Source organism: Lampris incognitus, chromosome 18, assembly GCF_029633865.1.
Source record: "Lampris incognitus isolate fLamInc1 chromosome 18, fLamInc1.hap2, whole genome shotgun sequence".
NCBI lineage: Eukaryota > Metazoa > Chordata > Actinopteri > Lampriformes > Lampridae > Lampris > Lampris incognitus.
The window spans coordinates 31,587,153-31,703,852 of NC_079228.1; the positions used below are offsets into that span (position 1 = coordinate 31,587,153).

General features: G+C 47.8%; 2 protein-coding genes across 2 annotated transcripts; one reads left to right on the forward strand and one right to left on the reverse strand.

Annotated features, from left to right (window-relative positions):
• The first annotated feature begins 45,652 nt into the window (after positions 1-45,652).
• On the forward strand, positions 45,653-65,092 carry dtnbp1b (dystrobrevin binding protein 1b). Its single transcript, XM_056297910.1, has 4 exons — positions 45,653-45,705; positions 55,471-55,638; positions 60,791-60,934; positions 63,843-65,092. Coding segments are annotated over exons 1-4 (633 nt in total). The 5' UTR covers positions 45,653-45,704; the 3' UTR covers positions 64,163-65,092.
• Positions 65,093-68,056: 2,964 nt separating this feature from the next.
• Positions 68,057-110,227, reverse strand: jarid2b (jumonji, AT rich interactive domain 2b). The gene is given in 15 exon segments (XM_056297909.1): positions 68,057-70,574; positions 71,709-71,816; positions 72,606-72,792; positions 73,399-73,529; positions 74,396-74,578; positions 76,315-76,420; positions 77,163-77,277; positions 78,234-78,304; positions 78,836-78,954; positions 80,552-80,644; positions 84,069-84,622; positions 89,358-90,495; positions 90,497-90,910; positions 101,752-101,999; positions 110,014-110,227. Coding segments are annotated over 15 exon segments (3,894 nt in total). The 5' UTR covers positions 110,213-110,227; the 3' UTR covers positions 68,057-70,346.
• Positions 110,228-116,700: the final 6,473 nt, after the last annotated feature.

Sequence of the window (116,700 nt, forward strand, 5' to 3'; positions counted from 1 at the left end):
TATATGTTGTGTGTATATATATATATATATATATATATATATATATATACTAGAAGAACCCCGTTACAATGTAGCGGTTTGGTTATCCACCCGTCTAAATCTCCCTCCTCTTCATCCTGCCAGCTAACCGCCTACCCCCTGCCCCTAAACCCCCCCCACTCCAACTCCCTCCCCCCAAATGCTCAGAATCATCTGAAATGCCGAGAAAAGTGGTTTTTAGCCATTTTTAGAAAATGCATATTTTTCATAATTCTTATAATTAATTTAATTTTCTGCTATTTTTCTGGTCCTCTCTGGAACAATACCTACCACCTCCAAAAATAATTAGGATCATAAGTGCATTTTTGCAAAAATGCATATATTTTGCATAATGCCAAAACATTTCTAAGTCCCAGAAATTTTTTTTTATATAGACGAAAAAATCAAAGATGCTCAGAATCATCTGAAATTCCCAGAAAAGTGGTTTTTAGCCATTTTTAGAAAAATGCATGTTTTGCATATTTATGCATAATTTTAATTTTCTGGGATTTTTCCCTTACTCTCTGAGACAATACCTGCCACCGCCAAAAATAATTAGGATCATAAATGCTTTAGTTTTCGGTCCCGCTATCTACACTAACTAACACACACACACACACATTACGAAAATATATGAGTAGATATGTTTTTGGAGTTTTTGTAGTTTTTTGTAGTTTGGATATATGTGTTCTTGTAGGTTTTGAATATGTGTTTTTGTCTTTGTGTTGCACTGCTGTATGCTGGGGGAAACGATATTTCGTGAAATGACAAATAAATGTTCCTGATCCCTGATTCTTAAGAGAGTGTCGACTGCCACCCAGTTGGCCTTGTGACGTTTAGACCGACGATGACAACGTCAACATTGGTCTGCTGTGATTCATCCGTTTAATACGTTGATGCTGTGTAAAGCATCTGTATTGTCGGTCTCATAATGAGCGCCGATGCCTGGTGTCGGCAGTGTGGATTGCTTTACTGAATTCCGCGGTGAGCCATAAGCTGAAATGATGTTACCTAGAAATTACATTTCATATAAATGAGGGAGGGAATTGACGCAAACGAGTGAGCGGCCACCTCCCGATGGTTGAATCTGCACCAACACGATCCCACAACAGCGCTAAGGTCGGTATTCATTTGATTTATCCAAATACCGATTGTTCATATTCATCCCAAAATGTCCGGAGGGATGGACTCCCCACATGCTGGGATTTCTGCGGCCTTCGCTCCCTCGCTTGCTCAAATACCAATTTCAGGAGGTGAAATAAATCCGCTCCCAAGGCAATCTGCCAGTACTTCAATAAACCGACGAGGGAAGAACAATATGGCTTCTCCCTCTTAACCTCTGCAACAGCGGGTTGGGACGAGACGTTAAGATGTCTTCTCGGCCTCTGCGCTTGTGTGAAATCCTTGTGCGGCCTGAACAGCTGAGATGTGATTGACAAGGTCCTGCTCCTCATGCGGGCATGCACAGCAGATTACACACGAGTCCCTTTCAAATGATTGCCGAACATCAGTTTCCAAGGCAACTGTATCCTTGTGTACTTACTCATTTTTATTTGCACTGCAACTGTCAGCTCCCTCAAAGCACTTATCAAATTTTGTCAAATGAGGCCTCCGTCTCGTTTAAAGAGCCACTAATGATGGCTAAGTGTCGAATGCAGCGCTTGTTAAATAAAGGATTCGGTGCAGTTGACTGAACAACCGGGAAGCCAAGTGTGGAAAAATGAAAACGCTCTCAAATGATAAAGCTGTGTGTGTGTATGTGTGTGTGTGTGTGGGGGGGGGGCATAATTCATATGCTGGTGCTGATATAAACAGGAAGAGAAGTTGGTATATTGCTGCAAGCCTCATTGGCCTCAACACCGCTGAAAGATGTCTCATAACACGGCTTACTGAAACTGTACGGCCGTCTCGATCGAAGAGGGTTTTACTCCAAAGTCAACATTTGAAAACTGCAATCGGGAAGAACTAGAAAGAAGAAAAAAGAGGAGCTTTGAGTCCTGGGAAACGAATTTTGCACAGCACCCGTGCGAGTCCAGCGGTAATCCCAAAAAACGGAGGCCCTCGAAGCTCCACGTCTCCTCCCACTGAGGGGATCATAGTTTTCGGTTTGAGTCCCACGATCCACCATTAATACAAAGTTTCTGTTTCACAGCTTAATTTCTAATAGTGGAAGACAGCTTGATTTTACAATTGAGGCATTCAGCGCTCACTTCATCCGTTTTTGTTTGTTTTGTTTTTTAATCTTCATCACCCCATCAGTGGATGTGTCAGGAGTGTCAGGGCCGTGGTGCCGTGACAGTTTTGCTTTAAACCACTTATGATCTCATGGAGAGAAATGCGGGGATCGACAGCAGGGGTTGTGATTCGTGGTGGAGACGAATGCGTGCGAGACTTTTGGTGGGTGGATGCAGATAAAACACTAAACCCAGCCACATATAGTACATCATAATATATAATAAAATACATATAATATAGAATTCATAGTTCCTCCAATGTTTGCAAATCTTTGTCTTGGTGCACCTGCAACTTTTTACTGAGCACCTGATTGCGCAACCCGTTTTCCTTGTCAGACGCTACAAAGTGGGCGTCCAAGTAGCGTATAGCAGTCTTTTCCATTGCTTACCAACACGGGAATCGCTGGTTTGAATCTCCGTGTTACCTCCGGCTTGGTCGGGTGTCCCTGCAGACACAATTAGCCGTGTCTGCGGGTGGGAAGCCGGATATGGGTATGTGTCCTGGTTGCTGCACTAGCGCCTCCTCTGGTTGGTCGGGGCACCCGTTTGGGGGGAAGGGAGAACTGGGGGGAATAGCGTGATCCTCCCACGCGCTACGTCCCCCTGGCGAAACTCCTCACTGTCAGGTGAAAAGAAGCGGCTGGCGACTCCACATGTATCAGAGGAGACATATGGTAGTCTGCAGCCCTCCCCGGGATCGGCAGAGGGGGTGGGGCAGCGACCGGGACGGCTCGGAAGAGTGGGGTAATTGGCCGGATACAATTGGGGCGAAAAAAGGGGAGGGGGGGAAAAAAAGCTACAAAGTGGCTGAAGACGATGAAAATAACCTGGGGGCTCATGTATCAATCGTTACTATGGGCATAGAATGTTTTAGCCCTTAAGATTGTCTGACAGCAGCAGCAAAGCATGATGGTTATTTGTAATTCCTTCCTCCTAACATCTGTCGTCTACCTCTTGCAACGAGCAGTCACCCAGGCCTGCAAAGACATCAGTGTTAGCCAATCGGTGTCTAAATTCAGGGGTTACCCTGGTTCTACACTGGTCTCTGAGACAAATTTCAGGGCTAAAAAAATCCCATGGGTGTGTACGCACAAATTTGCCCATAGTAACGACTGATACATGAGGCCCCAGGAAACGGTAAACAGTGGGCTTGTATGTTTGTAGTAACGAGGTGATTATTTTCATCTTTTTAATCACTCTTGACTGCCTACAGCAGTGTAACGTGGTATTGCAATTAGCAAAGCATCAGCACAGGTGGTTATGTTCACATAACGTGGTAGCGGACGGTGCTATCCATGTCGTACCGCTAAATGAGCGTGTATGAAAGGTTAGCCTCTAGGGGAATCAGCCCCCCCCCCTGTAATTGTCAGACACGGTGAAAAATGATTCATATCAGCGTAAGTGCAGAATACCTCGGCCGTCTGGTGTGAAAATGGCCCTCTGTCTCCCTTGGCTAATTCCTCTCAGAGGGGAGGCAGTTATTGCAGTCAGAATTCTCACCTGGCTCGGTGTTTTGATTTGAGAAAACACGAGTGTCTGATGAATCTAAATGCCTGCTCGGTAGACCGGCTGAAGCCCTCTGAGGTACAGTCCCGTCCCAGAGCTGATGAATCATACATTAGCCATCCGCGTGCAGTCTGGCTGGAGAATCACGGGCGCCCGCTGGTTAGTGCTAGCATGCATGTTAGCCCGAGGCACCATCAGTAGTCAATGGGCAACAGTGGTGAGAAAGACAAGGGGATAAAGGGCTTTGGAAGTAAAACAGCTTTTTCTCAAAGCTCACATGAAGTCACATGAGGCCGTTGTTAAAAGAAACATGATGACTTGCACAGAATCTTTTGGTTCACCCACTTCACTAGACAATGTGATGGACACACATCGATCGTGATGGTGAGGGGCTGTTGGCTTTGTGCGAGCTGCTAAAAGCTTTGAGACGTCCCTTTACTGCATTTCCCATGCGTCCATATCTCAAGAGACTACTATTGACCTTACATTTACAACGCTCTGCAGCACTCCCATATGTAGGTAAAATCTTCAGCATTCATATTAAAATGAAATTAACCGACAGTATTATTACCAGACAACCCAAGCCACTGGGAGATTACTGAGGCAATTTGGCAACCCTTAAAGTAACCGGGAGAAAGTATGAATAAGACTACCCCCTACACGACACATTTTCAGAAAATTGCAGGTGATGTAATTGAACACTAATGGGGGCATTTCGATAGGGTCAACTTCCCGCACAATAAGATGGTGGCTGGGATTTTTTTGGGATTTTTTTTTTTTAACTATGATGTCACATTTCCTGAGCTGAGCCGCTGGTAATGTCCCGCCAATGCACTTTCCACCCCTACCATTGCTCATTCTGTCACATAGCCATAATCACCCATAGCTAATTAAGGAGCTTATGATGTTTCCACAGGGCACCCTGTGGTGCCTGTTGTCTGCAGCTCTATCCAAATGCTATTGATTGTGGCTGTGGTTGCTTAAATCAGTTCTTTTTGTTTTGTTTGTCCATAGTTTTCCCATTCTTTTTGGATCCCCCCCCCCCCGTTTTCTCCCCAATTGTACTGGGCCAATTACCCCACTCTTACGAGCCGTCCCGATCTCTGCTCCACACCCCTCTGCCGATCCGGGGAGGGCTGCAGACTACCACATGCCTCCTCCGATACACGTGGAGTCGCCAGCCGCTTCTTTTCACCCGACAGTGAGGAGTTTCTCCAGGGGCACATAGCGCATGGGAGGATCACGCTACCCCCCCCCCCCCAAACAGGCGCCCCGACCGACCAGAGGAGGCGCTAGTGCAGTGACCAGGACACATACCCACCTCCGGCTTCCCACCCACAGACAATGGCCAATTGTGTCTGTAGGGACGCCCGACAAAGCCGGAGGTAACGCAGGGATTCAAAGAGGCGATCCCCGTGTTGGTAGGCAACGGAATAGACCGGCGCGCCACCCGGATTCCTATAGTTGTCCCATTCTGCTATAGTATATAGTATATAGGGAGAATGGTTTGGTTGACATTTTACGGAAATTGTGTGTGTGTGTGTGTGTGTGTGTGTATGACGGGTGAAGGACTTCAGTTTCTTCCAGCATGACTCACTCCCGTTCCCTAACTTGGAGGTCACATGCGGCCCTGTTGTAGGACTGCGTTCTCTGGGTCGTTGTCAGAGCATGTGGCTGTTTCCTAGGGTTTACTCTTTATCTACTGCTTATTGGCTATGTCATCACGCTTGCAAAGGCTGTGATATTCGTCGCACTAATGAGCATGCGTGATCAGATTTAACTTATTCATACGGTGCTTCTTAACTGTGTTATTGAAGACATCTCGCAAACGCAGTGAAACACAAGCCGCGAAAAAGGAAAACATGAAGGGAAAATCGCTTTAGATTCGAGGAAAAGAGTATTTCACTCCCAGTCAGATAGGTACGGGAAAATAAATCCATCCTGCACGTGAAACAAGATTTTTTTGTGGTTTCTTTCTTTTCCCCATTAATGGCTTTCATAATGTACCGTGAAAAGAAAGGGTTTGTCAGAGGGGAAGGGAAGAGGGGGGAGGATGAAGGACGTGAGAGAAGGAGACAGGGCTAGGTGGAACTGTGATGCTCTTCACAGCACCATGCTAATGAGGATTATTATGTTCAGCCCTCCGGCGCTGGAGGCAGAGAGATTGGGCGTGGGCATCTTTTATGACTGTAATTCGTGTGTTTAATCCTTGGTGCGTCTCTTTGTGTGTGTGTGTGTGTGTGCATATTCAGCTCTTGCGAGGTCAAAAAACCAGGTGCAAGTGTTTATGGGTTATTATTAAAACTCTTCCAAACAAAGAAAATATGTACACATACACGCACACACTCACACGTGCACAAACATACACACACATACACACACTGTACAGCCCTATATTGTCCCCGATGTCACATAATGTCTCCAGGAGGAAAACCGAATTACAAACTTTGATGTGATTACAACATGACAAGAGGCATCGAGGTGCTCTCGCCGCTTCCTTTCTCCCTGTGTATCTCTTCCTCTCCATCTCCTTTCGGTCCCTCGTCTTTCTCCCTATTTTTACACGCGTGCACAAAAACACACACGTTGACACAGCCTCTTCAACCCCCTTCCCCACACACACACACATGTGTACACACACACACACACACACACCCAGCCTCCTCCCCCACTTCATCCTCGCCTCTCCCATCACGGCCGCCCAGTGCAACCTCCCACCTCCCACCATTCAGCGTTAGCGCCTCATCTTTGCCTCCTCCTCCTCCTCCTCCTCTCTCCACTGTCAGATCTAGGCAGCCTCCGCAGCAGAGTTAAATGCTGGTCCAGCGTCAGTCCATGCGTGCACTCCTCCGTGCATGACTCCGGGATAACGATCCACTGCGGCTGTGTGTGAAGTGAGCGGATCTGGGAATGCTGGGAGGGAGCGCGTCTGGAGCGGCTTGCGTGTGAGCATGTGTGCGGAGTCTGAGGAGGCGTGAAGATGCGTGGCGGGGAGGCGCTACTGTGATCGGTGGAGTGATTTGGAGATCCACCGCACTTTTGTTTATTTTACCCCCCCCCCCGCTCCTTTCTTTTTTTTTTTTTTTTGGTATCTGACTTGTGAGGGGCAACACCATCAGCCGTCTGGGATGTCCACCTCCCCTGACCCAACAAACGGAAGCCAGAGGAACTCATGTAAGTGAGGGTGACTGTATTGTTTATACAGAGATGGAGTGAGAGAGCTAGAGTTTTGTTTTTTTTTGGTGGTGTTGTGCCAAATTTTTCACCCCTGTAAAATATGTACATCCCAGAGACATGATGGCCTTAGTTTTGATTTGAAAAGGTGTTTCTGTAGCATGAAGTTAGCCTCGTTTTACCTGTGTTTCGCATGACATCTTCAGCCCGTGTAATGGTCGTCGCTCACTATCTCTTCATTCAGTATAATGAAATGATTTATTTTGCCTCACACGTAGACGTAACTTTACTCTGTGTTAACTCAAGACGATGTGGAGAAGCCGCAAGCAACAACTCGCCTGCGTTCGGTATGCTGCTGTAGTGGTTGTGAAACGGCGCTGGTCATCCAAAACCAGTAAAACAAGCTTATGGTCCACATGTTGCTATTTCTCATTTCAACCTGGCATGGAAATGCAATAACCTATAGGTAATAATAATAATAATAATAACAATCATTATATTTATATAGTGCTTTTCTAGACACCCAAAGTGCTTCACATTTTCTTATTAAGACATCGTTTTGGGTTTCCGGAATCTAATGGTGTCTTTATTACCTATAATACTTACCATTATAATCCAGCAGGTGATTCTTGGTTCATGGAAAATAATCATACATTGTATAAAAATAACTTTAGCTGAATGCAAGAGTCTCATATATTCTACAGGGATACATTATGTGGCAACACACCGGCACTTTTTGGGTAATCTGTTTGTATGTGAGTTAATTCTATAATTTTTTTTTATTCATGTCTATTTAGACGAAGGATTTTTTTTTTGCCAATGTACATGACTTTAGCCATCAAACAGCAGAACAGCAATAACACAAACTACTCAAAAAGGAGAATTTAGGGAAAAAAAGGCGTTATGATAGGATGCTGAATAATCTCAGTGCCCACACTGGAGGGAGACGTTTTAGGTGCGTTTGTGTGTGCATATACGCATGTGTTTGGCTACGTATGAGAAAGAAAACAGTGAAGAAGAAGAACTGACAGGAGATTAAAGGCCTACATTTAAAAAAAAAACCCAAAACTTTCAAAGTATTTGTGAAAGGCTGTTTGTGCCTTGCTGGGTGTATGTATACGAAGAGAGAGGCAAGATGTGGGGTGTTTATGGTGTGTTTGTGTATGCATGCATGCATGTGTGCAAGATAGACAGACGGGGAGAGAGAGCGAGAGAGTGTGTGTTTGATGTAGGTGTGTATGGGTGCATGCACGGTGTATTTGCACGTTTGCTAGCCTGGCTGCTCCAGCATGAAAGGTACATCCCCTGAATACAGAGTCCACAATGGTCTGGGAACCAGAGAGCTGGCTTGCAGATCGAGAAACTGCAGCTATAGAGGAGATGGTGGTTATGTTGCAGGAAGATAAACTGGCGCTATAGAGGAGATGGTGGTTATGTTGCAGGAAGATAAACTGCAGCTATAGAGGAGATGGTGGTTATGTTGCAGAAAGATAAACTGGAGCTATAGAGGAGATGGTTGTTATGTTGCAGGAAGACAGCTCCTGTCCATTTGAAACTGCCAATTAGATTTGCTACCGCAGTGTTTTGGTGCACCTTTTCCCAAAGCATTTATTTATTCAAGTTGTTAAGTCCGGGGCTCCTGTTAAACAGAGACTATGAGCGAGGGCGAGCAAGAAATGTTGTGTGTGTGTGTGTGTGTGTGTGTGTGTGTGTGTGTGTGTGATTGTGTGTGTGCATAAGTGCTGTATCTGTAGCAGTAAACTCGCAGAATAGAAGTATTCATTAGCTCGGATGTGGTTGGAATATGTTAGTGTGCAACTGCACATTCTTGTTCAGCGCATGGATTTGTGTGGGAGTAGGTGGTTTCATTATTTATTTATTTAACTCCCGGGCAACACAAGCAAACAACCATGCACACTCACAAATGAATAAATGCACGCACATAATACACACCTTAGGTAGGCAAAGTTATGGCTTGGCTGTATGTGGGTGAGCAGTAAAATGACATGACTCACTCACACTGACACACACACACACACACACACACACACACACACACACACACACACACACACACACGCAACCACGCACACACACTGCTTGGGCTGAGGTATACATCAGATCAAGGATATCTGAGAAAACGGCCCATCGTTTATTGCTTTCATTATCGTTGCACCATCCCCTCTCCTCCTCCTCCTCCTCCTCCTCCTCCTCCTTCTTCTTCACAATTCTCCTTGTGTCCTCTTTTCTCCTCCCCCACACGCCACCTCCCCCCCCCCGTCCATCTTCTCTCCCTTCCACCCCCCCTCCTCCTTTCTTCTCCTATCCCCTCCTCTCATTCCCACCCTTCCCCTCTCCTCCTTTAATCTCCACCACCCTTTTCCGTCTTACTGTCTGTGCAGGATATTGCTTAGTTCGAGCTAACCAGCCTGGACACCACCATCTGTCTGTGGGTGGTCTGCAAATGAACACCCGATCAAACAGACACCACCTACACACACACACACACTCACACACACACACGTGGACACACTTACAAAGTGTTCAGACAGGCACACACTGCTCGCCGGCCTGATTCCCTCTCATGCTCACATTCGTCTCAACCCCACTTCCCCCGTCTACACTCAACTACACACCAGCTCACGCACCTGCACACGCTCGGACAGTAGCTATCCAGTGTGTGTGTGTGTGTGTGTGTGTGTGTGTGTGTGTGTGTGTGTTGTTAAGTGGGTAGACTCATCAGAGTGACGCGTCGTAAAGGAATATTGCGGTAAAAAGGTCCGCTTCACTCCTGCATGCACGACTTCTTCTGCTGCATCGTTTTGTATTTCTGACCAGTCGGCTGTCAGGGCGCATCCATCACGTTACGTCCTCGCAGAACGGTGCCGTCACACGGAAATATCAGCTGGCCGCCGGCTGTGATTACTGATTTCTTACATAACCACGTGCCACGGCTCGGGAAGGAAGCCCATATCTGTTAAACACATCTGTTAAACAACAGCTGGAGACGAAGGGAAGGATGGGTCACGTTTATTGAACGAGTGAACGAATGAATTGGATGAGTGAATGGAGTGAATGAATTTTATATATATATATATATATATACATCTTGTTTAGGACTTTTCCTCCTTTTTCTCCGAATTGTACTCGGCCAAGTACCCCACTCTTCCGAGCCGTCCCGGTCGCTGCTCCACCCCCTCCACCGATCCGGGGAGGGCTGCAGACTACCACATCCCTCCTGCGATACATGTGGAGTCGCCAGCCGCTTCTTTTCACCTGACAGTGAGCAGTTTCACCAGGGGGATGTAGCACGTGGGAGGATCGCACTACTGCCCCAAGTTCCCCCTCCCCCCTGAACAGACACCCCGACTGACCAGAAGAGGCGCTAGTGCAGCGACAAGGACACGCGCCCACATCCGGCTTCCCACCCGCAGACACGGCCAATTGTGTCTGTAAGGACGTCCAACCAAGCCGGAGGTAACATGGGGATTCGAACCGACGATCCCCGTGTTGGTAGGCAATGGAATAGACCGCTACGCTACCCGGACGCCCCTTGAATTATATTTTCTACAACATGTTATTCTTATTGGGGTTTAATGGACATGCCCACCTGTGTGTTGTTATACAGTATGCAAGCCTATAAATCTGTGAGATTATTTAAACGGAATAAACTATTAGACATACGTAGTTCTATGGTTCAAACAACAAAACCATAGATATTTAGTGTTTAGACGTACAGTAACGTGCCTTTGCAGAAGTTTCTGGCAAACCCAACGCCTCACCTCTCATCCCCTCCCTGTCTCCTCTCTCCACCCCCTGCCCCCGTCTCCTCTCTCCACCTCCCTCTTGTTTTGGGGTCTGGCTTCTGCACACGCCGTCTCTGATCTTCACTCTTCTTTTATCTCCTCGTTTTATCTGTTCTCTCTCTCTCTCTCTCTCTCTCTCTCTCTCTCTCTCTCTCTCTCTCTCTCTCTCTCTCTCTCTCTCTCTCTCTCTCTCTCTCTGTTTTCCCCTCCTATTACACGTCTCTACTCATCCTGCCCCAGCCCCTGTCCTCCAACACCAAAGCGCCTGTAGGGACGGGTATCGTTACGATTTTAACGGTACCACCGCTCTTACTGATGCTGCTTATTGATCCGGTACTTTAACGATACTCTTATCGGTTCTTTTTGTTATTTCTTCAAGATAAGAAACAAAACAGATTAGGAACAGAATTTAACATTGCTTCATTTTCTCCTGTGTGGACAGAGCGTGACTTAATCATTAACCATGTGTGTGTAATGTAGTTAGTAGCTGCGTGCGGGCTCTGGGCTGCTGGCATACTTAACATACCTGAGGTGGATGGGGGGGCAGTGAGAGATGAACTGCGAGCTAGGCAGTCGAAAACTGCATTTCTCTGCCTGATTTGATGCACTTTCGCTAGCTGTTGGGAAATATCGCTTGTGAGTTTATCAATATTTACAGTCTTTAATAATTTAGCACGGGTGCCCGTTGAATACCAGGTTTCGGTACGCATCCCTATCTGCTTGTCAGTCTGTTTTCCAGCATCCTCCCTTTCCTCCCTCTCGCCTCCTATTCCCCTCATTCATTTTCTCCCTCTGTCTCCCTATCCTGTCAGTTTGGAAGCCCTCCCCTCCTCCCGTCCTGTCACCTCCGTCTCCTCTTTCTCTCCTCCAATCCCGTCATCACTCCTCTCCTCTGCTTCTCAGGTTTATCATGAAACTTTAATTGCATGTAAATCAAAGTGCTGCAGATGTGATTAGTCTTTTTGTGCTGCTTTAATGAGGGGAGGGGGGTCTGTACAGTGGCACGCTCCTTTACTGTTAATCTCTTATGGTTGGAGCCACGGCTTTACTCCACTGTTAATGCTGTCAGATGAAAGTCGTGTATATCAGAAAAAAGGAAAGCTTTTCATGGTTACTGTCCAGAGTCAGCCCGTATATTTGGGATTTTGCAGAACGCGCTTTGAGAGTTTATCATCGGTCCCTACGCTTTCACCCGTCATTCAGAGAACTGTGTTTACGTTCGGGTCAGTTCAGAAAATGAATTTAAAGGGATAGTTTGGATTTTTTCGAATTGTATTCCTATTTTGTACTCACTGCCAGTGGTGGAAGAAGTATTCAGATCTTAAGTAAAAGTAGCAATACTACAGTGTAAAAAATACTTTGTTACAAGTAAAAGTCTTGCGTTCAAAATCTTACTTAAGTAAAAGTACAAAAGTATTTGCATCAAAATATACTTAAATTAGGGCGTCCGGGTGGTGTAGCGGTCTATTCCGTTGCCTACCAACGTGGGGTCCGCGGTTCGAATCCACATGTTACCTCCGGCTTGGTCAGGCATACCTACAGATACCATTGGCCGTGTCTGCGGGTGGGAAGCCGGATGTGGGTATGTGTCCTTGTCGCTGCACTAGCGCCTCCTCTGGTTGGTCGGGGCGCCTGTTCAGGGGGGGAGGGGAACTGGGAGGAATAGCGTGATCCTCCCACACGCTACGTCCCCCTGGCGAAACTCCTCACTGTCAGGTAAAAAGAAGCGGCTGGCGACTCCACATGTATCAGAGGAGGCAAGTGGTAGTCTGCAACCCTCCCAGATCGGCAGAGGGGGTGGAGCAGAGACCAGGATGGCTTGGAAGAGTGGGGTAATTGGCCGAGTACAATTGGGGAGAAAAAGGGGCAAAAAAAAAAAATCCAAAAATAAAATGATTTATATATATATTCTTAAATTAGCCAAAGTAAAAGTACTCAATGTGCAGAATGGCCCATTTCAGTATCATATATATTATTGGACTTTAGTTATCGATGCATTAATGTTTTCATCACTTTAAGGCTGCAGCTGGTAAAGGTGGAGCTAATGTTAATTACTTTATATAAAAGTATATCATAATTTATCAGTTGATTTATAATTTGTATTAATAATATTAATCTACAAAGTAACTGGTAACTGAAGTAGTCAAATGTACCAGATTAAAAAGTATAATATTTCCTCTGAAATGTAGTGGAGAAGTATAAAGTAGCATAAAATGGAAACACAAGTAAAATGTACAAGTACCTCAAAATTGCACTTAAGTACAATACTTGAGTAAATGCACTTAGTTACATCCCACCACTGCTCACCACTCCTATTATACATAGGTAGGTTTCATTTTCACTGTCGACTATTCTTTTCTTCTTACTGGACACGGAGCTCCATCGTGCCAGCTACATTCAGTCTAGCATCATATTAGCACTGGTTAGACCTTCAAGTGTTTTATTTTAGCACTTAAATGAGCTCTAGATCGCATGCTGGCGCTGCGTGTCCAGTATGAGGAAAAGAGACCTACCTACCTAAATAATAGATGACCAGAGTATAGTAAAATAAGGATAGACTTCAAAAAAATCCAAACTATTACTTTAAAACTGAAATACGGCAACGTCTTATAATGGCAGCCCTGTATGTAAAGTCTGCTGGGAAGCTAGTGAACACTAATGATATGTAAGGTAAATAATGATGGTTTGTTGACGTTTTTGACATAACATACACTCATCATAATGAGGATTTGGCAGGCATTGTAGTTTCAGAAAATGACAACATTTTACCCAGAATCCCCCTGTGATTGAGTGGTGGCTTGTTTGTCTGTGTTTGTGTGTCTGTTTGTGCGTGGTTGCGTCACCGCATCCGTTGCTGTGTGTCTCAAGAAGCCACAGCATCATTAGACTGCTCATTAGCTTATGCAAAGACAGCATGTAAACTGGGTATTAGCAGACAAGCGACGGAACAGAAAGACACACGTCTCAATTTGTCTTCTCATATCCAAGGAAGTCGCATTCCCTTTGAAGCCACCGAATAATGCCGGGGCCGGGAATGATGGTAGCGTTTGCTTACAACGATGGCTTTTGTTCGGGAGATGAAGGGGAATATGTTGTCAGGGGCTAAGGTCAGAGCTCGGGCATGGCAACTAACAATCTGATTTTAACCTTGGTTGAATCTCATTTTTAAACATGAAAAAGCCATTAGGTGCGGACGGGGGGTGGGGTGGGGTGGGGTGGGCAAGCTGGGGTTCGGTGTCAGAGAAGACATTTCTGCAGAAATTCAGCAGGAAAAGGTTTTGCTCCCGGTGATGTATTATTTAAGTATGTATGAGCTTGCACACAGGTGTCAGCTCGGTTCTCGTGCACACAGCCGCAAATACACACATGCATGTGAAGGCAGGTTTTTCAGCAAAGTGGATACCGCTATCAAGGTGCAGCAAGGCTTTGAATAAGACATCAAAAACGGTATACCTGAACAAGTCTGACGGTCTTAAAATTACACAAATATCTTGTTTCAGGAAGCATTTTATCATCAACAACTGAAGATGTAAGATCATGAGAAGAGTGTCAGGGGTAATTTGCAACAGAAGGGTACCAGCAAGAGTTAAAGGGAAGGTTTACAAGATGGTTGCGAGACCAGCTATGTTATATGGTTTGGAGACAGTGGCACTGACGAAAACACAGGAGGTGGAGCTGGAGGTGGCAGAGCTGAAGATGCTAAGATTTTCCTTGGGAGTGATGAAGAAGGACAGGATCAGGAACGAGTATATTAGAGGGACCGCTCAGGTTGGATGGTTTGGAGACAAAGCAAGAGAGGCAGGACTGAGATGGCTTGGACATGTGTGGAGGAGAGATGCTGGGTATATTGGGATGAGGATGCTGAATATGGAGCTGCCAGGGAAGAGGAAAAGAGGAAGGCCAAAGAGGAGGTTTATGGATGTGGTGAGGGAGGACATGCAGGTGGCTGGCATGACAGAGGAAGATGCAGAGGACAAAAAGAGATGGAAACGGATGATCCACTGTGGTGACTCCTAACAGGATCAGCCGAAAGTAGTAGTAGTAGTAGTAGTAGTAGTAGTAGTAGTAGAAGTAGTAGTAGTAAAAATATTTATCTTCTTTCAAGAAATGCCACCCAGTTGAACTATTTCATTGCACTGGCAGATTATTTTGCTTGTTTGGGCGACCCTCTTACTTGAATATGCAAAATTTAGTCTGTTTTGACATGGCATTTTTGCAGTGTTTTGCACCCCCCCCCCCCCCATCTCTCAGACATCCTCCCTTTCTCTCTTCTTCCGTTGTTCCCTGTGTTGCTCGCCCCATCCACCTGGCAGAACAGGTGTTGCATGCCAAACAGGAGCATGTGTTTGGTTTCCCCATCAGCCCGTCCTCCTGTCTCCAGCCGTGCTCTGGCTGGGCGCTTGTTCTGCAGAATTGTCCCATTCGCCTTCTGTATAACAGTACTGAGCTGGTCTCAAAGTGATATCTGTTTGTTTATTTGTTTGTTTGTTCTGAGTGTGTGTGTGTGTGTGTGTGTGTGTGTGTGTTTTTGGGGGGTATTCACTGCTTGCTCAATATTCATATTCACATACAGAGAGGGGGGGGGAGATAAGAGAGAAAGGGAGATGGGAAGAAAGAAAGAGAGAGAGATTGATGGCCAGAGGGAATATGGTGCCTCTCAGCTCAGCAAGGAGAATTATGGGTAAGGTGGAGGAATGGAAAAAGACCAAGCCAGACCGAAGGCACATTACTGATAATGAAAAGCAATAACAAAGGGTTATAAGGAAGTGAGACAGGCTTGCAGTCCCTTATCTGTGAGTCCACTAATTAGTCATGGTGGTGGTTCAGAGGTGGCACGGAGAATGCGGCGCCTCAGGAATGGAGAATCGGGACGGGATGATTCATTCTTTTTTTTTTCTATAATCAACAACCATGAAAACAGAGTAGAAAACATTCAAAGTAAAGTGGCTTCTTGTCTTGGGGCTCAGCACTGACAGTGAGCGCCATTCGTTTTCTAGAAGTAGTTTGAGGTTTGGCTCTATACCGTCAGTGAGGTCGGCATGTAAAGTGACAAAGTGGTTAAATTCAACCAATAATTATCGATATCGACTCAAATGAAAGACCTTATCATGATACATTTTTCAGCTATATCGCCCAGCCCTATTCATAATGTACTTTTTTTTTTTACTTGGAGAAAGTCCACTTATGACTGGCTTACCATTTGAATGGAAACACTGATCACAGAATAAAGTGTCACCGGGTGAGATTGATCTCAGTTACTGCAAGGAAGAGTAAATACATGGTAAAAATACAATTAGGAAGATTACAATATCTGTGATGGCCTGGCGGCCTGTCCAGGGTGTCTCCCTGTCTGCTGCCCAGTGACTGCTTGGATAGGCTCCAGCATCCCCACAACCCTGAGAGCAGGATAAGTGGTTTGGATAATGGATGGATGGACAATACCAGTATTACAAGCTACCAACCCATGCATGTATTTATATTACATTTTCTAATGACCAGTCATCCATCAAATGTTAACAGATTTTGGCCTCACAGTAATTGGTACCATATCCCTCGCTATCTCTGGTTTGTATTAAATGTGCTACACATAAGCGTACTCTCTGAGATGTATAACATGGGGAATATGTGGGTGAACTGATCAACAGGGGTTATTAATCATTTTAAAAAGCCTAACAGGCAAAAGCGACTGCTATGTAGTTTTCCGTCGCGCAGTGACAGTGGTTGTTTTGTGTTGAGGGTATGCCCTGGGTATTACAGGGGGGGCGGTAGTGTGAGAGGCATGGCTCTGAATTTAAGCTGTCACATGATTTTCGCACGCCTACTCAAATGTGCCGGCGGAGGAGGAGGTAAAACAGACAGGATGGAGATGACAGGGCTGTCTTAAGTGGTTTGGTACACACAGACAGATGTGTGTGAAATAATACAAACACACAAAGACTTATGCCTATGTACATATATACATGGCTGTCTATCAATCTATCTATCTATCTTACAATTTCATTTAGCAGATGCTTTTATCCAAAGCGACGTACATCTGAGAGTTAATACAACACAAGCAAAGATCTAGTCAGAGGGTGACAACGCAAGTAAGTGCCAAAAAACTAGGTTCAAGTCTGATAGGACATAGGTGTCAACAGGCAGTGCACAAAGGCAATTCATAGGGACCATTGAAGCATTTTTATTTATTTATTTTATTAATACCATCAAATGTGGAGTTGTTTGTGAAAGAGCTGGATCTTTAGCTTCTTCTTAAAGATGGAGAGAGACTCAGTGGATCGAATGGAGCTTGGTAACTTGTTCCAACACCGGGGAACTACAGAAGAGAAGAGTCTGGCTAGTGACTTGGGCCCCCTGTTGTGACAGAAGTGCCAGGAGCCTTTCATTGGCAGAGCATATTGAGCGGGACTGAGTGTAGCCCTGAATGAGGGAGTTCAGGTAGGCGGGAGCCGTTTTAGTTGCTGTTTTGTAAGGGAGCATCAAGGTTTTGAATTTGATGCGGGCAGCAACTGGGAGCCAGTGGAGGGATATGAGCAGCAGAGTGACATGTGCTGTTTTGGGTTGGTTGAAAACTAGACACGCCGCCACATTCTGAATCATTTGCAGAGGTTTGAAAGTGCATTCAGGGAGACCTGCAAGTAAGGAGTTGCAGTAGTCAATGCGTGATATTACAAGAGCCTGTATCAGGAGTTGTGCTGCATGCTGAGACAGGTAGGGTCTATTTTTCCTGATGTTGTACAGGGCAAATTGGCATGACTGAGCAATCGAGGCCATGTGAACCTTAAAGGTTAGTTGGTCATCAATCATGACACCCAGGTTTTGGGCGGACTTTGGGTTGATCCGAGCTGGATATTGATTTGTTGTTATAAGGATGGACTGGCTGGGATGACAAGGAGCTTAGTCTTAGATAGGTTAAGGTGGCAAGCTGAAGGTGGCATCCATGCAGGGATATCAGCAAGGCACGGCGATATCCGTGCTAAGACTGAGGTCATCTGACAGGAATGATAGGAAGAGCTGGGTATTGTCCGCATAGCAATGGTATGAGAAACCATGGGAGTGGATGATTGAACCAAGTAAGGTGGTATATATTGTGAAGAGAAGGGGACTGAGCACTGACCCTTGTGGCACACCTGTGGATAAGCTGTGTGGTTTGGACACTTCTCCCCTCCAAGATACTCTAAAAGATCTCCCTGAGAGGTAGGACATGAACCAGTGGAGTGCAGATCTGATATCTATCTATCTATCTATCTATCTATCTATCTATCTATCTATCTATCTATCTATCTATCTATCTATCTATCTATCTATCTATCTATCTATCTATCTATCTATCTATTTAGCTATTTAGCTATCTTTATCTTCACAGGCCAGATTTCAAATGCCTCTCTTCTCACCTCTCTTCTTCTCTCCTCCTTTCTCCTTTCCATTCCTCTCTCTTTCTCTCCTCTACCAGCATGTCCTCCTCTTTCCTCCCTTCCTTACTCTCCTTTTATCTCTTCTGTCGTCACCTCTAGGGAAAGGAAGACAGGAAAGGGATATTTTGAAAAGTAACAGTATAGTCAGACAGCCAGGGAGTTGCTCTAATTAGGTCCATGGTTGAGCGGACAGTATTTAGTGTTTGTGTGTGTGTGTGTGTGTGTGTGTGTGAGAGAGAGAGAGAGAGAGAGAGAGAGAGAGAGAGAGAGAGAGAGAGAGAGAGAGAGAGAGAGAGAGAGAGAGAGAGAGAGAGAGAGAGAGAGAGAGAGAGTCAGAAAGACAGATTTGCCCTACACAAATAGAGAAGTGATAAGTATGTTTATATGTGTGCATTTGCAAGTGTGTGTGTGTGTGTGTGTGTGTGGGGACTTTTTGTATGCAAGAGTCTCCCTTTAATGATGTGTGTGCCTATTTTTTTTCCAGAGAGTCACCTTTGGAAGACTCTTTCAGCCCAAATCAGTCCACTCCCCCTCTCTCTTCTTTCCAGCCCTCTCAGTAATGCCTGAAGGTGTATTATCAGGTCCAGCTCAGTGCAGCGCTGGCAGAGAGGCAGACCCCTCAAAGACCCCTCATTTAGACTGGGCTAAAGCTCTCCTCCTCTCCATCTTCTCCCTTTTGTGTGTGTGTGTGTGTGTGTGTGTGTGTGTGTGTGTGTGTGTGTGTGTGTGTGTGTGTGTGTGTGTGTGTGTGTGCACGTGCAACACCTTTTCTCTCTCTGAAATCACATGAGTATGTGCATTTGTGTGGAAGTCTGTGTAGCTGTCTCTACTTATTTGTGTAGATGTGTGTTTTGTATGAATGTGTGTCTTTGCCTTTGTGACAGTTGATGAGGGGAATGAACGCACACGATCTTCAGCAGATGAGTCAATGTCGGTTTTCTCAGGTGTGTGTGTTTGTAATGTTTTCTTTTGTGTGTAAATATTTTCAGAATTGTGTGTTTGTGTGTGGATGTGTGTATGTGTGTGTGTGATACTGTGGGAATCCGTTGAGGATTGAGAGAACAGTTTGTGATGGAGGAGTGAAAACAACCCCGCTGTGAGCCAGGCGACTGTGCCGGGCCCTGGGATGGGTCATTTAAAACCAAGCACAACACATCAGTCAGCGCTGAGGAATGCTTTGACCGGGGCCACCGATTTAAGGGTTTAGATATAAAATCCCAGCGCTGAGGCTAAAAAAATCATCTCTCACTTGAGGGAAATGGGAAACATGGTTTCCAGTGTTCAGAGGGTCAAATAAATCTGGAGAATCCCATCTTAAAAGTGATGTTTTTATATGCAAAGACTGATGATTAATTCAGAAATATTCCATGGAGAAAGCTTTGCTCTTTTTTTAGGGCTTCTAAAAATCTATTGTTTCTAAGACTGACTGCCGAGCGGGGCTTGGTGGACATCTCCAGAGGCCTTCTCCATGATATATTTTACTATGAGACTATTTGATGGATCAGCAGGGTTAAGGTTGAGCACAAGGCTGCTGTGAAGCAGAAAAAGCAGCCCTTGCCGTTGATTCAGAGGCAAGAAAGCTCATGAAAAATATATACAGTAATATATACAGTAACACACTGAGGAGGAGGAGGAGGAGGAGATCATAACATGGTCACACATACTTATATATAGCAATACTGGGGCACGTGATTCAGTATATATATATATATATATATACATATATATATATATATATATATATATATATATATGGAGGGGGGGGAGAAGCATTAGAGAGAGAGAGAGAGAGAGAGAGAGAGAGAGAGAGAGAGAGAGAGAGAGAGAGAGAGAGAGAGAGAGAGAGAGAGAGAGAGAGAGAGAGAGGCAAAGAATAAACGAGAGAGCGCTACAATGGTGAGAAACAGAGGACGAGAAATGGAAGCAAAAAATTGGGCAAGGAATAAACGAGAGAGAGAGAGAGAGAGAGAGAGAGAGAGAGAGAGAGAGAGAGAGAGAGAGAGAGAGAGAGAGAGAGAGAGAGAGAGAGAGAGCAATGATGGTGAGAAACAGAGGAAAAGAAATGGAAGCAAAAAATTAGCCAGAGCGAGTGAGAGAGAGAGAGAGAGAGAGAGAGAGAGAGAGCGAAAGAAAGAATAAGAGAGAGAGAGAGAGAGAGAGAGACAGAGCAACAATGGTGAGAAACAGAGGAAGAGAAATAGAAGCAAGAAATTAGCCAGAGAGAGAGAGAGAGAGAGAGAGAGAGAGAGAGAGAGAGAGAGAGAGAGAGAGAGAGAGAGAGAGAGATAATGACCAAAAGGGAGGTTGCTCATCTCTTTTTGTACTTCATATACTATGTGGCACTTGCTAGGCAGCAGGGAGACGGGTGGTGATGGTGGGTGGATGTGCAGAATATTATCAAAGAGAAATGATGAAGGGATGGACAAGATAATAATGATAAAGGGAGGATGGAGAAACACATGGCCCGGGGGTTAGTTCATGTCTGTATGCGTGCGTGCGTGCATGTGTGTGCGTGTGTGTGTGTGTGTGTGTGCGTGTGTGTGTGTGTGTGTGCGTGCGTGCATGTTTAAGTGCTCACAAATGCACTCAGTGTTGCCTTGGCCCTGAGTGAAGAGTGAATTTGCTTTGCAACATTTTGTCCCCTGGCCAAGATTAAACCCTTAACAATCCATCTATGGCTAACACGCAACTATTGTCAGTACATCAGCGAGACAGAGACTGAAAGAGAGAGAGAGAGAGAGAGCGAGAGCGAGAGAGAGAGAGAGAGAGAGAGAGAGAGAGAGAGAGAGAGCGGCAAAGAGTGATAAGAAAATGATGGGGAAAATATGCAGCGGCAAAGAAAAGGGCTCACCCAAATAGAGATACCGCTGATAGCTTGTGATATTTCTGTCAGCATGGAGGAAAAACACCCTTGAAATATTTAGTGGGAGATGGAGAGTTCATTGTGCAGGGAGGAGACGAAACCTCTTTCCACCCCACGGTTTAGCCAACGTGCCAAGATGACAAAAGAGACAACTGCAGGGAGGCAGTCGGTAAGAGGCGGTCGGTTAAGTGTTGCGCTCTCAGAAAATGACTTAGCTTAACATTGTTAGAATGACACCCGGAAGTCGAGAGGCAAAATAACGTGATTATTTGCACAATAACACGCTGTCGAGTGACAAAGGAATTATAGTGACTGCTGTGCGTGGGATGATATCCCTCATTTATACCTATCAGCCTGTTTGCAGGAGACATTAAAATGCCAGTTGAACCCGAAACTGCAATTTGGGAATATGGAGACCGGTGCTTTGAGTCCTCCATGGTTTTCTCCAAATACAGTGGAGCACTTTACAAAGTCAACCTTGGCTGGAGAAACGGCTCCTCCGAGTATCCGCATATTGCCCTAATCATATTTCCCCCTCTCGTGTTGGACTAGTCACAATCTAATTCTGTAAGAACTGCTGCAGGAGATGCGTACTGTAGCACAAAGTACAATTATATGTACTCCTCACACATACATGCACTACCTTACAGTATTAGTACATGTACTGTACATGCATCTATGCAAGCAGATTCACAGATGTGCACACCCACATGTACATATGCTCTCCATCACTTATCCATGAGATGATGGTAGGCAACAGCTCCTGTGAACTTAGAGGTATCTGGTGTGTAGATTCATATTTCCTTCATCTGGCAGGCAGCGCCCTTCAATCCATCCCATATAGCTGGAAGCTGCTCCGTTGTGGTTGGGCTGAGTGAGGAGGTGAAGATGTTTCTAAATAAAGCTGTTGGCTGGGGGGAGGTGTTTGTCCACAGACTTGCACGAGATGAGTCGAAGTTCCTCATTGCAGGAGTAGAAATAGACTTGCAGCATTTGATATTTAAAGGGTATATAGCTGCCATTTGATTTTTAAAAAAAAAAGAAAAGCGGTGCTCCAAAGGAAAATTAGCACCGTATCGGACAGCATGAGTTGATGAAACCTTTACAAACTTGATCTTGAATAATTTTTTTTGGGGGGGGGGTGGATTTTCCCCCTTTTTCTCCTCAACTGTATCCGGCTAATCACCCTACTCTTCCAAGCTGTCCCGGTCGCTGCTCCACCCCCTCTGCCGATCCAGGGAGGGCTGCAGACTACCACATGCCTCCTCCCATACATGTGGAGTCGCCAGCCACTTCTTTTCACCTGACAGTGAGGAGTTTCACCAGGGGGAGACGTAGCACTGGGAGGATCACGCTATTCCCTCCAGTTCCCCCTCCCCCCTGGACAGATGCCCCGACTGACCAGAGGAGGCGCTAGTGCAGCGACCAGGACACACACCCAAATCCGGCTTCCCACCCGCAGACACGGCCAATTGTGTAACATGGGGATTTGAACCGCTGCCCCTTACATAACAGTCTTTAGGGTACGGTCACACACGTGCGAAATTAACATCGGCGAATATTCACCTCCTGTTTGCTTCCGTTCTATACGAGCGAAGGGGAGGATATAGAAATTTGTGTCTTCGTTTCGCGTGGAGGTTCAACTTTAGTGAACTTTGACCGGCGAATCCGCAGCCTCAACCAATAGCAAAGAAGTGTGTGTGGTTGACCCCACGTGGCTGTGGGTTTTCTTGTTAAGCCAGGAAGGAGGAGACTTTCATTGTTTGTTTTTTTTTCAAACAACTTTTATTTACAATAAACAGGTATACAGTTGTCATACAGAGGGGAAAAATGTACAGACAAGTTCAAAGTCCACTTGTCTTAAGTCCTCTCAGAGTTCACATAAAATGTACTTTCTTTAAAATAAGTCTAACCAGCCGGTACTGTACGACATTGCCTGTGAAAACTACAAACTGCCCCACAAGAGAGATGCTGCCTGGCTGGCAGCGAGTTGGGGGGCAGGTGTTGAACAGAAATGAATGGAGAATTTATTAATAACATCAGTTCATATATCGCGGTATTTGCTAGCTAGGTTAACTTCACTCACCAAATGTAACTTGTACACCAATGTTCTTCCTCAGTGTTTGTCGATGACACTATGATAACATGTAGAAGTGAGACAAGTGAAAACATTTATCTTTCTCTGGACTTCATTGTACATTTCCCCGTTGCAAAACCAACAACCGCTCAAATGGACTTCTTACTGGTTTACCCAAAAAAAAAAGTATCGATAGGCTGCAACTAGTACAGAAAGTGGCAGCAAGGGTGGTAACAAAAACCAGGATGAGGGATCACATTACTCCAGTTTTAGCATCTTTACATTGGCTTCCTGTAGCATTGAGGATTGATTTTAAAATTATTTTACTTGTGTTTAAAGCTCTACATGGTTTAGCACCCTCATACCTGTCTGACTGCTTATCTGATGATGTTGCGAGCCGCTCTCTCGGCTTCTCTGGTGCCGCCTGCTCAATGTCCCTAGAATGAACTAGGAAAAGTGTGGCGAAGCAGCATTTTGTTTTTATGCACCGACGGCTTGGAACAGACTCCCCCAACAAATAAGAGAAGCAACGTCCATAGATAGTTTAAGAATCGGCTCAAGACCCATTTTTATGCTCTTGCTTTTAATTAATCCCACTTTATATTTATTTTTATTCTTATTTTTTATCTTGTACCGTGGTTTTATTTCTTGCCTTGTTTTTATGTTTTTTGCCTAGGTCTGTGTTTTATTATTTTTAACTTATTTTATCTGTATTGTTGTTGAGTTTGATTGTTTCCCCTGTTTTTAATGTAAAGCGCTTTGAGCTGTATTTTGTGTATGAAAGGTGCTATACAAATAAAGTTTATTATTATTATTTTTACAAACCAGCAAACTTATTTCCGTGTGCGTCACATCCTGCACTGCCCACATTCTGCATGACAAGATACCTCAGCACCCCCCGCATTCATGCATGTGTGACCGCAGCCTTAAGCTAGCATTTTGGAATATTGCGTTGCAAAGTGTTTTTAGATATGAAATTGTAATGCTGTCTATGTCCTGATCTATAGCCAAACTTCCCCTCAGCCCGACAAAGATCTCAAATACTAAGATAATTCTTTACGATCTCTTACTTCCTTCTGTATTATGGTGGCTATTTTAACTGCATGTCAGTGACTATAAGTAGTTCTTACCTCAATTTGAAATGGGGCAAAGGCATCTTATATTATTTCAAATCTTAGTTTAAACTAGAAAAGTCATTTGAATGTTTATATGTTCAGCAAGAGATATTGTAGTGAAGAAATGTTTTAAAATGGCTAGAGGTGATTTATTTTCATGTGTTGTGGTGGTTCTCACCAATGGATTAGACCCTAACCTAACCTCAGATGATTGTTGGGTTAAACTGCATTTGTTTCTTTATATAGTTTTCCCCACTCCTCTTTTAACCGAGTGTTTATTTTTGCTTTTGTATTAAGTACCAAACACTGCTTTCCCATGGCTCATTCAGATTCACAACTGACCCATTTTGCAGTCAACAAACTTCCCAGTGTGTCTTTTTATGTTTCCGTTGAAAACTTTTTAAATAGTTTTGTAACCAATTTACCTAAAATGGGCACAAATAAAGTTTTGTTTACAAGTTACTGAAAAATACCATGGTTTGTAATCCAATGTCCTAACATCATTGTTCACAATGATGGGACTCACAGAAAGGTGAATCAGTTCATCTGGACACGACGTTTATCAAGAGAAACGTTTCATCACTCACCTAAGTGTGCTTGTGGGTAGGAGGCTGGTAGGAGCAATGTTTCCCACCATTGCAATTACTTCCCCCCCAGAGAAATCTGTAGCTGGCATGGGGATAAGTAGTGGCTGACTTGTGTACCAAAGGACCCAACCTTTGTAGAGTTTGTGCAAAGCTGGACACTGGGGAGAACAGGGAATAGGATATGCCTAATTGGGATGAAGTGGAGAAGTGGATTAAAAAAAATAAAATAAAAATTGTCACGGTTTGAAATGGTCACGATCTCCTGGTAACTCCATCCACAAAGGACTCCTCCCACCCCAACACAGCCCCATTCCCAATCCAACACAACACCAAAACAGGATATTAAGAGAAATGTACTTTTATGAATGGAAAGAAATCAGCATGTCGTCCCCATGGTATAACTCTGCGGTTTGCTAATCAGATTTTATATATATCCTCTATTGATCCCTGTAGGGAAATTATGTTCAGCATTTAACCCATCCTAGCTTTGTAGCTAGGAGCAGTGGGCGGCCACTGTGCAGCACCCGGGGACCAACTCCAGTTCGTCTTGCCATGCCTCGGTCAGGGGCACAGACAGGAGTATTAACCCTAACGTGCATGTTTGTTTTTTTTTTATGGTGGGGGAAACTGGAGCACCCGGAGAAACCCCACTGCAAACACGGGGAGCACATGCAAACTCCACATAGAGGACGACTTGAGATGACCCCCAAGGTTGGACAACCCTGGGGTTCGAACCCAGGACCTTCTTGCTGTGAGGTGACAGCGCTAACCACTGCGCCATCGTACCGCCCAAGAGATGTCTCTCTTCAACCGACAATGCACACAAAGTGCTGCTCGATCTGCCTTCGCTCATACACATTGTGTTTTATAGCTCTTGTCTAGTGGGCTTGTGGCTCCCACAGGGCATCTTCACTAGGAAAAAAAGCAAATACAACAGCAATAACAAGAAAACAATGAACAGCCTGGAAACACAGCAAAGATGACACACTCACTCACATACAAACAAACACAAGCACACAAGCAAGCACAGAGTCATAGTTTCTAGAGTTTAAGACGGCCAACCCCCATGAAGTTACCTCCCTCTTTAATAACTACATGCAGATCTGTTCAATATTCGCCATCAGTTTCCCATGGCGCTCCAGATATAATATACGCGTTGGTGTCCTTGTTATTCTACAAACCAGAACTTTTGTCACTTGTGACATAAAGAATACATGTGAAACTCCCATTAAGCGGTCATACACTTATCAACTCAAATTAGCAAAAAAATGTGATTTAAAAAAGAAAGCAGGTCAATTTCTCAGACGCAAATTGTTTTTTGAACGGCGCCAACCGGGTTGAATGATGCTTGAACAATAAGAGGACCAAGTTTCACAGATGCTACGCAGATGTCGGGACACCTGCCTTACATTTTCTCCCCCACTTCAGTGAGACGCCTGGAAGATAAACCAATCTATCATTTATCAGACTACCCAAATGAATAGCTTGTTTTACCATTCTGTCTCTTGCTCCAACATGGGGTTGGCATGAAAGATTGATCAAAGCCAACATGTGTGTGGACTCGTTGTGTGGCGGAGGCCGGGTTGTAAAGCCCTGCGCCGTGTGTGCGTACTGTACTTTGTAGAAAAGCACATGTTCTTACTGTATTTGATTGAATATTCATGGGTGGGGAAACTCGGCACAGCGGCGGAGCTCTTCTTCTTTGGTGTTGTGAGGTTGATATACACACAGAGTCTAAAGGAAAAGGGTGCCAATCGGTTTTCGGCGTGTTTGGTGCAACTAAAATGCGCTGCGATGAGCCGCATCCTTTATGAATGGTCTCACACAGTAAACTGTGGGAAAGTCATGAGAGACTGAGAGTCAGCCTGGTTTCAGAAATATGAATGGGTAATGACTGGACACGTGTCTGGGGATGGCACTTGCACTGCAAAATCACTAGGCTTAATTCGCAACCAATTGTTAGTCTTGTCTCAACGATTTGTCTCGCCTCTCTCTGATATAGTAATATTCTCTGCAGTGATTGGTAGTTTTTTTTCTCCAAGTGTGGTGCAGCAGTTTTGAAGAAATACATTCTTGTGATGTTTGATTTTCCCTTTGCCCAGCTGTAGAGCAAGTCAAGTTTATTTGTATAGCCCAAATTCACAAGGTAGTCCCGAAGGGCTTTACAATCAGGAATCAGGAATACTTTCTTTATCATTTCACTGCATGCACTCGCGTACATGAAATGAAACAAAATGCCGTTTCTCCCAGACCACAGCAGTACAACACAAAGACCAAAACACATCCAAAATCTACAAGAACACACATATCCAAACTAACGCAAGTATCAAAACTAAACAAAAACAAACAAACAAAAAATCACGGTCCAAGGGAACGAATGCCAGCCAGGATGAATGTCGGAACCGCCGGTCTGCATAGGCTAGCAGTTAGCTTAGCTCGCCCCACCTCTGTGTCCTGTCAGACCGCCCTCGGCGTTTCTTCCTCGGGCGCAGCTCCAGGCAGGGGCCGTGGTCCCTGGGCCCACCGGACGAAGCAGACCAAGCTCTCCCAGCCGATCCAGCGCCAGCTCTCCCGGCCAGACACCCTCGACGCACCTCCCCGCACTCCTCACGCCGACATCAAAAACACCAGTCAACACCAGGTGAGGCCATCAACAGACCGCCCTCAGTGTTATCGGAACTTCCAGTCTGCATGGGCTAGCGGTTAGCTTAGCCTGCCTTGCTCTCCCAGCTGATCCGGCGCCAGCTCTCCCAGCCATCAAACGAAGACAAAACTTAGACATAGATGTCGACAAAGACACTGCATGGACGGTACTGGGTGAGGCCGCTGCAAATGTGAATTCGCGCAGTCATATTCACACTGGAAGTCTGAAAATCAGTACAATATTCAACAATAAACCACAGTATACGACATATATATGACAATGGTGAGGTCTGCGGTTGGAATGACAGATGGGTTCAAGGTGGAGGTGGGATTAAATCAAGGATCGGCTCTGAGCCCTTTCTTGTTTGCAATGGTGATGGACAGGTTGACGGATGACATCAGGCAGGAGTCGCCATGGACGATGATGTTTGCGGATGACATTGTGATCTGTAGCGAGAATAGGGTGCAGGTTGAGGAGAGCCTGGAGAGGTGGGGGTATGCACTGGAGAGAAGAGAAATGAAAGTCAGTAGGCACGACGGAATACATATGCGTGAATGAGAGGGAGGACAGCGGAATGGTGAGGATGCAAGGAGGGGAGGTGATGAAGCCATATGAGTTTAAATACTTGGGGTCAACTGTCCAAAGTAACGGGGAGTGCAGGAGAGAATGCAGGCAGGGTGGAGTGGGTGGAGAAGAGTTTCAGGAGTGATTTGCGACAGAAGGGTACCAGCAAGAGTTAAAGGGAAGGTTTACAGGATGGTTGTGAGACCAGCTATGTTATATGGTTTGGAGACAGTGGCACTGATGAAAAGACAGGAGGTGGAGCTGGAGGTGGCAGAGCTGAAGATGCTAAGATTTTCACTGGGAGTGACGAATAAGGACAGGATTAGGAACGATTATATTAGAGGGACAGCTCAAGTTGGACGGTTTGGAGACAAATCAAGAGAGGCAAGATTGAGATGGCTTGGACATGTGTGGAGGAGAGATGCTGGGTATATTGGGAGAAGGATGCTGAATATGGAGCTGCCAGGGAAGAGGAAAAGAGGAAGGCCAAAGAGGAGGTTTATGGATGTGGTGAGGGAGGACATGCAGGTGGCTGGCATGACAGAGGAAGATGCAGAGGACAGGAAGAGATGGAAACGGATGATCCGCCGTGGCGACCCCTAACGGGAGCAGCCGAAATTAGTAGTAGTAGTAGATGTGACATATATATGACACCCTGTATCTTTGGTCCCTAGACCTGAATGACGAAAATCTCCAGAAGAGAAACCTTATCAGGAAAAAAAATATTGGAGAAACCTCAGGAAGAGCAACAGAGGAGGGATCCCTCTTCCAGGACAGACTGACATGCAATAGGTATCAAATTCACAAAATACACAAAAAATAACAGAATTATAATGTAACATCATAGATTACACAGAGCAAGGTAATGTAGAATACACACAGTTAATGCATAAGACTTTGCAAATTCAAATGTGTTGGGCAATAAACTTGTAAAGAGAGTGCAAGGCAAATTTAGTGAGTCTGTGACCATCCAACATGACAGGAACCCCACAGATGTAGTCGAGAGCTGGCAGGACCCCTCAACTCAAAGCCAGCTCTGCTCAGTGGGGCTCTACAGAGAGAATAGACTTCACATACACACAAGAGGCGAGGCAGACTCCAACACGGCGTTCACACAGAGAGAGAAAGAAGATGAGAGAAGTGATGAGAGTGACGCAGAAGGTTGCCAAAGCTAAACCAAATGGTATAAAAGCAATTTCAAGCAAGAACAGTGCAAACGATAGCCTTTGTAGTCATTTGACTGCGTTCCTTTTATATCATGAAAACTGATGTTTAAACGCATACGGGCCCCTTCGCCCAGTAGGTGAAAAAAGGGTGGTTTGTCGTCAAGTCTTAGCACCGAAGAAGGGGAGATCTGCACTCTACTGAGTGCACTCTAATAGTTGTTTCTGTTTTTGCGCCATGTGATGTGCAATCTGGTTGCTGAGTGACAAAAGAAGGTGTGATTGTGATGCTGCAATAGTGCAGAATGGTGTGCGTTGTGATTGTTGAAGATCCTGTAGTGCAGGTGCGTGATAGTGTACTTTTTATGTGGCTGCATCGGCACCAATATGAGAAATTTGTGTGTGTGTGTGGGGGGGGGGGGCAATGCAGTTCGTTACTGAGGGCCCTAACTGGAACCCCACGGTGCGCTACTGGAATCCATAGCAAGTAAAAGCTCATTAACCACTTGTGTATGTTTGGTTTCGGTGGAGTGACACGCTCTACACGCAGATTGAAATGTTTCAGAGGTTGTTGTTGGAAAGACAGACCGAAAGTTGACCAGCTACAACTCTTTCCAACATGTTGGAAGTGAAAGCTAGGTTGGAGATTGGTCTATAGATATTGAGAACGCCCAGATCAAAAGCCTTCACAGAACATGCTTTGTTTTCTGGTATGCTTGTACAGTAGCACCAACGCCATCTTTGCTATCTAATACTACTTTCGGCTGCTCCCGTTAGGGGTCGCCACAGCAGATCATCCGTTTCCATCTCTTCCTGTCCTCTGCGTCTTCCTCTGTCCCACCAGCCACCTGCATCTCCTCCCTCACCACATCCATAAACCTCCTCTTTGGCCTTCCTCTTTTCCTCTTCCCTGGCAGCACCATATTCAGCATCCTTCTCTCAATATACCCAGCATCTCTCCTCCACACATGTCCAAGCCATCTCAATCTCTCCTCTCTTGCTTTGTCTCCAAACCGTCCAACCTGAGCTGTCCCTCTAATATACTCATTCCTAATCCAGTCCTTCTTCATCATCTTTGCTATACTTGTACAAAAACTCTCTGAGTTGAAAGTTGATTTCCTCTTCCTTTTAAGTATCCAAGTTGTTTTTGCCAAAAGCCCAGACCTTACACGACAATTATTTGATCGGGTTCGGTGAGATGGGTAAAAAAAAAGATACCTTTATGTCAGTTCGTATCATGGGACCAAGTTGTTATTCAGCATCTAATACTTTTGGACTTAATGTTCTTGCAGCTATTTAGCTACAAGAACTGTGGAGAACAAAACAGGGGGTTCTGCGTATACCCAGTCTTGGTGTATATGCAGTGCACAAAGTTTGGCTCACAAATGTTTGTTGTTTCATCTTTCTCACTTTCCCCAATTTATTCTCTCTTCCTCAACTGCACGTTGCCTCCAAAGATCAAAATCCATAAAATATGATAGAAAGGGCGAGACGGGGGTCATTCTGAAAAGGCTCCCTTACTGAGGACCTGCATCCAATTTAGGTGATCTCATGTAACAGTGAATTTTGGGAGAAAAGAGGAAATGCCTGCATAATGCATCAAAGCTTATGTGAATCGTCTGAAATTTCTAAAATATTCAGGATTTAATCTAGCAAAATAAATGGAACATGAACCTCTGCATGACCCTCTTAAATAAAGACCTTCATCCAAATGTGTGTGTGTGTTTGTACACTGTGTGTGTATGTATAGGAAGTGAGTGTGCATGCATGGATGCATTTGGGTCTTGTCAACATTGTGGATGTGTCCGGTTGCATGCACATCTGCTTCCCTTGCATGCATGTCAGTACTTCAGTCTCTCTTTCAACAGTTGCGTCCTCTACAGACCTTGATAATCTCATTTTTAAAACAGACGTGTTAACCCAAGCGGCATAATTCAATACCAAAACAATAATAATACTCATTTTTTGGGGGGGTGCACTGTAGGATTTTTATTCCCTACACGTCTTAGATTGTACCACTTAAGAACGTGGCTCATGCTTGATTAAACTTGTGATGGCTGTTGGAATGAATTTGTGTTATTTTGGGGGGACTTGCCACAGACTTAAACTACTATCCTGATCTCGGGTTCTTCCATGAGGTCTCCATTTAGAAACCTTAACAAGGTTCATTACCAAGGTTATTGTCATTAAAAATAAACAAATAAATAAAAAAAATTATATATATATATATATATATATATATATATATATATATATATATATATATATATATATATATACACACTACCGTTCAAAAGTTTGGGATCACCCAAACAATTTTGTGTTTTCCATGAAAAGTCACACTTATTCACCACCATATGTTGTGAAATGAATAGAAAATAGAGTCAAGACATTGACAAGGTTAGAAATAATGATTTGTATTTGAAATAAGATTTTTTTTACATCAAACTTTGCTTTCATCAAAGAATCCTCCATTTGCAGCAATTACAGCATTGCAGACCTTTGGCATTCTAGCTGTTAATTTGTTGAGGTAATCTGGAGAAATTGCACCCCACGCTTCCAGAAGCAGCTCCCACAAGTTGGATTGGTTGGATGGGCACTTCTTTGAGCAGATTGAGTTTCTGGAGCATCACATTTGTGGGGTCAATTAAACGCTCAAAATGGCCAGAAAAAGAGAACTTTCATCTGAAACTCGACAGTCTATTCTTGTTCTTAGAAATGAAGGCTATTCCATGCGAGAAATTGCTAAGAAATTGAAGATTTCCTACACCGGTGTGTACTACTCCCTTCAGAGGACAGCACAAACAGGCTCTAACCAGAGTAGAAAAAGAAGTGGGAGGCCGCGTTGCACAACTGAGCAAGAAGATAAGTACATTAGAGTCTCTAGTTTGAGAAACAGACGCCTCACAGGTCCCCAACTGGCATCTTCATTAAATAGTACCTGTTAGAGCCTGTTTGTGCTGTCCTCTGAAGGGAGTAGTACACACCGGTGTAGGAAATCTTCAATTTCTTAGCAATTTCTCGCATGGAATAGCCTTCATTTCTAAGAACAAGAATAGACTGTCGAGTTTCAGATGAAAGTTCTCTTTTTCTGGCCATTTTGAGCGTTTAATTGACCCCACAAATGTGATGCTCCAGAAACTCAATCTGCTCAAAGAAGTGCCCATCCAACCAATCCAACTTGTGGGAGCTGCTTCTGGAAGCGTGGGGTGCAATTTCTCCAGATTACCTCAACAAATTAACAGCTAGAATGCCAAAGGTCTGCAATGCTGTAATTGCTGCAAATGGAGGATTCTTTGATGAAAGCAAAGTTTGATGTAAAAAAAATCTTATTTCAAATACAAATCATTATTTCTAACCTTGTCAATGTCTTGACTCTATTTTCTATTCATTTCACAACATATGGTGGTGAATAAGTGTGACTTTTCATGGAAAACACGAAATTGTTTGGGTGATCCCAAACTTTTGAACGGTAGTGTATATATATATATAAATAACCCTTCAAGGCTCGCATTGAACCTGCTAGACTTCCGCCCCCCGCCGCCTTTCCTCTATTCTCTGCTTCATTCAATCTCCATTAACAGTGTGCAAAGGTTTTGGTGCTGTAAGTATTTTTAATAGTCTCCTGGGGCGGGGTAATTTTTTATCTGTTTCCAGCAGTGTGCAGCATGGCAGGGTTATACGTGCATATGGGCGAAGTCTTTGTGAGGGTAATGAATTGTAGCCCGCCCCGCAGTAGTTCACTTCCTTGTTTTCAGGCCCTGAGAGCCTATTGGCTGAGAGCGGATTTATTTGGCAGCTCCTGGCACCTTTTTTTCTGGCGTATTTATCTCCCGGCACAGGGAAGAGTCGGGGAAATTTAATTTTTCATTAAGGTTTCTATAATCCCTGTTTGAATTGGTGGGTTTAGCGGCTTTAGCAAACGAAGCAGGATTGGAGCTGCAAAATGTTGATTAGCCAAAGAAATTAATTTCCAGGTATTAGGCAACATCAGCGATCAGCCGTGCGGCCGTTACTGTTTTCACTTGACGCCACACGCGGTGAGATTGTCAATATGATTAGAAACTTCAAATAATAGGATCGGTGGTTCGAGTACCCGTGTTCCCTCTGACTTGGTCGGGTGTCCCTACAGACACGGTTGGCCGTGTCTGCGGATGGGAAGCCGGATGTGGGTATGTGTCCTAGTCGCTGCACTAGTGCCTCCTCTGGTCGGTTGGGGCGCCTGTTCGGGGGGGAGGGGGAACTAGGGGGAATAGCGTGATCTTCCCATGTGCTACGCCCCCCCCCCTGGTGAAATTCCTCACTGTCAGGTGAAAAGAAGCGGCAGGCGACTCCACATGCATCGGAGGAGGCATGTGGTAGTCTGCAGCCCCCCCGGCGTGGCAGAGGGGGTGGAGCAGTGACCAGGGCTGCTCAGAAGAGTGGGGTAGTTGGCTTGATGCAATTTTGGGAAAAAAGGGGGGGGATCCAAAAAAAAAAAGGTCCGGAGTTCGAACCCCGGGGTTGTCCAACCTTGGGGGTCGTCCCAGGGCGTCCTCTGTGTGGAGTTTGCATGTTCTCCCCATTTCTGTGTGGGTTTTCCTTCGGGTGCTCCGGTTTCCTCTTGCGGTCCAAAGACATGCAGGTCAGGTGAACCAGCCACACTAAATTGTCCCTAGGTGTGTGTGTGCGTGTGTGTGCGTGTGTGTGTGTGTGTGTGTGCGTGTTGGCCCTGTGTGATGGCACCCTGGCAGTCTGTCCAGGGTGTCTCTCCGCCTGCCGCCCAATGACTGCTGGGATAGGCTCCAGAATCCCGCGACCCCAGTTGGGATAAGCGGCTTGGATAATGGATGGATGGATGTCATTTTATGGTGAATGAATTCAAATATTTGCCAACGTGATTTGTAAACTTCATAAATTGGTTGAAAGAATGAATATAATTTACATATTTTTCTCTTTGAGTTGACGTGTAAGCGGTGGCGTTGTGTAAACATCGGTGCAGTCGGTGTGCTTTGTAAATGTAAATGCCTTTCAGGTGCAGTTAGTTGAACATGAATCATCTTCCTCTTGCAGACAACACGCTGGCAGGCAAGACCTTTCCCCAGCAGCGCCTGTCTGGCACGGACCCGCTGACAAGTCTCTGATTAGATGGGGGTCATCTGAGAAATGGCATCTCTCTCTCCCTCTCTCTCTCTTTTGATGGATGGACCTTGTGTTCTCTCTTTGACAGCCTGCTGTCATGTCCTGTTTGGTGACACAACCTCTCTTCTCTCCTCCTCCAAGGTGTCAGGATGACAGCTTAAGGCCGAAGCGTTGCACCCAAACACCGGTTTGCTTTTCAGGCGGCCTTATGTTAAAAGGTTACTCATCACGTTTGACACTGGAGTGCAGAACTGCACAAAACATCTTAAAGTGTCATGTCTTCACCAAATCCTCCATACAGAACATGATGGAATAAGATTGTAGTACTTCGACTTTGTGTTAAGTTGTTTAACTTGAAATTGTAGTTGTATGTTGTTTTACGTGTATATTGTGGTGAATTCAGGGGGCAGTCGGGAACCGCCTCAGCCGGGACGCGAACCCGGGTCTCCTGCACCATGGGTGACTGTGCTAACCAGTCAACTAAAGGATCCGACCCATTAGCCAAGGGCTACCAAGTCTATTCATCTGTGATCGTTACACTATGTATATTTTGGGGGGGGGGGTTCCCCCTTTTCTCCCCAATTGTACTTGGCCAATTACCCTATTTTCCAAGCCATCCCGGTCGCTGCTCCACCCCCTCTGCCAATCCGGGGAGGGCTGCAGACTACCACATGCCTCCTCCGATACGTGTGAAGTCACCAGCCGCTTCTTTTCACCTGACAGTGAGGAGTTTCACCAGTGCAGCGACCAGGACACATACCCACATCCTGCTTCCCATCCGCAGACACAGCCCATTGTGTCTGTAGGGACGCCCGACCAAGCTGGAGGTAACGCAGGGATTTGAACCAGCGACCCCTCCTCCTCTGATACATGTGGAGTCGCCAGCCGCTTCTTTTCACCTGACAGTGAGGAGTTTCACCAGGGGGACGTAGTGCATGGGAGGATCACGCTATTCCCCCCAGTTCCCCCGCCCCCTGAACAGGCACCTCGACCGACCAGAGGAGGCGCTAGAGCAGCGACCAGGACACATCCAGCCTCCCACCTGCAGCCACGGCCAATTGTGTCTGTAGGGAGGCCCGACCAAGCCGGAGATAACACAGGGATTCGGACTGGCGATCCCGTGTTGGTAGGCAACAGAATAGACCGCCACGCTACCCAGATGCCCCATGTTCTCATTAACTTTATGATGGGGAAATAATCAGAACTGAAACAGATTCAGAATTTACAAGGTCCTAGGTCAACCTCTCAAACAGTTGCAAGATGAGGTTTAACAAAGCTCCCGGGCATTCTGGGAAACCCGGTGACATACCCCCAAAGCATAACATACAACCTGTTCCCCGAGAGCATGGATTTGAGGCTCTGCTTGACATTACTTGTGTCCAAATTGTTGTGGACATGTATTTAATTTGTGTGTGTCTGCATGCATTTTTCTAATGACCTTTCTGGCTGTCTGGCCTCTTCTTCTGTGTGTGTGTGTGTGTGTGTGTGTGTAGGGGGGTCGTGTGTGCGTTCGTACATTGTGTGCATTCAAGCTAATGCAGCCATGAAGGGAGGATGTATACTGATTTTAAAAAGGCCAGATGCCTCACAGCCACGGGAAAGGTTCTTTAAGCAAACCTAACCTGACAGGAAATAGCGAAAAAGCTAAAACACGTTCCCCTCGCCCTCAGAGAGCACATTTGCTCCCCCCCCCCCCCCCCGCGCCTCCAAGTCTCCTTCGCCTCAGGGGTATTCAATTCACAATGTTTAGATTTTCCACCCCCTTGCAACTTCATTCAGTTTGGGACAAAGCAAACGCAGCAGACATGCGACTGTGGCGCAGCATCCCTGAGCCCAAAAGCAGGCATGCAGCCGCTCGCTGTGCACCTGTGCAGCGGCGAGGAACGTTTCGTGCAATGAAAAGGAGGCAGACTGAATTGAATAGGGTGTTGGAGTATATTACTGTAATGGGGTTTGAGTAAGATTTGGGTGACTATCTCATCAGATCAGACGGAACTTCTGGGGAAGAAAAATTCTCATGCTTGGCTGCAGTGTAAAATCAGACTACAGACTTCAGATCCGCCCGGATATGGTTATTAGATCTGGAGTCATATTATGCAACTCTGCACAAGTGTACCGGCATGTCTGTCTCCGTGTGTTTCTTTATATTTTGGCAAACTGAGGTCTAACACAATTGGCATGTATTCCAAATCGGATGTTACAGTCGGCAGCACTGTAAAAATGCATATCACAGTGAGAGATTTTTCAGGCCGCCCGCCTTTTCTGAATATATATTGTTATTATAGTATAATTATATTATTAGCATAATTATATTATACTAATAATACAATCATAATAATAATTCATATTATAATTGCATTATTATTATATTACCAAATTGTCCCTAGGTGTGACTGTGTAGGCCCTGTGATGGACTGGCAGCCTGTCCGGGGTGTCTCCCCTCCTGCCGCCCAATGACTGCTGGGCTAGGCTCCAGCATCCCGCAACCCAAATTCGGATAAGCGGCTTGGATAGTGGACGGCTGGATAATTATATTAGTTTCACATGTTCTGTGTATTCTGTTTTCTGTATTAGACTACCACTGCCGTTGCTTTTTAAGGTTCAGATCAGCCTTAAAAACTCATGACTACACGATTCCTCTACGTCTAGCTTGCGGATATCCTCATTTCCATCTCAAGAGGCTCCTGCTGTTCTGCTCATTACGGTTTGTAGTGTTGTTTCGTTAATTATTCCAGCCCTGAAAAGCTCCATTAGTCACCTGGGCCTTATCCAATCTGGCTTTTCCGGTCATACAGACTGGGGGGTCTCAAATACCCCATGGCTCATTCGCTGTGGGATTGCTCGAGTCCTCCGCTGTAGAGAACGGCAAAGTTTTGTCCCTGGGTTGAACAGGGGGATTTGATGTTGGAGCATGCCAAGCAGGACCAAGATCGGGAAATGTCAAGAAGACTCTGTGTTTTGATAGTTGTGAGTTTGACGCATCGTTCCGTCACCTTGTTTAATTTGTCGGTCTCTGACACTAGACTCAAAATAACGTTTATCATTTCTCTGGGATTTTGAAGAAATGATTTAAAGGCCATCCACAATAGAGGCGCACAAAGCAACGTGACAAGAAACCATCAGAAAGAATTACCCCAAAAAGACCCAGCTCTTCAAAACAGCCGATGGAAGGAACCAATATGGTCCATCCAGAAGGTTCTTTAAGATCATCTTGTTAATATTTCACACAGTGTGAAGTGTGGATTGGATGATAAGAATGAATCCTCTGTGTCTGATAGAGTTGAGTTTATCTTACCAGAATCTCACCGCTGTGATTTGACTCAGATGTTGGTTTCCTGCGGCCTGACGACATGCAGAGTTGGTAAAGACAATTTGTGTGCTGGCTCCCTGTGTCGCTCGTCCCGGTCCAACTCAAATTGAAGGACAGTTACTAATGGACCGAGACACTGAGATGCACATAGACACCGAGAGAGACCTCGCTACTTGTAAGCAGCCACGTCCTCCACATTTTCCTATCGTCTGCATACTGTAAATCTGCGACGCCCTCCACACCCGGTGAGGCACTCTTGGAAAAATACACTCACCACATCTTGCAAGAAAATATAGACACTTGAGTATCGTAATACTATCTTTCACGATACTGTATCGATTGTTAAAAGAATTACACCGATTCTTAAGATTACACACAGCCGCGCCGCTTCATTGTGTTGTTTATGTCTCTGACCACTAGGTGGCAGGTGCTGGTTGTAACAGGGCTGGTAAGAACCATAACCGCAGTACTAGCTACGTCTGATTACATCACTCATAACGACAGCGTCATAGCAAACGTAGTTTGTAGTGTATATGAACATATAAATATTAGAATCCAACTGACGCTGTACATACACAGTCCTGTATCACTGAAGAAGACATAGAGGCCTTTCTGCCTGTTAAGGATGAACTGCAGCGTATTGGCCACTAGCAGCGCTACTTACCAAAGTGGGTCCCGATACTGTAAGAAAAACACACGCCGCAGCCATCTTACTCGGGCGCCATGTTGGAAACGCTGCGGGGCGTTAGATTCTTGACCAAGACTAGATAGAGCCCTATCTTTTACAGTGTGGAGTCGTCTGAGGCACCCGCTATCGTTCATATTTGATATTCAGGAACACTGGCAAGTTGTACACAGTCGTGTTGAAGTCTGTTCCAAAGGAAGCTGATTTCATAGAAAATGGTCTTTTTTCCAATTTACCGAAGCTTGTACTCGTTTGCTATCCACCGGATTTGTGTGCAGTCTGTTGTAAATACCAGTGCTGTAGCTGCGCTTCAGTTGGCTGATTTTGCTGATAGCATGACTTTGCACATTGACTTTTACATTGTCAGAGCCGCCATCATCTTCTAGAGTTCCCTGTCTCCGTTATAATTCAAACTGTCTCCTTTCCAAATCCATCCATCCATCCATCCGTTATCCGAACCGCTTATCCTGCTCTCAGGGTCACGGGGATGCTGGAGCCTATCCCAGCAGTCATTGGGCGGCAGGTGGGGAGGCACCCTGGACAGGCTGCCAGGCCATCACAGGGCCAGCACAGACACACACATTCACACCTAGGGACAATTTAGTACGGCCAATTCACCTGACTTACATGTCTTTGGACTGTGGGAGGAGACCGGAGCCCTGGGAGGAAACCCACGCAGACACGGGGAGAACATGCAAACTCCACAGAGGACGACCCGGGATGACCCACCAAGGTTGGACTACCCCGGGGCTCGAACCCAGGACCTTCTTGCTGTGAGGCGACTGCACTAACCACTGCGCCACCGTTCCGCCCCTTTCCAAGTCCTTTCCAAGTCTCCAAATCCAGATCTAAACACCGGAGCCCTGTAATGTAAACACGGCAGCCTACTAAATATTAGCAAAATAAGACTTTACGAAACTCTTTGAAGGTAATAACTTCCGTCAACATGGCCGGCGGGGTTTAACAACATTCTCTGTCTATACAAGTGAACGTGTGGATGCAAACAGACTCGTATTTATTTGCATGAAAGTCTCTGCAGTTCAGCTTTAAGGCTTGTAATGATTTGTCCTCTTGTCTTGCACCACACCTAATCTGTCTCGCTTTACTTGCTGTTTGAATAACTTGATAGCCCTGCATTACTTCACAAATGCAAGCAACCCCTCCAGTATTGATTCCTGTATCTTAATATCCAAACATCAGGACACAGCCATTAGTATTCATTTGGTATTGCTCGCTGTAGGATTAATAGCCGACAGAGTTTATTGCTTCAGTGCTATAGGTCAATTACTCACTCGCAGCTCTGGCGGCATTGTGTGTGTGTGTGTGTGTGTGTGTGTGTGTGTGTGTGTGTGTGTGTGTGTGTGTGTGTGTGTGTGTGTGTGTGTGTGTGTGTGTGATCTCTGTGTAACAGAGAGACAGATGATAATTTGTGTGAGGATGAGTGTAGAGGTTTTGTCTGTGGGAAGGAGGAAGGGAGTGGGTGAGATGATGAGAGATAATTGATGAGAGATAATTGTATGTACCATATAAACAGACGCGACAGAACAGGACACAGGGTGATAATGTGTGCGTGTTTGTGTGTGTATGTGTGTGCGTATCTAAGCGTGTGTGTGCTTAACGTCTCCGTAATTGTTTGATTTATGATTATTACAACTCATGCGACGGAGTCCATTAAAGAAAGCGAGCGAAAATGGATGTGTGCGACCTCTTGCCAGCCGGAGATGGTTGCTTAATAATTAACTTAATTGAGTCTGCCCCTCCGAATGCTCTCCATTCCTTCTCTCGCCCTAGGAGGAAGCAACAAGGAGGCCAGGGTGGGTGGGTGAGTGGGGGGGGGCAGCAAAGAAGTGTTGGGTGGTCACGGTGTGGGTTAACGGCAGAGTAATGTGTATTTTAGAAGTAAAATTAAACTTTGACCACAGTTGGTGAATGGAAGTTATCTTTTTCTACTGTGTTAGTGTTATTCCTTGCTCCCCGTGTCCGTTTCCCTTCCCTTCTGACGGAGTTGACGACACTATAGTGTCATAACAAGGACCATGATGGTAATGATGATAACAATATTCATCACTTTAATACGAAGCTCCTGCTAATTCCCTCCCCTCTGCTTGAAGTCTGATGAAGCTTCTCAATAAAATCACGAACCTGGGTAGAATTAGTGTGTGTGTGTGTGTGTGTGTGTGTGTGTGTGTGTGTGTGTGTGTGTGTGTGTGTGTGTGTGTGTGTGTGTGTGTGTGTGTGTGTGTGTGTGTGTAAAAGAGAGAAAATAGAGATCAGATGTGGAAAATAATGGCATATTTTTCTGGCATATAAGTGACATGTCACTTATATGTGTGTCATTCATTCATTTATGTTGAAACGTGTGTATGTGCGTATGCAGCGTGTGTAATTATCCACCTAAGTGATGTGTGTGTGCTGTCTCAGCAGTAGGTGAAAGTGTATTGGAGGCAGGCAGTGAGTGGGCCAGGACATTGACTGAGACTGTGGTGTGTATTGAACTGACTCACTCTCGTCTCCACTGAGCTCTGCAGAATACACAATTAAGTGAGTCTCGCCCACAAAAGCCAGCCGAAGAAATCGCTCTCGTGTTTGGTACACCGTTGTATGCATGTTTGATGCTGTGCGTGTGTACATGCATGTGTATAGTACTTGGTCACACAGTGTATAGTACTTGGTCATACAGTGTATAGTACTTGGTCACACAGTGTATAGTACTTGGTCACACAGTGTATAGTACTTGGTCACACAGTGTTATAGTACTTGGTCATACAGTGTATAGTACTTGGTCATACAGTGTATAGTACTTGGTCACACAGTGTATAGTACTTGGTCACACAGTGTTATAGTACTTGGTCACACAGTGTTATAGTACTTGGTCATACAGTGTATAGTACTTGGTCATACAGTATTTCCATATTAGTGTTTCCTCATTGCAGTTTGCATCCTCGTGCCTCCTGCACTGCAGAACTAGACGAGCTTATGAGATCTGGTTTTAAGTCTCATAATGCTTATTTGTAAACATTTCTCACCTCACTGTCAGATATTGTTTTTTACTTGCTAGAAGGAAGTGTACTTGACTTGCGGTAGTTGGACTTTAAGACGTGTACTCTAAAAAGGGAGGGACTGTCTTCAGTTAAGTTTCTCGCTTTAAGGTTGTTTTTATATTTCGAGCATGCTAAAATAGCAAAATACAATACACAGGCAGGAATACAAGAACAAATGGAGATAATAGGGAACATACTGTAACGTGCATGGATAAGTAGACACGTTGGTCCTTGACTAACGGGTCGGACCCTTTAGTCGACTGGTTAACGTTGTCGCTTGCGGAGCGGGAGACACAGGTTCGCGTCCCGGCCATGGCGACGGTCTCCCAGACTGCCCCCCGAATTCGCTACATTACTTTGCAAACTCTGTAACAACACAAGTAGTAACTAGAGCATGTTCGAAAAGGGCGTAGGATGAAGTAAAGAACGTTTCTTTCGTCCCCTGTTCAGTGAAGAAGAGTCCCTCAACGCGTCTTACAGGAGCCGAGCAGCGTTACGCGTCGGTGGGCTGAGGAAGCGGCCTCGGAGCAGCGTGAGGCGCCCTGTCTTTTTGGCAGTGTGCATGAATAGGACGGGAGCGTGACTCCGCACATATGTGCACTTGAGAGAAAGGGCGAGCGTGCACGTGTGTGCGTGTGTGTTGGTTGCAGCACGAGGGCTTCCTTTTGCTGGAAACCTTGAGCGCTCGAGAGATCGCGCGGCTGGGCGAGCGAGCCGGGCTTCAGAAGAGGCCACTTCCGTCTCCGCTGTCAGATCTGCCTCCCCGTCCTCGGGCGGCGCTCCGCCGTCTCCGGATAAAACATTAGCCCTTTATAACCCAGAGGACAACAAGTCCGTCCAGGCCCGGGCCACGCCATTACTTTCCCGTGGCGGGTAGAACAAGCGTGGCGTTTCATGGTAATGGCGGCTATTGAGCGCGTGGTCTGTTCTCCAGCGCGGCGCGACCTGGGAAGCAGCTCAGACTCCGCTGACGGGGAGAAGGACGCTGGCCGGGTTCGCTCTCAGGGGACATCTGCCGTTTGAATATTGTAGCATTAAGCTCCAAAACTGTCGTGTGTACGGAAGTAAAATCTTGCGGCTGGGAACATGTGTGGAGGAAACGAGGGTCTCTGCTTTTACATCGCGGGGAGGGAAATGTTTCATGTAGCCTGCTGAGGACTCTTCTTGTCGTGGTGTAGATGGGGTATTTTTCATGACAAATGAGTCTGGGTAAAGACACCATGGGGACACTCCAACAGCTGTGGTCTCTTTGTCTTTTCTACAAGGTTAGGCCTCATGACGGTGTCCTTGTCCTCTGCTTTCCCTCTGTTTTGAGTGACACAGAAGAAACATCTCCCCATGCAATTCTCTCTCTCTCTCTCTCTCTCTCTCTCTCTCTCTCTCTCTCTCTCTCTCTCTCTCTCTCTCTCTCTCTCTCTCTCTCTCTCTTTCTGTCACTGTCTCTCTCTCTCTCTGTCTCGCTCGCTCTTTCTGTCTGTCACTGTCTCTCTCTCTCTCTGTCTCGCTCGCTCTCTGTCTCTCTGTCTCTCTCTTTCTGTCTGTCACTGTCTCTGTCTCGCTCGCTCTCTGTCTCCCTGTCTCACTTTTTCTCTGTCGCTCTCTCTTTCTGTCTCTCTCGCTCTCTGTCTGTCTGTCTGTCTGTCTCTCTCTCTCTCTCTCTCTCTCTCTCTCTCTCTCTCTCTCTCTCTCTCTCTCTCTCTCTCTCTCTCTCTCTCTCTCTCTCACACACACACACACACACACACACACACACACACACACACACACACGTGGTTTCTCTCACTTTTTCTCTTGCATATTCTGCCTCAGAGGACCAGCAAATGTGTCCAACACTGGCTACACACATGTGTACACACACACACACACACACACACACACACACACACACACACACACACACACACACACACATATGCACACACACACTCAAACCCTGGCTCCATGCCCAGGCCTTTGGCATGAGTTGAGGGCAACCTGGACAACAAGCCCGGTATTAATTCCTTCTTCCCTCCCTTCCTACCTTCCTTTCTTTCCTTCTTCTTATGCAGCAACCTTGTATGAAATGAGAATGACTCAGAAACAGTTATGGAGAGATATGACTTGACTCTTGATGACAGCTTGAAGACTATTGCAGTTTAACAGGAGTAGAGGGGCATTATGAGCTCTGAATGTTACTCATGTAATGGTGCTATATCTGTACCCAAAGGAAGTTCAATGAAAAAGAGTCTGTAAGACCACTAATTATGAGGAAATCACCTAAACTGTAAGAAAAGTAGCCTGTTTCATCAGCATCAGCATCAGCATCATCATCATCATCATCAGGTCGAGTATCCTCGGATGAAAGCCTGTTTAGTTTCGGTTAAATAAATAAAAAAATAATATTGAACCGTAAAGACTTGACCAGAATTCTCCCTAGATGGCGTGTTTTCTTGCTGCTTATGAGGCGAAAATATTTCCCAAATGACCTCCGGCACCGAACTGACATTTTGAGCCACTCTTCAGCCATGGCCAGAAATTGCACGAGAGAGTTTCCCCTGCTGCCAAGCCTGTGAAGCAGAACTCCACAGAGAATACAACCTTTAATAAGTCGGTGGCGGCAGGATTTCCCGGTGTCGGCGGTACGTTTCCTTGCACGATCCTGAACTGATGAGTTGAAAAGGGCATTTGAATGTAAAAGGCCAAGTGGACATCCTATGAGTCCCTGAAGTCAACTGTCCCTTTTCTTGTCAACATGGAGTCCAGGTTGTCATGACATCACACATGAGGACTTTAATGCTCTTATTTCTTTTTGGGGATTCCCCCCCCCCTTTTCTCCCCAATTGCATCCGGCCAATTACCCCACTCTTCCGAGCTGTCCCAGTCCTCTACCGATCCGGGGAGGGCTACAGACTACCACATGCCTCCTCCGGTACATGTGGAGTCACCAGCTGCTTCTTTTCACCTGACAGCGAGGAGTTTCGCCAGGGGGACGTAGCACGTGGGAGGATCACGCTATTCCCCCAATTCCCCCTCCCCCCCGAACAGGTGCCCCGACTGACCAGAGGAGGCGCTAGTGCAGCGACCAGGACACACACCCACATCCGGCTTTCCCACCCGCAGACACGGCCAATTGTGTCTGTAGGGACGACCGACCAAGCCGGAGGTAACATGGGAATTCGAACCAGCGATCCCCGTGTTGGTAGGCAACGGAGCAGGCCGCTACGCTACCCGGACGCCACTACGTCTCTTCTTTCTAATTCTGAGAGTTTCCTGGTGTCCAGTTTGAGTGTCCCCCCAAGCTTTAAGAATGATGCAGAAGAAATTAATATGAGCAAAATTTCAATTTTGAGGCTGTAGGTAGTCAGTGAGTATTTATTCGTATCTGAGACGCTTCACTTTATAAGTAGATTATGTTTGAGCTGGAAGGGGGCCATCCTAAATACTCTCCCCTTGCTTTCACGAAGTGTGGCGGTGCTGCAAGCCAGCGTTCAGCCGTGAACCGTGGTCCTCATTGCCTGTAATCATCAGCCATTAGCAGTTATTATGCTGCGATGGGTTCAGTGCTTTCTTGCACACACACACACACACACACACACACACACCAAGTAAATACACACTTATATAAATTGTGAATCGTCTAAATGAGACACACTCAAAACAGCACAACACACAAAGTAGCAGGGGAGTGGATTTGCGTGGGTGTGTGCGCGACAGTGTTAACGGCCCTGTTATGCGGTGGATTGAGTATGTCGGAGTGAAAGATGGAGGGGCTGTTCTATGCGCTGCCCTCTGCTTGTTTTATTTATTTTGCACCATATTCAAGGGCGTCTGCTAACCCACACACAAACACACATAGATGCTTAAAGAGCCACACAAACTCGCAACCAAGCTCAAACAAAAATAGATGCATGCTCTCTAACGGAAAAATATGCAGACGCATTCATATATGCACATGCACAAACACACACACACGTGCAAGTACACGTACATATATTAAGTACACTTTGCACACAACCACATAAACGTACCAGCCTTTTCCTGTGGGCTTTGCTTCCTGCAGTAAGCTACAAGGTAGCGGATGTTGATTGAGTGGATTACATACAACAATGATTTCATTATGATGAAATGATCACATTACTTCCAGGCAAGCAGACATCTGGACAGGTAAAATCAGTTAACTCAGTATTATCTATGATATCCCCCCCCCCCCATTTTCTATGGGTTTAGAAAGAGTACGGTTGAAGTTGGGGGGAAACGCGGTTTAGAGACGGCTCGGGCGACCTGCTGCGTGCGTAGGTGTCACGAGCTGAACTCAAAACCACACGGCGGGCTCGTGCTCTGTGCACTCCGCCGCCCGCCCAGCGGCACAGCGCCAGTGGACGGGAGACGTGGCCCTTTTCACACAAGTAAGTTGGGGGTTTTGTCGATGACCGACCGGCCCGACACGTCACAGCCGGTCGGTCTGCGTCTGACAGCGTCGCCGTGTGGCGGAGGATAGGCGGAGTAGGTGCACCAGGTTGGAAAGCAGATTTTATCTTGATTTGAGAGCAGAGAAACGTCACGGCGGTGAATGAAACCTCTAAAATGTTAATTTTGTAAAAACGGCTCGAAGTCGCTGCTGACTCCGGCGATATTCAATACCCGGCCGCGCTTTCATACCGGCTTTTGTTTAGCAACAGGTGTTTTTGAAATGGATGAAATCACATTTTGAGGAGAAACCCTGCATTCGCCGCAGAGCCGACCGTCAGCTCGAGGCAGCGACGGTAGTGTTCTATGTGCGCGTGCTGTAAATATATAAATATAGGTTGGTCTTGGTAATGGGCCAGCATGATGATGGGCTATTCAATCTGACAGCATCCTCTGTGACTAACATCATTTGTGATGAGCCAATGCATCATGTGATCCAACACTGTACATATGAATCATGTCATATATAAATATGTGCTGTGCTAATAGGCAAGGGGGAGTGTGTGTGTGTGTGTGTGTGTGTGTGTGTGTGTGTGTGTGTGTGTGTGTGTGTGTGTGTGTGTGTGTGTGTGTGTGTGTGTGTGTGTGTGTGTGTGCGTGCACGCACACTCCGGCCTGTAAGGGTGGAACTTGGGAGCTTTAATGACTCATGCTCTTAAAGTCATCATGGCCATAGACTTAATCCTGCGGGCTAGCACTAAAAATAGCCGCCATGGCTAACATGCGTAGAAAGCTATGGTCGTCAGGATGATGACGAAGAAAAGAGGGGGAGGGATGGGGAGGGAGAGGAGATTAGCAAGAAGAGGGGAGAGAATTTCAGAAGATAGGCAGGCGGTTTTGTACTCTAATGAGGGTCGACAAGACCAAAAAGCCCCCCCCCCATTAAATGATGATAATTGTGCTGTCGGGCGGGTGTGCTGACGATGGAAACCTCAGTACCCAGACCCAGTTTCTGGCCGAGGTCAACAAGCGTCGTCTTTGGACGACTGTGACAATATACGGCATGTGAATTACATCTTATTTGTTTCCACTGCGTGGAAAATAATGTAATATTATCAAAATGGTCATCATTATATCACATATCATATATTAGGGCTGGATGATATGGACAAAATCAAATACCATAATATGTTTGACTGAATACCGTGATATTGTAGAGGTGACTATTGGTGCTCTCACAAAATATTTACACAATGACGTCTTTGATAAGCAGTCATTAGTAATGAGGATATGATGTCCAAACAGGTAGCGACAAATAATACAACAGCTAGAACAGTCCAAAAAGTTCAGAAAATAGCTCCTCTTTGCTGTGATACAGCCTTTTGAACCAGGTAAAGACAAGACTTATGTCATATCATGATGCTACCATGTCCACAATCCCAGCTCATATCTAGCCTTGTGTTGTGATATTCATATGATATCCATGTATTGCTATGCAGTTTTAATATTTTATTTATTGAAATTACTCAGGGAGCCTTTTTATGTGAACTATGCAGAAATTCTCAAAACCTGACTGTTTAATGTAGATTGAATCATACACACACACACACACACACACACACACGCATGTGAGGTACATGAGGTGAGTGGAGGAGATGGAAATAACGAACTTAAGAGTCAAAACGATGAAAAGGCAGGATCCCGCTGCCTTGTGAGTCGTCTGTCTTCAACCCGTAGTTCAAGTCAGTTTTATTTGTACAGCCCAATATCACAAATTACAAATGTGCCTCAGGGGGCTTTACAGCAACACAACATCCTGTCCTGAGACCCTCGCATCAGATAAGGAACAACCCCCCCTAAAAAACACCTTTAACAGGGAGGAAAAATAGGAAGAAAAACGGGAATAAGAAAAATAGTTAAGTCTCTCTCTCTCTCTCCCTCTCTCTCTCTGGGTTTGCTCTCTCTCTCTCTCTCCCTCTCTCTCTCTGGGTTTGCTCTCTCTCTCTCTCTCTGGGTTTGCTCTCTCTCTCTCTCTCCCTCCCTCTCTCTGGGTTTGCTCTCCCTCTCTCTGGGTTTGCTCTCTCTCTTGCTCTCTCTCTCCCTCTCTCTTGGTTTGCTCTCTCTCTTGTTCTCTCGCTCTCTGTCTCTGGACTCTCTTGCTCTCTCTGGGTTTGCTCTCTCCCCCTCCCCCTCTCCCTCCCCTCTCAATGACCCCACACTATACTCCCTGTACTATCTGACAACCAGAGAAGAGGCTCCCAGCGGGGCCTAATTGAATAGGTTAGCCTCTGGCAGCCGACCACGCATCTGTACTATCACACACCTCCGCATGGGCGCAAACATGTGCATGTGCACGCGCTCATGCACACCAGCAGAGAGGGAGGGCTGGTGAGAGAGGGAGGGCTGGTGAGAGAGGGAGGGCTGCTGTGAGGAGGGTGGGTAGCTAGTTATATGATAGAGGGAGAGAGAGAGATGGTGTGGAAGTCCTGATGAGATAACTCCAGGGGGACACCATTGTTCCCTTCTTTGTTTGTTTGTGTGTGTCTGTGTGTGTGTGTCCATCTGCTGAGAGACCATTTAGATTCCGGTCTGTTTCCTCAGGGGGACGGGTCTTTGTGATGGTGCCCACTCTGTGCGGCTTGTTTCCAGTAGCACATTCCAACACTCCCCCAGAGGACTGAGTTGATTTAGAGGAGGCTGGCGGGCAGATAAGAGGGAGACGGGGAGCGAAGCGGCGCTGTGTCAGGCAGCAAAGCATCAGCCCAAGATTCAAACTCACGTTATCACAAGAATGCTGTGTTGCCAAAGATACCCTATCATGCTTTCCCACCATCGAGCTTTGTGTGTGTGTGAGTGTGGGCAGGTTGATCTCTTCCTCTCTCCATGTCTGCTTTTTTTTTTGTATGACACAAGTTTTGTGGGATTTGTTTTATTTTTATTTTATTTTTACTGTTTGCTTGCCACATCTGTTGTATTTTAAACGTTGCTCTGTCTCACCAAGTGTGTGGATGTAATTGTGAGTTTTGCGACTCTATCATAAGATGAAAACTTCACATACAAGAACACAAATTCTGATTTTTAGAAATAGTAGTTGTACTAGCTGTGGTTGTATTTAGTAGTCTTAGGAGTGGTTGTAGTAGAATAAAATCGGGCAAAAGACACGGCTGGGGGGGGGGAAGAAAGGAAAGGGGGGAAGGGGGAAAGAAAAGGAGGAAAAAGAAGGAAGAAACATACAATATATCCATTTCTTCTCTACTCGTTTATCTTTTCATCATTTTCCCCGGCCGGAACAAATTTACTGCGACACATTTCGCGGGCATGACGTTGTTTATATCACGTCACTTGTTCGGAGTGCTGTTCGGACCTTGTTAGGATCTGAATGTTAGGACGTTAGGACCTCGGAGGCAGTCAAGACACAAAATGGGGCAAAACCTATTCTATGGCAAGATCCTAATGTACCGCCTTGCACTCTCCTATAGCCTCCTGTAGGTGGCAGCATGCACCAAAGTAATGCATTAACTGTGTAATGAAATCATGAACGATGAAATGAAATGCATTTGATTAGTTTATTAAACATGAAGGTAAAAAAGTTATAAAGAGCAACTTAACTGATGGAAATTTTAAAAGTTCCAATATTAGACTCCTGTAAAGATTTTTAGAGATTTAGTCGCAAAAAATTATACCTCTACATACGTGAAAATAATAATATTGTAAACTACTAATAAGACACGTTAGCCCCTAGCTAACGGGTCCGACCCTTTAGCCGAGCGGTTAGCGATGTCGCCTTGTGGTGCAGTACAACCCGTATCGAATCCCGCACCGGGCAAGACAATAACCGGTTACAATATGTACATTATCTAGCTGCTAGCAAGCTAATGTCTGACTATAGCTATCGCGATCGGTAGAGACTAGCTAACTGTTAAGTTTACAGACACCAAAGTATTAAAAAGCAACGTTAATTTCAATCGCTTGTCAATAATATAAATAACAGTAGAACTGATGAGGATTACGTCCACAAAAGCAATGCAGTGTCTTTGAAAACAGCAAATATAGCCAGAGGTGGGAGATATGCGTCTGTCCAACTCGCGCTCTTGTAGTCTGAGGTGAAATGACGTCTCGTGACAAGCAAAAAACCTCACGTTAATGCACGAGCGCTCACCAGCCACCTTTCATAGTAACCGCCCTAGCAAAGCTGCCACTAAAAATTCTACCCCTTAACGAACGCTACCGAACAGCTGATTAGAACGCCATTGTCGCGTCATCCGGAACTTTTTCCCCGGCCGGAACAAATTTACTGCGACAAATTTCGCGGGCATGACGTTGTTTATATCACGTCACTTGTTCGGACCTTGTTAGGAACTGGATGTTAGGATGTTAGGACCTCGGAGGCAGTTCAGAAACCGCTGGGTACCGGCGAATCAAATCCAGCAGAATGGAGTGTGATTTTTTTTTTTCACCATAAATTTTATCACCAACACTTTAATTGTTGTGAATAAGTTGTGTGTAAGCTTAAACAGACAAAAATATCCCAGTCTGGCAAATGGGATGCCATCACATCGATTTGTAAGAAGGTGTGTGGGTTGCCATGTCTCCCCGGAGGCACAGTTGGTAAATTACCTCCTTTGGGAATTTTAAGGTTGCTGGTTCAAGTCCAAGGTGTCCAATTCAAACTTCTAACTTTGTGGCAATTCATGCAAGTGGCATGTTTTCATTCTTCTGAAGCTTGTATTAAGTCAAAGACTGCATTGTGATAGATTTTAGATTTTCCGCCATTTTGAATTTTGTCCAAATCTGTTTTGTTTTCCCCAATACTACAAATTTTGAGCAGTTGGCATGAAATTTGACACAGAGCATCTCTGGACCAAGCTGGAAAAAGATACCTTTTTGGATTTTTGATATTCCATATGGTTTCATTATACAAGCCTATCAATGTTTGTTTTTTGGGGGGGGTTCCCCTTTTTCTCCCCAATTGTATCCGGCCAATTACCCCACTCTTCCGAGCCGGCTCGGTCACCCCCTCTGCCGATCCGGGGAGGGCTTCAGGCTACCACATGCCTCCTCTGATACATGTGGAGTCGCCGGCCTCTTCTTTTCTCCTGACAGTGAGGAGTTTCACCAGGGGGGCGTAGCGCATGGGAGGATCACGCTATTCTCCCCAGTTCCCACTCCCCCCGAACAGGCTCCCTGACTGACCAGAGGAGGCGCTAGTGCAGTGACCAGGACACATACCCACATCCGGCTTCCCACCCGCAGACACGTCTGTAGGGACACCCGACTAAGCCGTAGGTAACACAGGGATTCGAACCGGCGATCCCCATATTGGTAGGCAACAGAATAGACCACTACACTACCCGGATGCCATACAAGTCCATCAATTTTTATCAAAACGGCTAATTCTCCAAACTCTGCAATGAGTCATGAACACGTTAAGATATCAACCTGAAATTTGAGACACGTGTTCAGGAGTTTTCACTAAGCTTACATATTACAGTGTACTGTGCTAAGTGCGTGGACCCTGCCAGTTGCAGCCTGCGGCTATATTTGAAGTTATAGTTTAAGATCATAATTATAACTGACAATGAAAGCACTGCAAAGCATGTATTATCTCTGCTGTGGTCCTCTATGATGGTCTTTCAAGGAAGAGGACTACATTTTGAAGTTTTAGTTGTCTTCATTTCTATCCCAATCCATTTGTTATTCTGAGGCACAAAGAAAAAGGCATTTGCACTCACTAAAAAAAGGCTTGTTTGCTCTATCAGTCATTATACAACTTGTGGCTGGTCATACCTGTTTGCCATCATCTGCCAAGATGCTATCAGTGAAAATAAGGGAGATTTTACATTTTGCATCAATTTTCCACAGGAAAACCGGAAGCACTGGGATCCAGGTAAAAGGGAGGCTGTGCAGCTTGCAGCTTTACGTTGGTTTCAGTGGGAGCTGTTAACCACGCCATTTCTAGGTTCCTGGATCGTGTCGAGTGCAGAAAATTGACCTACTCAGACAGAAACTGCCACGGTACCCCTCTAGTACACCATCCTTAAAATCTGACCGAAAGTCAGTTGTGAAAGCGAGCAGGCATGTGTCAGTTGATTTTGTTTTGTAGGTTTATTTTAAAGTGTAAAACGGCAGTCTGGCTTCTGTAGGGATGTGCTGTGATTGTCTGGGAGTGGTCTTACGTAACGGTCTGATCAGTCGCAGCGAGACGGCACCACTGAGCGGCCCGTCTGAGACTCCGAGCTGTAGCGATGCCCAGACACATGGGAGGATAAGAGTGCATACACCCACACACGTGCAGCCCCCCCCCCACCTACCCACACACACACACACACACACACAGTCACACTACATGTCAAGGAGGGTGCAGGAACTGAGGACCCAAATGCAGATGCGGTAACAGGGGATACAAAAGGTTTAATGGCAGGAGACACGAGGGTGTCAGGATCACACAAGGACACATGACAACACGCTCTGACAACCGACGGACCGAACAGACGAACTTAAACACACAGACACGTAACGGAAAAATCAACAGAAGCTCTGAGGGAAATGGGTAATCGAGGAAAACCGGACAGGACTCAGGACTGGGGTGGGCCTGGACCGGGAGCGGCCATCACAGTAAATATACACAGAACACAAACTGGCATACACTGAAACACAAACACGATACATACATACTCACACATAATATACAGTACATATTCACATACACACATGCCTACATGTACACCTAACACAGGAATACAAACACACACACACACACACACACTCACCAGATATAGGAAAACACACACCATTTTTTTTAACATTTTTATTTTGATATACTTTATTGATCCCCATAGGGAAATTCCTCTCTGCATTTAACCCATGCTAGCTGTGTAGCTAGGAGCAGTGGGCAGCCGCCGTGCAGCACCCGGGGACCAACTCCCGTTCCTCTTGCAACGCCTCGGCCAGGGGCACAGACAGTATCAACCCTAACACGCGTGTCTTTATGATGGTGGGGGAAACCGGAGCACCCGGAGAAAACCCACCGCCGACATGGGGAGAACATGCAAACTCCACACGGAGGACGGCCGGGGATGACCCGCGAGGTCGGACAACCCCGGGGTTCGAACGCAGGACCTTCTCGCTGTGAGGCGACAGCGCTAACCACTGGGCCACCGTGCCGCCCATTTTCTATACTTATGAGGGCCCTCACTGAGTATATTCATCCCCTAGCCCCTAACTCTAGCCTTAACCAGCAGAACTATGTGCCTAATCTGAAACTTTCCCCAAGCCTTAACCTAATCCCAATTCTGACCTTAAACCGAAACCAAATCCTAAAATACCTTTGGCAAAGTGGCAAACATGTCCTCGCTTTGTAGAAACATCCTCACTGTTATGATAAAAAAACTCAAACAGGTCCTGACAGATACAGCAGAACAAGAACACACACACACACACATGCACACACACACACAGTGTGACTCAGTTAAACCCACAATCAGACATCAGAAAACACACATACACACCCACACACACACACACACACACACACACACACACAGAGTCCTTGCTTGGTTCACGGGGCATGTATGTTGGTGTCCCTGTGTCTCGGTAATGTGCTGCTTCCTGCACAGCGCCGTCCACGCCCACGGCCTGGACATCCTAATTGGCCAGGACAGATCCAAGGGCTCTGTCTGGACCAATCACAGTCTGCGCCGGAGCCCTGCCTCGACCAGTCAAAATCTAGAAAATCCCTTGTCTCGGCCAATCACCTCAACAGAACCGTGGAACAGCATGTTTAATCGTCCCCCTCTCGTTGCAAAAGCCGGCGGTTTAAACAACTATGAAGCTGCGTCGTGAGGCCATGAAGGAGAGACGAGGCGTTTACTGCTGTGATGTAAAGCCACGCAGAATTCTCTGTAAGCAACATGAGACCAGAATCGCTCGACTACAAAGCGTATTAATAATCAAGGATTAAAGACCGTTGTTTTTCTGAGTGACACCTATATTTTATTGAAAATTCATTTTTTTTAAATTAATTGACAACCAAGTAAACCTTCACTACAAGATAAAGAAGCGCCCAGGTTGGAGTCCCCGGCCTGTTGTCCCCCCTCACTACAGCAGTGATGGCATACTCTTCTCATTACATTTCAAAAGGAAGATCCACACAGATGCTGCTTTTTGGGGGGAGGGGGGGTGTACACTGTGATCAATGGCGTCGAACCTCCACAAGCCCCGAACCTTCCCGTTGGCTCCAGTCGGTACTTGAAGGGTGGGGCGGCGTGATGTAAGGAAGTGAGGAGAGGTCTCGGTTAACTGGAGCGTACACAGCAGAGGAGGCCAGTAGGCGCCAGGCTGTAGCGACCGTGTTCTGCAGCCCCGGAGACGAGGCTTCTGAGTTAATGAGGGCCGGGGGGATCGCTGGACGGACCAGGGCTGTGAAACGTGGGGTTATACAAGTATGGCTGGCTTTGTATCAGTTGTAGCCAGCACCTATTAGCGTTTAGATCATTGCACATCTGGGAAATTTGGGCCGAACAAATACAAGGCAGCATTGGAAGATGGGGAGTTTGCAATAAGATAGACCTTTTTTTTTAGGGGGGGGGGATTTCCCCACCCTTTTTCTCCCCAACTGTACCCGGCCAATTACCCCACTCTTCCGAGCCATACCGGTCACTGCTCCACCCCCTCTGCTGATCCGGGGAGGGCTGCAGACTACCACATGACTCCTCCGGTACATGTGGAGTCGCCAGCCGCTTCTTTTCACCTGACAGTGAGGAGTTTCGCCAGGGGGACATAGCGCGTGGGAGGATCACGCTATTCCCCCCAGTTCCCCCTCCCCCCCCCCTGAACAGGCACCCCAACCAACCAGAGGAGGCGCTAGTGCAGCAACCACGACACACACCCACATCCGGCTTCCCACCTGCAAACATGGCCAAAGAGTGATCCTCCCACGTGCTACGTCCCCCTGGGGAAACTCCTCACTGTCAGGTGAAAAGAAGCAGCTGGCGACTCCACATGTATGGGAGGAGTCATGTGGTAGTCTGCATCCCTCCCCGGATCGGCAGAGGAGGTGGAGCGGCGACCGGTATGGCTCGGGAGAGTGGGGTAATTGGCTGGATACAATTGGGGAGAAACAAATGGGGGAACCCCCCCCCCAAAAAAAGAAAGTGTGGTGCAATGGGAGAAAAAGAGGAAGTGAGACGACGTACTCACCGGTACCGCCGCCATCAGCTCAGGAAAAAAATATGCAGAGCTCAGAAATGAGCGGGAATGAAGTTTAACTTGCCCTTATCAGAGAACGCACGAGGGGCTTTTTGGTTCGAGTAACGTCTTCAGACTGTCTAGGGTCTGAACAATGTTTTGACATATCCAATTCAAAATGTCATTATGACAATCTTAGAAAGAAGCAACTTTTGACGTCTTTTGGCTCCTAATGATCTTGTTTGGTGTGCAGCAGTTTTTGCAACAGAAAGCAAGGCTGAGCTATGTGGTTAGTTTCATGCACCGAAACGAGAAAATAACTCCTTCGCTGTGCCAGTACCCCCATATTTCTTATGATTCCTGTTTTCCATGTGATGGTAGCAGAAGCAGCTTTTCTGATGCTGCGGTCAGCCGACAGAGCAGGTAAGCAGGACATGCGCGCGACCGTCGGCGAGGACTTCTTCGGTGGTTTTTGATGATATCGCCTCCCTCTCATTTTTCCTCAAGTTTGCTCTCTTCTTTCTTTTATGCTCTTTGGTGCTATTATCTCTTTCCCCCCCCCCCCTCTCCATCCCCAGTGGAGCTGGACTCGGAGCATGTGCAGAGGGTGCCGGGGGCGGAGCCAGCAGCGGTCCCGCCCCCCCAGGTCAAACTGAAGGACAGGCAGAAGTTCTTTGAGGAGGCCTTCCAGCAAGACATGGAGCAGTACCTGTCCACCGGCTACCTGCAGATCGCTGAGCGGAGAGGTGAGCCAGGGCGGGTTGTGGGGTGGGTGATGATACTTTAATGTGAGGGGTCCTCGGGGCTTTTTTTCTTCTCTCCGTCGCTGTTTTGATTACAAGAAATAAAGCGCCTGGTGGCCTTTGGCCTGGGAGAGCAAAGAATAAAAATGTCACCGTCGCCTTCGAGAGTTGAAGTGAACCCACATGGCATTCCAATGAAATAATTCCCCAGTCCTGATCCTATCAGCTAACCCCACCCCACCCCACCCCCCTCCACCCAGCCACCACCACCTCCACTCTTCAGCTGCATATCTCAAGATTGAGCCGTAATAGCTTTCTACAGCGCGACTCCGCACACCGACTGGCTGACACTAAACACACAAGTAGAGCCATTACTTTGAAAAATGCCACGGCAGCATACAAATGTAGTCTTCCAGTGGGATTGTAATGGGATCTCGCAGCAGTTTACCTCATACATTACTGCCAAAAAAAAAAAACAACCCCCGCGCTAAAATCCCCAAAGGACTCGATGAAACGAGGGACTGGATGAGATATACGTGGCTGCTGCAGAAAGACGTATGGGAGTGTGCTGGCCCGGTGCTTTGTATTGTCCTTTTTCTCCCTCCTTAACCCATATATCCCCGTGTCTTACCCCTCTGCAAGCGGCTTATTAGCGATGATGTCGGAGTAAGGACAGATGGGGGAAGGGGAGGATGGAGACAGAAGTTTTGATCGACTCTTTCCTTTAAGCCACATTAAAAGAAAAGGTATTTCAGGAGGAAGTTGTGGCCTGACAGGAATTTGTCTGTGGAAGTTTATTACTGGTTCAAAGCTAAGCTCGTCGGTCTCTGTGAATGCAGACTAGTTCAAAATATTCAAAAAAGACATAAAAAAAGCGGGGCCTCCGGGTAGCGTAGCGGTCTATTCCGTTGCGTACCAACACGAGGATCGCCAGTTCGAATCCCCATGTTACCCCTGGCTAGGTCGGGCATCCCTACAGACACAATTGGCCGTGTCTGCAGGTGAGGAAGTCAGATTTGGGTATGTGTCCTGGTCGCTGCCCTAGCACCTCCTCTGCTCAGTCGGGGTGCCTGTTCAGGAGAGGAGAGGAGAGGAGAGGAGAGGAGAGGAGAGGAGAGGAGAGGAGAGGAGAGGAGAGGAGAGGAGAGAAGAGGAGAGGAGAGGAGAGGAGGAGAGGAACTGGGGGGGAATAGCGTGATTCTCCCATGCGCTACGTCCCCCCGGCGAAACTCCCCACTGTCAGGGGAAAAGAAGCGGCTGGCGACTCCACATGTATTGGAGGAGATATGTGGTAGTCCACAGCCCTCCCCGGATCGGCAGAGGGGGAGGAGCAGCAACCAGGACAGCTCAGAAGAGTGGGGTAATTGGGGAGGAAAAGGGGGAAAAAAATCCCAAACAGAAAAAAAACCCCTCTTTACTTGACACGTGCATGATGGGTTTCGTGCTGCTTCTTGGACGGGTCTGTGTTGAGACAGAAACGTGTAATCTTACCGGCGCTAACCTCATTAAATGTAGGTTAAATTAACGTTTAACAGGCAGTCTTTTTAAAAACCATGTTTTTGAAGCCCGCCGGCGTAATAAAGGCCGCATGAGGTAGTTTAAAGATGAGATAAGCAGCATGTTTCAACACTCGTGACCTGTAAAAGTCGCTATGCGGTGAGTCTGAAGGCGTTGTGTTGATGTGTGACTTCACCGCCTGAAGTCACACATCAACACAACTGATGTGTGACTTCCCCGCCTGAAATGATGTGGGCTGACTGTGCAGCCCACCTACAGAAAGTAGGTGGGCCGTTCAAAACATTTCAGACTATGAATATGCCTCTTCATCCGTAGGAGTCATTATTATTTATTTATGGGAAAATCCAGTTGAGGCGAGTGTGCGATAGCTGAAAAAGACCGCACACATTTAGACTGTGGTGGTCCTTAATGTAGCCACATACCCCCTAAAGTAAACTGGTGCCACTCAAAACAGTGCTGGTGGCTATGGGGTAGAGTGAATAGAGTGACCAAAAAAAACCAATAGAGAGAGGAAGGGGGGGGGGAGAGAAGGGTCACAGCTTTATTGAAAAACTGAGCCAGCAGGAACCTGTCTCCAGGGTCCCACACACACACATACACACCCTCAAAATGCAGAACGACTGCAGGTGAGATAGGCCTTCCCAGCAGGGGCAGATTTTAGGCAAGGTTGTGGCGGGGTTAAAGGAAGAATAGCCCCGGAGTAACAAGCCCAAATGATTCATTAAACCAGGGCTTTCTCCGCATAAACTCTCTCTGTGTGTGTGTGTGTGTGTGTGTGTGTGTGTGTGTGTGTGTGTGTGTGTGTGTGTGTGTGTGTGTGTGTGTGTGTGTGTGTGTGTGCTTCTGTGTATCACCCATGTGTCTGTGTTTGCATGCATGTTTGTGTTTCAGTCCACATATGTAGCTGTGTTTTAATTTACTATGAGTGCAAGAAGAAAACAAACCCTCAGTGTTGTGGTGAATATCTTCTTCTGTTTTATGCGACTGATACTTGCAGGAAATTGTGCCGCGGGCAGTCTAGACATGGAGAATTGTTTGAGAGGAGGCTACACACTGAGAAGTCATTAGCGAGCTTTGAACCCGGGTCCTTCTAGTCTGAGATGTGTCTCGGTGTGAGGGAAAGAGGCTGTCTCGCACAGAAAGACAGAATAGATGGATGGAAGCACTTTATATCACCAGGCTGTGTGTGTAAAATGTGACCGTGCAGGGACTATAGTATGTGTATGTGTACAGTTTCACATCCAGAGTGTGTGTCCTGTATACATGAGCAGTTTGTGTGTGTACATACATGTCATCCATTCAGACATGTGTGTGTGTGTGTGTTTAGTTTATCCATGTGTGAAGAGATCTGTGTGTATAAGGTGCATGGTATTGTGGAGTTTTGTGTGAATCTCTGCATACGCTCCTGCCTGTGTGTGCGTGCGAGTGCGTGCGTGCGTGTCGGTATTGATGAATCATCCTGGGGACTCCCGGGGTGAGTCTCCGATAGAAATAACACTCCCCTCTTTCTCTCTCTTCACTCTGTTCTGCTCTCCTTCCCTGTGCCGCCCTCCTCTGCTCTCCTCATTTCCTTGAGGTATGGTAGCCAATGGCATTCCCTTTCACTGCTGTGTGCCGACCAATCATTTCGCTCTATCCTCATGTGCTGGCACCCTCCCCACCCCCCCACAAACACACACACACACACACACACACACACACACACACACACACACACACACTTCTCCCCTCTGGCTGTTTGTGACGCATGCACCACATCATTATGATGTAGGGGGGGGGCTATGGGGGCGGGGGGCGCCCCCTGCAAGGTGGTGAATCCAGGACCGGAGCCCAACAGCTGGTACACGCATCAACTGTGCAGGGTACACACTAGTGAGGCGACGCAAGCTTACGTTTTCAAGATTTGGTGTCGTCGATTCAACTTCATCCACGTGAAGCATCAAGAGAGAAAATGTGCGGTGAGAGAACCGACCGCCCTCTTCCCATAATGCTGTAGTGCTGCCTCCATGTTAAACGATGTGAAAACAGCAGCAACTTAACTCAGCTGCCCCAGAACGGCTTCCGCTGACTGTATGTGGAATGAGCCCTCAGCGTTTTGTAGTGAATACTGCCGGTAACCCTAATGGACAAGTGCTGGTTTTCACCAAAAAATGTCATGAGAGTGACTTTGTTCAAATATATAGCGCGGTCACCTCACAGCAAGAAGGTCCTGGGTTCGAACCCCGGGGTTGTCCAACCTTGGGTGTCATCCCAGGTCGTCCTCTGCATGGGTTTCCTCCAGGTGCTCCAGTTTCCTCCCACAGTCCAAAGACATGTAGGTCAGGTGAATCAGCCGTACTAAATTGTCCCTAGGTGTGAATGTGTGCATTTGTGTGTGTGTGTGTGTGTGTGTGTGTGTGTGTGTGTGTGTGTGTGTGTGTGTGTGTGTGTGTGTGTGTGTGTGTGTGTGTGTGTGTGTCAGCCCTGTGTGAGGGCCTGGCGGCCTGTCCAGGGTGTCTCTCCACCTGCCGCCCAGTGACTGCTGGGATAGGCTCCAGCATCCCGCGACCCTGAGTGCAGGATAAGCGGCTTGCATAATGGATGGAAGGATATATTTGTCGAGAGAAGATGAACTGGTTAAGATGCTTAAAGTGAAATTCCTATTTTCTACAACCTGGGTCTTATTTTCATAGTTTTTCGTTTCCGTCCTGCATGTCGGTTGTAATATCGTTTTACCTACAGGCTTCATTGTGGAGATTTTGGATGCCAGACCAAAGCTGTACTCTGACACTGCAACTGAACACAAGCATCAGACGTGTTTCAGGAAGTCCAATTCAAACCAGCTATCTGAACCACATAGTGGAAAGTGCAAGTTATTACCCAAAATGTCCCATATTGTTGAGCTATACTTCAGTGTTCAACTTGTAGGAATCATCAGCCTGTACTTACTGTAGTCAGTAGTAAACACCAACTAGCTACTCAGAAAGCTGGGAGGTCATAGATGATGGGAAATCCTGTCGGCGGTCTGACTGGGGCACTAGTTGTTGTTTCCTGTCAGTATAGTTGAAAGGACAGATTTAAGGCTTGTGTTCAGTTTCCCCATAAGATGCCCTTCGTAAACTTGTGTACAGCAGTGCTCCTGTCTACAGAATGAAGCCGGTGAGCTGAACCATATCATAAACACTCACGATGGCAAAATCTAGGAAAATAAGACCCGGGTTGTAAAATAAAACAAACAAAAACCACAGAATTTTCCTTTAAGGAAGACCCAGCCCTGGCACATGAGCACGGCTGTCCTTAACTAAGCATCTGCCAGCGCTCCATTTTGGAAATCGGTGTTTCCGGATGTTGCTAGAAACACATAGTCCTTAACTAAACATTCATTTTGATAATCAGTCTGTGTGTTATTTACATATACAACACATCGCTGTGCTTTCCAAGTAAAACAACCATCCCCTTAACACACACATGAACCCTGCTTGCCCATTCAAAATGCCATTCAGCTTCCATGTCCCCATTTGCTTCTTGCTTGGCGAGTTCCGGGGGTACTAACACACGAACGCCACGCTTCCTGGACTCAGCCCCTTGCTGTCGCATTCTGGGTTTGGTAGGATTGCGATAGGCTAACACTTCTATCTTCTTGTGGTGCCGTTTCCAGAGCCGATAGGCAGCATGTCGTCCATGGAGGTGAACGTGGACATGCTGGAGCAGATGGATCTGATGGACATGTCCGACCACGAGGCCCTGGACGTCTTTCTACACTCTGGGGGAGAGGATAACAGCGCTGCTTCGCCTGTCATGGGTATGGTGGGCCATACATACACAGATGTATTGTATGTGCATGAGTGGACACACACACACACACACACACACACACAGAACACCAAAGTCATCTAACTACCCATGCATACTAACCTGTATTGTACTATTGTGAAACTGCAATGATGAACTTCTAACAAAGCACGAGGGGGTTTCCTTCAAATGACCCAGTGTAAATCTGTCTATCTGCCTGCCTCCCTTCCCCCGCTTTCTCTCTCTCTGCTGTTGCATGCTGGGAGTTGGGTGTGTGAGAGTGAGTGTTGCTGAGTTTTTGATACTTTTTCCCCCCTTTTATTCCCCAATTGTATCCGGCCAATTACCCCACTCTTCCGAGCCGTTCCAGTCGCTGCTCCACCCTCTCTGCCGATCCGGGGGGGGGGGGGGGCTGCAGACTACAATATGCCTCCTCCGATATATGTGGAGACGCCCGCCGCTTCTTTTCACTTGACAGTGAGGAGTTTCACCAGGGGGACATAGCGTGTGGGAGATCACGCTATCCCCCCCAGTTCCCCTCGCCCTTGAACAGGCGCGCTGACCAACCAGAGGAGGCACTAGTGCGGCGACCAGGACACATACCCACATCCAGCTTCCCACCCGCAGACACGGCCGATTGTGTCGGGGATTCGAACCAGCGATCCCCATGTTGGTAGGCAATGGAATAGACCACCATGCCACCTGGAAACCCCTGGGCAAACTTTTTTTAATGAGAGATGTTTTCTATTTGTGCAATATCTACAATGTCAGTGTGGGAATTTTACATTGGATCAAGAGAGGATTTGACCGGGTTGATCATGTTTTTTTTATTTTCTACACTTGGGGCTTTTGGTTTTGGTGAGGGGTTTATGTCATTGGTAGGGCTTCTGTATCACACTGCTTCATGTTTGGTTAAAGTGGGTGGTTGGTTAAGTCGACCACTTCCAGTTAGGAGTGGGGTTAAGCAGGGTTGTCCTATTTCAGGGCAGCTATATTCACTAGTCATTGAGCCAATTCTTTGCAAAATAAGAACTCAGTTAACTATAATGTCTTTACCTGGTATTAAACAGAACCTACCAAGTGGTGTCAGCCTATGTGGATGATGATGTCCCATCTTCATCACAACACAGCATGATGTAAGGTTTTTAATGGACAGCCTGCTGTTCTACAAGAAGGCCTCCTCAGCCAAAGTCAATTGGGACAAGAATGAGGCCTTACAGGGGGGGAAATGGAGTGAGGGAGCAGCCCCCAGCCTGCTGGGTGGGCTTCGATGGGGAAAAGAAGGGATGAAAGTGTTAGGGTTTTTTTTTTTAAGCAATGAAGAATACAAAAAAGAATTGGGAGGGGACAGTGGAAAAGGTACCTGCCTGACTGTCTTCATGGAAATGGTTGCTACACCACTTGTCATATAGGGGAATAGTTCTGTTTGCTAACAACTTAGTTGACTCGACCCTTTGGCACGAAATAAACGCCTTACCTCCATCAAGAGGCCTAGTAGAACAAGTATAAAAGACTGTTGTTGATTGTTTGTGGTCGGGAAAACCCTGGCCTAAGGTGCCTGCTCTCTATCTGCCGGTGCAGGAAAAAGGACAGGGGCTCATTTATATTGCAGCCAGAGTAACAGCTTTCAGGTTTCAGGCTGCACAGAAACTGCTGTACTCCCACAGAACATCTGGCCAAACACCGCCAAGCTACTGTTAAGGAATGTCAGCCAGCTTGGCTATGATAAACATCTCTTCCTTTTATAGCCTCAAACTGACACGACCGCAGCAATACCTTTTTACCAGCCGCTGCTGCAGTCCTGGGGGATATTCAGAACCCAACGGGAACCCGAACCAACTCCAGGGGTGTGGCTCTTTGAGGAGCCCCTGCTCTTCAACCCCTGGATAAAGAATCCGAGCCTGTCATCACTCAGCCTGAGGTCCAGCTTGAGTGAGGCTGGTATTATCAAGCTGGGCTATCGACTACAGACACCAGTAGCCAGATTGGGAGAGCTGACAGGACCCTCAGAGCATTTGTTGAAAAGTGTACTCTGTCTGACCAGTGGGATGATTTAACGTGAGGACATGTTCCCTTCTCTGACGGTCTCTCCAGCTGCTGGGGGGAGCTCGTAGTATCCCTCGCAACTCCAATGTTGGCGGGGAGATGGAGTCCGCGGACAAAAAAGATGCATATTACACCTGCATTAAAGTGTCACACTTGTGCTGTCTGGCAGGGACAAAGACATCGAGGTGTGCTGAGTTTTTTTGGCCCAGACTCGTCACCGAAAGGCTGTTAGCAGTCCCTGTACAAAGCATCCATCAATAAATGGACGGGTGATCGATCTCAAGGGCAGGATTGTACATGGGGTGATGGCTATGAACAGATAGGTGGCACACCTGGATCCAAGCACTGGGGAGGGATGTCCTTTTCGTTTAGAGCACATTTTTGTTTAGTGTCGTAGTTTGGTGGGTATATTTTCCCAGTTAGAGGGGTGATTTTATAGTAAAGAGGAAGGGTGTAATTTTGAGATTTTTATTGTTGGTCCCAGGTACGAGGCCAGGAGGAAGAAGGCGCTTGCCCTACTCAGTTTCTTGTCAGGAACAACAAAGCCACCAATATGAAAAGCAAGAACAATCAAGATCCAAGGTCAAGGGTCCGTGGACCCCCTCCCCCCCATGTGATGGCAGGCCTGCTCGCAGCTTATTTTAGGAATGAATTTGAGGACGGAGGATCTGGACACTTTTTTGTTTACCTGGGGGATCGGCCATGTTTTGTGTTCTATCCAGGAGGACTCCTTAGAGCTTCACTTCTGATCATTTTCAGTTTTTATTTTTATTTTTTTAAATTGAATCCATATAAAACATGTAAACACTACAATAAATGTCTCTTTTAAATTCAAAATTCTCTCTCTCTCTCTCTCGCTCCCTTTCTCTCAGGTCCTGACGTGGAGTCCTTCACCACAGAGATCAGCCTTCAGGTGCCCACCCAGGCCGAGCTCCGCCACAAGCTCTCCTCCCTCTCCTCCACCTGCACCGACTCTGCCAGCCAAGACACGGAGGCCTGGGAGGAGGAGGACAACGAGGAAGAGGAGGATGAGGCGGCCGAGGGGGGAGGTGGGGTCAGAGGAGGAAGGAGAAGGAGAACCCCGGTGGTGGGAACCCTGGACAAAGAGGAGGTGCACCTGGACACGGCACTCGTGGATGGAGTGGATCGAGAGGAGCAGACCAGGAAGGACTCTGAGCAGGCCCGGTCATAAGGTTGGAGGAGAGACAAGTTTGGACGCAAACAGCGTATGCACCCGCGCATACACACACATTCAAACACACAGCTTCCTGTTATAACACCTACGGCATATTGGACTCCCATATTCCGCTTATGTTTCATAAGAACATGTCAGAGGTAGTGATGTGAAGATGGCCCATATGTAAAAACACTGACTTGGGTTTTAGCTCCAACCGGTCTTACAGGATGTTAGTGGTCATGCATTTACATGGATGTTAATATCCCAATTTGTGCGTGAACACACCATACCCTGTTTAGCCAAGCCAGAATAAACTGATATCATCCAGATGTTTATTTGGAGCCCAAACACATTGGGTTACATCGATATTACAAGCTACAGATGCGTCCATGTACTGGTAACCAGGAGTATTGTATCACTGAAGATGTATAAAATTGTACTAAAATGGAGAGTGTACTAACATCCAAAGTATTCTGGGCGTGTAAACTCTTTAAGAAACTCCGAAGCTGGTGTAAAGTTGATCTTTGTGGTAGAACGCTTTTTGGAAAGCTGGTTTCAGTCCCATTTGGCTGTCATCTGTACTAACCACATAAGACTTGTAATCGTCACGAACTGGATTTTAAAATCGAACTGGTGTCAAGCTAACGGCAACAATCTCACATATACACATAACAAACACTTCCCAGATTTTACCCTTCTCCACCCTCTCAACCAAAGTGATCGGGTAGCCCTCTCCTTTACTGAGGACCAAAACCTCTGCTCTGACTGTGTGCTTTGCACCGAGTGCCCAGAAAGACTTGCATCATTAGCCTTTACAGTACCCACATGTTTTGTTTTGTTTTCAAACAGAAATGTTCAATTTTGTGCAATGTAACGCCATTACCCCCTCCCTCACTTCTCCCTGACCCCAGCTTATGGATTGTCTCCTGTTGGTAATAAATGTTTCTCCCCCAACACGTCGTTCAATTTCCGTCCAAGCTGCTGGAGGTGTTTCAGAATGAAATGTTAGCGGGATGGAAGGACTGGGCGCGCTCAGCAGTCCCCCAGCGCTCGTTCTCCCGCGATTTACAGTCCTGCCTGAGCTCTTTAAACAAATGGGGAACTGACAGGGTGAGGTAATGGATATATGAGCTCGATGTATTCTGGAAGAATGGAGAATTTCCTTTATAATCCAAGTCTTGGGAGAGACTCGGCAGCGTTTTACTGTGTGTATTCAGTGTTGCAGTTAAATGTTCTTGGCAGTGGGAAACGGACATGCAGCAGTGTTGAACTGAAGCTAATGGTGCTCCGGTCCAAAGGAAACGAGGCCGAGAATGATCATGGTGAAATTTTAAAGCCATGAATGATGGCTGACAGTCATTTCGGGAGACGTTTTATTGACTTGGTTTATGAGTGTCCGTCAAGCGGTGTGAGTACGTTCTACATACTTACATAGTATATATACTGCGTACTACTAGGGCATACTATTCAGTATTGCAGCGAATTAAGGGGGCAGCCCGGGTACCGCCACAGCCGGGACGCGAACCCGTATCTCCCACTCCGCAAGCGACAACGTTAACCAGTCGACTAAAGGGTCCGACCCGTTAGCCAAGGACCAACGTGTCTACGTATCCATGCACGTTGCAGTATGTAGAATGCAGAGCGCCCCGTGTACGAAGTGTTTTCCACTTCGCGGACTCGCATCCAAGCAGAAGTGACCCTTCCCAACACTACAGCTGTGCCGCTCTCGAGTCGCCCGTTTTGATTTAGCCTTCCTCTTAATTTATGCTAAAACATTTTATCATGGGGGGGGGGCGTCCGGGTAGCGTAGCGATCTATTCCGCAGTCATCGCTGGTTCAAATCCCCGTGTTACCTCCGGCTTGGTCGGGCGTCCCTACAGACACAATTGGCCGTGTCTGCCAGTGGGAAACCGGACGTGGGTAATGTGTCCTGTTCGCTGCACTAGCGCCTCCTCTGGTCGGTCAGAGCGCCTGTTCAGGGGGAAGGGGGACGTAGCGCGTGATCCTCCCATGCGCTACGTCCCCCCTGGCGAAACTCCTCACTGTCAGGTGAAAAGAAGCGGCTGGCTCCTCCACATGTATTCTGCAGCCCTCCCCGGATCGGCAGAGGGGGTGGAGCAGAGACCGGGACAGCTCAGAAGAGTGGGGTAGTTGGCCATGTACAGTTGGGGAGAAAAAGGGGGGGGGGCATTTCATCACGATATTGTTAAAAAATGCGTTTGAGCGCCCCGGTCTCGTCAGATCCGACTATGGCCGGACTCCATGAAGCAGCACTAATTGGCAACGCTGTCATCGGGAGGGGGGCGGAGTCGGCTTGTGTTCGTCACATGACTGCGTCTCTGGGTGTGTGGGGAGAAGCGGTGGTTCGGCCTGGAGTCGCCTTGTCACGGAAGTGGCGAGGCGGCTCCTTCGAAACTGCCGGTCGGAGAGACGCAGTTGGCGAACGCATGCAGTACCAGGGTGGGTGTTTGAGCTAGAATAGGAAGCGATTGGCCACTAAATTGGGAGAAAAGGGAAAAAATCAGAAAGAAATAAAACATGCATTTGAAATTGCCGATGCCAACTGCTGCTCCTCCCACTTTGTTGTTTGTCCCTGCCTCGTTGTTGGTACGAAAGCGACGAAGAATTATCGCAGCGTGTTGATCATTTAGTGACCATAATCCCCGTCCTTATGCTACGTTCAGACCAAAGGCGGCGCGAATTGTTTGGGCGGCGCGAATGCGTGCAAAGTCAATGGGAGGAGGCGAATGGGCGGCGCGAATTGGGCGAATCGAGCGACGAACGCGCCTTCGCGGGAGTTCAAAAATGTCCAACTTGGGCGAAGATTTCGCCAGGCGACAGCCAATCACCTTCAAGTAGGGTTAGAACCCGCCTCCGTGTTGGGAAAGAAGACACGCCCCCTACCCAGAATTCTTTTCGGACGCCGTCCAAACGCAACTCCTGAACGAGCCGGTGAAATTCGCCAGGCTGGGCAGGTCTCCGGTTTATGCTATGAACCCAAACCGAACGCCGACGCCGGTTTCGGCGGCGCAAGTTGATATAAAGCAGAGCCGCCGCAACTGATCTCTGTCGCTCATCCATGATGATCACAAGTAAACACAAACTGCTCGTGTGTGGTATTTGTTGTGTGCGGTCTAGCAAACTTGCTAGCCGCGTTGGTGTAACTAGACTGCTTGTTGTGACGTCAACACAGCGAATTCGCGTTCTGTTCGAACACACCTGGCGGAGCTGGCGGCCAAACACGGGCGAACAAAGCGGCGCGAACTCTCTCACCGCCTTTGGTCTGAACGTAGCATTAAAGACGAACTGCGGAATGTTTGGCCACTAGTAGCGCTACTGAGCACAGTCAGTCCCCACACCACAACAAACACACGAACGTCCTGTCCAAGCCTCTGCACTGAAATCCACAGATGTAAACATTAGACCCTTGTGGGGTAAACTTTATAGGCATCTAAATATTAAAAATAAAACTTTCCTAACATCTCAACTTTTGCCAGCTGGGGTCTAACAACATACTCGAAATTATGAATGTAAACAAACTCGTTGTTTTAATATTTATGCAGAATATCTTTGTGTACTAACACCACACATACTAAAAGGGATATAGTAGCAGCCTATGAACAGCTTGGGACACAGCTTGCAGGTGGCTGGAGTACGGACCAACGTTGTGTTGACGAAGCTCATTTTTGAGTGAACACAAAAAGCACGTAAAATGTCTGCAAGTCAATGCTAGCGCCACTGATGGGCACAGACAGCCACTACAACGCCACTGTAAATAGCTATAGCCTTTGAAAGTGACGTGACCCCTGCAGTATTATACAACCAGCTTCCAGACCCCCCCCCCCCCAAAAAAAAATTCAAAGACTCAAACCAGCGGGTCAGAAAGAAGTGACAGTGAATTGTCGTTAAGTTTTTATTAAACCTTAAGTACAAACTGCAAAAGTAAAAAACTGTCAATATAACCAACATGAGACTCTCTTTCCAAGTGAAGGGAAAGGCCGAGACGCAGTACTAATAAATTAAGTTGCCAGAGACCCCACTGTGAGCAACTAGTTGAAATTGTAGAAAATGGAAGAAAACCAAAAAACAAAAAAAACAAAAAAAACTGCAAAACAAAGAAAAAAAATCCTGTTAGAATATATTGTAAGGCCATAAAAACTTGACAACCACCTTTTTTTTTTAAATGTTGAAAACACCCGACTTGGTATTTCATTAAATAGTCCTAAAACAGTTCAGTCTTCTGTGAGGGACGACAACCAACAAACTGGATTATAGGATTTTTCCTTGACAGTCACCACTGGCAAGCTCAGTGCAACATGAGTAGCTACTACATTTTTGTTGAATTTTCAGTAATGAAAATGTAAAAACCCATTTTTTGTGAACATATCTTTTTTTCCCTTTTCTTTAAAAAAGTAAAGCTAAACAAACAAAACTAGGTTGAGGGGAGGGGAGGGGGGGTCGGTTGCTACTCCATATCTTCTTTCTTAGTGATATAAGCAGCACTTAAAATTTTTATACACGTTTACCAGAGCAACCCTGTAAGCGTCAAACTCACACGGATGAAGAAAGGGTAATGTAAGGCTTTTTCTTCATCAAGCACTCCCCTCCGGAACTTTCTCCCTCTCCTTTTTCCTTTCCCTCCCTCCCTCCTTCCGTCCTTCCTTCCGTCCTTCCTTCCTTCCTTAACCCCAGAAAAAGGCTCAAGTATTTAAAGAAATTTACAGGATTATGTACAAAAAGGTGATGTTTTGTTTGTGTCGGACATTTTCTCTCTCTAAAAATCACTCATAATACATCTGGAAAAGGGAAAAAAATGCAAAGGCCAGAAAACAAAGGACAGTTAAAGGAAAAAAAAACAAAAAACAAAAATCAATTCATATTTCACATTTTACACTCTTTGACTAGTGGCTCTACTTGAGATAGCACATCAGACCAAAAAAATTTTCAAAAAACAAAATAATAATATAATATAATAATTAATGTTTACTGGTACAGATGAAACAAGAGGACTGGAAGAATGGAATGTTAACACGATTGCACATCTAGAACCGGAAAGGCCTAAAGGTTTTTCCGCCCTGTGGGATGGGGGTGCGCTAACACGCCGTTAGCTGATAGCGAGCGTAAACCCCCGGATTTTATCTTTTTGTATTTGTTATACAGTAATTTTTAACCAACAGCACCAAAAAAATGGATCTCCTCGCTATATATCAGGCACAGTTTCCACTCGCTAGCGAAGGAAGGATCCCTCCATACTATCAGGAAGTGAGGCGGGTGGCGGCCAATCAGAGGCCAACCAGCTGTGGCCCCACCCCCTCTCACGTCCGCCAAGGAAAAGAAACATTGACGACAAAAATCAAATACACAGAAGACTTCTTGCAAAAAACAGCAAAACTAGCAAAAACAAAGCTAAAGTTTTAAAATAGAACTTAAAAACAAAGCCAACCAATAATAAAACCAACATCGTCTGTCTTTCAAGTTTTTACCTCGTGTCGCCAACTCCCCCACCCCCCCTTTTTGCGTTTTCTAGTTTCTGTTTTTTTTTTTTTTTTTTTTTAATCGCAGGAGCTGCATCAAGACAGAGGAAAACAAAATTGTAAAGAACTCCTCTTCCTCGGACCAAGGACAGAGTTAAACTTTGGGTAACTACTTGTTGTCATTTGAATTTTACATCAAACTTTAAAAGAAAAAAAAAGTTAATAAAAACAGGAGACCACCGTATCGTTCGTCCCGTGTTCACAGTTGAGTGACGCATGATGAGGAGGGAGGAAGGTGAGGGGTGCCGTCTGCAGGTGGCTGGGGGCACAAAAGGTAAAACGGGGCCCATCAAGTATATCTGTGAACTGTACACTTAATGCTTATATCGGACGACTTGAGGGGTCTTGGGAATCTAAAATCATCCAAAAAGAAAAAAACAAATTCTTCTTTCACTCTAGTGCAAAAAAAGACATCTTGTTCTTTTTTCCTTAAGAAACAAGCTTGTCATACTAAGGGGGGAGGTGAATAAAGTGAGATATAATATTTTTTTTAGGTGGGTGAGGTCAGGTGGTGTTGGGGTGGGGGTTCTAAAAATCCCAAAAACAATGTATTTAAAAATGGCATGGTTGTGGAGGACTGATAGCAATTCTAGTGAAATAAAAAGGAGGAGACTTGGGGGGGGGGGCACGGGCACGGGGTGGCAAGGTCAAGGGTCAGGGTGTCCTCAGGACACGGCCGCTGCCTTGGGTATGTGGGTGGAGGAGATGCGTGCCAGGGACACCTCCACGTTGGCGCGCTTGCGGGGGCCTCGCTTGGCCGGCGAAGCCTTGATGGGGCTGGGGGTGTGACAGGGGTCTCCTCCTCCTCCTCCTCCTCCTATTGCTCCTCCTCCTCCTCCGGTCTTCACCATGGCACGACCACACACCTGGTTCACCAAACTGTTGATTTGCTCCTGATTTGCAGGGTGAGGGGCACAAAAAAATAGGAGTGAAAATTTCCATCAAAAACATCTTTATGCATGCTCAATAATCCAGGTAGGAAAATCAGAGAACGTTCATCTGGATACAACGTTTACTGACAGATACAATGTTTCATCACTCACCCAAGTGACTCATTCAGTCTCACCTGACTGCAGGTATCCTCACCCTTATAAACAATACAGTGGCATAACGACCACAACCAATTAACCGTTTCATATGCAAATAAGAGTGACCATTAATTAGAGTTTCAGTGGCCATAAGTACTATTTTTTTGGAGGGGGGGGGGGGGTTCCCTCTTCCTCCCCAATTGTCAGTTGTACTTGGTCAATTACCGAGCCGTCCAAGTCTCTGCTCCACCCCCTCTGCCGATCCGGGGAGGGCTGCAGACTACAATATGCTTCCTCCGATACATGTGGAGTCGCCAGCCACTTCTTTTCACCTGACAGTGAAGAGTTTCACCAGGGGGACATAGCGCGTGGGAGGATCACGCTATTCCCCCCAGTTCCCCCTTGCGCCCCAACCAACCAGAGGAGGCGCTAGAGCAGCAACCAGGACACATACCCACATCCAGCTTCCCACCCTCAGACACGGCCAATTGTATCTGTAGGGATGCCCAACCAAGCCGGAGGCAACATGGGGATTCAAACTGATGATCTCCGTGTCGGTACACAACGGAACTCTAACTCTAATTAAAGGTCACGCCCATATTTGCATATGAAACTGATCGCTGGTTTCGGTCGGTACGCCACTGTATTGTTTAGAAGGGTGGGGATACCTGCAGTCAGTTGAGACTGAAGAGGTCACTTAGGTTGATCTGTCAATAAACGTTGTGTCCAGATGAACTAATTCAACTTTCTTTGATTCGATTAAAAACGTATTTTTTGAAAAATTATTTCAGTGTGTTTCTAACAGTTTCTCAACACAATTTTTCACATACCCACTGCACATCTGTAAGAACTATGACTCTGACATAAGTCAGGAGCCTACAGTATTTTGAAGTGTAAAAAATGGAAAATCCAGAGTCACACCAACAGTGTAAGTGGAAAGGCCTCAACAGAAATAACGTTAAATGGCTCCCCCTTCTGGAGGTAGACACACATAACTACCTCATCATATCGGTACATCATCTTAAGACCTCTGCAGGACTTGTGCTTCTCCACGTAGCGCAGGGCACACTCCAGACAGAAGACCACGTTGTCAGTCTCCTGGACCACCTGCCAAGACAAGGACGGGGATTTGAGGCGTCAGGTAGCAGCTAAAGGTTTTCTTAACATTGTTTTACTGCTGACACATGATGCAGGGGAGACTCTGGCGAGACAGTCTATGAAGTGACGTGGCCACTTCCCATCGTTGGGACATGAAACTCCTTTACAACCTACAGACGGACCACAGATAGTATTTATTACATGGATTACCTGCTCTTTTCTCTACGACAAGTCTGCGTGACAAAGTTATTAGGCGAAATAAAACCACAATAAACATTTCATGCATTTTTTTTAAATAATGGAAAAATGAGTGACAGTAACTCTCCAAACTAGTGGAGAATCATGTTGATGTCAGCGTGTGTGTTGTTAAGACGTATATGAGCAATTGCAGTAGTACAAATAGTATCATAGCCATGTTGAATGGAAGTATGTATGTCAATACAATACCAGTTTTATGGACTGAATCCTCCACTCCAGAGATATTATGAACTAAGGTAAGAAACCTTACCGGGATTACATGTAAACATTGTAGACTACATCTCTGTAATCACTAATAAATCAGCTTCTGACATCTGATATTTTACACCCACCACCCGTTCACCCAGTATAGTATAGTAATCATGGTGGGGTACGGCCTCATATACTATAGTGTTAAACAGTGTATAGTATAGTTTTGTACAATGTATTATAGTGCATAACCAGATCTTTAGTATCGTATTGTACCAGATAGTAGCACATGGTGTAGTACAGTACAGTATGGTATGCCCATGCGTTCCTGTATTACCCTCGTCTCCTTACCATGGACAGGTAACAGAGATGCTGACAGGTCTGACAGCGTCTCTCTGAGGACTCCAGTGCCAGCCACTTGCCGCGGGGCTTCTTGCGGCCCTCGTTGGTCCCCAGGCTGCCATCGTGTGTGCCATAGCGGGCAGAGGAGAGCAGACCTGCCTTGTACAGTTCCTGCCGTTGGCGCATCTCTATGTTCCTATTGGATTGCAATGAGAATAGATGTGTGACATAGTGAGACAATGGCCGGTCTTGCTGGGCATAATAAGAAAGAAAAATGGCGTGGGTCTGCCTTGCAAGACGTCCTAACTCGTGTGTCCGTCTTGAGCGGTGCACTTAAAAAATTCCCATGTGCTGCTCTTACTGAGCAATGCTTTTAAACAGCATTTGCTTTCTCCTGTCTACTTTGATCCGCGTCAGAAGGGTTCATCCGCACTTCGCCTCTCAAGTTCAACACAGTAAGCGAGTCAATTAAGGCTTCTTCTGCACTAAGAGGAAACAACGATCGAGAACGCTCCCTGAAATATTCAGCTGCAAAAAAACAAGGAAACAATGACAAAATGGAGCCCTCCTCTTCAAGGTACCCTTAAACATCCAACTATATTTTGAGATGCTGATCTTTGATCATGCTGCCATGGCAACAGTAAAGAGGATACCTAAATATTGGACACCTCCCATGCTCTTTGGTAGGCTTTGATCTGTGTGTGTGTGTGTGTGTGTGTGTGTGTGTGTGTGTGTGTACATTGAGTGAATGTGTGTGCTTCTTCCTAATGTGCTTCAACTACACCGCCCCTTACGCCCCTACCTGAGGTCTTTGAGAAGAGTGGAGATGGTGTTGAGAAGGAGGCTGTTGTCTCTCTTGGACTCGGCCGTGGCGATCTGGTACAGTAGCTTCTCCATTGAGAAGGGCTTGGGTATACAGCGGCACTTCAGGTCCTGCATGTAAACCGACAGCATGTTACAAACACAGGGACTCATTTATTCTGAAAGAGGCGATTTGGAAAGAGCCACGGGAAAAACTCAACTATCAACATTTTTTGCTAATTTTTTTTCCTTTTATCCAAACTTTTCAACCTGTTAACACATACAATATGACAACATGTAGTTTCAGGCATAGATAATCTGTTTATCTGGCTGGTCCAATCTAGACATACTGATAAGTTCCTATAAAGGGAAAAAAATTGGATTGGTTGCTATGACAACCTATGGATTATGGTCATTATATACCCTTGTTGATGCTGACAGTATATTATTTAGATTAGACAGACAGCGTATTTAGATAGTAGTAAAGAATTTCATCAAGTAATAGCGATAAGGTTGTACGGTGGGAAGGCCGAGGTTCAATATCAGAAGATTTCCAAAGACCATCCCAGAGGGGCTTGAAGCAGTAATTACGTATTTGAGATTCAAGTCTTTGGCTAACGTGGGTTCACAATGCGTTGATCTGTTTCGCCGTCTCTTCTTTAAGCAGCTCTCACACTCACGCAGAGCCCTCTGCAACTCGAGAAGTTTACCTCCAACCGTCCACAAGGTGGCAGCAGCGAGACACATTGTAGAAACCACATCCAACAGAGAACGTTTTCATTGTGTGGCAGTCCGACCAATTGCCGGCAGCAATTTCTTTTCTTTTCATTACATTACGGTTCCCTGTGGTCTGCTCTGTTATCCTGATAGGTTTTGTGCCAAGAAACAATACTCGGCTATCGTATTTAGACGCCGTCTTCTCTCTCACGAGTTTCCCCGAGTAATCTACTGTCGCCATGGCAACCCAGTGCCCGCCCCGCCACGGTGCGCGTACTGACCTTGGCAGCCTGATAGCCCAAGTTCATCCAGTGTGGCGTGGCGAAGTGCACCGTCTCCGACACGCTGTAGCCACAGCTCACTTTGGAGACGAAGGCACCGGGGAAGCAGACAACAAACTGGCCACTCCGCTGGACCGTACGGTGAACCTTGATGCCCTCGCGGCACAGAACCTCCGGGGAGATCTGGAGAGAGAGAGAGAGAGAGAGAGTACATTTTGAGGTTACCTTGCATTATAGTGAATTTACCCCAGTACTAAAATCTAGAGGGTCTGTATGTCTCTTTATGTCCCTCCTTAAAACCTGTTTTTACAGAGCTGTTTGATGTCGGGTAACTTTTATGCGTTTTTCCAACTGTACTTCCACCATGTTCCTTTCTTTTAATGGTCCTTCCTTTTGTTCCTTTTTATTAGCGCTGTATTGCATCTTTATGCAATTTCTTTTTATCTTTCGTCTCAACAAAGTGCTGCCGTACGCTTCACGCTTTATTACATTTATGAAGCATCTTGTAATTCTGTTTCAAAGCGTGCTATAAATATGATTATCATTTTCATTATTAAAATCCTGTGTCAAAACCCCGCATCCTGTAAAAACCAAGTCACACAATCAGAAACACAAATAAAGAAATGAAAGGCCCATAACAGAATCTAGCTTTAGCGGCACTCAATGATAAAGAACTTTTTTTTTGCCTGGATCTGGATTCATACGGATCTGGATTCATTCAATGATAAAGAACCTTTTTTTTTTTTTTGCCTGGGCCTGGATTCATATGCTATGCATACTGCAGCAGAACTTCGTCCATTGTATTGTTTCCACATAACACAACAGACGTTTGGCCAACAAGCTCAACAACAGCTATCTATACTGTTCTGTAATAAAGTCGATTACATTGCTATCCTCTATCTGCAAACATCCGGGTGAAAGAGTGAAACGGGTGTATCAGTGGCATGGACTTGGGTGCGGAGGAAAAGTCTTATAATGGCTGGAAAAACACTGGTTTTTCTGTCCGTGTGTGTGTGTGTGTGTGTGTGTGTGTGTTTGTCTGCTGCTAATCTCACATACTACTGGGCCTGTCAGCCAAATAATTTTTGTGCAAAGTTACGACTGTATGATCAAGGACCTCTCATGGTTGTGTTGATTCAAAACCTTTGAAAACCCCGTTTTAGGGCATCCGGGTAGCATAGCGGTCTATTCTGTTGCCTTAAAACATGGGGATCGCTGGTTCGAATCCCCATGTTACCTCCAGCTTGGTCGGGTGTCCCTACAGACACAATTGACCATGTCTGCGGGTGGGAAGCCGGATGTGGGTGTGTGTCCTGGTTGCTGCACTAGTGCCTCCTCTGGGCGGTCGGGGCACCTGTTCAGAGGGGAGGGGGGACTGGGGGGAATGGCGTGATCCTCCCATGTGCTACGTCCCCCTGGTGAAACTCCTCACTGTCAGGTGATAAGAAGCGGCTGGTGACTCCACGTGTATTGGAGGAGGCATGTGGTAGTCTGCAGCCCTCCCTGGATCGGCAGAGGGGGTGGAGCAGCAACCGGGACGGCTTGGAAGAGTGGGGTAATTGGCCAAGTATAATTGGGGAGAAAAAAAAGGGGGGGGGGGTTCCGAAAAAAGACCTGTTTTATACCACAATTGAGTGCTAACTTCTCAGCTGGCTTGCCGCCCAAGTCCGAGCAGCGAAGAAGAGGAGGTACACCTGGCAGAGGTCTGCACTCTAATGAGGACCCTCTTCTAGTTCAACCAGGGTTTGGACAAGATTTTAGCTTAACATGGACAGCAAACAGACAAACTGAACAACCAAAGAAATAGAGAAGAGAATTTGCTGACAAGGTAACAGACGGATGAAGACACACACACACACACACACACACACACACACACACACACACACACACACACACACACAGGAGAGCACACTGACCATAATGTTCTTTTCCAACATCTCTAGTCCTGGGGTGCCATTGGCCTGAAGCAGTGTATGGACGACCTTGTCCAGCTTAGCCTTCTCCTCAGCAGGGACAGAATACCTGAGGGAGACACACACACACACACACACACACACACACACACACACACACACACACACACACACACACACAGAGTCAGGACACGCATTAGCTCTGTGCAGGCATATGTGAGCGCTGTCCTGCATTCCTTGCAGTAAATACATAGTCTTCATTGTGCTGGAGGGAGATTCTCTAGTCAGCATTTGTTACACAGCAACACAGCGGGTAGAATTCAAACACAAATATAAAACCTGCAGATACACCTGCACAACAAACCCTGCAATACTCACACAGGCGACAACACGGAACCGGGTCATAAGAGTAAAGTCTAGATCATAGAGGGACTTGGTCAGTGCACCCCCCCCCTTAAATGGAAGGCAGGGCAAAACATGTGCTGACATGGCTCCTTGCACCTGAGGGTACTATGTAAGGGATCATCTGCAGGTACAGCATAAATCTTGCAGGCAATGTGCAAATACCAGATCTCCCAAAACCTCTTATAAAGACATGGCTACATGCATGCTCAACAATGCCCCCTCCCCACACACACCCACCCACCCAGTATGTTTAGTTTGTTGATCATGAAGCTTAATCCGACATGTGTAAATGTATTTGGATGGGAGTTTTCAATGTGACCTTGCAACTATAGCATGTGAATGCAGCATTCACGATGCCGGAGAGACAGGAGGAGAGACAGGGGGAGAGACAGGGGGAGAGACAGGAGGAGAGACAGGAGGTCAGCAACGCTGCCGTCCTTACTTACCAAATGCAATCAGCACCAGTGTGTAAGTAATCAATGTATGGAAGGCGGTTTTGGTCTCGAGACCAGCATGAGGTAGAAAAGACCATGCCGATGTTTAGCCAGGGAATGGTCACCCCTGGACAGGACAGGGAACGGGGGAGAGGGTTTGAAGAGAGACAAGAAAATTACAAATTTACTACAGACGTCATCAATATCGATCGGCATGTTGCTGTATCGAGTAAATCTTGAGGTGAGGATAAATAGAAAGTACAGTGAAATCTATTTTTTTTAATGTCCTGTTCTAGTCATTTGCTCTTTTATGTAATACATTTCGCCTCCACACGGAGGCGACATTACGCTCTGTCGCCGGCTGTAAACCTCCTACGTTGGTCGGTTCGTCCAAATCGGCAAGCAATTATCTTTTCTTTTTTTTTTTTTTGGCTTTTTCCCTCTCTTCTTCCTTCTCAAGCCGGAGGTAACACAGGGATTTGAACCAGCGATCCCCATGTTGGTAGGCGACAGAATAGACCGCTACGCTACCCGGACACCCCCAAGCAATTATATTTCATTTATATAAAAACAAAACAAATGTTGCACTCGACTTGTGGGGCAAAATGTAGCCATGACTCGTAGTTTATTCTAATAACATGTTTGCATTACATGAGATCTTGTCCCCGTTCTTAACACGATTGTGAGTATCATTATCAGCATTATGACGGGCTATTTAACGTATACTGATACTCTGGTAATTACTGCAATAACTGATACTTGAAGGGGAGATCAACAACAAAAACCAACGTTTACCAAAAGCAGAGCCCACAAGAGGAATAAAAGCAAAACGGATAAGGAGTTAACTTTGATAACGGAGATTTCCAAACACCTTCGCTGGGACTTCATCTCGTCATTTTCCACAACATCGCAGATGATGAAAGCCAAACCCCCCCACCCCCAACCCACCCCCCACCCCAAAAAAAAGAAATCACACAACCCTAATAGAAACGGCTTCGCTCCGTTTTACTCGGAGATATAACGGGTCTATACTCATCCGTAGGGTAAATGTCTTTATGCCGACAGGCTCACTGATCTCCTTACCGGGCACAGCACCCAGATGCCGAAGAATGGATCCAGAGTTATTTGGGAGGACGGTGAGGTTCCATCCATGTCTGAGGAAAACGAGAGCAGAGGAGAACGGGTCCATCTGAACAACGTGAGCTTTGATTTACGGATGACTTTTAAAGAGGTCAGAGAAGATTCTCCTCTATAGGAGTGACTCGGTTCCCGAGTTCGTCCAAAAAACATGATATATATCTGTTTTGGTAGACAGTTAAAGTACATATGGGAGTCTTTCATGGACTCGCCACGACCCTTTATGTACAGCACGGTGTAATTTGTCATGCTCAGATGTACAGCAGGAACCATGTGCTTGAATTTATACTGACCACCTATTTACTGCTAAGCCTTCACACGGTGAAATCTCTACAACAGAAACGGGCTTAAACACCTTGCTCCGTGGCACTTTGATGATTTTTTTGCAGGAGAGTGAAGAGTGTCTACTTCCCTTCTGTATTTCCCTGCCCAAGAATTCAAACCAGCAAGAGTCCAGATCCAAGTCCACTTTAGCAAACCTCACATCACAGATGGAGTTTTCAGTTTTTGAAAGCATGACTTGGTCAACGGGGTTGTGGGATACTTACTTAGAAAATGGCTCTGACTTTCCCGTGGGGAAACCACTCCCATGTGTACTGGTGTCCACCTTCCCATAATGCACTGCCACGTGGCAGTCTCTCTGCTCCACGATCCTCCAGTACTCTTGCTGTAAGCATAAAGTCAAGTCGAGTCAAGTCAGTTTTATTTGTACAGCCCAATATCACAAAGAGGAGCGAGGAATGTGTGGAAACGACGACGTTCCATGTGTGCCAAAGTCATTTACCTCAGCCTGACTGAGCGAGGGCTGCTGGGTAACTGTAAAATAAACCTCCATAATCACAATTTTAGTGATATCTTTTTTCTAATCTTCTTACCCCCCCCCCATACTCCCCAGGTTTTTTGGTTTTTTTTATTCCTAATTGTATCTGGCCAATTACCTCACTCTTCCGAGTCATCCCGGTCGCTGCTCCACCCCCTCTGCCGATCCGGGGAGGGCTGCAGACTACCACATGCCATGCCTCCTCCGATACGTGGCGTCACCAGCCGCTTCTTTTCACCTGACAGTGAGGAGTCTCGCCAGGGTGACGTAACGCGTGGGAGGATCACGCTATTCCCCCCAGTTCCCCCTCCCCCCAAACAGGCGCCCCGACCGACCAGAGGAGGCGCTAGTGCAGCGACCAGGACACACACCCACATCTGGCTTCCCACCCGCAGACACGGCCAATTGTGTCCATAGGGACACCCGACCACTCCCCAGGTTTAACCAGTTGTATTATCACTATGTATAAACAGGAACAGAAAAAAAATGGCTGAATGTGAAGAGCTGGCTAACTGCGACCGTCGTGGCTCATTTGGTGATCCCACAGTGGATTTCTTTGCACACGAAAGAAGGACGAGCGAGAATGGGCTTCGGTAGTTCTGAATAGGTCAATACACTGGCAGACAAAAATAAAAACCAGCATCAAGACTTTTACCGTATGCACCTGCAGCCTCGCCATACAAATTTAAACCACAAAGGAAGTATTGCTCATAGCAAACAAGCGTCGCCATTGTGGCAAACTTGCACAGGGCAGCTTTAAGACTTGGTTGCCTCTGTGTGCTCAGGTATCAAGACTCCATAAAGGCCCCATAAACCCTCCCCAGACCTTCTCAAATTCTTTATTTTCAGGTTACACATAATGCAGCTCACTTATTTTAGTGATTTTTATCCTCGAGGCGTGTAACAGAGGGTTTCCATTTTGCCCATTTAGTCAGAGTCTCCACCTTAGAGTCAATAACACATGGTCAACCAGCGGAAAATCACACAGACCTTTATCCATTCCTTACAATGTCACCACATGGACGCACAAGTGTTAAGTCACTTCATAATTGTTTGTGTAAAAACAATGAGCAAGAATAAATTCAACCTTACTCAAACAGATTTTTTTTTTTAAATATTTCATTCATACTGGCTAAGATAGGCAAATCCAATAATAAATACTGGTAGTACTTTTTCATAAGGCACCGTTAGCAATTACAAGCTAACAAACTTGCACCTGCAGAGGTGAGAAGGCACTGCCAGAATTGAACATATAAAACTATGCCATCAATGGAACCATTTAAATGTACAATGAACATTTTGTTAATGACTTTTCCCTTATTTTAAGGAGGAAAACATTGCATTCAAATCAAACTCAAATCAAAGACAAGGGAGGAGTAACTAAACCAGGCCTTGCATATGGCAAAAAAAAGGGGGGTGGGGGTGGAGGGGGGGTCTCTCTCACCTCAACCTCGGCGGCCCCGGGCTCCTTGTTAAAGCACATGGTCATGGTATTCCGGGCTATCCTGAAGAAGTTGGTCAAAGACACTGATTTCCCCTGCAACACACAGACCATCACATGCAGCGCCGCATGAGTCACAGGGAAAAAACACACACACATACGTTACACATAACAGCACTCGATTCTGCAAAAGCATATTTAGCTTTATGGTCCTCCGGTGATGGTGGGAGAAGGATGTGGGGGCATAAAGGGAGGGTACACAGCAGAAGGGGCGTCAGTGAAATATGACCATGGAAATATTGCTGGACTTTGGATGAACCACATGTTGGTATATGCATGTGTCGATGTCTGTGTTGTGTGTGTGTGTGTGTGTGTGTGTGTGTGTGTGTGTGTGTGTGTGTGTGTGTCTGTGTTGTGTGTGTGTGTGTGTGTGTTGTGTGTGTGTGTGCGTGCGTGGATGCGGATGGGCGAGTCTGTCAGCGAGGATGCATGCGTGTTTGCGTGTGCACGCCTGTTATCTCCACCTCTGAACCTCCTCCATAATTCCCCGACACGACTCCCCTAGACTTGAACCCCCCCCCCCCCCCCCACCTCCTCTCATGGTCCCCTTCCTCTCCTGTAGGGAGTTCTGTGAGGGCAGCCATAAATCTGCCCGCTCCGGGGGCTGGGGATGTTAGGGACCCCGCTGAAAGATGGCCTCGCTGGCTCCTCTTCTTCCACACGGGCTGGGGGTTATTAGGAGCTCGCAGCTGAACGTACCGGCTTCGCCTCAGCGGTAGTACTTTAAACCGTCAAAATATTACTCATTAATCAACCGTATTAATCAGCTGTGAAGATATCAACCATTTGCGCACTTCCCACCTTGGGTCTCGTGTAGTGTTTCGAAGCGATATCACATTCTCGAAAACAGACTTGCGGCGTACTAGCTACCGCACGCCCAGCGAGTGTCAAAAGGTTCTTGTAGTTCTTTTGTTTTCTGTCGTTCGCTCACATTTTCTTGGTGCAGTTGTACCCCAGGACGTGTTCTTGACATGCGAGTTATTCACCGTGAGGGAACTGTGAAACACATATCCTCCTTTGGCAGGAGTGGGGGCTGGGGGGGGGGCTGCTCTTTTTGGCAATAAATCGAGAGAGGTCTTAGCCTTGGTGGAAAACGATGGGTCGTATTGAGACTAGCGTGCTCCTTCGGTGATGTGACGGCCATTCGACTCGCCAGCGCGGCCCTCTGGCCGTCTGCAAGGGGTCAAATCTGTTGACGACATCTCCGAGGGTGGACGGTACGAGGATTTAGTTTCCAAAGCAATAAGGAAGAGAAAAAAAAACCCACTAAATGAGATCCAGACAAGCGCAGCGGAGGGTATAGCACATGTGTGTGTGTGTGTGTGTGTGTGTGTGTGTGTGTGTGTGTGTGTGTGTGTGTGTGTGCACATGCTCAATTCTGTGTTTGAAAGGTAAGTTGGGAGCTAACTACAAATATTTTTGAGGAATATACACAACATATCACATCACAAAGAGACAATTAAAGCTCCTCTATTCCCATAAGATTATATTAATGTGTGTGTGTTTGCATTTGTATGCAAACTAATTACAACTTCACCCCCCAGCTTCACATTGTTGTGCACCTTCTGCAGCACTGCATGTTCACGTGCTAACGAACTTAACCTCTCTGAATGCACAATGTGGCCAGTGCGCACATCCGACTGTTTGACTTTGCATGCATGTGTGCCTTTGTGTTTGGGTTTGGGGAAAAGGGCTGGGGGTATTTTTTTGGCTCGGGGTTAGCTGAGGGAGGGTTCATGGGATGATGGAGAGCATTTGGTGGGACGGCTGTGGACATGGCTGCAGCCTGGAGCAGGAGTTTGGAAAAAAAACTAGCCCACACACACACACACACACACACACACACACACACACACACGGGGGGGGGGGGGGGGGGCTGAGAGGTTGTGAATGTGACTAGGGACTGGGAAGAGGGAGGGGTGTGGTGGACACAGGGTATAGATGGGGGAGAGGGTGAGGAGTGGGAGGGCTTGCGAGGGAGAGGGCCGGGCTTGGAGCTGCCTACTGGCCCTTTCCACAGCGCTGAGCACTGACCTACATTTCAGCCAGCCAGAATCAACACAGCTGCCAGCGGTCTGGGGATGTGGGAATACACCTAACGTGAACACACGTACACGCGCCAACACACAAGCGGGACCACCGACCGACTACCTTCCCACACACAGCTGGACACGGACTTCAGACACAACCACAAGAGCTGCATTGTGCAAAGACAGCTCGGCCGCTTTCTCTCCAGAGAAACCGTCCCCGACATCACACCACAGCCCCGCCAGCGTCATATTACCGTAGTACATTCCAGCATTGTGCGTTCCACTGAGCAAAACCAATTACGCAAACTCCGATTAGGATGGTTTGCTTCAACTACACTTGAGGATTTGCCACAATCATGTTTCCCAATTCTACCAAGAAAAAAATTTCAATCCCGGTGAAGATATTTGCAATCTACACTTGAGTGATATTTTCCCAGATTAGAAACAAGTCGCGGCGCGTTACCAACACCTGAAACAGTGTCACTTACTCCTGAAGACGCCGTGCGTCTCTTAGCACTGAGCAGCATCACGCTGACGGAGATCCACTCAAGTGCAAGTAGCGATACTGTGACAGGTGGTGAACTTACACCTCTCTGGTGATATTAGTACTCATGACCCAGAGTGTGAGGGAACACTAGTCAGACATATCGGTACAGGGGACTGGCAACACTCTGCAGCTTTTGTATGCAGCCCAAGTCCTGCACACACACACACACACACACACACACACACACACACACACACACACACACACACACACACATATTATATATATATATATCTCCATTATCCAAACTGCTTATCCTGTTTTCCGGGTTGCAGGGATGCTGGAGCCTGTCCCAGCAGTCATTGGGCGGCAGGCGGGGAGATACCCTGGACAGGCCGCCAGGCCATCACAAGGCCCACACACACACACACACACACACACACACCTAGGGACAATTTAGTATGGCCGATTCACCGCATGTCTTTGAATTGTGGGAGGAAACCGGGGCACCCAGAGGAAACCCACGCAGACATGGGGAAGGGCCCAAACTCATGACCTTCTTGCTGAGAGGCAACCGCGCTAACCACTGCATCACCGTGCCACCTGCATATATATACATATACATATACATATACCTGCTTAAATACCATAACTAGATGGGAACAGAATGACAGAGCTGAACAACCCCACAGGGACAATTCTGTTCAACTGATATTTTGAAAGGCTGAACCATATGTCTGTTTTTAGTTTTAGGACGAATGAGAAATTCATGTCTCACTCTCCCATCCCTTTCATGGTGTGTGGTACTTTTGTAGTATGAGCCCGCTGAGACCATGTTCAAAAATGGAGAGAAAAAAAAAGAAAAATGACCAATATGTTCCTGTCTGAACTGTTCCAGCCACGTGTACATCACAAATGAGCGGAAGTACAACCTCTTCCTCACCTTGTAAATACACTTGTGCTGGTCACTGAGAACGCTCCTGTCCTCCTCTTCCTCCTCCTCATCTTCATCCTCCCCGTGCTGCCTGTCCTCCTTGCCTTGTTTTTCCTGAGCGAAAAGCCGGCGCCGGCCCGCTTTCACCTGAGCCTCCAGCTCCTTCAGACGGTGGCACACCCCATTGGTGCGGTGGTGCCCCACTGCCCCTCCCACCACACCGCCCACCAGCCCATTCTTGGGCTCATAGCGCGGTAGTGCCAGCGCGCCGGGCGCCGACGAGTCTGAGTGGCCCTCCAGTGGGCCTCGGCGCGACTCCAAGTTCTTCTTCTCCTGCAATACCTCGGCCTGCAGCCGGAGGCGGTCTTCGGCGTTGAGTGAGTCGTAGGAGAGCAGGTACTGCAGGTAGGCCTCCTGGAGCTTGGCCAGCCGGTCCTGTGCCGACTTGGGGATGCACAGGAGGTCGGCCAGCTTGGTCCACTTCTTCAGGTCCATCACCTGCTGCATGCCGCCCATGTCGTTAATGAGCTGGAAGAAACGCGCCAGGTCCACCTCGCAGCCACCTACATCAAGACAAGGAAGAGATAACAAAAGATGGATGAGTGAAAGTGGGACGAGTCAGGTCAGTGCTGTAATGAAATATCATTTCAAGTCTTGATTTAAAGAGACAATAACACAGCAGAAACCCTGCTACCCAACCACACAGGTTACTTTCCATAAGGTCTCAGATGACATTACATTACTTTACATTACAGTCATTTACCCAACGCTTTTTTCCAAAGCGGCTTACAATAAGTGCATCATTTAACGTAGGAAATCAGGAGAACTACTAGCCATCAGAGGTCATAAGTGCATCTAAACAAGCATCTAAGAGCAAAACCAGTGCTAAAGTAATAGCACAAGAAAGAGTTTTGTTTATTTTTTTATGAGTGAATACAAGTGCTAAGAACAAGTAACAGGGTAGTAGTTCTTGAAGAGGTGAGTTTTCAAGCTGCGCCGAAAGATGGGCAGCGACTCCGCTGTCCTGACATCAGTGGGGAGTTCATTCCACCACTGTGGGGCCAGGACAGGAAAGAGCCGTGACCGGGTCGATCGGCAGCAGGGGCCTCTGAGCAACGGGGCAACCAGGCGTCCCGAGGCAGCAGAGCGAAGTGGTCAGGCGGAGGTGTAGGGCTTGACCATGGCCTGGAGATAGGAAGGAGCTGTTCCTTGCACTGCCCTGTAGGCGAGCACCAGAGTCTTAAACTGGATGCGAGCAGCTACTGGGAGCCAGCTACTGGGAGTCAGATGCAACTGGTTTCAAAATCCGCCCCAAAATGTGTGTTGCACCACAATCGCTCTTTTAACCCTCTTTGCCGCCACTTTCAACTATCCTGTCAAAACACTGCATAAAATCTGCTCTATTTAAATGCTAGGACTCTATAATGGCAAGAATGCGACGATACGTCTCCCATCAAGATACAACTAAAACCGTGATAGTGTAATACTACAAACACTGTAATATTTGTATTTTTTCAAATTTTAGAGAAATTGTCAAAGAAAACACCTCAACATTCATGAAACCAGAGTAATCAAAGCCATAGCTAGTGCTGTTGGGGCAGTTCTGTGCAGCCCCGCTGTGTTACGGCACCTGCCACCTAGTGGTGAGGGATGGAAACTACACAATGAAATTGTGCCGCTGCCATGTCTCTTGGTGTGTAAACTTAGGAATCGATGCAGTGTTATTGAAAATTGATAAAATATTGTTCAAGATAGCAGTACGATACTCAAGTGTATGGATATTTTCTTATACCCCAATAAAACGGTTTAGTCCCTGGAGTCATCAGGTTTCTTGACAGCGCCACTCGTCTCCACCTTCCCTCTGACTGGTTCAGATACTGATTGCTCCTAAACCCATTTTGCACTTTGTCGAGGTGTCAGTCACCTCCACCGGTGCTATTGTGTGTTGTTTTTCCACATGTGTGTTCAGAGTACGTGTCGATGCTCAACAGATTAACTGACCCTCAGGAAATAATTCAATTTTCTTGAAATTAAATTGAAATTAAACCGAATGCCAAGCAAAAAATCTTGGTGTCAAATGCCACCCTAAGTAATCCAACTACGATTGTTTCTGTGTTTATTTCTATGTAATCTCATCAAATCCAGGCTGGGGTAACCTCATAATCCTCTTCCTCCACCACCAAAACCCTCGTCACTCATAAGAGTCTCCCACACACCGACAGATGTGAAGATTAATTTGAATAAATACACAAGCTTTTCTGCTGCTGGACAACCAAGTCTGACATGCAAAAGTCATGATTTTCAAAGACACAACTGTTGTTTAGGATTATGAAATGTGAAGCCCAGGAAATGATAGCCCATCTACACAACAATAACTAGTAGGCCAGCAGTTTCTTGAGTTATCTTTAATAAATGGTTACCATCAGTCTTCCCAGCCTGTCTGAAAATGTCATGGTAATAAACTTTTTTACTCTGCTGTCCTTTTTTTTTTTTAAATTGGCATCAGTCAATATTCTGGTTTATATACTTCCAGAAAAAATGTGCCTCTGTCGGGTCACTGTGGCTGCCATCTTGGCCCAAGAAATGTGCAAACTCCCATGACAGGTAGATGTGACTGAATGACTCAGGAGTCAAGTTCACTTGTCTTGGGATGGCTAACTGATTTTTGTCTCCCTTTTTCTCGTCACTTGTATCCAGCCAATTGCCCCACTCTTCCGACCCGTCCCGGTTGCTGCTCCCCCTCTTCTGCCAATCCGGGGAGGGCTACAGACTACCACATGCCTCCTCCGATACATGTGGAGTCGCCAGCCGCTTCTTTTCACCTGACAGTGAGGAGTTTCACCAGGGGGGGCGTAGCATGTGGGAGGATCACGCTATTCCCCCCAGTTCCCCATCCCCCCTGAACAGGCGCCCCGACCGACCAGAGGAGGCGCTAGTGCAGCAAACAGGACACACACCCACATCCGGCTTCCCACCCGCAGACACGGCCAATTGTGTCTGTAGGGATGCCCAACCAAGCCGGAGGTAACACGGGGGATTCGAACCGGCGATCCTCGTGTTGGTAGGGAACTGAAACAATTACCTTCTCACATCATCGGAGACCCTCATTGTGCCAAATACAGCTAACCACATTAATGTTAAAGGCAGAATTCATATTCTGGGTCTACTGAGGGAAGTCATTTGGAAACTGCACATCCTGGCCGCTTTAAGCCGCTTTGCTGCGGGTCACTGGCCGCTGGGCTAATATTCCCTTTGGTCCAGTAAGGCCCACCTGGGACGCCTGTGCTCACCTCAGGATAATCAAAAAAAAAAAAAAACCCTTCTTTCGGCTGGGCAGAAAAGCTAATAACACACACACACACACACACACACACACACACACACACACACACACACACACACACACATATATATGAACTTGATACACACACGGTGCACATCTCAATGCAAAAAAAAAAAATTGTTTAATGTCTCATTCATAACTCACATGCACGTGCACACGCACGCACACACACACACACACAAACACACACACAGCCGCGTAGCGTGCACATGTACATGCGCAAAGTCTCGGTCTGCACGGAGGCTGTTTAAATGCTCATAAAGCCCTGACGTGGTCATGAGAAATAGAAGGTGACAGGGCAATCTGGGGGAAATATTGTTTGCCGGGCCCTCGGGGGCCCCCGTGCCTGGTCCCTCCACATTGTTATTGGCATCTATAAATGGGGAGATAAGAGCGTGTGGAATGCCACTGAACCTTTCGCAGCGCCACAGATAGCAATCTCTCGCCGCGGCTCCGCTAACTGTCTGCTTTTGTCACGGCTTTATATAGGCCTGTGAAGGAGCGCTAGCAAAACACAATTAAACACAGGGGCGATATTGACAGGGTAAACAAAAGGCTCTGCAAATGTGCACACACAGAAAGGGGGGGGGGGTGTCTGTGAAAGAGAATCGCTGATAAGACCAGGTTTATCATCGACAACATCATTTAAGATTATGAGCCATATCCTGACGATCTGTCAGTTTTTTTTCTTATCGATTTCTCCGTTTTGTTGCATGATATTCTAAAACTGTACTATATTATACTGTACTTCCTGTGGAAATTCCCGTTTTATCCGCCGAAAGGTCTTTCTAAACGTGTCAGCACCTTTTCCCAGGGTCGTATTTCTCAGCGTATAAACGGCTTGAATCGCAACCAACTGGACAAGAGTGACGAGAAAGAAAGAGGCGGGAAAAAAACCCCCATGAAAGGCCAAAGCGGCGATGCCGTAGTCTTCCCACCTATAATATAATATCACACGTCGGCTCAAGCTGTCGAAGCTGTCATCTCTCGCTTTGCCGAACTCTGACTAAACTAAAAAAAAAAAAAAAAACCACCGCTCTGGCTTTGTAAGAGAGACAACCCACAAGTGTAGTGAGGGCAGCAGACGAGGGGCTAATGTAGGATCGGCTGGCGGGGTATTATGTGGCTCTGAAACTGTGCCGACTGTTATAAAATGGAAATATCCGGTCCTCGGTAGATGCCGGTAGTATATTGTGGCTTCTCTCAATTAAATCATTCAGGTAACAGTTTTAACAACTTTTTTAGACACATTAAAACATATCCCCCCCCCCATTTCTCCACTATTGTATCCGGCCAATTACCCCACTCTTCCGAGCCGTCCCGCTCGCTGCTCCACCCTCTCTGCAGACTACCACATGCCTCCTTCGATACATGTGGAGTCGCCAGACACTTCTTTTCACCTGACAGTGAGGAGTTTCGCCAGGGGGATGTAGCGCGTGGGAGGATCCCGCTATTCCCCCCAAGTTCCCCCTACCCCCTGAACAGGCGCCTGACCGACCAGAGGAGGTGCTAGTGCTATGACCAGGACACATACCCACATCCAGCTTCCCACCCGCAGACACGGCCAATTGTGTCTGTAGGGACGCCTGACCAAGCCGGAGGTAACATGGGGATTCAAACAGGCGATCCCCGTATTGGTAGGCAACAGAAAAGATAGCTACGCTACCCGGACTCCCAGAAGCGGTGAATTTTAAGGTGAGTCTATCACCTGAAGGTTTGAATTAATCAAACTGGGAAATCGGGTAATTATTGAAAAAAACTATGGTATGCTTTGTAAAATGGTTGGAGTAATGGAGGGTATATGTGACTTGTAATAAATTAGTTGGAGTAATGGAGGATATACGTGACTTGTAATAAATGGGCTACAATGTGCCGATTCACCAGTATGGTCCTTCAAATCTGGAAACGCTGGTTAAAACACCGGTGTGTGTGTGTGTGTTCACATGCTCACTCACCAATGACAGGGGGCTCGTCCATGGTAATGCCCTGAGATTTGAGGTGCTTCCGGATGCAGGCCAGCCGCTGTACATTGGGGCCCCACCGCCGGCCCAGCTTGTGGACCCGCTGCACCTGCGTGACGAAGCGCATCTCCTCGCTCAGCTTGCACTCCGGCCGCCAGTCAGGTGGCGGCACCACACGGCACAGGCCGGCGGACTCCGCCCGCTCCCTCACCACATCGAGATACACCAGTGGGTCCTGGAACTCCCGGGGCGCCGGCCGGAAGACAGGGGCCTCGCCCAGCGCCGGCCACCCCTCGGGCCGGCTTCTCTGGCGCTCCCGCTCTCGGTCCTGCTCGCGCTCCTGCTGGCGCGCCATCTCCTTCTCGCGCTCCCACTCCTTGTCGCGGTCGACTGGCCGAGAGGCTGCTGGTTTGGGCTGTCCAGGGTTGGAGGAGGAGGAGGAGGAGGTAAGAGGGATGGAGGCCATGGCAGGGGCTTCCTGGGGGTTTGAGGTAGTGCTGGCTCGACTGGGATTCTGTGGGTGGTTCTGGCCCATTGAAGGGGAAGAGCAGGAGGAAGAGGAAGAAGAGGAGGAGGAGCTCCGACCGTGAGACCTGCTCTGCTGCTGCTGTGCTTGTCGAATCAACATCAGCTTGCCGGCCGACGCCCGCTTGGGTCGCTGGTTCACCGGCTCCACATTGGCTGCTGGTGTAGAAGGAGGTGGGGTTTTCTGAGGAGCAGGAGGAGGAGGGAGAGGAGTAGGCGGAGTCTGGGCAACGGGTGGAGCAGGAAGAGTAGCAGGGGGAGGAGGAGGGGGCAGTTTCACCACGTGTCCGTTAGCCACTGGTGTGGAAGGGGCGGCGGCTTGGGCGGCAGCTCTATCCTGATTGGCCACCTTCTTGCTGCTGCTGCGCGTCTCCAGCGGTGCCGTCTGGAGCTTGGCCTTCTTGGCTTCGGTGATGGCCGGCTTGGCTTTCTGCTCACCGGCTCCCGTCCCCACAGCGCTAAGGACCACCTCCAGCCGCCGCTTGGAGTTACGCAGCCCCTCTCGGCCCGCGCACTCCCCCTGGCCCTGGGTCGGCTGCCCCGCTTTCTGCCCGTCTTCCTTGACTTGGGCGTTGTGCCGCTGCCCGTTCAGCCTACCGTTGAGGCGGGGCCCCGGCAGCCACCTTGTGCAGCCCGTTGGATAGTAGCACCTGTTTGCGGGTTTTTGCATTGCTGTGGAAGGCCGGCGCCGCAGCTTTTCCTGAGTGGACCAGCCCGTTGCTGGCTGCTGGCTGGCTGTGCTGATTGTGATTGTTCGCTGACGACGTTGCCGTGGCGCTGGCGGCAGTGGCGGCGGCGGCACTGCTGCTGCTGTAGTTGTTGTGTTTGTTGCTGCTGCTGCTGAGTTTGGTTTTCTTGCCCAGTTCTCTCTGTTTGGCTTTGGTGTAAGTGACGTGGCCCTTGGACACGGTGGCTGTGTACTTCTTCACAGTTTTGGACGGCAGTCGGAAGTCACGGCCCTTTTTGGCACTGCCAGCGGCGTGTGCCGAGCCCGCCCGTGTCAGCCCGTTCACTTTAGAGACCTGCGAGAGAGGGGAGAGAGCGAGACGGCGGAGGTTAGAGGAAGGAAAACTGTTCAGAAGAAGTTGTGTGTGGGAACTATTTAGGAAGAGTCGGGAAAAAGGGAATCTGCATTAGAAGTAGACGTGGTTTTGATAAACAATGTCCCAATCAGTCGGAGCCTCTGTTGTTGTACATGAGGTCACACGCTTCTGCAACTCAGAAACAGTGCATTCAGAATAAAGCACAGACTTGTACGCACACTCTATACAACTGCACACACAGATATACATGCATGCGCGCGCACACACAAACTCAGTCACTCCTTCCTTCCTTCCTTCCTTCCTTCCACATCCAAGCGGCCAAACATTCATAGGCTGGCACAGCAGTAAACCACTTGGCGGCATGGATCCAGAGCTATTTGTGGAAACGTGCCCTATTCATTACAGAGCCAATCGACTATCCAGATTACTATACTGCCATGCAAAGTAAGCTTAAATAAAATACAACACAGCCTGCTCGCAACACAAAGCTGGGGACTCATAAAAGGACATGTACCAAAACCAAAAACCACTACAGTTTGATATAAACAATGGCAGGAACAAGGTGGAGGGAGGCAGACATGAGACAAGCAGTGTCCATGGGTTATGGGGCCGGAATCAAATCCTATATGGGCACATAAAAACAGCCTTTTATTTGCGATGGGTTTCCTTAAGCTCTTTGATTCGCTCTTTAATGCCACAAATAAAAGGTGGGTCCATGTGTGTATCTGTGTGTATATGTGAGTGAGTGAGTGAGTGAGTGAGTGAGTGAGTGAGTGAGTGAGTGTGAGAGAGTGAGTGAGTGAGTGAGTGAGTGGAGTGAGTGAGGAGTGAGTGAGAGAGTGAGTGTGAGAGAGTGAAAGTGAGTGAGTGAGTGAGTGATTGTGAGAGTGATTGAGTGAGTGAGTGAGTGAAAGTGAGTGAGTGAGTGTGAGAGTGAGTGAGTGAGTGAGTGAGTGTGAGAGTGAAAGTGAGTGAGTGAGTGTGAGAGTGAGTGAGTGAGAAAGAGCGTGAGAATGGGGGTGAGAGTGAGAGAGAGTGAGTGTGAGGAAGGGAGAGAGTGAGTGTGAGAGTGAAAGTGAGAGTGAGTGTGAGAGTGAAAGTGAGTGAGTGAGCGTGAGTGAGTGAGTGAGAAAGAGTGTGAAAGTGAGAGAGAGTGAGTGAGTGAGTGAGTGAGTGAGTGAAAGAGAGAGAGAGAGAGAGAGAGAGAGAGAGAGAGAGAGAGAGAGAGAGAGAGAGAGAGAGAGAGAGAGTAAATGAGTGTGTGTGCATGTGGGTTGAGACCTGAGATAGACACAGAGAGGGAGGGACAGACAGACAGTCATATCAAGGGCCCCGTCTTACAGCCGGTGAAAAGTGCAGCGCCAAGTGTCTCTGCTAGTCTCAGACCGACGCGGTTTTCATTTTCCCGTCCAGCGCCCACGTTGTTTAAATAGCAAATGTACTTGCACCCATCGGAGCGCCCATGGGCGTGCTGGTCTTAAAATGAGGTGTGGTCAGGCACAGCGTTGGCACACTGCTATCCTGAGGCAGGAAAGCGGTTGCACCATTGACCAACAAAACCCTGGTGTACAGTCCATGGTGCAGTATTTTACTGTGATTTTAAAGGGTGCATTATTCAGATTGCAACATGTGCCTATACAAAAACTAAAAACATTATAATGTGCAAGATGATTACTGTGTACATCACGATATTTAAAAAATAAATGTAAAAACAGCTATGATATTTACCAGAATTAGATAACTCTAAGTGATTTTTCAGTGAGCGGTGTGAGCCTTGGTTTTCCTCGTCTCCTGACATAATTGGGTTGTTTCGGCATTGCACAGCTGCTCTGGTGATGCCGGAAGACGAGGACACTCTGATTGGTCTGAGTCATGTTACACCCAAAACACAACTATCATTAATTAAGAGACTAAGTACAACCTCACCCCGTGGACCCCACCACCCACGGGGACGAGCAATCGGGGTAGGATGCAATGCAGGCCGGCGGCAGGCAAAGACGGGGACCCGGGTGGTGCCGACTTCCGGCATCGTAGACTGGTCCAGGAGGACCAGCTGGGAGGGAGACCCCGGGGTAGACTCAGAACTCGCTGGAGGGAACACATGTCCATTCTGGCCTGGGAAGGCCCTGGATCCCCCAGGAGGAGCTGGAGGGCGTTGCTAGGGAGAGAGAGACATCTGGAGTGCCCTACTCAGCTCGCTGCCACGGCGACCCGACCCCGGAGAAGCGGCTGATGATGATGAGAGGTGAGAGTACAACCCCGCTGCGTCCAGATTATGTGCCATTTAACCAGCAACAGTGGATCTGGACGCACCCCAAACACACTTGTGCCATGTGCTTTAGACCACACACTACAGATTGTCGTTTAAATAGGGCCCTAAGTGTGAGTGTGTGTGTGTATGTGTGCGTGCATGCGTGCGTGTGTGTGTGTGTACATGTTTGTGTCTAAGACGGAGAGAGAGATGAGAGAGAGAGAGAGAGGAGAGAGAGAGAGAGAGAGAGAGAGGAGTGTGCGTGTGTTTGTGTCTAAGACAGAGAGAAAGAAGTGTGTGTATGCATGTTTGTGTCTAAGACAGAGAGAGAGAGAGAGAGAGAGGTGTGTGTGTGTGTGTGTACATGTTTGTGTCTAAGACAGAGAGAGAGAGGTGTGTGTTTGTGTCTAAGACAGAGAGAGAGAGAGAGAGAGAGAGTGTGTGTGTGTGTGTACATGTTTGTGTCTAAGACAGAGAGAGAGAGGTGTGTGTTTGTGTCTAAGACAGAGAGAGAGAGAGAGAGAGAGAGAGAGAGAGGTGTGTGTGTGTGTGTGTGTGTGTGTGTACAGGCGAGTGTGTGTGCCTGCTTGTGCATGTGTGCAGTCTTTGAGGCCCCCAGCTGTAGATCAGAGGCCTGCTGCAGTGGTGTCTGGTTCCATGGCTGGCTGGCTGGCTGGCTGGCTGGCTGGCTGGCTGGCTGACTACAGCTGTGGGAACCACTGTGGGCCTGCAATCTACAAACTGGTGAAAAGCCACAGTCGCTGGCACGCTGACTCGCTGATTCTCTCTCTCTCTCTCTCTCTCTCTCTCTCTCTCTCTCTCTCTCTCTCTCTCTCTCTCTCTTTTATGTATTGGTGGCGCAGTTCAGTAGAGGTTAAAATCACTCATCTGTGTCGGCTTCACCAGTTCTCCATCGGTCTTCCTCTCGTTCTGTCTTTTGTTTGCCTCGCCTTCGTCCCTCCCTAATTCAATATCTGTTCCTGGTGTCACAGGGAGTAAGGGCAACGTTATCGCACTGTACAGAGATGAAACGAATCTCTGGGTCACACGCTCAGCCTCCGGCACCCGCCTTCCTCCTCTCGCTCTTCATCGCTCCCCATTCCACCTCCTGTCTCTGCCTTTTCTGAGAACATCCACACCAGCGTTCTTCCTCATCCCTCCTCCCCTCCACGTTGTTTTCATGGCCCACTTTTCGGTGCTGCTGGGAGTCTCTGGCTCCCTCCTCTCCTCTCCTCTCCTCTCCTCTCCTTCCCCGTCTGCAACTCCCTCAATGTCTGTGTACTGACATCGAGTCTAGTTCAATTTTTTTTTTAGAAATGCTAGTAAAAACAATATTCTAGGCTTTACAGAACTACAGTGATTGGTGTGTGTGTGTGTGTGTGTGTGTGTGTGAGTTAAAGCTCAACACCGTAGATCTTGTGAGTTTACAGATAGGTATTCAGTTACGGCTGTCTGAGTGACTCGAGCCGGCGGGGCACGTCGCTCTCGTTGCAGCAAACATAAAGGGCTTGTTTCATTCTCCCCTCTTTAATGCCGACCGCATTCTCAACGGGGCAAATATGCTTTTTGTGGTGGCGAATTGACCCTATTATGGGGGAAACATCACATCACCTTTTGCAGGTTTCGACAATGGTGTCATTACTGGAGCGCACGCTCCTAAAATTAAATTCCACACCATCTGGAAAGGCAAAAAGGATGGGAGGAAGTGCGGCTCGGGATGCTGAGCAGGGACGGGTCTTTATATCAGTTTTTCCTCCACAGATCACACTCGTAAAGTTTTTCTTCTTCTCCTTGTAACCCCTAATAGGAAAAACATGCTCCTTTTGTGAAAAAAAGTCATCACTGAACCCTTTTTCCTCCTCAACTGCTGCATCCACAGCAGCATTCGAAACTTGACTGCAGTGCTGGATGCAGTTTCACATACTGACAAACAAACACACACACACACACACACACACACACACACACACACACACACACACACACACACACAACTTCAGCTCTTTCCCATCTATCTGTGTGTGTGTTTGTGTGTGTGCAAGCCTGGCCCTGATGGGAGTGAAACAACACCCTGGAGGAAGGACGGACAGACGGATGGATGGATGGATGGATGGATGGATGGATGGATGGATGGACGGAGGGATGGATGGATGGAGAAAAGAATGGAGTTATCAATCATGACTGCGGCACCACGGCAGGGAGGTGACAGCAGGCCCATTGACAGGTTAGCCTTTGAAGGGGCTCTCATGTCACGTGTGTGTGTGTGTGTGTGTGTGTGTGTGTGTGTGTGTGTGTGTGTGTGTGTGTGTGTGTGAGTGAGTGAGTGTAACGTGTGTTGTATTGTGTTCGTCTCAGGTGGCGGAGGTGGGGGCGGCTGACACAAAAGGCCGGGGCCATTAAAAGATAAGGAGGGAGTGAAACCTAACCTCGCCTCCATCAATCGTCTGCATCCCCCCCCCACCCCACCAGCAAACCCCCCTTAACCCCCCTGACAATGGAAAAACACAGGGGGATGGAGGGGGAGATGGAGATAAAGAGAGGGAAAGAGATGGGAGGAGGACGGAAGATGTGTGAGGGAAGTGACGAAGATGTGAAGGAAGGAGAGGACTGAGGACCAACGGATAGATGAAGGCTGAGGGGGGGGGGGGCTCTTGACCAGTAATGACTGACAAACGGGGACAACTCTCACATAATGTAACACAAATGAAATATAAAATCCAAGGGGCTGAATGTGTACGGGGGTTGGGGAGGGAGGTCGGGTGATAATCTGATGAACTGGCCTTCAGCCGGCTATATTCGTCCCATCGCAGCTTGCTGACAAAGCAGTGAAATCTGTGAGACAAGCTGCCATGACCGCTTTCCACCACAAGAGGTCTCAGTGTCCCGGTTACTCAGCTCCTCCTGGGGGGGGGGTTGCTCTGCAAGTAATTGTCTCTGCCTCACTATCTCCCCCCTTCTCTCGCTTTCTCTCTCACTCGCTGTAATTGTTTGGTCTACTGGAAAAGGAAAAGGGAGGGGGAGAGAGGAGGGAGGCAGAAAGGGGGGGGGGTCAAATAAGACAGTCAGAGGGGGAGAGAGAGAGAGAGAGAGAGAGAGGTAAAAATGGTGGATTGAATATGGCCAAAGAGTGGTATGATTCAGAAGAAAGGAGAATAAAAGGTGGAGTGAGAGAGAGGTGGGTAAGGAGTATTAGGAATTAGAGACAAGGAAGAAGCCAAATATATAGAGATTAATGAGATTCATGAAAGAAAGAAAGAGGGAAAGAGGGAAAAAGAACGAAAAAGAACAAGTGAATCAGCGTCTGAGGTGAGGAAAAGAATATGGGGCAAGACTGGCAGAGAGAATCCAAACAAAAAGGACAACGACCAGAATAAGAACAAAAAACGAAGCCAAAATAAATTATGGGAAAAGAAAACACACACACACACACACACCACAACACACCACAACACAACACAACACAGGCAGCCAGAGCCCTTTCTGGAGTGGATTTCGGTCGCACGTGAGCGAGGAGAGAGAGGAAGAAAGGGAGGGAGGAGAGGGAGGGAGGAGAGGGAGGTGGGCCTAGATGACATCATGTGTTGCTATAGCCCAGCTGGGGCCTGGCAGGAAGATTTTAACAGGCAACATCTGCAGCAGAGAGCCCCAAGAAAAGACAGCGAGAGAGAGTGAGAGAGACAGACAGAGAGACAGACAGAGACAGAGAGAGAGAGAGAGAGAAGAGAGGAAGACAGAGAGAGTGAGAGAGACAGACAGAGAGACAGACAGAGACAGAGAGAGAGAGAGAGAGAGAGAGAGAGAAGAGAGGAAGACAGCCGGCCCACTGGCAAAGCGCACACACACAAAATGCACACACACACACACACACACACACACACACACACACACTCACACACACACACACAAAATGCACACACACACACACACACACACACACACACACACACACACACACACACACACACACACACACACACGGAGCCTGTGCGACTACATAAGCTGAAAAAGGGTTCATAATGGCTCAATCATTTCACCTAATTTTTACATCGGAATGACTTAGCTTAAGTAACACTGACACAAACACAGCACTCTAACACATCACACACACACACACACACACACACACACAAGCCTAACCAGGGACAGACACATCCTTGTATAAGAAGTCTCCACGCGCTGCAGTCTTATAATGGTGCGATGTGATGCTGCCTTGGGCAGGTTGACTTTTAAGCAGCAGAGAAAGGTCAGCAGTCCCCGACACCAACAACACAACAGAACAAAAACCTGCACACCGACAACACAACAGAACAAAAACCTGCACACCAACAACACAACAGAACAAAAACCTGCACACCGACAACACAACAGAACAAAAACCTGCACACCGACAACACAACAGAACAAAAACCTGCACACCGACAACACAACAGAACAAAAACCTGCACACCAACAACACAACAGAACAAAAACCTGCACACCAACAACACAACAGAACAAAAACCTGCACACCGACAACACAACAGAACAAAAACCTGCACATCGACAACACAACAGAACAAAAACCTGCACACCGACAACACAACAGAACAAAAACCTGCACACCAACAACACAACAGAACAAAAACCTGCACACCAACAACACAACAGAACAAAAACCCGTACACGGCCTGATGCAGAGACACCTATTACTGCCTTATTTACTCCCCAGCACCATGCTGGTGAAGTGGCTTACAAATGTGTGTGTGTGTGTGTGTGTGTGTGTGTGTGTGTGTGTGTGTGTGTGTGTGTGTGTGTGTGTGTGTGTGTGTCTGTCTCAGAGTGAGAATGTTAGAAATTATTAGAAAGCAATCTGTGCGCATCTAAACACAGTGGTGTATTTGTTTTGTGTCTATTTGCTTTTAAGCTGCTTAAGAAATGAAGGATGAGCACAGAGAGAGAGGGAGAGAGAGCGAGCAGAGAGAGGAAGAGACGGGGGGAGAGGGAGAGACGGGGGGAGAGGACAGAGGGAGAGAGAGAGACAGGGAGAGAGACAAAGGGAGAGAGAGAGATGGGGAGAGCGAGAGACAGAGGGAGAGAGAGCGAGCAGAGAGAGGGAGAGACGGGGGGAGAGACAGAGGGAGAGAGAGAGACAGGGAGAGAGACAAAGGGAGAGAGAGAGATGGGGAGAGCGAGAGACAGAGGGAGAGAGAGCGCGAGAGGGAGAGAAAGACAGGGAGAGAGAGCGACAGAGGGGGCGAGAGAGACAGAGGGGGAGAAAGAGACAGAGGGAGAGATAGGGGGAGAGAGAAAGAGAGACAGTTTCCAATTAATGTTTAGTTTTTTCAATGTTCAAACACTTCCTTTGGCAATATGTACATTGTTACATCATGCCAATAAAGCTATTTTAATTTGAATTTGAGAGACAGAGACAGGGAGAGACAGGGAGACAGACAAGGAGGGAGAGAGACAGACAGACAGAGAGAGACAAAGAAAGAGAGAGAGACAGAGATGGAGAGAGACAGAGAGAAGAGAAAGTGAAGGAAAAGGAGGAGATGTAAGCCGGCTATACGATGTGAATGCTCGTCTGCATTTGTTGGACTGTCCACATTCACAACTTAATTGAACTGAACAGAAGTGGTGCTGGTCTGTAGAAGGGCCACACTGGACACACACTCAGCTGATGTGTTGGTCTGTAGAAGGTCCACACTGGACACACACTCAGCTGATGTGTTGGTCTGTAGAAGGTCCACACTGGAGACACACTCAGCTGATGTGTTGGTCTGTAGAAGGTCCACACTGGACACACACTCAGCTGATGTGTTGGTCTGTAGAAGGTCCACACTAGACACACACTCAGCTGATGTGTTGGTCTGTAGAAGGTCCACACTGGACACACACTCAGCTGATGTGTTGGTCTGTAGAAGGTCCACACTAGACACACACTCAGCTGATGTGTTGGTTTGTAGAAGGTCCACACTGGAGACACACTCAGCTGATGTGTTGGTCTGTAGAAGGTCCACGCTGGACACACTCAGCTGATGTGTTGGTTTGCAGAAGGTCCACGCTGGACACACTCAGCTGATGTGTTGGTCTGTAGAAGGTCCACACTGGACACACACTCAGCTGATGTGTTGGTCTGTAGAAGGTCCACACTGGACACACCCTCAGCTGATGTGTTGGTCTGTAGAAGGTCCACACTGGACACAAACTCAGCTGATGTGTTGATCTGTAGAAGGTCCACACTGGACACACATTCAGCTGATGTGTTGGTCTGTAGAAGGTCCACACTGGACACACACTCAGCTGATGTGTTGGTCTGTAGAAGGTCCACACTGGAGACACACTCAGCTGATGTGTTGGTCTGTAGAAGGTCCACACTGGACACACCCTCAGCTGATGTGTTGGTCTGTAGAAGGTCCACACTGGACACACCCTCAGCTGATGTGTTGATCTGTAGAAGGTCCACACTGGACACACACTCAGCTGATGTGTTGGTTTGTAGAAGGTCCACACTGGAGACACACTCAGCTGATGTGTTGGTTTGTAGAAGGTCCACGCTGGAGACACACTCAGCTGATGTGTTGGTCTGTAGAAGGTCCACACTGGACACACCCTCAGCTGATGTGTTGATCTGTAGAAGGTCCACACTGGACACACACTCAGCTGATGTGTTGATCTGTAGAAGGTCCACACTGGACACACACTCAGCTGATGTGTTGATCTGTAGAAGGTCCACACTGGACACACCCTCAGCTGATGTGTTGATCTGTAGAAGGTCCACACTGGACACACCCTCAGCTGATGTGTTGATCTGTAGAAGGTCCACACTGGACACACACTCAGCTGATGTGTTGGTTTGTAGAAGGTCCACGCTGGAGACACACTCAGCTGATGTGTTGGTTTGTAGAAGGTCCATGCTGGGGACACACTCAGCTGACGTGGGCCTGGACTGGACCGAGGAGAACTGACTCGTACTTAATGAGATTATGATAATGGCCTACCCTTCACTTTTACACACAAACAAACCCCTGGCTGTTCTACAGCTACGTGATCACTTAACCTTTCATGTGGCTTAGCCTGTACTTTCACAGTTGGCTGTGCGTGTACACGCGTGTAAGTATGTTCATGTGTGTGTCTGCATGCACGCATGTTCAAGATCCACACACACACCCTTACACACACACCTTGTTCATGCTAATTGGGGAAAGAGCGAGGGAGAAAAATCCACTAATCCTTCAAAATGATTGGAGCCGTGTTATCAAGGGCAAGATATGTGTCTGTTCAACACAGAAGAAGAGAGAGAGAGCGAGAGAGCAAAATAAACAAAGAGAGAGAGAGTGAGAGTGGAACAAAGAGACATCGAAGTAGAGAAGCTGAGCAAGCGAGAGAAAGGTGAGGTGACAGCGGAGAGAGATACAGAGTAAACAAGAAATCACAAGAATCAGGCTAACAGAGCGAGCGAGCGAGAGAGAGAGAGAGAAAGAGGATAGAGATAAAGTGTGTGAGAGAAAGACAGATGTACGGAGACGAGGAGAACAGGAGAACAGAGTGAAGCCCTCGTGGGACACTGGCTTCTGATTAGCTATTGTAACTGCTAGTTTTCAGAGTTGAGCCAATTCTCTCCTCCTCCTCCTTCCTTGTCTCTCTCCTCTCTTTCCATTCTTTTCTACGGCTTTCCGGGGTTTGCTGCTCCTCACTGAGAGCTGGAGAGACAGAGGGAGGCGTTCACAGCCCCCAGCCTGCACTTCTAAATATAGCTGAGGTCCAAAACACAATCATTCCTCCTCTCCCCGAGACAACACACAGGACGAGAGGAGGGGAGGAGAGGAGAGGAGATAAAAGAAGAGAAGATCGCAGGAGAGTAAGGAGAAGAGGAAGGGTAGTTAATAGAAAACAACAGGAAAATGAAGCCAACACCAGACATAATGAGAATAGGAGAGAGGGGGAGAGAGGGGGGGGGGAGCGAGAGAGAGAGAGAGAGAGAGAGAGAGAGAGAGAGAGAGAGAGAGAGAGAGAGAGAGAGAGAGATGAAGGGATAGACTTGACCTGCTGAAGCTTCAGTCTGATGAATTTGAATAAACCAGAACATCTTCTGCCATGGCTCAGCTAAAGGCCCGTCACCAGTCCGTCACGAAACCTTCCCTACTGGTGTGTGTGTGTGTGTGTGTGTGTGTGTGTGTGTGTGTGAAATGAAACTGTGTTTCATTTCACATTTAACGTTTCATTTCAAATCCAGTATTCACAGAAGAAAAAGACACCATGATGTCCTCAGGAAGAAGCCGGGAATTCATCATGCAGCTCTGGCCCGGGTGTTGGGACAGTTGGTCTTAATGATTTGTCGAGGACAATCACGTCCACGCTAACCAGGGACATCTAGGGATGGCCTTTTCAAAAAAAATGGGTCCAATGTTTTCCGTCAACGCTAGCGTTTTCAGATTGTTTTGGAAAGGCTCACCGTCCACATTGGGACACCGAAACAATAGAAATACGCCTGTTTCTTCTACTGGGCATGAGCGTGCAAGTGAGCCCTCCCACCCACCCCCCGTACTCCTTCCTGGCTGTATGTCCCGTGTTCGGCTAGCAGCCATACCTGCTTGCGTAGCTCCTCCGCGGCTCTCCTGGGCGGCAGGCCGTTGGCGGCCGGGCCTCTGCTGTTGGCCAGGGCCTGCTGCTCCCTCACCTGTTCCCGCGCCTCCGCCCGCTCACTGCGCTCCCTCAGGAGGGGCGGAGGTGGAGGCGGAGGAGGTGGCAGTGGTGGGGCGGGGGTCTCCCTGCCATGGGATCCGGCCTTGGGGCGCGGGCTCTCCCTGGTGCCCGCCTTACCATGGCCGTTGAACACTGCGGGGGGAGAGCGAGAGAGCGAGAGAGAGAGAGAGAGAGATAATAATAACATTAACAATAAAATAATAACAACAATAACAATAATAACAAAAATATCAATAATAATAACAATAACAATAATAATAATAAAAATATTTAATAACAATAACAATAATAATTACAATAATAATAATGATGGACATGGCAATATACCTTCTATACTTGCAGGCTGCAGAACACGTATATATAAATACTGTATCTGCCATGCAACTGATAAATGATGTGGAAAAGCAGCATTAACAACCGCTGACCTGTTCAGCTGCTCTACTCTGCTGGCCCAGTCTCTGAATTCGTCCAGTTACACTTTAAGGATCCTTTTTTTTTATGTCTAGGTCTTTTTACGTCTGTAGGCTAAAATTAGGTCATGAAACACGACTTTGTTTTCTTCTTGGTGTCGGGTCTCAGTTAGGAGCATTGAGGGAATACGGCCGCCCCCCGTTTAACCATAAAGCACGATTCATGCCCGGCCTTAACTCACACCATCACAATTAAGGACGGCTCGCAGGATTAAGCGGGGCCGTTAATATTTGTTTGCGTTGGAGAAAACATTGTGTTTGAACGGCTCGCCTTGCACGGCAACCGGGAAACGCCAGCGAAAAGTGAACACATCACGGATGAAGATTTTTTTTTGAGGCGACTGCATCCAACTTCCATGGACAATAATTACCTAGTGTGCCGCCTTGTGCAGAATATCTATCATGCGAATGACACGCCGCCATAAATTGAGCTTGTGCAAACAAAACCGGCGACTGTGGAAAGTTCCCATCAGGTGGGCCGGCAAAGTAAAAATTCCATTCATGTCATATACTTTGCTTTTTTAGGCTACTGTCTATGCTAGCCCCTCTATAAGGACATTAATCTCTCAATACCCCCCCCCCACCCCCAGTCTGGTTGGTGCAGAATGGCTTCACGATCCCTGCCGCCGGACCGCCACGCCTGAGCGGAAAAAACGCCGCGCAAACATCGGCGTGACAGGCCTCTGGCAAACGCCGAGCCACCAATCAGGAAACTATGCATGATTTAAGGCGCGCATGAAAACGCCTTTATGCTACACGTCAATGACCCTGTTGAAAATGAGTATGGACTGCCGCGTTGTGCCCCCCCTTCCCCGGGGGGGGAGCGGGCTGCCACTAAACGGGCAGAACAGAGCCGCCGCCAAATAACGTACACATTCAGCAAGAGCCCTCTCTTTACCTTTTATGGGCGCTGGGCTTTAAGTTTTATGGCACGCTAATATCAACAGGAGCCGGCGGCGGGAGGAGGAAACCACACGGGTCACGTCTGCAAATGGACCTGGGCCAGCACACAAATGTAACACATGATACGGAGCACATCGCCCAGTGTTGCTGCGTATACTCTACAGGTCTGAGAGTCGTCGGGGTGTGTGTGTGTGTGTGTGTGTGTGTGTGTGTGTGTGTGTGTGTGTGTGTGTGTGTGTGTGTGTCCACTTCAAATCACCAGTGTGTGCTCCCGGGTCTCGGGGGTCGTTGGCTGAAAGGAAAACGAGATAGGGACCCTGACGTTTTGAGAGGTGAGCGAAGCGAGGGACTGAACCCTATAAAAGCTGTTTAATTTAGTTATGTCAACATGGCACATAGCCGAGGCCCAGCGAGCGAGAGAGAGAGAGAGAGAGAGAGAGAGAGAGAGCGAGAGAGAGAGAGAGAGAGAGAGAGAGAGAGAGAGAGAGAGAGAGAGAGAGAGAGAGAGCATGCTGATGAATGGTCAACAATATAGGTCCTGTCCTCTCTTTCACTTTTTCTCTCCGGCCTATAATTTCATTTGTGTCTTTCACCTAAATTCCACTTCTTCCTCTCTCTCAACTCTGCCCCTTAGTAATTCTCTGCAGCCTGGTTATCCCCCCACACCCGCCCCCCCCCCCTCTCTCTCTCTTGCTCTCTCTCTCTCTCTCTCTCTCTCTCTCTCTCTCGTTCGTGCGCTGTCTCTCTCTCGCTCCGTCTCTCTCTCCCCTTCCCAAGGAGCTTGTATAACCCTGCTTCTGTTGGAGAGCGGCCCACGCCGCATATTAAAGTGTCATGTCTGACACCGATCCCGACGTTGCAGGAGGAACCCGACGTTGCAGGAGGAACCCGACGTTGCAGGAGGAACCCGACGTTGCAGGAGGAACCCGACGTTGCAGGAGGATCCCGACGTTGCAGGAGGAACCCGACGTTGCAGGAGGAACCCGACGTTGCAGGAGGATCCCGACGTTGCAGGAGGAACCCGACGTTGCAGGAGGAACCCGACGTTGCAGGAGGAACCCGACGTTGCAGGAGGATCCCGACGTTGCAGGAGGAACCCGACGTTGCAGGAGGAACCCGACGTTGCAGGAGGAACCCGACGTTGCAGGAGGAACCCAGCGTCGCATGCGCGCGTGTATGGGCCTGGCACGCCTGCAGCACAACGCCGAAGCCGCTCCAACACTGACCCTGAACACACAGGCCTGGGAAGGTAGTCTGAATCCCTGCATGCTTCTGCATGCCTGCGTGCATGTGCAGCTGTGTGAGAGTGAACGACCGCGGTTGTGTCGCCTTTTTCAGGCGGAAGGACGCGAAGCGCTTTGCAGTGAAACGACTTGGTCACATGACATGACTGTTTCCCTGCTTCTGTAAACCAGCTGTTTGGTCGGCAGTTTTGCTGCCATCGGCGTAACTCACACAAGCGACGCGAGCGCACCAACGCCGTCAGGATCGGGGCCCGCCCAGCCCGGCAATGTTGGTGCCATGCTGGGGGCATCTGCTGCCATTACAGGAGACGGGGGAGGCAAGTAAGCCATCGTCGAGCACAATAATAGACACAGATCTGCTCCAACAGGTTTTACACAACAGCAGGCTGAGGGCAGGAGTGTGTGTGTGTGTGTGTGTGTGTGTGTCATGTAAGGGTGAGAGCAAAAGGCGTTCACGTGTACACTGATGTCAAATGGGGTGTGTTTTTGAGGAGGGTGGGGGTTATTCTGTGACTCAGTCCAAGAGGTTCATATGGAAGTCAACGCACGGATAAACCCCCACCCCACCCCACCCCACCCCGCCGCCTCTCCTCCTCCACATTCCACTGTGCGGATGGAAGAGCTGAGCACAGAGTTAAACTTTTGAACCTTCCTAGCTGCACTTCTGCAGACCAGGGGGGAGTGAGGCAGCAACTCTCAAGTCCTGCCCTCGTTTTACGTGGGCATGCCGGTCCGGGGAGGCTGGACGCCACACAGGTCTGAGGAGGAGGGAGGGGAAGCAGAGATGAAGGAACAAAAGGGATGGATTTTTTTTTTTGCTTTTGCTAAATCAATGCCAAGTTAAAAGACTGTGGTGTGTCCGGGTAGCATAGCGGTCTATTCCCTTGCCTACCAACATGGGGATCGCCGGTTTGAATCCCCATGTTACCTCCGGCTTGGTCAGGCATCCCCGCAGACACAATTGGCTGTGCCTGCGCACGGGAAGCCGGATGTATGTCCAGGTCGCTGCACTAGTGCCTCCTCTGGTCGGTAAGGGCGCCTGTTCGTGGGGGGGAGGGGGAACTGGGGGGGGGGGTAGCGTGATCCTCCCACACACTACGTCCCCCTGGTGAACCTCCTCACTGACAGGTGAAAAGAAGCGGCTGGTGACTCCACGTGTCGGAGGCATGTGGTAGTCTGCAGCCCTCCCTGGATCGGCAGAGGGGGTGGAGCAGCGACCGGGACGGCTCGGAAGAGTGGGGTAATTGGCCAGGCATAATTGGGGAGAATCCCCCCCACACAAAAAGGTTTATCTTATTGCAAACTACCCATCTTCCAGTGCTGCCTTGTATTTGTGCTGCCCAAATTTCACATGTATTGGAGGAGGCATGTGGTAGTCTGCAGCCCTCCTCGGATCGGCAGAGGGGGTGAAGCAGCAACCGGGACGGCTCGGAAGAGTGGGGTAATTGGTTGGATACAAGTAGGGAGAAAGAAAAGGGGAGGGGGGAGACTGTGGCGCTCCAACTCAGATGGTAGGTCAGCGACTCGGGGGAAGGGGATAAGCTAACAGATGCATCAGAGTCGTCGTCATCGGCCAGGTCAAGTCAGGTCTGCAGGAAGACTGAGCAAACGTATGAGAAACCTCGCGTGAGGCTCAGCGTTTTCGGTTTTTACATTTTCATCGAAAAATACCCAGATTTTTAAACGGATGCTCACCCAGATTTTACATTTCCACGGAGCTAAAAGTTGTTCCTGTTCGTGTGAGGTTACGTAACAGTGTCCTCTTGTGGCGCAATTCGGCACGCTGGATGGCTTTGAAAAATAAAAACCGAAAACGCTGAGCCTCGGACATGTGCAATAACTTACGACTTAGTTGTGTGTCGTCGTTCACATATTTGGGCTGCACACGGGGGCAACATGCTTCGTCCTGTGTGTATCAGTCTGAGTGTGCTCGCACGTATGCAAATTGTTGTGTGAGCGTTCATCTGAATGTCTATGTGCCTTCAGGGACGTGTGTGTGTGAGTGTGTGTGTGTGTGTGTGTGGGGGGGGGGGGGTCCTGGCCAGCTGTCGTGGTGTGTGTGTGTGTAAACACCTTGTTAGGGTTTAGAAAACTGAGTGTTAATTGGGGTGGAAAAGAGTCGATGTGCTGTGCTGCGATCCCATGTGCCTCCTCCTCGTCTCTGCAACGCAAACCAAACACATGCAGCAACAAGCACGCACACAGACACACACACACACGCACACACAAGCACACACACACGCATGCACACAAACACACACACACACACACACACACACACACTTTCTCCATCTTTTTATCCAGTGACTCTTGTTTCTGTTTGACCTACTTGTCTTTCTCTTTCCCTCTCATCCCTTCATCCTTCACTCTCTCCCCCTGGTTCACCCTAAACGGGCTTTCCCCCCCCCGTCTCCCATCTCCCACCTCCGTTTCCTCCTTCAGTCTGCTCCTCACCACTCGTATCCTTTACTTCTCTTTTCTTCCATTCTTTTCCTCTTCCTCCTAATCCATCGCCGTCTCCCCCTCCCATCGTTCAATTCTCCTGCACTTCCTCCCCCTCCTCCTCCGCCTTTCCCCTCGCGCCTCATCTCCCCGTGTTCCCTCTCCTCGCTCTCCTACGCTCCAGTGCATCGATGACCCCAGCAAACAGGCGGGGTTGCTAATAGACTACACTTCCCTTTCCCCAGAAGCGGGAGCCCCCGCCGGGTCCGGGGCTGCTAGGTGGTGTAGGGTAGACGCACAGCGCCAGGAGAGCAGTTTTACATCACATCCTTAAAAAAAACCCCTCAAACTCCCACAAGTCCCTGCTCACCTGTACCTACGTCAGCCCTGATGCTACAAGACCCAAAGAGGTGGTGTCTGTGGGTGATGCGGGGAAGAATGACGCTGTCTGAACTGTTCATACGACATACCGCGAGCGTGCACATTCAGCATGTGCTATATTAGTATGCACATTTTGCTGCATGACAGGTATGTGTATGCACAGCACTTGGACAAAAAATGTTAAGTGTTACATCTGCCCCCACCCACAGATTCGTCCTCTTCATCCCACTCTCCCTAATTGTCTCCCTTATCAGTTGCCACTCCCCCTGCCCTAGTTTCTCTCCCTGTTGCCTGTGTGTGTGTGTGTGTGTGTGTGTGTGTGTGTGTGTGTGTGTGCAGGACTGGGGACAGGCATGAGAGAGCAGAGGTCCGGCACCTGCATCTCATCAGCCGTAATCAACTCAACTCCTTATCAGCCCAGCCTTGCCACATCCACCATGCCAGGTCGTCATGCCTGTTCAACACCCCCTCCCAACCCCACCCCCAGCCGGTTAACAGTAGGGAGCTTTTGGTCACTGAAGGCTCAAAACCAGTACTCAATGCTCAAATATTGAAACGGACAAAGCAAAAGAGCCAACATTGTTCTTATTCTTCTAAAGAGAGTTGTTTTTTTTGGGGGTGGGGATTCCCCCCCCCCCAATTTTATCCAGCCAATCACCCCACTCTTCCGAGCCGTCCCGGTCGCCTGCTCCACCCCCCTCTGTTGATCCGGAGAGGGCTGGAGTTCCACATGCCTCCTCCGATACATGTGGAGTCGCCAGCCGCTCTTTTCATCCGACAGTGAGGAGTTTCACCGGGTGGGGACGTAGCGCGTGGGAGGATCATGCTATTCCCCCCCAGTCCCCCCCCAAACATGCGCCCCGACCTACCAGAGGAGGCGCTAGTGCAGTGACCAGGACACATACCCACATCCGGCTTCCCACCCGCAGACACGGCCAATTGTCCCACCAAGCCGGAGGTAACACGGGGATTCGAACCGGCGAAAGAGACAGGTCTTCTGGTGTTACAAAGGGGCCCTTCTGTTTGGATACGAGTCCGCAAAGTGTACTGTCCATAGTTCATGATGCCTCCTGTATTCCGCGTACTGACTAGTATGTCCCAACAGTATGCTTGACGTATTTTGTACTCACAGTTTGGACAACGTTTAACTTTCCACACACGAGTGAGACCGACGGTCCTCTGTGTTTGTGTGATGGTGTAAAAAAGGTGGTGGTGGAGTCAAGTACTGAGGCGGCCTGGCTGAGAGGTGGTCATATATGAGTTATCCTATCCCCGTATTTGTAAAGAGTCTTGTGTAGTGTGTGTGAAACATGTACTGAGACTGAAGTGGACCGGTAGTTCGAATCCCACAGGGCTCCACAATAACTTCTTATGCCGGTTGCACTAGAGCACCTCACGTTTTAATTTAGGTGCACCAGCACATAATTTAGGTGCACTCAACATTCCCCCCCCCCCCCCGTGTCTTGGCGCCGCAATAATACATCTGAAGCGTTTCCTTTTTCGTCAGTTTCCCACACACATCGGCTCTTTTTTAAGATAATTTTTCCGGCGTTTTCCGCCTTTATACTGACAGTCGAGAGAGACAAGAAAGGCCGGGTAGAGAGAGAGGGGATGACATGCAGCAAAGGGGCCGAGCCGGATTCGAACCCGGGCCGCTGCGGTAAACGACTCAGCCTCATGTGGCACGCACGCTACCCGGTGAGCCATCGGGGCGGGGTGCCTCCGCATCAGTAATTTCTTAACATTTATGTAAATGATTGTAATCAGGGAAAAAGGTGCAAGTAAGTGTTTCTCTTTATTTAAATCACAGCAACGCTCAACAGGAGGCTGCGATGGCCTCAACTGTTAAAAAAAATAAACTTAAAAAGTGCTGATCTTTAAAGTGCTTGTAAAACGCAAATAAATAAATCAAACTCAGATATCTCAAATACAACTGTGCGCTGCTCCCGGACTAGGCGTCTTAGGACCAGGGACAGGGGAGATGGGCGGAACGGTTGCCTCCACCGACGATGCCAGGTCCAGGCCGGGCCTTTCAGGCCGAGCCCTTCAGGGCCGGGGACGGCCGTAACGGTCAACGCAGCATTTTTCTTGACAAAAAAAATGAATTAATATTTCCTTTCATTTTGAATTACCGGTATGTTCTAAGGTTGTGGTGCCACTCGAGGAGGAGTACAGGGCACGTCTTTTCTTCCCACCTGCATTCAGCGAAGACCCGCCCCTACTCTGACTCTGATTGGCTAGTACTCGTTGCCTTCCTTGTTTAGATTGGTTATGTTTAGGCATGAAGGGTGAGATGGTTAGGGTAAGAATATCAGGATCACAGCCAATCAGAGGCAGAGTAGGATGCAGCAGGATGTCTTCGCAGAATGCAGGTGGGAACAATAACACCACCCACCCACCCACCCACCCACACACACACACACACCACCCCACCCACACACACACAGACTGACTAAATTTCAGGATTTCAGGTGCACTAACCGGCCGATAAAAACGTTTAGTCGCACTTGACAAATTTTTGGCCGCACCCTGGAGCCCTGACCCCTGAAAACTTCCCTGACGTGCCAGTGTGAGTGTCTGGATGGATGCACCTCACAAATCTCTCTCTGTGTTTTTCCCGCGGTGGCCGCGGGTTACCATGTTTGTGCGTATGGAGTACGTTTTGATGGAGCATGGTCATATCAAGTATGGGTAAGCCTTCCTTACCATGCCCGTTCAGGGGCTGGCGGGCGGGGGGCTTGCCCTTGCGAGGCGTGGAGTTACAGGAAGAGGAGTTGGCCGAGGCCTGGCTGTTGCTGCCGCCTCCAGCATGGGGGTGAACACCACCTCCGCTCCTCGTCACCTCCTCCTCCTCTTCGTCCTGCTCCAGATCCTCCTCTTCCTGAGAGCTTCCGAAGTATGCCATGTTACTGGGCAGGGCTGACGAACCTGTGGGGGGGGCGAGAGAGAGAGAAAGAGAGAGAGTCAAACAATGTCCGTGGGCGAGACTGACCAAACAACTTCACATTAGCCTCTAAAATGAGATGGTGTGGCATCAAGTGATAATATCATTAGATTAAAATACACATTAGAATAATATCAATAGCATTTGGGGGGGTGGATTTCCCCCCCCATTTTCTTCCCAATTGTACCCAGCCAATGATCCCACTCTTCCGAGCCGTCCTGGTTGCTGCTCCACCCCCCTCTGCCGATCTGGGGAGGGCTGCAGACTACCACATGCCTCCTCCGATACATATGGAATCGCCAGCCGCTTCTTTTCACCTGACAGTGAGGAGTTTCTCCAGGGGGATGTAGCGCATGGGAGGATCAGGCTATTACCCCCAGTCCCCCCCCCCGAACAGGTGCCCCCGACCCACCAGAGAAGGCGCTAGTGCAGCGACCAGGACACACACCCACATCCAGCTTCCAATTGTGTCTGTAGGGACGCCCGACCCAGGCCGGAGGCAACACGGGGAGTCGAACTGGTGATCCCCATGTCAGGGGCGAAAATCTGATATCAACTTTGGAGGGGACAATTACATGACATTTTCTCAAGCACAATTCCTGAGGGGGACACCAAAATTAGTGCTGTAATCAGGGGGGAAATATTGGGGGGGGATATATCATACTTTTCCCAGGATGGGGGGGGGTCGTGTCCCCTCCGTCCCCCCTAGGATTTCCGCCTATGCCCTGTGTCGGTAGGCAACGGAGTAGACCATCACGCCACCCGCACGCCCCTCAATAGCGTTTTAAGAGATGTCAAAAACGTCAAAAACAGCATTAAATCTCATCCACCTGATTTCATTCAAGAACATTTCCCCCCGTGGCTTTTCTGTGTAATCAAGAGGCGCGGCGCCTTCATCGCCGTCAACACGACAACACAACAACGGGGGAAACATCAGCCTATAAATAGAGACCGCTCAAGGGCCTGTGAATAATAATGCTGATTTTCATCTTTTGTCACCTCAGCCGGCGGTCTGGTGGTTGATTTGTAAACCGGTTTACAGATAAACTATCGCTGCAAGCACGCACGCACGTGCACAACGACCGCTTTTAAAACACACAAAAAACTGAACAGTTAGTGCCAGTTTCAGTACGACGGTGTACAGTATTCAGCCATGCTCGCCACACTCGTGAGACATTTTCAACGCGGGCGCCTCAGACTCAAAGAACACCTCGCCCGGGGGTTTTTCAGGCTTGCTAAATAAATATAACCTTTAAATGCTCTCCTAAAACGCCCTTTACAGGCTTACTTTTATATAACTATCAATTATTAATTGTCCTTCACCTCCCTTTATGTGCCGCTTTTAATGGTTTGTCAACTTGTAACCGTTAATTTGACCTTTTATTTCATTTACTCCGCTGTAAAGCGCTCCGCCGCCGTAGCTAGCAGAACGGGGGATGACAGTCGGCAGCCGGAATTAAACCCACGGCGTTATGAGGAAACGGCGCACGCCGCAGCCAGCTCTTCCACGGAGCGGCCCGCCGCCGACAGGTTTCAACCGAGCTCAGCCGCACACGAACCAAAATATTCAACGCGGCAATGGCGTCGCTTCGGAGGCCGGGGAGACTTGCCACCGCGCTAATCCCGGCGCCAAATCTGTCGCTTCCAGCCTTCCAAACAGGATTACTTTTAATCTCTCCACCCACTGGAGGAGCAGCCCCGGCTGACTCACTCGCTTCTTCTCTCCCTTCCTCTTCCTGTCACAATCGCTCACCCTCGCCGTCGCGCCTCGGTGACGTGCAGTTTTATACGGCCGAGGAGACGCCAATGATGCCAGGCAGCGGAAACCCATAATGTCGCCCCAATTAGACAACTGCCGGCAAACACACACACACGCACACACACATGCATGCACACACGCACACACACATACACGCATATGCATGCACACACACATGCACACACACAGATATTCAAACACACACGCACACACACAGATATTCACCCACATGCATGCACACACACATATGCACACATGCACACACAGAGCATGCGCACACACATTCATGCACATGCATGCACAAAAACACATACACGCACATGCACACACGCATGCAGAATATGCACATCATGTATTCACACACACACACACACACACACACACACACACACACACACACACACATACATACATACATACATACACAAAAAGACAAAAACACTCTCATAAAGGGTAGTAAAGCCCAGAGCTGCGTTATTGAATCTCATAATGTTACACTCGTAAATCAGTGTGCAAACAGCTGCTACAGTCTCACTCTCTCTCTCGCTCACACACACACACACTGACACACACACGCACAGACACAAATACGGGGATAAAAACCACAGCAGGCTAATGGAGAGAGTCGCGTAGCGGCAACTGGCACGGATGTGTTTGGATTTGAACGTGAGACTGTACACGCCGGCCAGCCGCTACATCACTCAGGCTGGCTCCCACTCACCCTGCATCAGAGTCCTGTATCAGAGCCCTGCAGGACCCTGCATCAGAGCCCTGTATCAGAGCCCTGCATCAGAGCCCTGCATCAGAGTCCTGTATCAGAGCCCTACAGGAACCTGTATCAGAACCCTGCATCAGAGCCCTGTATCAGAGCCCTGCATCAGAGCCCTGCATCAGAGCCTGAATCAGAGCCCTGCATCAGAGCCCTGCAGCACCCTGCATCAGAGCCCTGCAGGACCCTGCATAAGACCCCTGCATCAGAGCCCTGCATCAGAGCCCTGCATCAGAGCCCTGCAGGATCCTGTATCAGACCCCTGCATCAGAGCCCTGCAGGATCCTGTATCAGACCCCTGCATCAGAGCCTGCAGGACCCTGTATCAGAGCCCTTTATCAGAGCCCTGTATCAGAGTCCTGTATCAGAGCCCTGCAGGACACGGCCCTGAAACCTGTTGCCCCCACTTCTACACCATGCTCAGCCGGGGCCAAAAATCACACACCGTGAGAGCCAGCCCAGGTGTATGTGTGTGTGTATGTGCGTGCGTGCGTGTGTGTTATTGACAGTTGCCATTTTTAGAGGAGGCATTGATAAAAACATTTTCAAAAAAAACACTAACAAAAAGTACTGAATGTATAAAAATGTGTGTACTGAGGGCTGACTGCTCTGGCAGGAAACCATGTGAGACCCGCGGCTACATGAGTCTTATGGCTCTTACACATTTGGCAAAATTCTCCCTCTTTTCAGCCATCTGTCTGTCAGTCCCTCCATAAACTTATGGATTTATTGGTTCCACCAACAGTGCACCTGCTCAACAACAGTAAACGTGTGTGTGCGCAACGGAATAAGACAGAATCTCCTTTACACACACACACACACACACACACACACACACACACACACACACACACACACACACACACACACACACACACACACACACACACACACACACAGCTGCAAGGTCTTTACGGCTCTCCAAACAGCCACACCACGGAGCCATGTGCTGCGCAGGGGTGTAGTGTGTTCCCACTTAAGATGTGTGTATGTATGTGTGTGTGTTTGTGTGTGTGTGTGTGTGTGTGTGTGTGTTTCCGCGGGTCTGCTTTATTGGGCGTATAAGTTTGCACGTTGAAGGAATATGAGGTGGTTGGGTCGCCGACATCAAACCGCTAGGACATAAAGTGGATTATTCTACAGATTAAGAAGAATATTTGTGTTGTGTAGGCGTGGAGGTGTGTGTTCACGGACTTGTGCTGCTACACTGGGGAGGACTGCTGTGTGTTTGGGAACTAGGAAGTGAGGACATTTTTCTTTATAAATCTATTTCTGGTTTTTCCCCCTTATCCCACCCGATTAACCCAATGGCATATGGCCGGAACTCTTGTGGAATAACTCCCCTGGCTCACGTTTCTACAGGAAGGAGATAGTCGTAACACCGGCTTCCTTCAAACTCGTGTCGGCTGCTCTCGCCATTTTACATGCTGAAGCCTCGCATGGATTGCGTTACCTTCAGGCCGCGAAGGAGGCGTAGGGAGAATGAGAATTTCGGTGGCTTGGCTGCAGGCGCCCGGATTGGCCAGAGGGGTCGCTGGAGAACGACGAGTCCCCGAACACTAATGAATGCCTTACCCTGTGGACGCTCTGGCCGTGACCGGTTACGGTGAGTCTGGGATACGAACCTCCCAGCCACATGACGAGCGGACTGCAAGAATGGCGGTTTCTTCCACTCGGCCACCAGGGCGGCGATCCATGCAGCCTGCAGTGAGGACATTTTTGGCTGGTGTTTGCTTTGAAAAGGATTAGGTCTGGAAAACGTGTCGTCCTATTTTTTTTTTTTTTTTTTTTAATTGTACCCAGCCAATAAAACCCCACTCTTCCGAGCCGTCCCGGTCGCTGCTCCACCCCCCTCTGCCGATCCAGGGAGGGCTGCAGACTACCACATGCCCCCTCCGATACATGTGGAGTCGCTGGCCACTTCCTTTCACCTGACAGTGAGGAGTTTCACCAGGGGGACGTAGCGTGTGGGAGGATCACGCTGTTCCCCCCCAGTTCCCCCTGCCCCCCGAATAGGCGCCCCCGACCGACCAACCGCAGACACGGCCAATTGTGTCTGTAGGGATGCCAGACCAAGCCAGAGGTAACACGGGGGATTCGAACCGGCGATCCCCGTGTTGGTAGGCAAGGACTAGACCGCCACGCCACCCGGACGCAAAACATGTATTCCTGCATGATCAGGTCAATCCATGGTTACCGTCTCAAGTGTGTGTGTGTGTCTGTGTGTGTGTGTGTGTGTGTGTGTTGACTCTCAGTACTTAAATGACACCCTGGATAAAGACAACCCTGCTGTGTCGACAGCGGAGGTGCAGTGCCTAACTGTTAACAGCACATGGGAGAATCTCTTGCTGCACCATTAAACAGCCTCCTCTCCTATTCGGCCACACAACTGGTGCTCGTGCAACCCGACACAGTCAGCCGACGCTAACACAGGACGGGTAGCACGGCGCAGGACGGACACACCAACTGTGTTATAATTCGGTTCATATGAGGTGAGTTTACTACGCAAGTCTGGGAAGGACATCTCACACCTCCGGGAAGCCGGGAGTCGGTCGAGTCTAATTTCTCTGATTCGCTTTCTGGATCCCGAGAACATTGAAACCAGACCAGCCCTGTCGTCTGGTTTCAGTGCCGCGGCCCCTGAGAGAATAAATCAGCCCGCTGGCTCACAGCAGACTCAATATATTACTTCCTACATTTATGGCGAGATAAAATTCAATTCCCCAATATGAAAAATAACTCTTAAAAATATGTTCGATACCCCTCAAAACGTTTGCTTTGCCTCTGAGCGCAGTACAACAGTGTACTTCTGCCCAGACCCGGGGAAGTTGAACAAGGGTGCGATTTACTTGCCAGCCCCCCAGCTCGTGCTTTTCCCCATATACACTGAAAGACGGGGCGGCCGCACACCAGCGCCCACGGCAGGTCAGTCGATGTGCTGCACGCTGGCGTCACGGCGCCGTGAGTGCACGCTGGGACGTGAGACCGCAGTCAGACGTGGCCCTGAGAAGCGGCACGGCTCGTGCTCTTTCCGCCCCTGGTTAGATTTTGGAACCATAACGGGGCAAAACAGGAAGTGTTTGTAACACAGCACCGGCGGAGGGTGGGTGTTTAGTCTCTCTGGCCTACACCCTCCCAAGGGCTGTGAGCGGGGACAACACGAGAAAACGCCACTCGCTGGCAAAACGCAACTTTTAGCTTTTGAGCTAGCGGTACACCTCATCTGTGCTACACACACACACACACACACACACACACACACACACACACAAACAGACAGACACAAACACACACACGCCTCAAGCGTACACTGACACAAACACACACCTGCATAGACACCTCATTCATCCTGCCGACAGAGCAAACGCGACTCTCTCAGACCAAACAAACAACGGGTCAGACACACACACACACAGACACACACACACACACTGCTCCAATCAGCTCTTAATGACTCGCTTCATTAGCTAACTGGCTGCAATTTACCGCCCTGCCCAGAGGTCAGCAGGCCAACGGCAAACAGACCCAGGGCACCCAGGGGCATGATGGGAGGTGGTCTGTTGTGTGTGTGTGTGTGTGTGTGTCTATGTGGCTGGGGGTTTGTGTGTGTGTGTGTGTGTGTGTGTGTGTGTCTATGTGGCTGGGGGGTTTGTGTGTGTGTGTGTGTGTTTGTGTCTATGTGGCTAGGGGGTTTGTGTGTGTGTGTGTGTCTCTATTTGGCTGGGGGGTTTGTGTGTGTGTGTGTGTGTGTGTGTGTGTGTGTGTGTGTCTATGTGGCTGGGTGTTACGGCCAGAGTGAGAGGGAAAGAACGTAACACTGGGGGTTTTGTGTCGTGAGTGTGTGTGTGTGTGTGTGTGTATGTGTGTGTCTAGTTGAAGGAGTACTTGTGGCAGTGGCCGCGTCATTACTGAAAAGAGGTA

What these genes read in the sequence shown, in the direction of transcription:
- dtnbp1b (XM_056297910.1), top strand. An exon ending in GCAGATCGCTGAGCGGAGAG is followed by an intron (nt 55,639 to 60,790) that starts GTGAGCCAGGGC and finishes TGCCGTTTCCAG; the next exon opens with AGCCGATAGGCAGCATGTCG. An exon ending in CGCTGCTTCGCCTGTCATGG is followed by an intron (nt 60,935 to 63,842) that starts GTATGGTGGGCC and finishes CCTTTCTCTCAG; the next exon opens with GTCCTGACGTGGAGTCCTTC.